Source organism: Lonchura striata, chromosome 18, assembly GCF_046129695.1.
Source record: "Lonchura striata isolate bLonStr1 chromosome 18, bLonStr1.mat, whole genome shotgun sequence".
NCBI classification, from domain to species: domain Eukaryota; kingdom Metazoa; phylum Chordata; class Aves; order Passeriformes; family Estrildidae; genus Lonchura; species Lonchura striata.
The window spans coordinates 5,090,500-5,234,678 of NC_134620.1; the positions used below are offsets into that span (position 1 = coordinate 5,090,500).

Here is a 144,179-nt window from a genome sequence, read left to right on the forward strand (position 1 = left end):
GATTTTTCCACATGAAGATGGAATATTCTTTTCTGTGCCCTGTAATTTTCAGTTTTTACATGAGTGAAGGAGATGTAGGTTTGTCTCAAGATGAATTTATCCAGGGACTGCTTTTTCATCATCAGAGCTCCTGTTGATGCTGATTTCTTAAATTGTTTGTACCATGAAAAGACCTGCATGATGCAGTTTCAAGGAAAAGGCCAGTCAGATCAGAGTCATCAGGAGGATATAGAGTGTTAAAATTTGAATCACAACTTTCTTGAGGCTGCTAGTTTATTTGCTTGAAACGTTAAAGGATTGATCTGTCTAAAAGAAAAATACCTGTAACAGCTATTCTAGATAGACATAGTGAGTTGATATATTTACCTCACACTTCTGTATCATTTGCCTAATTTCTGAAGTAGTGATTTTAAAATGGATATATATTATCTGCTCTATACATCTGTTATTGATTTGAGGCTTTTCATTGTTGTCTGAGACTCCATCTGCTGTTGCTGCTTTTTTTTTCCAGGGGAAGCCACTCTTTGTGACTCAACAGCAGATGTCTCCTCTCTCCCGGGAAGGCATCCTTGATTCATTATTTGTTCTTTTTGAAGAATGCAGAAACCCTGCTTTAATGAAAATTAAACATGTTGGCAACTTTGTCAAGAAGTGTAAGTTTGTTTAGACTAATTTTCAGGTGTCACTTTACAAAACGGTTCTTAAGAATCTGGATGTTAGAGTAATGCTTTAGTTGCTTTGATTGCAACACAGGACTTTGAACATCTGATTTTTTGTTGGCAGACTCAACTTTGCAAAGGGGATCTTGGCAATATTGGTAAGGATTTGTTCAGGTCCAAGAAGATCAAATGCAAGTGGCTTTTGAAGTGCTGTGACTCAAATGTGCCTCCTTCTTAGTCTGTACTGTATTTATATTTCAAGAGGTACTCACTTTTCTTGGAAAGTGAGTACTGGCTACAGCGAAGCTCTGAGTGTGCACCATGGAAGGATGTCAGAAGTTGAGAGCAGGATAGTGACTGAGAAAAAAAGATTTGAGAGAGAAACTTGGTAATCCCTGGCTCTTTCACCTTTTGGATTCCATGTGTTACCCAAATTTTGCATATATAACTTGTAAAGAGTATTTCTGTGCTTCAGAAATACAGATCCTAAAGGAGTGATTATTTTATTGCTAATGTGCCCAGATTCCTCTTTGGGAAGAGCAAAGAAAATTTCCATCAATTTTTCCATTAAGATGTAGCAGAAAGACATTTGATTTCAAGTAACACGTTGTGCCCCCTGTTATAGTTCCACCCAATGGTTTGCAGGTATTATTAGCAGACAGTAATTTCTGCTAGTTTGAAGAATTTCTAGAGCAATCTCCTGTGAGTGACTGATTATCACAGTGCATGCTGGCTGGAACTAGTCAGTGGAAAACTTGAGCTGAATATCTGCAATAAATGTCTGTGGCTGGTTGTTAGACAATAGACTGGTGCCTCCCTCAGGCAGAGGAGAAAACCCTGCCCTTGGACTAGACCTCGCTGGGTAAAGCCTTCATGTGTAGAGAATATACTTTTGATAAAGGATGGCTGGAAGGAAATTAAGAACCAAAGAGGTTCTCAGCCTCTGATGTTATGAATGGGACAGAATTATGGTTGCTATGGGAACTGTCTTAGCATTTCCTGATCCTTTTGTATGTACCATATTTCAGACTTAACTCTGCATTGATACAGTCTTTTTCTAGTTCTGATGTATGGTGTTATTTTTAAGAAGCATATTCTGGAAAGATTTAACATTTCTTGAGAATCTGGAAATGAAGGTTGGGATTTTTTTTTTGGGTTTGCTGGAGCTTTTTTAATTTTATTCCCCAGTTTCGATATTGTCTCTTTTTTATAAAATGCCAGTTGCCAAATGTAAAAATAAGTATTTTATTTTTATAGATGCAGAGGCTATTGCTGAACTAAAGGAACTGCAACCCAGTGTGAAGGACTTTGAAGTAAAGAGTGTGGTTGGCTGTGGTCACTTTGCAGATGTCAAAGTAGTGAGAGAGAAAGTCACTGGTGATGTCTATGCTATGAAGGTGATGAGCAAGGAGTCCTTGCTGGCGCAGGAGCACGTATGTATATTTTTATGTTATGTGACTAGGAGGATAAATTGCAATTTGTTGAACACTTCCTTTCTCTCACTATTATTAGAACTGAGTTTAAAATAGATCTTGAAAAAGCTCATCCTGCATTTGAGTGAAGCTATAAATTTGTGTGTAGTCTTGCTGTGTTTAAAAGTCATTGTCACAGTCTATGGGTCTGTTGGGTGAGGTGCCATCCTCAGGTACCAAAACATGGCCCTTGTTGTAAAGAGCTTCCCATCTATTTATAAGGAAAGAAAAACAGATGACGAAAACACTGAATCAGTATTTATCTTGTTGATGATGGTTTGAATTTTCAGACAATCTATTCATTAAGGTTTTTTTTTTTATTTTAAAGAGCAAAGGAGAATGTCAAGAGTGGGTGTGAAGGCAAACTGTGGTGACTGGATTTTTATGGAGAGCCTCTTGCTAGCTTGAGAAATGTGTTACTTGGAAACTTAAAAAAGGGATAATGGAGGTTGTTCTCATAGTTTGGTGAGAAACAGAAGTTAATCTTTGCTGATATGAGATGACAAGTAGGACAGAGATACTCCATGAGACCTCATGAATTTATACAATATCTGCATCAGTTGTTCCCAATACCTGGTGCAGTAAGGTTGCTCCTAATATCCCTCAGTATTGTTTGTGGCTAGGAGAAATGGAGCCCAACTAAAATTACCCTTTCTGGGGCACAGATTGACAAGAAAGCAAACTATGGCACTACCCTCACATGGCACTTGCTCAGGAAACAGCACTTAATAATTTCTGTGTAATTTTCTTGTGATGTGTGCCAAGTTTTTCTAAAACTAGGGGATTCTAATGTATTCTCACTCCCTCTCATCATGATGTAACTGAACACTTTTTTGGTAGGTGTCATTTTTTGAGGAAGAACGCAGCATATTAGCTCAGAGCACCAGTCCATGGATTCCACAATTACAGTATGCATTTCAAGACAAGAAAAATCTCTACTTGGTAATGCTTAGTTTTTGATTTTCTCCTCTATTGAACACCATTGTTGTTGGTTTATTAAAGAATAATGTGATGGTTGAAATGTGCTTGTTTTCTGTAATTTTTCCTGCACTACATAGCACTGTTTGATATATGCCCAGTGTCTTACTGGGGAGTTGAATGGAGTATCTTGTATATCCGTTCCTTTAAAATTGTATGTAGGTTATGGAATATCAGCCTGGAGGGGACTTGCTGTCACTCTTAAACAGATATGAGGACCAGCTGGATGAGAATATGGTGCAGTTTTACCTTGCAGAGTTGGTTTTGGCCATTCACAGTGTCCATCAGATGGGTTATGTCCACCGGTACGTAAATGTTGCGTTGGGTGCTTCTATATTCTGTCCCTTTTCAGTATTTCACATGCTGTGTCAGAGGAAGAAATTAGAAAATTAATCAGACTCCCAACTATAATTGTAGCTCAGGGCATTAACTTTGATGTAAAGTTCAGACCAGTATCAAGAAAAGATTGTTACATATATTTTTCTGGAGGCTCAGTAAAAAGAAGCCGTAATGTTGCACTATAAAAATTTTAAATATTTTCCATGGATTGCTGCTTTTGGCACCAAATACTATGGAAAATTAATGTAATTGTTAAAAATGGTTGTGTGCTGATTGGTGAACAGGGCAGTATAGGATGTTGGAGTACTTAAATATCACAGAATTTTCTCTCAGGGCTTGGAGACTGTTACTGTGTGCATTTTCAAATCATACTGGTATTTAAAAAAACTATTCCATTCTGAGGGTGTGGAAATGTTAGGAAGTATATTATATTCCAATAGTTAGTAGTGGCTCCACTTAGAGCATGGGCTGTGGCTTTCTAGTGCAAGGTCACTGGCTGAATTTGGAAGATTTGCAGAATAAGTTGTGATGGAGTTTGGGAAGAAAACTACAAAATACTTTACTGTAACTCAGTTACAATGAAGTCAAGGTGCAAAATCACCTTCTCTTTTCATCTGCTGCCAATAATTATTAGCCTTCCATGAAATAAGGGGAGCTGTAATACTTCCATATGTAGTTGGAAACAGGGCAATTTTTGGAAGAAGACTCCCACTTGAAAGGCTTTATGCATGTGGTTGAGTATAGGTGAATAGGGATATCCTGTTATCTGGATGTGACAGTAGGGAATGGTCTGGAAAGGTTCTGATTGCTTTCTTCTGGCTTACAGGGATATCAAACCAGAAAATGTTCTTATTGACCGAACAGGACACATCAAACTGGTGGACTTTGGGTCAGCAGCCAAAATGACAGTAAACAAAACGGTAACAATGTGGATTTAAACTTTGTGGCCTCTTTGGAAAGCCCAATTGAAAAGGGAAAACTAACTTGGTATCTGTTCTTTCATTACACCTTGCTCTTGCCTCTTCTGCCTTTCTTGTCCGCTATGGAATCTATTCACAATTGTATTTTTCCATTTGTGAATGGCTTTTCAAGCATGAGCTCAAGTATCTTTTGCAGCCCTCAGCTCTTTAATATTTGCTTATTAAAATATTAATACACAAGAGAGATAATGGTAAGTTTGCTTTCTCATGGTGCTGCACTATGATACAAAAACATACTTCTACAGGTTCTCACACTTGTTCAATTCTGTGTTTAAAGGGGACATGGATTTATAGTTGGAATAAAAATTGTGCCTGTTGTAACTAAGATGACATAACTTTGAAGACTGGGGAGCTCTTGATCAAAATGAGTCACATTTAAATATTCTGGGCTTCACTCACCAGAAAGTACTGCATCAAATCTAAATCAGTGGAGATTTTTATAAGTTGCTTGAAAGTTTTGGTAACTGCATACAACTTCCAGTGAAAATTTTTAAAATTTAAATGTATTCAAGTGAGAACATCAAGTTCTGTACCATATTTGTCTTGTTTTACAGTTTTTATTTTTCCATAACATTTTCTTTGTAATGTGATTCTTAATATCCTGTTTTCCCTGCTCTTACATTTTCAGTGCTTCTCTGCATTGCATTTAAATTTTTAAAAAATTTTTTCTTCACACTGTCTCTTCAGTCACTTATAGGTTTTTGTGTTAGCCTGCCTGCTGCTTTGTTTCATTCTTTTTGCTACTCAGTACAAAAATGATTGCAGCATTGGTTCCTGAATTACGTTTTCTAAGCAGACCAGAAATTCAAGTATTAGTACTTTGCTGATCATGACCACTAGGTAAAAATGTAAAGGTGACAGAGAATATAATGAGGGCAGGAAATATTTATGTCTCAACTTGACCATTTTTGAAATTTCAGCTATGTTCCTGTTAATACTAGTTGAAGCAAAGTATGTTTGCTGTTTAAAACAAACATCAGTTTAGTATTTCTGTGCTTTTTGGGATTGTACTTTTCTACTTTATCAGTTTGTACTTTATAGTAACAATTAGCTCTGATAATTTGACTCTTTATATCAAATAGCTTGCTTTGTTTGTTTATCAGCAGTTTCCTTAACCTACTGCTTATTTGCTCAACAGCTTTGCTTAAAATTACTTTCTTAAAATTCTCGTGACTGAAAATTATGTCGCATTAAAAAGAAAAAAACATGGGGGTAAAAAGAAAACGTTGTTTTATTACCAAGCTGCCAGTGAACAGAAAGTGCTGTAATTTCACTTGGTTTGTCTTTGCTCCCAGGTAAATGCCAAGCTCCCTGTGGGTACACCTGACTACATGGCACCAGAGATGCTGACAGGGCTGGGAGGGGATGGCAAAGCCTCCTACGGCCCCGAGTGTGACTGGTGGTCCCTTGGAGTTATTGCCTATGAAATGATATATGGAAGGTCTCCCTTCACTGAAGGCACATCAGCAAAAACTTTCAATAACATCATGAACTTCCAGGTAGAGAGAACTCCTTTCCTGTTCTCAAGTAAAAAGGTTGTAACTAAATGCTGTTTTTCTCAGCTTTACATAAGTTTATGGATGTCTCTTACTTGTCATGTTCATAAAATATTTGGAATATATGTCCAGTCTTGTATTTATATAGGTATTATAGGAATCAAGTTATTTTTTGTAACAGGTGTCATCATCCCTGATTCAAAAAATCCTATGACCCACCCTTTGAAAGTTTGTGAGAATTTTTTGGGGAAGTGTCTTTTTTACTCTTCCATCTGTGTGTGCCATTGGCCATTGCTCAGCATAAGATGCTGACCTGGGATACCATTTGCCTTGGTGGGAATGGTTGTTCCTGTGTTCTTATCTTTCCTGCAGTAAATGCATATAAAAGCCTATTTGGATAAAATGCACCGTGCTTTTATTTGTGTGCTATAAATATTCATCCTTTGTACCTGACATATCTCAGAATAATGAAACTTAGTCTTCCTGTTCTGAGCCTGTTTTCCTACTGAGCAGAAATCCATTTCTTTCTAATGCAGAGATTTCTGAAGTTCCCAGAGGATGTGAAAGTTAGCAGTGACTTTCTTGACCTGATCCAGAGCCTGCTCTGTGGGCAGAAGGAAAGGCTGGGTTATGAGGATCTCTGCTGCCATCCATTTTTTTCTAAAATTGACTGGAACAATATCCGTAATTGTAAGTAGAATAAAATTATATTTATAAAAAATTTCTGGATTTTTTTGTACTGGGAAAATGTGTACAATGAGTATTTAATTGTGTTTGAGCTGAATTATTCATAATGAAACAGGACTGGTTCCTGGAGCAGGTGTTTCTAACAAAACAGCTCATTTTGGTTTTTGCAAAGGCTGTGTTAACATCTCAGGTAAAAATTGTAAGGTAAGAGGATGTTTAATAAAACTCCATATGAATTTCTGATGCAATTGCCATATTACTGCAGGCACTAGACTGGAAAATCAAAATGGTCCTTTCTATGTCCTTCAGATTAAAAGGCATCAGTATGTTTTTTCAGGACTTTCCCACTTCAGTTTGCTAAATTTGGCTTCATCTTTTCTTGTTGTTGTTGTGTCCTCAGCTTTCCCTTTTGTTACTTGTGAACCAACTTTACTTAAGGTTGTGTTACTTTTTGTAGTTCCAGTAGGTGATGAAATGTCTGTGGCCATAGGGGCCATTGGAGCTTTTTATCAAAGTCAGTAGGGATAATGTATTACTGCTTTTTTTTTTTTGGTCAAAAATCTGTTCACTCAACCAGGAGTAGAATAAAACCAGTGAACCAGATAATTGTCTATGCAGAAAACTGCTTATAATACTATGTAAGCAATGGAATTTGGTATTTAGAAGTACTGAGGTACCAGCTCCATGGCAAAAACAAATACTTTACAGTTCATCAGTGATCTCTATTGGGATCTGATTGTGTTGGAGAGTATTTTAAATTATTTGGACTGTAAGTTTGTCTGGGCAAGCAACATGTCTGCCTTATGTTTTTTGTCAAATATACTGTAAGGGAATGATGCTGCTCCATTTTCCATGATAAATTGCTAAGCCAGTGCTTCTACTTTTGATGACTATCTCAGCACTTCAGCTGTCAGCTCTACAGACTGTTTGCTCACTTTTCTGTTGATTCATTAATTTTGAACTTGTGGAGATGCTGTTCTGTTAAATTCCATTGTGTCTGCCCTTTGAGAGCCATTGAGCCTCCAGCCCTTTTCATCACTTTAGCATACATTTCCCAGTGCTCTCTGCCTTCTCTCCCCAGAGCCCTGCCTAAGCCACCAGTTTCTGTTCCTGAATTTTGTGTTGCATTTATATCATGTTACCTCAGATATAGAGAGAAGAAAGACATGTGAGCATATGTTCTGATGTTTCCTTGGCAATTGCCTGTGTAGTATTCACACAGCTGCAGGAGTTAATGGAGCATTTTGCCAATTCGTGTGACAGTGGTGATGCTGATGGACAAGCCACTAGGCCGCCCTGGTGTGGTTATAATGTTGGAATAATCATTTGGGATTTAAAAAATCCCATTTCTGTCTGCAGCTGGGCAGCTGATTGCATCATTCCCTGTAATATCCACACCTACCTGCTGTGAGGTTTCATGCAGTTTTGACCCCTCATTTTGTTGTTATGCCTCATACTTGATAAATCCCCACTGTAACTGGCACAAAACACAGCAGTCCCCGTGCTTCAAGCAGCAGAGTCAATGTATCACCTATTGCTTTGCTCTCAGTAGTGGTTCTCCCTGTGCTGGTTTTTCTGAGCAGTCTTGCTGTCATTCTGTTCAAAACCTGGGTCAGGTTTGCCCTAGGCTATCTAAAAGCTAAAGGCTTCTTTCTAGTCTTGACTTCTGCTGATAGAGATATTTAACTGGAGAAATGGCAGCTTGAGAAGATGGGTGATGGAAGAGGTGATGGGATTTAGATTTACATTAAAGAATCTCACTACCCCAAGTTAATCTGGTCAAAGACGAAGGTTATGGAGTGTTGGGACTGGGTGATCCTAAAGCCTTTGCCAACTGAAGTGACTCTGATCCACAGTTGTTAGACAAAATCTGTGTCAGTAGAGTCAGACTTTCCTATAGCCTATAAGGGCAGTGATGTAATTTCTATTTCAGGCTGAGCAATGTAGGGAAAAAATTGGTACCTTTGCCTTGCAGGTATTTAATTATCATGCTGAGAGCTCCAGGATAGCCATTCTTAATACAACGTTTTTGGTTAAGAATGTGTCATTAAGGGGTTTTTCAGTGTTACACTTTGTTGTTATGGTAACCTGTGAAATACTTGACTTTTTAGTAAACCCCTTTCCAAAAGACCATTGCCTCTTAAAAAAGCTCCCAACTTCCCTGGGTCCACGCAATGTATCTGCAGAAGCAGCTCTTAAGTTACAGAAAATGAATCAAACCATTAAACCTAGGCTCAGGTTTCTCTGAACTTTTCCCAACAGGTGATTTTTCCCCTTTGTTGGAGTGTTCTGAAACACACTTGTAGATTCTGCTCTCTGTTGCTCTCTGTCTCTTTTCTGCTATTTAATAACGTCTAATACTTATTTTAAAAGCCTCACCCAAAACCAGATACCACTGCATTTCCTCCCCAAAAATAAAACAAACCAAAACTTTCAAAAGTTTGTGTTCATTTACTGGAGAATTTTATGAAAATATTTTTGAATTTATTTACCTGAATTAAATGTATTTCTGTCTGTGTTTCAGCTAAATTATCAGGTGTTTCACTAGGAAGTTTACGACAGAACAATTTGAGTACCTAAAAAGTATCTAAAATCAGAGGTAGAGAGTGGGGGAATGAAATACTCGAGTTACCAGCAAAAAGGCTTCATTCTGTATAAATTGGGTTTTTTTTTTTGTTGTCTTTTGTGATTTTACATCCATAAACTGCACCAGCTTTTTAATTTGGAATAAAAAATCTGCTTGCTGAAGTCTAGCTGGGAGGTGGTCAGAAAACTTGCATTCTTACCTAAGCAATATGTGTACAGCATAAAGAGCCTTTCATTTTAAGAATTGCTTTGTAACTACAGTCCAAGAGGTCTTGAAAATAGAATGGCATATTTGGACTTGCACATGGAAACTACATTATGGAAAGACAAGAGTTAATGTCTCATGCAAACAGAAGATCTTGAAAAAGTATTAATGACTGATTTTTAAACTATTTTCTGCTGTTAAAGAGGCAGGACCCAAATCTCATTATTCCTAAGTCCAAGACACTTATCCTTATAAGCACCACGTTGTCATTCAGGATGTTAACAATAAAACACTGTGGTGTTTCATTTAAATTCTTGTCTTCAGAATACTGTGTTGACTTGTTTCTTGAAGTGGAGATCACTTGCATTGCAGGTTGGAAATCACTTTTATTAATAGAAATGTATGTGTTGGATCATTGTCTTGACAAAACACTAAAGGTGTTAAGATAATATTGTAATGATAGGTTAGAACTAGCACAGTGCCTTTTTTATAAGTGGTCTTAGGAAAAAATTCCTTTAGTTTTATCACTGGGATTGTCTGTTTTTCTTTCATAACACTTTCTCAAATAGGTCTGTTAGAGCCTGAGGAAGATGAATGCCTAACCTATTTAAAAAGGCTGTGTGGATGCTTTTCCTCAGAAAGCATTTATAGATCACCTTGTAGATCAAGAAGAGACACATTTTTATCCTTAAGAAACATTCTGTATTGCTTTTAAGTTTCCTATTTCAGTTGAGTCTTTCACTGTCCCAGGGGAAATGCAGTCTCTTTTGTGAATTTGCATGAAAATATTTTGAAAGGATGGAAAGACCTGGTTAAGGCAATGTTCTTTGTATCAGTCATAAATACACACTCTGAAGCAGAGTTTTAAAAAAAAAGGCTTTTTTCCCATAAGAGACACTTTATCTAATCTTAATGATAAACTGATTAAAGTACTGGAGTATGTGTGGTGCTTTTTGATTTTTCCTTTCTCTTTTTCATTTTTTCTTTTTTTTTTTTTCCTCTTAAACTTAGCAACCTACAACACCCCCTTTTCCTCTGAAAGTCATTCTTTGGAACAGATGGAAGAGGGTTACATCCTTCCACAAGTGGGGATGTATCTAGGCAAGGAATTGGCTTTTTTAAAACATGCAGTTCTCTACAAGATACTTTAAATGGTAAACAGAACATGTACGTTTGTTGTAACGTGTTGGAGACAAAAGGAGTTCTTTTTGTACCCAACCAGTTTGTGTGAGTAGAAGCACTGGGTTTACTGTCTTTTTGAGTAATACTTTTGCCTCCCCTTTGGGTGAGCCTGAGAAAAGTGCAAATTTGTCACCTTGTCAGATGTGATGGCATGGTGCTCACATTGACTTCTCAGAGGCTTATCTTGACCTCTGCTGAAGGATCCTTCCCTTTAAAGGAACAACTGATAAGCACATCAATGTATTTGCATTCACCAGTCTTCATCTTGTTCTGAAAATGCTATAGTTGTGTGACAGCTTTCTGATTTTAAGCAAGAAATAATAACTTAACTAGACATTATGCCATGGTGTGACCAACACTTGAGGACAAAATTGCTTGTCTGTTTTAGCTTGGTTTTACAAGACTACTCTGTTTATTCTGTGGGTATTTTGGACATCAGATAAAGGACTTACTAGTCTGAGGAATAAAAATCTATGAGGAAGCCACCAGATAATTAGCAACATCAGACAGAGTAGATCTAGCTTTTTGGTTTTTAAAAGTTATTCCCTCTTACCCCTAAGTAATTTTATTTTTCTCCAACATGCTGAAACTTCTTCAGAAGTTCTGCTTCTCATTTTCAGCCACTGTTGACTACTTATAGAGGTGTTTTTGTCAAATGACTTCCCAGTTTTCTCTTTAGGTGCTACTATTTCTTGATACAAATATTATAACAAAGTTATAATGTAGAGTTGAAGAGATTTTGGACTGTTAGTCATGGATTTTAGTGAATGCAAAATACAGGGCAAAGGATTTTTTCACTTTTTTAATCTAGTATTTACAATTTCTCTTCTTTGCTCTCATATTTTATTAAACATCAGAGGAAGCTGTAGTGTAAAACATTGTGCACTTTAAACTAGTTTCCCACCAGCCCCAAAGGTTTGCTCTGTCTCACATTCAGTTTTATCTTTGTGCATCCATTGTTCCCCCACTGAGTGCTTTTTCATCTTTTTATGTGCATGCATAGTTAAATGGTATTTTCTTTCATGCATGTGGTTTGAGTAGCAATTCTTATTGTTGGTAAGAGGAGCAACTTTCTTTTTAATTGCAAAGCCTTGAGGATGACTCTTAAGATCTTCTTTGCTAATTTCTGGTGGGAAGTAAAGCTTTAGATGGCTCTTTCAGAGATGAAGTTATCTGCCAGGCTCTGGGGAGTACAGAACAGGGTGCTTGTACAATTTTAAAAAGGCGGCTAAGTTGGTTTTTGCTACCTCTTTGAAAACGTTCTGGCCTTTTGCAGATGAAGTGAAGAGTTTGCTATTTTCTCTATTGCTTTACCTCATAGACAGTATCCACCTTCAAAAACAGTGTTAAAAATCCCACAGCAACCCCTTTCTGTGAAAGAAAGAGTTCTTTCAGTGAAGGTCCTGAAACTAAAAGTACTAATCCTGAACTGATTCTCCTCTGCTGTGAATTAACTACAACTTTGGGCTTGTATTTGCATTAAAGATGATATGCTTACAAATTGTTTTCTATTACTTTTCTGTTTTTAATCATTAAGAATGTATGTAAGGCTAGCTGGACATTATCCTGACATTAAGTGATTTTTTAAAAGGAAATACATCTCCTAATCACCAATCTGTATTTCAAAATTATGTTGCAAAAATATGAGCATTATATTATATTTTTATTATAACCAATTAAATAGAATGAATTAATAAATGTGCGATACTGACATAAATTTTAAATGTTCTGGAGCTGGTAAGTTCCAGTAGGCTGAAAGTGCTTACTACAGGACCTATTTAATTTGTGTGTTTTCCCCATTTATCTCATACTAATGTACTTGGAACTACTGTACACGAGCAGCATCTGCTTCATGGAATTTCTTCTCACCTCCCTGCTTGGGAGCAGCGTCAGGATGGCTCTTCAGGGAGCTGCTACCACAGCCTGCGCGTGTAGCTGGGGTTTGGCAGTTGACAGAGACAGCTTCTTTCTTTCTTTCTTTATTTTGTCTGTTAATGCTGGTCTGGTGGGTAGTTCCAGCGAGGGAATGGAGAGTTAAAGGCGGGCAGTGGAAGGCTTTGGCAGCCTAGAGGGAGCCAGCGCCTCCAGCCGTGACTGACTCGCTGTGCCCCTGGCACTCGCGGGCAGCAGCGTCTGTCACGCCGCAGGCAGGTCAGGTTGAAGCCGGCATGCAGGGACTCGGGAGCAGGGAGCCTGCACTGCAGGGCTTCCAGTGTTTGTTCCCAGTCCTTCAATCCTCATCAGCCCTTCAGCTACAGGAGATCCATACTGGATCCATGGTAACGGTTTTAGCACACTTCACTTCCATCAGCTGGTGACAATGGGCTGTTCTAGCTGCTGGCTGAGGAGCTGTCTCCCCTTTGCTGATCTCAGAGTTGCAGTGAGTGGGGACCCGAGTGATGAAATTAAATAAATAAATGTCAGGAAATGTGATTTAATGAGGTAGGGATTGCACAGCAGGGCTTCTGCATTCATTCCTTTCCCACACGTAGCCAAGCCAGCAGGTAGCTCGGGTGCTGCACAGCACCAAGAACTTGTCCTTTTGTTCCTTAGGTTAATTAAACTGAAGCAAGCACGAGAAAATCATCTGGAATTAAACAACTGCTTAGCAAGTTAAGTGGTACCAATTTAGAAATTATAGTAAGAAATACATTGTAATTCCTGCTATTTATACCTCTCTTCAGAGCTGATTGTATCAGAGCCAGACTGCAGTGGTGTCCCGGCAAGAGTTCCAGATCTTAAGCAAGCTCTTTTAGAGAAATAAAATCAATCTTCTTTTCCTAAAGACCAGTGAGCTTTTAGTAGCTATAGTTTATTAGAACCTTCCAGGAGAAAGACCAGTTTGCTGTTGATTAGAAACCCATGCTGGGAAGATTGTTGTTAGTGTTAAAGGCTAAGATGTATCCCTTAGCTGACTAGCATCGGCTCAGGCTTCTTTCTCAGGTAGTGTCACTAATTGGACAGGTTGGAGACATTTTCCTTTTCAAGCTGAATCAGAATTGACAGGCTTCTGGCTATATTACAGTAATGATTTTCCTAGCCTGGTGCATTGATTTTATTATTTATGTGTTAAAAACCCAACATCTTAACCTGAAAAAACCCCAAACCTCAGAATCTCTAATGCCTAAGCTAAACCCCAGTTTGATCAGTGTGGGAGATGCTGTGCCTGCAGAGTGGTAGCCATGTTGGCAGCTCAGGGGTTAATATCTTGTTGCTGTAATACGCTTTGAGAGCAGCAGCTCGGTCTGCTTGTGTTAGCAAGATTAAAAGCAGGAGCTGCAGTGCCATTGCAAGCACTGAATGAGTGGGACTGTTGCAGAGTGAACTGTAGCTGAATTTTGTCTTTTCTTCTTGCTTTTTTCCCACCAGCTCCTCCCCCCTTCGTTCCTACTCTCAAGTCTGATGATGACACCTCAAATTTTGATGAACCAGAGAAGAATTCGCGGGTTTTATCCTCTACGCGCCAGTTGAACCCAGCAGGATTCTCAGGGGAAGATTTGCCGTTTGTGGGGTTTTCATTCATCAAGGCTTTGGGGATACTCAGATCAGAGTAAGTTGAAATTATTGCTCAGGTGGATAGGACTGCTGAAGAAATGGGTAGGTTTATTGCAGAGAGGATGGTGTGTGTGTGTGAGGGGAAGCTGTTTTAACTGACCTGTACTCTGCTGTTAGGGAAGCTGCCAGATTCGGGCTTTATCTGTTGCTGGTGTGTCTTGTGCATGTCCTACTGTTCTCTAATTATTTCTGGGATGAGGGGGAGAGGAAATGGGATGGAGAGATTAATTCTAAACCAGTTATTATTAAAATTGTAGTTCAAATAGTTTGGATTAGTTGTTGCTGTTTAGCAGGGAGCAGTAGGTGATTGCATTTCTGGTACTGCAGATCCCTGCAAGGAGGAGAATACTGAGGAGCTCAGAGATGAAAAAAGGGGATGGTGTTATTTTATTGGGTCAGAGAGTGGGCATCAAGTGCTGGGAATGTGTAAGGCTGAATCAGTGATCCATAGAAAAGGAGCTCCACTAACCTGGGAATGTGCAGTGATGGGTCAGTGAGCAAGGGAAGGAGCTGCATGGCAGCTGGCTCTGTGCTGCTGGGTCAAGTTAAATAGGAGGACTGGACATTGCTGGGGTATGTGTTCAGAGACTGGAGATTCAGATCAAATATGCAGTGGCCATGTGTGTGGAGGGATGTAAAGACCTCGAGAAATGGTTTTCAATGGAAAGAAAACATGATTTCCAAGAGAATGGAGTCAGAGAAAAAGAAGATTCTAAGTAGTGTGATATAAACCATTTGATGTGGTGGGTGGTTGGTTTCTGATGACAGAGCTATTGGAAAAGTATTAGTGCAGTGTGTTAAGTTGGGAAGTCCTTAGCTCAGGAGCAGGAGGCCTCTCAGGAATGCAGTGGCTTTGGCTGGGTTAGTGACTCAATGCACTGTGTTTTCATGTCAACCCTCATTCCCTGCTGCTGTTTTGCTCCCTTCAGGGACTTCACTGTCAATCTGTCTTAATTGAGTTTCATTTTATGTCATATTGGTGATAGTTGCTCTGCAGTAAGCTTGTCACCAAATTTGGTGATACTGTTGACATCTTTGATCTTGCTCACACCGTGAATCAAGGTTATATGATGGTTATACCAGAAATAAAAAGGGAATATTTGCCTTCCCCTCCTCAGCAGAGTTGCTTTTATGGCAAAAGAGGAAGGAAGGGAGAGGATATAAAACCACAGAAAGTGTTCTTTTGGTGAAGTGATCTAATATTGTCAGCAGGATGGAATGTTAGATCTCTAGATACACAGAATTAAAATCTGTCTTAATTTAGGAGTGAAATAACTTAGGCTGTTATCTTGTCTGCCTGGAGAGCTGCAATCTGTGTATCAGGTCTATGTGACCATTCAGGTAACAACCAGAAAAGCCTCAACAGTGACCATATATGTGTGGTAAAAACATGCATGTAATTGGGCCCAGGACTAGAACCGAGGAGGAGCGTGGGGTAAAGTCTCAGAACAGTGGTGTAACTGTGCTGGAGGATGAGAGCGCTGTGGCAGATGGACTGAGATGCTTTCTCTGTGGAGCTGGTACCAAAAATGCATATGGAAGTTACATTTGAATTTTGGGAATAGGTGAGAAGAGGTATAACAAATGAATATAAAGATTAATGTCTTCTGCAGAAATTTTGACTGAAATAAAATTTCTGTTTGGTGTGGCCTGTTTTTTCTTAAACTGGAACAGAAAGATCTACGAGTAGATCTTAATGTTTTCTTTTTCTTGAGTAGATCTCGATAAATGCACATATTTTTAGCAGTAAATACTTGCATTTTGTTCTAGGAAGGTGCTTTAAGTATGGCAAAGCTTTTATGGACACTTTAAAATACCTGTATTTAAATAATACAGTGATTAGTTTATTCTCAATCCCACTGCAAATGGGTCATAAAGGTAACTTCTTACTTAAAAAACATTGTCTTGTGTGTGTTTTACTTGAGAAAATAGAAACTGTTTCTGTCCCCACTGCCTTGAAAATCAAATTCTTAGATGAAGAACAGTAAAGTGTGAAGGGGGCTAATCTGTTGTGAATCTTGGGATGCCTTCCCTGGAAGGTCCTATGTCATGAAGTTTATTAGTCCAGAATTTAAAAAAGAAATCTTTTCCTGTGAAAGTCTATCCTTACGGTTGCTAAGTGATGCAGATCTATTTTCCTGTCTGCAGCACGAACCCTCTAGTGCTGCTTACAGTAAAGCCAGACAACTGCAGAGTGCCAGTGGCAAGGTCCTTGAAACTTTCAGCACTTTTCATCTGGGGCTGTCAGACTCTGAAGGTGAGGGTTATGCTCTTGCCCTTTGCACTGGACAGTAAGAAGCTATGGCTGAGCTGAGTATTTCAAATACTTCAGAGAAAAGGCAGCTAAAAGAGAAGGACAGAAGAAGGATAATAGAAGTTCTCTTTTCCACTCTCCCAATGACTTCGGGCTAGAAGGGTTTGCCTGAGTCACTTAGACCTGTTGCCAGAAATTACATGGTTGGTGTGTAGTTTAGAAGGGTCCATTGAATTACACTGCTCTGTCTGCTGGTCCATACCATGAGATTTGAGAAGAATTTGTGTCCCTCTAACAAACGTGAGATTTAACAAAAATGCAAAAGGCACGGCACTAATGTGTCATAGGAAGCAATCAGGAGAAATCAAGGGCATTGCTTAAGTTGTGGGTTCCTGTACTAGCAAAGTGTTTAAGTCAATCTGCTCTTAGGAGGGCTGGTCTGAGGCTGCAGAGAAGGACCAGCTAACTCCTCCTCTCAGCATGGCCTCTGAATTCTGGATGTGGGGGAGAAAAGCCTGTCTGACTGCAAATCTGGCTGCTGGCTTGGCTGCAAGCGTGTGACTGTGACAAGAAAAGAGGCAACCAAGAGTTTAATTCCATTAAAAGCCAGCCCCACCTTGCTTCCTGTCCCTAACCATGGCTGATCTCCAGTGCTTAGAACAAGTGACAGAAACCCTTAGCTGCCAAAAATATGCATCAAGTGGTGGAAGAAAATTGTTCTTGTCTTTTGCAGGTGACTAGCAGAAGCATAAGATAAATATGTTCTAAATCCAGGGCTAACCAAATATACCAAACTGCCCAATAAAAATAAATACCTAATAAAATTAGTGCCTAATAAAAAATAAATACCAAATAAAATATATCAAAATACCTAATAAAAATTAAGTGCCTAATTAAAAAATAGTTTATTATGCGAAGTTTTGCCTGCCTATGTTCTCTGTCTAAGGTCCTAAGAAATGGTGTTTTTTCAAGATTTCTGGGGTTTTGTTTTCTGGTTTGCTTTGGGTTACTGGGGTTGAGGTTTTTTTAATTTAAAAATTTGGTATGGATTCGTGACTGTCATTATAAAATACTGAGTTAAAATGGGCCATTCCTCCAAAAAGAAGGATTTCTACTGATTTCTTCCAACAGTTTGTTGGGTTCTGGTAAGCTCTTTCACCAAAGATAGATGAAAGAGGAAGTACAGGATGAGCATACCAAAAATATGCTTTGCTTCAGCAAGCTCTATTCACAGATTGATGGTATCACTGTTTGTTTTTGGTTGGTTTTTTTTAGGCCTGAGCAAGCATTTACGAGGGGGTGGAAGGTACAGATGAGTATAATGCTAAAAAGAATAGAGCATGAGGAATGGGGGATGAGATTATCAGCATGTTGTGTGGGGGCCAGGATTAGGACAGATGGTGCCAATCATTGTGAGAAGGAAGCAGCACAGGTGAGTTGGGGGTTTAGGACAGTGGCAGAAAAGGACACAGGAAGTTACAAGATGTGATGGGATGCACGAGGTACAAGTTGGATACCAAGAATCAGCTTGGAGCTTTTCCCATGCCAATGCTTTTTTCTTCTTCATCTCAACCACTGAGGGCTGGAGGAGCTTTTACACAAGCAGCACCATTTCTGCTCATTCTGCTGGTTGAGGCTGCTGCTGATCTAGCTGTGAAATCACTAGTCAGCTCTAAGTTAACTTGGCTTTTAATCATGCGGGCGTTGCTGCTCTGAAAAGTAAATTGGCACAGCCAGTGCTATGAGAGCTTGGTACTCTAGAGTTGGATTTGTTTTTTTTTTTTAATATTTTATTGCAATTTTTTTGTTGATGGAGCTGGTTACCTTTTGTTAATCATTTTTTTCACACTTGAGAGGAAACAGCAGAAACTGCTCTGTTGTGCTAAGAGAATTGATCCAGATGTAGCAGTTAATCAAATGAAATACTCTGAGATGGTCCCAGCCTGAATGATAGCTTTGCATCATGGCTTTTGATGTTGGATTGTATGTATTTAATTTCTGCAATGATGCTGACTGAGGAAGAATATAAGTGCCCCAGAAATGTGGGTATTTTCCACCTTGTCATGCTCTGTTGAGAGCTTCTATCGCCATGACAAGGCTTATTAGATTAACCAGTATTCCATTTCTCTTGATTTCCTCTGTCTGCCCCTTTCTGATACTTTGAAGGTTGTATGGATATTCAGGAAGTTGTTCTAATACAATTTGTACACAGGAAAGAATTACTGGGAGAGCATTTCTCCTAAAATCTGTGTGTCCAGTGCTAACTGAGATCAGCTTCCCTTGGGGATAAGATGTGCTGTTTCCATGACAGGAAAATCATCGTGCCACCAGCACATATATTTTTAAGGAATTTCTTTCTCACTTTGAACAAGGGATGGGGAAGAAATATTGTAGTTGTGTTTGCAGCCTTCTCTCCTCTTACAAAGCCAGCACAAGCCCTGAGGAGCAGCTCCCTCTGCAGTCACCTCATGAAATTCAAGCTTGGGCAGTCCCTGTGCCCTGTCCCATCCCATCCCACCTTGCTGGACTTCCTACCTTTCGCAGAGCTCTTCCTTTCCTTCCCCGAATCCCTAATTTTCCTTCCTGCCTTGCAGTGCCTGGGGATGTTTTCATCTGGCTCACCATGAGAAATTTTTGAAATGCAAAATGGTGCCTGTAATATTAGGCTCTGATTCTTTTAATAGCAAATAAAATCAACAAGCAAAAATGATAAATAAAATTAGCTCCTTTGGGGAGATGGAATAGAAGACACAAATAAAACCAGCTTTGTGAGAGCTGGCTAGGGTTTTCTTAGGTAATGCCTCAGACCTGAAAAGAATGGAAGTAAAAAAGTGACGGTTAAAGTTGAAACTATAATTTTAAGAAAAAGATAGTTTTAGCCAATGCAGTTTAGACCTGTAAATCTAAATTTTTATTAAAAGAAGATTTTCAGATTTGTCTCAGTACATATTTGCAGCTATTTACATATATTTGATTAACATTTGAAAGCAGATTCTTTAGTGTCTTTTTTAGTTAATGTGAGCTTTAATTTGTATTTTTAGACTGCTTTTCTCAACTATTCATTTTTAGCCTTGTTTGTACACCCAGCTGTTATGGGATTTAATATGCATCTTTCTCAGATGGTTGCTTTTTCTCTGTAGGAGTATAGACATGCTTTATAAATTGATTTTTAAATATGGTAATTTGATGGATTAGATTTATTGGACCAGGGCTAAAGGAATGCTGTATCAAAGCATTAATTTGAAACAGTTTTTTTTAGTAAGTCCTGATCATATCTCTACCATTGACATGCAGGATTCTTTCTTCCAAGTTTTTCCATATCAGGTTTCTGAAGAGATATATTAATATCTGACCTTTCAAGGCAGCATTGGTGGATTTTGCTGTGTTTGTTTGCTGATATTAAAACAGTCTTTCCTAATCACTGCTCAAGGTGGTGGTGCTGAAAATCTGATGCAGAAATGTTGCTGTTTTTTTGTAAAAATCCATGCATATCTGTCTGTGCCTCTGCTGCACATCCAGTTGGATTAAGCAGTAGATTTTTCTCAGAAAATGGTGGTGATGGAATGAAACTTTCCTTGGTGTTGAGAGGAGCCTGTGCTGCTGTGTGTGGGTGTCTGGCTCTATGCAGAGAGCTGCTCAAAGCTCCTTTCTCTCCGTGGGGATAACTGGCTGCACACCAAACTGTGGCCAGGAGAAGCAGAAAGCAACGTGTGGGCAGCCTGTGTGATCTTTTATTAGCACCTTCATTGTACTGCTGCTTTTTCATCTATCAGTTAACACTGCTTCCATCATTAACTGCTCGAGTCTCTAGTCTGAATCATTTTATGCGAGGGAGAATGTGATTTTTAAAATTGTGTTTTGATATGTGTACTTAATTTTTTGGTTGCAGGTTGCATATTTAAGACTTTGCAAAGCACTAAAAATATGCTCCTAAGCATCAGATGGCTTCCTATCCTTTTCTAAAATAAATTTAAACTAACAGGAATGGTAAACTTCTTAAATGCTGAGTCAATTAGACAGAAAGCTTAAGAACAAGTAAATATTTTCCCCTGGCTTCTGGAGTCAAATTGGTTTGAACAGTACAGTTGTGTCTCAGGAAAAAAAATTACTTGTAAGTGGAACTCTGAAGTTCTGCAGTGTGACTAATCATATTGATATTGATTGGGTTTGTAGGGATCATATGAATTGGGTTAGGGAAGTTTCAATTTTGATTCACAGAATGTAACTAAGGATATTAAATTCTTCTTCCTGTAGTGCAGATTATGACATGTTGAAGTTTGTAGGGCTTTTATACTTTGATGATAATTTAAAAACCTGTTTAAAAATAAAGTACCAAATACAAAACATCTCTCTGAAAATTTGTTATCTTTCCAAATGTTTACATTGACTTTATGCTCTGATTTTGTTGCACCTATAAATCCCTACAAATCATGCAAAACTGATGCTGTGATTTATTGTTTTGCACTCTGACATAGCGACTGATGGAAAATATTAATATTGTAACTAGAAGTACACATGGATTATTTAATAATGATGTACTGTCATTAGCTTTTATGGTACGTTTGATCTGCAATGATGGCTGTTAGGTTGTGATTGCTGCACAATCACATTTCTTTTATCCTGGAATAAGTATGTGCCCAATGACTTTACAGAGGCTGCATAAATCAGATTTGTGTACCTTTTGCCCATATTCATGTGCTGTTTGGCTTTGCTCTTTTAGATCTGTTTTTTCAAGTGTGGATTCCCCAGCCAAGGTCAGCTCCATGGAAAAGACTCTTCTTCTCAAGAGCAAAGAGCTCCAAGACGCCCAGGACAAGTGTCACAAGGTATTTATTTATGCGATTGGCCACACCCATTGCTCCAGGAATCTGCAACCACTGTATGTCCAGGGATCTGTCAGATGCTGCTGATCATCCAGACTCGTGGTGGGCAAAGTGCTTTTCCTTCAGAGAGGTGGCTTCCTGTCCAGTACAAAGGGAGATGAATTTAGGCCATGCTGTTGCTGTAGATACTTTTAACTTAACAAGAAGCGGCTCTGGATTTTAAACAGTGCTTTTCTCAGCGTGCCACAGACGACTGCTTCTTCCTGCAGGCCCTGCCTCTTCATCAGACACACATTACAGCAGTACTGTTCTGAGGGCTCTTCCTCACTCATCAGCTCCTGCTTATATAACTGTTGTTACGTCACTGCTTTTGGTGAACGTCTTGTAACAGTTGCTGTGCTCCAATAAAGGGAACCTGGTGGAGTCTTTTAACGCTTACTGCTTGTTTTGAGACTTTTATGAGAGTTCCATTACTTGTCTCCCTGCTCGGTTCTGGATTTGACCATTTGCTCCTGACAAGGAGATGGGGGGAAACCATCTTCTGGTCCAGCATGGATTTGGGATAAGGTTAAAGTGACCCATCTCTGCAAGTCAGGTGAAAAATGATTGTGTCTTCTTTGCTAACTGGGGTTCGAAGAATGACTGAATATGAACAAGCAGCTTGAATGAATGGGGTGACTTAGACTTACTACTTTGTCCTTAAGAAGAACTGTGCATTCCTGGAGCAGAGACAATGGTATCGGAATTTAAACACCATTTGGAGAAACATAGCTAGAAGTCTCTTGGAGACAAATTCCTTACAAAGAGAGCTCTGAAAGTTTCAGTAAACAAAGCTTTTGAAGCCCCCCTTTATAACCTCTTGATATTTATTGCAGATGGAGCAGGAAATGACGCGGTTGCATCGGAGAGTGTCAGAGGTGGAGGCTGTACTTAGCCAAAAGGAGGTGGAACTGAAAGCCTCTGAGACCCAGCGATCCCTCCTGGAGCAGGACCTGGCCACCTATATCACAGAATGCAGTGTGAGCCCTTACACCAGTCCTTTCAGCTCTGAAGGCCTGAAATCTGGTGGTCTTTGTCTTTCTCTTCCATCATGCTTTCAGTGGGGTACTTGATGGAGAGAAAATACTGTGTGAGAGGATATCTGTTGAACATGGAGCCCTGAAGTGTTTGCACAAGCTTGATTGGTAGTTTTACTCAGATGTTGTTTCATGGTCATGTGCTTAGATCATGCAGGAATGACTACTGTCCTAGTCTTGCTGAAACTCTTTGTGATGTTTGTCTTACTGGCTGTGCTAGAACATGCCTGGGTTGTGCTTCTTGAAGGTTTCTTAGCTGGAAGAGGATGGGGCCTAATCGGTGCCTAGACATAAATCTTCAAGAACAAATTGGATTAGGAAGCAGTGGTGTTGCCTCCATCTGTGGTGTCCTGAGTTCAGACCCGTCCTGTTCCCCAACACAGTGTCAGGGAAGATCTAGGACAGGTGCTATTTTTCAGGTAGAATATAAAAATGAGGCTGTAAAGCCATGTCTTCAAAGATCATTTTTCATGAGAGCTGGAATGTCTGCCCAATTGTCATTGGCAAGATTCCAGAGAGGATATTTTCATTCTAGTTGATAGACTGTATTTTCAGTTAGATACACAATTATGTTTCCTCTCTTGTACCAAGAATAAAAATGCAGCTAATATTCTGTTCCAGAGAATTGAAAACCATTTCTGATGTCTTGGTTTTTTGGGAAGGACATCTTAAAATGGGGCCAAGTGATTTTCTTATACTGAATGCTACTAGGCAAAGAAAGAAAATTCAGTTTGTATCTTCCTGTTGATGAATAACACTCAGTTAATAGGAGCATCACTCCACTGGTGACTCCAAATTTGGAGGTAAGGCATGTGGTGCGATACAGACTCAGCTCTTCTGTTCCTTACAGAAATTTAACAATGATTAAAGCATTTGACTCACTTAACAGCAACAAGAAAAATGTAAGTAAAATGAAGTTGAAGGATTGTATCTAATAGTGCTGGATAAAATATAGATAAATGCTGTCAATAATGGATGCCTTTTGTGATCTGTGTTTGGTTTTTGTCTCTAAACCTGATGTGAAGAGGTGGAGATTTGAACTAAGATTTAAGTTGAGTAAACAGTATTTGTAAAATGGGCTGCTTCTGTTCAGATAGGAGTAGCACTGGACATGAATTTCATTAGGGTTCCATCATTGGTGCCTCCATTTTTCTGATGCCTCACTGCAGTCAAGGAGGCATTTGTGTAACTAAAGATCTTCATTATACAACCATTTGAGAAACCAAAGCCTATGTATTGAACATTTTGCTTTCTGCAGAGCTTAAAGCGCAGCCTGGAGCAGGCACGGATGGAGGTGTCTCAGGAAGATGATAAGGCACTACAGCTACTTCATGATATCAGAGAGCAAAGCCGAAAACTGCAAGAGATCAAAGAACAGGTATTCCTGCTTCTTTGGGGAGCAGAGTGGCTGCCCACAAATAGGCATTCTTGGCACATTCTAGCTCTGGTGCCAGGATTACGCTCGGTGTTGATAGGCTGTGATAACTCCCAAGCTGTGTGATTTCACAGGGGTTCCTGAACAATACAGGGAGCAACAAAATTCCACTTGTATATTTTGCAAGTAAGCACCAACTCCAAACTTCACCTTTTTCTTTTCCTAGTCCTGAAAGTACTTTGTCTATACAATCAATTTAGGAGAAAGTTCCAATGCTTTGATAACATGCTGCACTAGAAATGGCCTGTCCATTTTAAATGGTTAAGGTATGAAAATGTCACAAGTTAATAAGTCTTCACCTGGGAGAGAAATGAGCTAACCTGAATTTTGTGTTGTTTTTTTTTTAATTTTTCTTCTTTATCTTACCATTTAAAATGCCTAATAGCATTTCAAAATAGAATGTGTTGCCTTACTGTTCTTTTCCTGATTTGATTTTTTTGTGAAGTAGAAATGGATATTTTCTTTTCCACCGAAAGAATGTTGAAAATTCATTAATTTACATAGTTGCTCCTAAGAAAAAAAGGCCAAAATTAAATGAAAACATTGTGACAAATGTGGTCATTGCAAGGGAGAACCCATTCAGTTTTATGAATTAACAGCAACATACTGCATTGAGAAAAAGAAACTGAAATTTGCTATAGCATTCAAGCAATTCTTTGTAATTATCTGTTGGTTTTCATCTTCAAAGCACTTTACAAACATTAACTGACTCATTTCAAAGTCTCTGAGACAAGGAAGCCCTGAAACCTTGGTAATAATTCTCCAGACATGAGTAGCTCTTATGTAAAAAGTAATGAAATGCAAACCCAACCCTCTGGATGTAGCTGGCCTCCACAGACTTCCCCAGCATTCTTCTGGGTGGTTGTTTTATGTAATACAAGGGATCTAAAGCTCCCTGCTCTCTCTTCTGGTGCTTTGCTAGCAGAGTTGCTATAAATGCTGAAATGGGGAACATTTTTGATGATTTTAAATCTCCACAGATTCTTAGGCAGTACAGACACATGTAACAGAGGAAACATAATGCAAGTAATTTTTAATCAAATGTTTTGTCCCTGAATCTCGTAATTTGGCTTGTGAAGATTCACAATGACATAAAGAGGCTGCTTAGTTCAACAAATGAATCCTGCAGACTTTCCTGTCTGTGGTGGCCTTCTGAGCTCCCTGAAACACATGTTGCAAGAACCTTGCAACCAAAAATGCTGAGAGATTTGTGCTGACTCATATGAGCCAGGTGGATCTTGGCCATTAGAGACTTGGACCATGATTTTTAAGTCAGAATGAACTGGGAGATGGAAGAGTCCCTTAGAATTTTGCTATTGGAAACCTGAGGCTTAATAAGAGAGAATAAGTCAAATCAACAGCAAATCAGAATCTTCAAAACCCAATAATGAGGCATTTGATATTTTCAGGGTGAGGCTGTAGGTTCAACTTAGCCTCAGGTACTTGGATAGGAGAGCATGGTGGGTTTGTGGGGTTTTTTGTTTGTTTGGGGTGTGTGTTTGGTTTTTGTTGGTTTTTTTGGGTTTTTTTTGTTTTGTTTTTTTTTTTTTTTAACTAAACCTGTGCTCTGGTCATTATTTGATGAAGAACTGTACTAACAGACAAACTTGCAACTAAGCAGAATCTGTGTTTTTTTTTGAAAGACCCACACATATCTGTGTAGTTCTCTGATGTGAATTGGTTCAGGTACATGCCCTGAACTTGTCTAGTAATCTGTGCTTAAATACCTCTTGATATTTTAGAACTCTGAGCAATGCATATCCCAGAAGTTTGTTTTGTGTTGCTTTGAGTGGTGTGCCCCGTTCCTCTGATCTGATCTTGGGACTTACTCAAAGAAAGTCTTGCAAATGTGATGAAACAAGAAAACCTGAAATATTACTAATTATCTCCTCTTCTTTCTTCTTTTCTCCCTCCCCATTTTCCTCCCTTCCCAAATGCTCATTGTAACAGTGGCAATTATTGCCATACCTTTGATTCTTTGGTCAAATGTTTGCTGATATAAAAACCCAGTATTTTAGGAAATCTAAATAAGTTATGGTTTCTGAGTGGAACATTTATTCCTTCAAACCGTTCTGCCTTTTTTGTTCACAGATGTATTTGTATAAAAAGTATATTTGAGTTAATACATGCTTAGTTATTAGAAAAAAAGCTCAAAATTTTTTCCAGCAAGAAAAGATTATCCTTCCATGGGAGATGAGCTGGAAAGAGTAGGTCTCTGTCTGGTTTACAAAGTGGAGAACCAGTTTTGGGATTACAATCTAAAGAGCCATTCTTTGCTCCCTATAAGGGACAGTAAAGCAATCTGCTAAAGGTCTGGCTTCTTTCAATATCTGCATAAGCTCTCCATGCTGGAGAATGAGGGGCTGCCATCAGGGTCAGTGCTTGTGCAGTCACTTGTCGAGCTGAAGGGAGCTGCCTGTCTGGAGGGAGCGATGACAAACCTGATTCTGTCACGAGACAGTTACTCTTCTGAATATGGGGGTAGTCAGGCATACTGTGAGATATTAAAATGGAAAGAAAGATAGACTCCCCCACTGTCAGTCCTTCACAATCTTTGTTCCTAACTCTTGATGTGCATGTTTTCTACTTGTTCTCAGCTTTGTAAAAAATACTTTGATTTTGGAGAGGGCTTTTTACTGTTTTTTTTTTTTTTTTTTTTTTTTGCTTTTGCTTTAGAATCATTTTATGAAATGCATACTTGTAGGACTTAATAAATGCTAAACATAATTAAATTCTTGTCTTCCAGTGAAGATATGGGATACAATCTCTCGAGCTAGTCTCAGTTTGAGTTCCCAGTCTCATTGAGATAGACAATTCAAATGCTCTTTTCTTCTCTGACCTTCCCCATCCAAATGCCTTGTATTGTAGTTTCCCACATGGGGAATCTTTATTTCTGCCTGTATAGGCAAATATCTTCTATGAGCAATGTGAATTTCAGGTATTTTTCTAAGATGATACTTGATTTTAGGTTGTCTCCCATACTGAGCAATGTGATCCTTTTGAACTCTGTCAAGAGAAATCTGATGGCTGCAAGCCACAGTGTGCTACCCCTCTGCTTCTCCTTCTTTCCTTTTACCCAAGCTGTGCAGATCTGTGATAACTGTCATGTTATCAGCCTGAGAAAATAGATCTTGAGGGAGCATCTGGGCATTTAGTAGAGACATCAACTCAAAGGCACATTTCTGTTTCAGAAATTAGAAATGTAAGTAATTTTTATCATTTGTACATAGATGTATGTATGTGTTCCTGCACTCTCTAAAAGTCAATGTTTTGATTTTGAGGTATTGAGTTGAAAGTGGCAAGACTCAAACCAGAACACCATGGATGTTATTTTAGTTAGTTTTTACTGTTTTATTTTGTACTTTACCTTTGTTCTACGTGCTTTAAGTACATCTCTTGCCTGCGGTCAATATTCTGGAATCTGCTGTTTCAAGCATTTCCCCTGTTGCCTCTAAACTATAATCCCTTCTCCTTCCCTTGCACCCCAACTACAGGAATACCAAGCTCAAGTAGAAGAGATGAGGCTGATGATGAATCAGCTGGAAGAGGATCTGATCTCGGCTCGCAGGCGCAGCGATCTCTATGAGTCGGAGTTGAGGGAGTCCCGCCTGGCAGCCGAGGAATTCAAACGTAAAGCTGCCGAATGCCACAACAAACTGCAAAAGGTAGTTTAGGCTTCATGGGAGAGGGGGCTGAGGCTTGCTGGCATATCTAGTGCTGTTTGACACATGCACACACAAGTTGTGGGTGTGCCCTTCAAAGATTAGCGTGGTTTGTACAACTTACACAACATGTTTTTCATTATATGGTTTATACTTTGTGTAACTGCTGGTGTTTAAATTGTATGAGGTGATGACTGGATAGAAGCCTAGCTTTTCCTGAGATTTTAATGTATTTTATATTTAAGTTACAGGTTAAAGATCAAGGAAAAAATGAGGCAGGAGAGTTGTATTCCAAACTGGAAAAGGTATGTTGCTTCAGTGTTCTAGATTTTGCTTCCTGGGTCCTTCATTTTATACACAGAAACCAAACTGTGGCTAGTTAGTGGCATGCATGGCCTCACAGCCATGCATGTCCTCTTTCATTTTATGTTTTAAGACATCTTGGTGTGATTCACTGTTCTCTCTTATTTGATCTGTCTCTGGATAACCTGTTCTTAATGGATTGTGCTGAGAAGCCAGGCAAAGACAGGCTGTTATGTGTCATCCAAGTTTAGAGTTAGGCTGGGGGTACATCAGGGTTTTCTTTACACAAAAAGAACAGCAAGTGAAAAGCAAAAAGTATTCTGAGTATTCTCATACTGAACAATCTTCTTGGTAACCAAAATATTAAATCAACTGGAATTCAGCAAAATGGGAATGGATTTGCCAAGAAGTGTTTTGGTGTGTTGGAATTACAGGGGGAAACCAAGATTTTTGGGAAGCAAATTAAAACAAATATGGTATCATAAGCAAAGAGCATTTTCTCCTCTTTGGTTTTGACTCTTTCCCTCCATCTTTTTATCTAACTACAGATCAATACAGAGCAGCAAGCCAAAATCCAGGAGCTGCAGGAAAAGCTGACAAAGGTAACGATTGGGTGGTGAAAGTGAGTTTTTCACAAGATTTCCCAGTGAAATCTTAATGAAGAGGAGGGATGCACTTTGTTTTACCCTCAAAAATAGAATTAGTCATAGCATGGGGGATGATAAGGAAAAGGGGGTGGGAACTGGTATCTGAAATCACTGGTGCTCTCAATATGCTTTTGGCTCTTGAGACATGTCAACAATGTTTATTTTTACAAATGAAGCTGAGTCAGAACTGGAGTAGTAGAGAAATTCTCATTTAAACCCCTGTTTAGGTATGCTCTGGCCACTGCACTGGTCCCTTCCTTCTGAAGAAGGGTTCAGCTGGTTTTTAGCTCTAATAAAACACATGTTGGATGTGCTTTTAGTCTCCCAGTATAATCTGCTTTAATCACTTGACAGTTCGGTTCTTCACAGGTTCTTCACAGTAAAAATGTTGAATGATAGGGATTCACAACATAATTAAAACAACTTATCAATGTCTGCTGAAAGTAGTGCAGAATATCTAAGATTTGCTGTCGTGGTCAGCCTGGCACTTAAGGTGTCACTGTAAGAACAGTCAGGGAACTTCTCTTATTGGAATCCTTCAGCAGGAAAGAAAGGGGTTGTCATAATAATCCCCTGATTGAACTTTTCAAACTTGGCACCTGCTGAGAGAGGGCTGCTTCAAGGGTTAATGATCATGAACATGGAGACCAAAACTACATTGAAATAGTACTTCTAATATTTCAAACCAATCATGTTTTAATCCCCTGTCTCCTTTTCTACCCGCATTACTGCCAAGGAACTATCTATAGGCCAACAGGTTATTCTCCTTGTCCATCAGTAAGAGTATTTTGAGTTCTTTCAAAGAACTTGGGCTGATTTGGGGATAGACTTAGCTTTCAGTATGTAGAGTCAAGTAACTTGAAATATAGCAAGACAAACATGTCTTGCTATATGTATCCTAGATTTTAAATTTTTTTTTTTTTGTGAAACAGAAGTCAAAATTATGTTCTGGAAGTTAAAATTTGGACTCATGCACATATTAATTTAAACTGTTAAACCAAAGTTCTCTAGTGGTTTTATTGAGAATGTTGACTGTCTTGAAGTTCTGAAACTTTCATACACCAAATTTTTGAGTGTGCTTTTCATATAATACCTTTTTTTCTTCTCTCTTGACCTTCAGGCTGTGAAAGCCAGCTCAGAGGCAACTGAGCTCCTGCAGAACATCCGTCAGGCAAAGGAGAGAGCTGAGAAGGAGTTGGAGAAACTGCAGAACCGGGAAGATTCTAACGAAAGCATGAAGAAAAAATTGCTTGAAGCAGAGGTGAGTGCAGAGTGTCCAGAGTAAATCAGTCATTGGAATATGTCTTAGTTTAGGAACCCTCATCTGGGTGGCTCTGAACAGCATATATCCCTGGAGTAATTCTTCAGGGGAAAGTGTTGTTGGACATTAAGCCATTTTTAATTAAGAAACATATTTCTTTGAGGAAAACGGAGGGGTTTTCTTTTCAGTGAGGAGTGCATAAGGACATGTGCTTACCCTGGGGGATTAGGGGTGTGATGAGGATCCAAAATATGAAAGCTAGCATTATATTGACTGCTTCAGCCTGTTTCCTCTAGAAACTACTCCTTGCTTTGTGCTAATGCAAAGTTGGGTGGCCATAATTGCTCTGCAGGAACGACGCCATTCTCTGGAGAATCAAGTGAAGAGATTAGAGACTGTGGAACGAAGAGAAAACCGCCTAAAAGAAGATATTCAAACTAAATCTCAACAGATTCAACAGATGGCAGAAAAAATTCTGGTGAGCAGAGGTGATAAATGAAACCTAGAGGGTAAGAGTTCGTAAGGAAGGAGTAGGGAAGAATCAGAAGATAGAGAATTGCATTGAATAAAGTGGAAATTGTTGAATAGGATTTGTTTCCTGTACCAGTCATACTGGAGAAAGCTTAAGCATTCAGTATTTGCACCCCGAGTTTCAAACTCACTCCTGTGCCTTTAGTCTTAATAGTGCTTCAAAGCTGGAGTCATCTCAGTGGGAAAACTTTTTAGTCAACACAGTAATATTTAAATTCTTTACCTTGTGTTTGTTTCAGAGGTAAAACATTCTGAGGGCGGGTTATGGCAACAACAAAACCATCTCTCTTTTTCAGTAAATTGCAGGGGAATTTAGAGGTCAGATCTATTAGAAGTGCTTACATTTTGAAGCAGAGAGAAATTCATCATCCAAACTGTTTATCTCCAAAGATATTTGTTAAGAAGACATTTGCACCCACATAACTACTCTGTTGGCAGTTTCCTGGTTAAAACTATTAAGGCAAGTTAGTATGTCAGTCTCTAGTGAATCTAGCAGAGAAAGTTTGCTTCCCTGGGACAGAAAACATAATTTAATACTGGAGTCATTACATTTATTTTGCTTCATGAATTTTCTCTATGTGTTGCCAATAAGACAAGGAAAAAAAGGATTACGTTTTACTGGTAGTAATCACAAGCTGAAACACACCTGAGGAAGGCCAAATGGAAATGTAAAAATAAACATATTCGGAGTCAACAGATGACCCAGGCTTGTTCTGGGTGTATAGACTTCAGCATCAGTATGCTGAGCACTGTCAAGAAAAGGTAGAATCAGTTCTTAGTAGTGCTGTTCCTTTCAAATTGTTTTGATAGCAGGAGTGCATGGTAAGTGGGAGACTATGGTTGTGCTGGGCAGAGAGCCAACTTTATGTTTAGAAATAGTGTAAAAACTTTGAATTGTTTCATAAGCCTCTTGTGTATATTTGGGGATTGTTCCTTGGTTTGTATTATGTTCTCTGTGGAGGAGAAAGTGGAAGGGAAGGCAGAAATATCAACTAATTATTGTACACCATGGGATATGTTTAGCTCTTATAGATAGTTTCCATGGAGTCCTATCAGAATGTTGGAGAGGTACAAAACTATTTTATAAAATAAGTGAAACAGGCATTGAAGAAGTAATCCTACAGAGTCTTTCCTAGTCCCTTGCAACTGATCTAGAAGCACAGGGTACTGGTATTCTTTTTTCTTCCACTCCTACTCTGTACCATTCCTCAAGTTGTCTCTTCAAATGTTTTTGACTTTTCCTGGTACAGAGAGGTAAGAAGGCAGCTGAAGATAGAGAATTGCATAGAATAAGGTGGCAATTGTTGAATAAAGGCATGATTTTCATGTACACTCATGTAGCAGTGCTTGAGAAGTACCTGCTCATTTGTCTGTAAGGAACTGATGAAGAAGTAAGAAACAAGTTAGAGAAGATACTTCTTCCTGCCTGAAAGTGCAGATCATTGCTGTGATGCCAATAACAAAGTCAGTGCTACATAGAGAATACTGAGTGAGAGCAGGAATGGTAGGAGATTACCTTTTTAAGCCCACACTGGCTGTTAAGTGCCACTGCAGGAACTGGTGAAGCTCCTGCTACAATATGAGCAGTCTGATGCTGGGAGCTTTGAAGCTGCTGCTGATCTGGTTGTCTGATTCTCTGCCAGGACCTGAAATGTGTGGGTTTCTGGGGGAGGTGAGTTGTCCCTCTTGTTGCTGGGAGACATATTTCAATTGCAAAAAGCAGCAATCTCCATTCCATGCAGGAGTGTCAGGGACTAGGCACTGTTGATGACCTACTTTTGGTGAACCTCCTCTTTGATTCTCACTTCTGGAAAAGGAGGTCTATTGCAATTACTGGAGCAAAAAAGCCTTCAATATGAGGAAGATCAGGAAAAAGCATATCAAAATACTATGTAAAGTACTAAAACACACACAAATATCAGGAAATTTTCCTGTGTTGTGCAGTAATGAGGGCAGACAGAGATCCAGATGCACCTCAGCACCTGAACTCGTCTATGCAAGAGTTAGCCCATAGGTAGTGAATGACAGACCTGGACCTGCTCTGTTCTAAGGAAATTGTTGGAATGACAAATATGACAATACATGAGCATAAACTTATAAGTTAGGTTCTTGAGAAGTGTCCTTTTGAAAGGTGATTATAGATAGACCCCAAATAATATAGCCAGACTGTAGAAAAAGCTGATTTCTGAAATACAAATTATTTAAGTCCTTACTGTACATGGCTGAAGCTATGTGATGTGAAATAAAGAGGCTAGAAAGATTCTAATATGTTCCACCACATATATTGCATCCTGCACTTTTCATTTTTGAAGCCATTTATAAATAGCATTTCTGACAACATTTGTCCAAGGAATACAGCAAAGTAAATGCTATTCCCCCTCTGAATGCAGAATGAAAAGCACAGACAGCAGTACCCCGTTATTGAGGTCTGCTGTAAGAAAACAAATGAGAGACCTTGTTAAAAATAGATCTGAACTTCCTGTGATGCCACTGCAGCTATAAAATGTTTATAACTATGTTTTCACCAAATGTCCTTGGCCTATCTTTGGGTATATTTTACTGGGAGATGGAGATTCTTACCATGGAAGTAGAAATCCTTGTCCTTAGCAGTGTTCCCACTCTGCAGTAGATGGGTCAGCAGCAATATGCAAACTTTGAGTTGATCATGTTCAGGTCTCATAATGCCTTTTTTTTTTACCATTAGAGCACTGGACTTGGGATTTTTATAGTGGGAATGAATGTTTGATACCTGTGTAACACGTACTCACAGCACCTACTATTTCCTTGTGTCTGAATATGCTTTTTTGCTGCTTTTAGGAGCTGGAGGAAAAGCACCGTGAGGCTCAGATCGCAGCACAACATCTGGAGTTGCAGCTGAAACAGAAGGAACAATTCTATGAGGAGAAACTCAAAGTAAAAATATCTTCCTACAAGCTTTTGTGGGTAGAATGAGTTCAGGGAAAAACAGTTGCCTTTAGGCTCTGATTGCTTTGTCTTGTGAGTTGCCTTCTCATTGCCATTGCTGCAATGTTAAGGGAGCTTAGTGGAACCTAAATCAGTTTTCTCCTATATTTTCTGCCATTGTACCTTATCTATCTGTGGCACTGGATTAGGAGAGGTAGCATTTGAAGCCAGAACTACAGGAAGGCATTTGTTGATTGTAATTTGACTTTTGATGACTAAATAATACTTAGTTAATGCTGTTGGATCTCACACCCTAAAGAAACTTTCAGTTCTCACTGATTTTCTATGAGTGTTCACTCAGCCTACCTGCAAGTTTTAAATGCAGCAAATAGTAGACCATTTCTGAAATTCCATCTTGGAGCTGGAACATCTGCCAAGAAGCCACAGAAACCACCCACTTTGTTTTTGTCTTTTCCAGGGTAGCATTAACAAACAGTTAGAAATAGACACCATCTAAAATTAGGAAAAACAAGCTGGCAAATAGGAGTATGTGCACTGGCTAAGGATTTTTCGAAAGAGCTTGCAATATGACAGCCAGTAAATGCATTTTGTAAGAGTCTTTCATAAGAACAAATTATTCTCAGTAGAAACAGTCTTTATCTTGTACATTTATCTAATACTTTAATTCTACATTTTTCTTCAAATATGAGGATGTAGTATTTAAGAGCAGAAAAGAAATTTCTTGGGAGAAATATGAAGGAAAAAACAAGTAGGATTTGCTGGCAGACCATGTGGTTACCAGTAATGAGAGGAGAGTGATAGAAAGCAGGAAGATCAGATGTAAATGTTGAGAAATAAGTGGTGATATAAAAACTGAAGAAGACGATAAGCATTGGAAAAAATAAAGAGAGAACTGGTGTATTATGGGGCCCTATGATGTAGGGTTTAATAGGAGAAATCAGGAAACCAGATGAAAGAGGTGCAAAGGGATTAAAAAAGGTCATGGAGTTTTTGTAACTGGAAAAGTAAAAACTATCCTGTGGTGTCCAGAATTTGTGCCTTTGATAAATTTTTCTTTGAAGGAAGAGACCTTCATTTTAACAACTGATTTATAACTCTGGTCATACATACACAACATGCATTTCTAGAAACATGTAGCAATTCATTACTTTAGTCCTGTTCCCAATGACAACTATTTGTGCCACAAAAAGAAGTTTTTTTACTTTACTGTTAGACTTTCTTCTCCGACTGGAAGAATTTGTGTGGTCTCAGTTGCCTTCTCACCCATACCTATGGAACTCGCAAATTATTTGTGAGCCATGTTGGTAGGGCAGCCAAAGAATGGGCACTTTCCTATTTCTTCTGCTGTACATATTGGGGTAGAGAAGCTTTTCTGTGTTTCTGTTGCATTAGGCTGGAACAATTATTGAACACAGTTCATAGGACTCAAAATAATAAATAAAATACCTACAGTATCTCCATATCTCTATAAAATATTATTGTTAAATTCAGTCTTCAAAGACAACTGAGGCAGTGCTCGTTTTGCTCTTCCATGGATTTGATGCAATTGCATAATGGATTTAATTTTGCTTGAGATATGACCAATTGCTTACCAAAAAAAATCTAAATTGATGATTTTCTTTCTGCTTGCCCTTTGCCCAGTGAAATAGATATAATTTAGACAAAAAAATGTCTTCATTTAGGTGTTGGAAAATCAGATGAAGAAGGATCTTGCAGATAAGGAAGCACTTGAGAATATGCTCAGAAGACATGAAGAAGAAGCACGTGAGAAGTGCAAAGTTCTGGCTGAACAGAAGGCGGTATGCGGAGTTGATCTGGAAATCAAAGCTGTTTGAAGAGTAGCTTTCTAAAGCTGATTTCAAGCAAGATAATCTTGTTTGAGGTTCTGTAGTGCTGCTGAGCTACTTTGAAGGAAATTAATTGATTAATATGAATTTTAAGAGACATGTTTCTTTTAAATTCAGAGTATCTTCAAGAATATTTCCTTTAAAAAAGCCATGCAGCTTGCTGTGTGCCCCTTGTTTTGTACCTTGATAATGGTTACTTTTTCATAACATTAAAGCAGTAGCAAGCAGCTGCAAATAGCTCCAGTAATTGCATTTGTGTTGCTCATTTTGGCCATTTGATCAGGTTTTTTTTAGTTCAATTTTGTTTCTGGAAAAAGTTCAGAGTTTTGTATAAACTTTATTTTTGTAACCGCTGGCATTGTGCAGTCTCAAAGGCTCACTGCTGTGTTTCAGATGATCAATGCAATGGATTCGAAGATCAGGTCACTGGAGCAGAGAATTGTGGAATTGTCTGAGGCCAACAAACTGGCAGCAAATAGCAGCCTCTTTACCCAGAGGAACATGTAAGTGTGGCAGCTGCTGTCACTGCTGAACAGGTCTCAGGAAGATGACCTTAAACTCTTTTCCAATTGAAATGATTCTCTAATTCACCATGTAAAAAAGTGGCTCTTTTTTGCAGGCCTGCTCTGCTCCCTGCTTGTTTTTCACTGATAGCCTTTCAAAAATATGCATCATTCTTCAAATAGTTGGGGCTCACTGTGTATTTTGTGTTTTCTCAAACATGACTGGGAAAATTGGTTTGTATTACAGTGTTTACTTTGGAGCATTTCCTAAGGCAGGTGATTTGTGTAGGTTTGCCAAATATATTAAATGAATACTAATAATTTAATATCTAAAATACCTCTGGAGAAGCATACATTCCTTCTTTAAACATAAACATTGCTAATAGATTTATATTTTACTCAGTTCCCCTGACACATGATTTTGAAATTGAAAACATTAAACACCCTTCACTCACAAACATTCCATCATGCCTTGATGGGTGAGAAGACAAGGAAGAACACTAGAGTTTTAAGCCAAGAATTTCTCTGCATGTTTTTGAATTCTTCTATTTCAGATCCTTTGTCTGCCCAAACTTTATTATTTTTCTTTAGATTTTAGCTGAGATTCCTTATCCTTACAATGTTGTTTTTCCTTCATAAATGCCTTAGAGGTGTTCTATTTCAAGTGTAGGAAAAGCATGGGTTGTTTGATACATCCTGCAGAGACTGATTTGCAAAACAGTATTTGCCCTTACTGAGTTCAGAGATTCACCAGCTTGGCTTGCACAAAGGTTTCAGTGTCCATTAGCTGCTGGATCCAACATCAGGCACTGCCTTTGTGGGAAGTACTTGGATAGATTTACCTCTAATATTGAATAGAATCAGACAAGGATGAGTTTTGGCAAAGACTTGCTTTGGTTTTGTTCCATTTTTGTGGTCATTATGCCTCCAGTATGTAATGGCTCCAATTTTCATTGCATTTCAAATATCTTGCAAGTTATTTTAGCCTGAGCAGCCAAAAATATTCACAGAAATAACTGAGGAACTTAATTGTGTTGCTTAATGTTCCAGATGATCTCCAGTTAATCACTCAGGGAGTTTGTTGAGGCAGCAAAAGTCATAACTTACCTTCAGTCTAAAATAAAACAGAAATGTCTTGAGGTGGAGCTGGGAAAGTGTATGGAAGACTGAGTGTCTCAGTCATGGGTGCTGAAGTGAGTATAAGGACTTAAAGCATCCTCTGGGAGCCCTATCCTTGACAGCAAAGCCATAGAAAACAAGAAAAACATATACAAATGTTTTAATATACAATTTAAAGTATATTGAGAGACATTTGTCAAATTATGAACTTAGCAGGATTGGTAGGAGATAGTACAGAATTAGCAACATTGTGAGAGAAAATTGCTTAATTATGCATGCAGATAGTTAATGAATTTGTGCTTATTTTGTGAATTGAGCTGTTGAAAATGTATAAATTGTTGTTGGACTGCATTTTGAACCCACAAAAGCTGCAGCTAATCTGAGCGTGCATCAAGAGGAGAGCTAGTGATTAAACTCTTCAGAGGAGAGGGGAGCTCTGCAAGCTTTTGTTCCAGCAGTATCTGAGGAAACCAATGATTATCAGGTTCCTGAGAAGATAGCCCAGTAAACAGCAGGAAATGAAATAACACCATTTGACAGTTCTGGCTGACAGTAATCTGTAGAGGTAAATTAAAAAAACAGAGAGGGTGAAAGGGTGGTTTTGCTTGCAATGCACAGAAATGTGAGTCAGAAGACTTAAGTTCTATTTTTAGTTTTGTTAAGTCTTCCTATTTGATCTTGGGCAACCCACATAATTTCTCTGGGATAGGATTAATAACAGCTTATCTCACAGTGAACTTCTTAAAATATTAATTCATTAATATATGTAGAGCTTTGTGAGGCTTCTAAGGAGAAAGCACTCTATGAGGCAGAATTTTCCAATGCATGATAACACAATTCCAGGAAGTGTAAATAATGCAGAAAGACCCTTTTATTGGGAGAGTGTCCATTTCAAATTATAATAATTAATCATTGCCAGCTCTCAAAATTCTTATGAGAAGAAGAATAGTAATTATTTTTGTTCAGTTTGTGGATTAAGACTTTGATCAGAGACAGCAAAGCTTCACTTCAGTGTAGGTCAAGTTTTATGTCCATTACAACTTTCAAAAGCCCTGAACAAAACAACCCTCAACACACTACCCCCAATTCTAAAGTGTGGTGTTCCTCTTATCTCATGGAAATACACTCTGAGAAAGCAACTCTCAGAATTTATTTTTCCTCTATAGAAAAACATGTGACAAGGGACTGATGAAATGGGAAGAATTAATTGTATCTTAAATAGCATTATAGATTACCCTCTGCAAGATTCATTTGTCTGTGCAACTGGCAAATATGGAATTTTAGTGCTGTGGGCATATGTTGATGAACACACTAGTAATTTTTATTTTTAGCTGGGATGTAGAATTTAAGCCATGAACTTAACTGTTCTACTTCACAGCAAACTTATGTTTCCCTTACTTGGGTTTGTCACTTGTGCATTTCTCTTACCAGGAAAGCCCAAGAGGAGATGATTTCAGAGCTCAGGCAACAGAAGTTCTACTTGGAAACACAAGCTGGAAAGTTGGAGGCCCAGAATCGAAAATTAGAAGAACAATTGGAAAAGATGAGTCACCAAGATCACACTGACAAGAACCGCCTGCTGGAGCTGGAGACACGTCTGAGAGAGGTGAAAACATGGCTCTGATCCTCTCAGCAAACTTTCCTAAATGTACCCCATTTTGTGAATACAGTGAGAACTAGAATTAACTTCTTGTAGTGGTATCTGAAAGTGTATTAGTAGTTTTTTTTTAAAAAAGCTCATTAAAAGCTTTATAAATGGAAGTATGAAGGACTCATCATCCTGAATCCGAGCTTTTAGATCATCTTGCTTTTTCAGAATTCTATTTCTGTGTTTGTTTGTACAATACCCTTATAATGTTATCTGGTAGAGAGTAATAGCTCAGCAATGTACAATGGCCAGACAGATAACCTGTAGCCTTAGAGTCTAGAGCTTAGAAAGCAAAGAACACAGCAGAATTTCTGTAAGAAAAAAGGAAGCTGCTGCTTCATGCACCATGTTCAGAGTTTTCTGGAAAGAAAACCTTACAGTAATATGGAAATATGCTCTTTTAAAGATCTGTGAGTTGTGCTTCTGTTTTAATTTTGTATTAACTAGTTTGGTTCTACAAATTCCTCTCCAGTCTCAGTCCACTAATTTTCAGCTAAGACTGAAATCTTGCCTTCGGCTAAGGTTGTTGAGCAACCTGTCCTACTTTGGCCAGAAGCTGACTGAGACCAGTGTAAGGTTTCTGACAGCCTTGTCACACATCTCAAGCACAACAGACAGATTCCCTTGGGATAGCAGGGAGCCTGAAGAAGGTGCTAAGATTTGGAATTGATTCTGAACAATGAGAACTGTTTTAGTTGTTTATTTCTTTTCTCTGGGGTGACATATTTATCCCTATGTATGCTGCAAGAAAACCTTCATCAGAAAGAAGCCATTCAGGTAAACCCAGAGCCAGATGAGCTTGTGGGTTTCTATAAAAGGAATCTGAAGGGAAGATGAAACATGGAAGTTGATTGCAAAATGTGTGTAATGTATGCCCACAGATTCTCAAATAAAGATCCTTAGAGGCTCTTAGCTTCAGTGAAGAAAGAGAAAGTTCATCACAAACTACCTCAACATTTTATAGTGTTTGATACGTTTGAGTTACAGCTGGAACTATTCTTGTGCCCTTGTTGTTTCAAAATGCCAGGTTGTTTTTTTCCAAGAAAACCAGTAGATTTTAGAGAGTAGACAAAGCTGTGTCCTTGATTTCTCAGTGCCTTGAGCAGTCTGTCAGGATGTGATTTTGGGAATAGACATGGCAATAGCATCTTAAAGGGGGTTCTGAAACAAGACTCCATTGCCTGTCATGTCTTTGTTAGTAACTCACATTTGGGTACTACTTTGTCTTTCTTCAGGTTAGCCTAGAGCATGAAGAACAAAAGCTGGAGCTCAAGAGGCAGCTGACAGAGCTGCAGCTGACCCTGCAGGAGAGGGAATCCCAGATCACGGGGCTGCAGGCTGCACGGACAGCCCTGGAGAACCAGCTCCGCGAGGCCAAGACTGAGCTGGAGGAGACCACGGCTGAGGCAGAGGAGGAGATTCAAGCCCTCACGGTGAGCCCTGGAACTTGTCCTGTCAGCTGCAGATACACACTAGAATTATGTAGGTGCATGTTTCATAAAGAGGTTAAAAGGAATTTTTATGATCTAATTTTTAATTTTCAGAAATGGGTATGAATTGTTTCTTGTGTTGGTAGAGGCATGAATGGCTAAAATGTCAAATTTTACCTTTAACCATTTGAATTCTTTCTAGTAATGGTTCATTGCTGCTTAAACTGACTGATGGCTTTTAGGAGCATTATTACTTTTGAGGTGAAAGTTGCATCTGAAATTGGTATTGTTAAGAGTTTACCTCTGTGATTTACTTATTTAAATAATAGCTCATGAGTTTGGATGCACTTGATGGTCATAAATGTTTTGATGATTTTTTTTTTTCCTATCAGTTACCCTGCTTTGAGGATACTTATTCAGGGGAAAAAAACACCTCACCAAATTCCTAGGGAGAGTGTTCTAACACATAATTTTATTTCAATGCTTGTTTCATTAAGAATTGTCATGTGTGTCTTGCAGTCTGGTGAGGTGTGTGAGTGATAGAAAGGAAAACAAAGTTCAAGTCCTGTCACCCTCTTCCACCCCAACCCCTGTAAATGGAGTTCTAGATTATATGCTGCTGGGTTGCTGTCTGTTGAGCACAAAAAGATGCTTCAAACTGACTCTAAGAAACATTTCCTTCATTTCCTTCCCCAGGGTTGTGGGTAGAGAGTTTGACCCGCTACCAGCTAACCTCCCCTTGAGCAGCAGCCTTTAATGACCTTCAGATCCTGTGATTTGGCAGTGTTGAATATGTGCATTCTCATGCTCCAGCGGCATTTAATCAAAGAACTGTTCTGAATATTGCTGCCATTGCTGGTTTTTGGGAGGGGAGGGGGGCTCAGCTGGCATGGGCACTGGTATTATGCTGATGCTTTGGGTAGATGAATGGCAGAACCATTCCCTCAGTTCTAAAGTGAGCACAGACTGGGCAAGTGCAGCAACAGCATTGAGGCCTAAGAATAATTGAATAGAAATGGCATTGGGTTCTTTCTGCTCAGAACTGAGGCAGTCCCTTCCCAGCTGAAAGCTTTGCATAACAGCCACTATCACTGCCAGGGGGCTGGCAGTGTGCTTGGGATCCTTACCCAGCAGTGAAACAGATGAATATTCATGACCTGTGTGCACTCAGTTATTGTTCCAGTTAATGGGGCAAACTGGTAGTGCTGGACCAGCTGCTGTTAGACAGTCCAGCCAAGCAGGCTTAGGACTATTCCTGTAATGGAGTTTTTTACATACTTTTATTTCTCACATGGCCTGTTGTGGTAAGATAGCTTTTAAGCTCTCATATTTGACTTCTGCTGAACGTTTTTTTTTTTTTTTTTCCTGTTTAGTCTCTTGGCTCTAAGGAAAATGTTCTGAATGAAGAAAGGTGGCTGGATGTGCTTGAGCAGTAACCTTTCGTTTGTTAAGTTTTCAGATAGCACATGACATTAGACACTTGTTAAGTCACTTTGAATTTTGAGAGAGGCCACGAGGCTGAAACAAGAACTTTTTGCTTTGTCATGCTGTGCTTGTAAATTAGGGGATAAAATGGTGCATGCAATACTGCATTCTTTAAAATGAGTGCTTGAACTTTTCTGTACTTTAGATGCTGTCCTCCAAAGAAATGATTATTTTGTTTTATAACTGCTTTTTAGAGAGGCTCGGGCTTAAATGTGACTTTATGGTAGGATTCAGGTAGATTGGCAGAGCTGTTTGGGGTAGCTTGCATTATACATTACTACAGTTTTGCTTTGCAAGCATTAAATTGTGTGCAGTGTTTATTTTCTATGAAACACCAATCGGGATATGGAAGTAAAACCAACTCAAATTAAAATTTCAAGAATGTAAAAACTTAACATGAGATCAACAAGTCTTCTGGTGACCATTTCAGATGGAACCTGTTACATAATTCCATTCTTGAGCTTGTACATTTTCCTAAAGCACTTCAGAGTTGGGAGCAGAAGTGTATTTTGATTAAGTAGGATGGGACTTTTGCTAATCAGTTCTTTGCCACTCCAAAGTGCTTTCATAGCCTGCAGCATCTGCCTTCCAAACTTTTTGCTTGCTGGTAGAGTGTTCTGCAGTTTGTTTAGCAACAGCATTCTTGAATTCTGATGTATGAAAAATTGATGATTAACTTCTTACCTCCTTTAGGCACATAGAGATGAAATCCAGCGTAAATTTGAAGCCCTTCGTAATAGCTGCACAGTGAGTATTAAATACAGATCATTGAATTATTTTGAAATTAAGGATAATGAAACAAACAATTTCCTAATTTAATCCTTGATGACACTAGTTCCTAATGTGGACTTCTGGCTTCAAGGTGCTAGTAGGAGCTGGATGGATTGGATTGGATTTCTTTTAGGTTTCAGGTAAACCTCAATTTTGAGGTTTTAGATAATGAAATTGTCACTGTTCTTCTTTTTGGAGAAGAAAGTAAATTAAAATATCTCATTGCAGTGCAGCTAGTAAGAATGGTGTAGCAGCTGCAAAAAATGACTGTAGGTGAAGATCTTTTCTGCTCACAATAAGAAAAGATCTACCTGTCCAAATTCTGAGCTGCATTGTAGATATAGGCCTGAGTGGTGTTTTAAGGAGGATTTTAACAGTTTGAAGAGACAAGAAATGTTAAGGTTCCAAATAATACTTTGACATACAGCAGAGAGAACTCCAGGATCTGAATTTTCACCTTCTGTTGCCTGAGATCTTTGACATGTTTTCGGATTCATTTCATCAGTCCAGGACAGATGTCCAAGGGCTTTGTCTATCTGCAGGGATTCTTGAAGTTTAACACTATCTTCACACTTGTTTGTGGTAGTTGATGGAGAGTATCTGCCTTTCAATGACATGAATTACACAAGTGTTGGATAAGGACCACAGTCCTCTGGGTCAGCAGTGATTGTAAATTATTCTGGGCCTTTTCTCTCTACTCCATACTCTAAGCAAGGCTTAATTGCTGGGGCTTTTTATCTTGATTGTTTCCCTGCTTCCAGTGATTTCTTCAAATGAAATATTTCATGCTGTAGGAGTAAGTCTCTAATGTGTAAGTTTTCATCTTTTAAAACATGTTTTCAGCATGACAGTCTTTCTATTTTCCTCACTTGCTCTTTAGCACTAAGCAAGGAGGGTCTTCTGAACATGGAATATCTAGGTAGGAAGAAGTTAGGAAGTACAGCTTTCCAAAGTGTTTTAACCTCTGTCTAAAAGAAATCCTACACAAGAAACTTCACTCTTTCCTTCCTCATTTCTTAGATTGACTGTCTAGCTCCTATATGTCATCATAGATCTTACATCCAGAGCTATCTTCTGTTGCTCTAGATCTTGCCTTTCATTCAGAGTGACAGCTTTTTGTGAAAACACTTTTGTGATCTCCATGAAGGGAAAAAACAGGTGTGGAAACCCTGTGGCTTCTGTTCACTGCAGGGTCAGGTGTCTTGCAGAACTGTAACTCATTATCCACTGACACTTCAGCTCTGAGTGTGGGGAACAAGCTCCAGCAGTGAAGAATGACACATAACATTTCCAGAATGTCAAGAGCTTCAAAGGACTTGTAAAAGTGTTGTACACTGTAAGGCCCTTCAGTGGGATAAGTGGGATCAGACATCCTCATCAATAAGAAATTAATTAAATAGTTCCTAAATGAATAATACATGCCCATGGTGCATTCTCTTTGCAGCCCAGGAGAATGCATGTATAATTTAATTGACCAAGGACAGATAATTTCATCTTGTGTGTTATGACTGCTCCTAGCTGTCCATCCTGCCTGAGGAATCAGGAAATCAGGGCAATCTTCTATTGCCAGTGAGTGTCAAGAAATGCTAATTATACTGCTTTCACCAGATGTTTCAAACTTGTTTGTGTCTGATGGTAGCAGTATGATGCAGGCTGTGCTTTTAGGTGACCATGTGACTTCACTTGAATGTGATTAGAATTTATACTCCTTTTAAAATCCAACAACACTTCAAGGGAATAATTGTAATATGCTGCTGCTTATATAGCCTGATAAAGGATGGATTTATTCTTTCAGGAAGTTCTCAAGAGAGATCCTTTTTAAGCTGACACAAACTCCTTGAACTAGTCTGGCAAACTTTGTTAGGGAATTGCTTTTTATTTGATCTTATTCAGAAGCCCCGAAACAGCATAAGAATTACAAAAATAAGATTAGGCAGGAAATGAAAAATTAACAAATTGAATTACTTCAGTACTTTTGCGGTCTTTAAAAGATAAATAAAAATACTTAATCTACTTTTATTGGTATTGTTCCTGTTTCTCTAGCTTCACAAAGGTCACAGCTTCTGACTGTAGAGAAGGCTGTGTCTGCTTTCGTTGTATCCTCATTGCACACTTGTTCTTCCTTCTGCTGAGGTCTCTGACCAAGGAGGCATTTTTAGGTTCTCCTTTTTCATGCTTTCTGTCACTCAGTTGAGCAAGAAATAATAGGAAATGTAATTACAACAAATATTGTAACTTGTGCTACCTGCTGAACACACACATGTGCTAGTGGGCACGCACAATCGTATCTTATCACAACCTCCTCACAATGACAGCTCATCCAGCAAATCTGTTGAGGGAGAAGAACTAGATCCCTATCTTTATTCTATGAAATAAATGGCCCATTTGAGTGTTAAAAGTATTTTTCAGGCAATCAAAGCAAGATCTAGAAATAAAAGGCATACTTAAATAGGAAAATTTACACATTTGTTTCCAGATATCTCTGAATTATGGCTTGCTCTGAGATCACCAACATGTTTAAAGTTAATAATATAACTAAGTTATTTAGATAATAATAGAATTGTTTACAAAAGGAAACTTCTAGTAAGCAGGCAGTAAAGTATTTAAATATTTAGCATGAAATAGTCCTATAAAAGCCTTACATTCAGCTTAGTAAGATACTGGAGAATCACCATCTGAATCATCTGGGTTTTTCAGGTACAGGCTGTTGCTTTTAGTCTAGGAATGAGTAGCATTTCTTACTCCTAATTGGATATTGCATTTCCATTTATTCAAGTTTTCCCCAGTAAAACAAGTTTTATCTTCTTCCCTTCTTGAGTTTCTTCTGTCATCGTCTTGTGTTCCAGTCTTAAACATTAACAGGCTTGATCTGCAGTTGTGCAAGAGCTTGGATACTGAGGCATTAAATCTGCAAGCACACCAGACAGGTATAATTTAAGCTATGTGTGAATTCCTGCTGAATTCATTCTAAGATCCTGATTCCACATTTGCTTCATGAGTTGACATAAGTTGTGTTCTTGTGAGCTTCCAAAATACTACTCAGAGATGTTACTTTGATACTAAATTGTCTTTCAGAGTAAAGGAATGTTGCCCACTGTGACAAGGCTAATACCCAGGCAAAAACTTTTATATAGCTTTGTTAAATTTTTTTTAAAGTAAATTTCCTGTTGGGTGGAAGGGGTTATCCTTGATTCCCTTTTCACAGAAAATATTATGGCAGATACCAGTTACTGGCAGAAATGGACTTTTGAAGTTTTTGTAGCCTGACAAAATCAAAGAATTGTAAGGTGTTACTGTGAGAGGTTAATGAGACCTTCATTGTGGATAACATCATCATTTGAGGAAGAGGCTCCTGTTTGGGAGAGGCAGCTCAGCTTCTGGGACCTAGAACAGGAACACAGGGACTGGGTGTTTTAATCCTGGCTTGCTGTGGGAAAGAGTGGAATGCAATCTGGGCAGTGTCCAATGGGCAGCATCCCTCAAGATAAACCATGAAGAGTTTTTGGAGACTGAGATCCATGTTTAAAGTGTGTTTCAAGGCACAGATATTGTCTGACTGCAGAGAGGGGAGGAAAGTGAAGGTTTAATTGTCAGGTATTGATGGAACAGGCAGAAATACAATCTGTCTGCAGCCCTGTTGGAGAGCCTGAGCTTCCCAGTGTTGGGATTTCTCTGCCTGAAAAGCTTTGTCTCAGAGAGTAGGTAAAGACAAAAGGAGTTGATGTCTGCTCTCACTTCCTGCTCACAATAATTTGGGGCTGAGAGACAGTTTTTTCTTGTTTCCTATTTACTTTTGACAGGTAGCTTTCTGGTAAAAATTAGTGGGGATGGGGAGGAGTGGAAATGGACAGAGCAACACTATTAGTCTGGAATTACATTAAACTCCAAATAAGACACTGCTGATAGCATCCCAAAACAGTTTCCCTTGCTGTGTCCTAGCATTTTTCTGCATGTTTGTTGATGGCATCTGAGAATTGAAACACCTTTAATGAAGGAATAGGGTATGGGGAATTTTGCAAGCTGCAGTTACTAATATATCAATAAAACTCCTTGTTTTTCTCCTTTTCCTCATTATTGTGCCTGTAGATTTGCTATGTGGAGCATATGGATTAAATTTAGTACATTTTATCTGGTATGCAAACCAAATAATCATGGACTGTTTGTTGCTCTGATATTTGGTTTAATCCATGGCTGGAGAGGTTTGTAGGACCAGGGGTAACAGCTGTGAATCTGCTCAGCCTCACTAGAGGAATACTTTGCTTTCCTCAGATTATTCAGTGGGGAGGGAATTATGCTGGATACAGCCCCTTCTGCTGAAGAGCTGCTATGCTATGCTATTTAAAAATGAGATACAGTCCTCTGCATCAGGATAAAGATAAGCTGTGTGCTTAGATGTAGTGTGCAGTGAACAATCTGTGTAGTTAGATGGTATCTCTGGTTTATGGATTAGTTGTGATGAAGATGTGCATAAATAGTGGAGAAAATTCCAGTTGCTCAGTGAGTGGTGATGCAGTGGCATAGATACAGTGGCTGTCTAGAATTGCTTTTCCAAGGTTTCAAGTGTTTATGGTTAATTTTATAAACTTAAAATGTGAAGATTATATGATGGGTTTCTAAAGATTATAATAGCATTTTCTTACTGACTTTCCTTTAATATGCTTCACATTTACCTCAGAATAGCTCAGGGTTGGTTGGTTTGTTTGGGGTTTTTTGGGGCTTTTTTTTGCCCGGGGATTTCCTTAACTGCAAAGAAAAATATCTAAAGCAATTAACATTTTCCAGGTATGTGATTCTGGTATAGGTTGTATGTATGCCCAAGCCAATATTTCCAGTTAAAATGTGGGGGGTTTTTTGATCTGTGTTTTCTTTTATGTTGATCACCAGAACAGGCATTTATATCACACTACAGCCCATTTTCCTGTGTCAGCATTACCCATTACTCTTTAGGCTTTGTAGTGTTAATAAACTCTCTAATCCTGTTGGGTTATACATAGCTGTAGATAGCTATTGGATGTGTTAAAAAAACATCTCCTTACCTCATGAAAAATAAAAGATTGTGCCAAGAGGAAAAAATTTTCTCTTGTTAAAAAAACCTATCTATCTAGACTACATTATCTAGGTTATAATATAGTTGGAATTTAAGCCAAGGTGTTTTGGAATTGTCAGTAAATACACTGTGAGAAGAAGGAAAGATGATATGTCACATCTTCTGGAACCCTTCTTTGTTAACTGCTTCATTATTTGTCTGAAGTTTTCCAGAAATATCCTACTAGATAAAATATAGCAGTGAAATATAATATGATCTGGTTTAATTTTAGTTGCATTCAGGGAAAGAAGTCAAAATCTCAGAACCTAGAATAAAAGAAAATGGGAGCTTAACTTCCAACCCTTAAGGAATAAAATCAACTTGAAATACAGCCAGTTTTAATAATTAATTAAGTAGTTGGACATATTAACTCTGCATATTTTGTGTTTCCCTCACTTGGTTTTCTTGTATTCCAAAACTAGCTTAATATTTTTAAATAGAAATAATGTGTACTAGTATATAAAATAGATGTAGAATAAACTATGAATGTATAAAATATATATTGAAACTGCCTAGATATATAGTGTGGTTAAACATGAAATTAAAACAAATGGGAGAAAAAGTGAGTTTCTGATCTGGCAGTTAGTAGAGGTCTCAGCTGTTGTAAGAGCAGTAGGTAAAACATTGTGAAAACAAATGTTATTTTGCTCCTTTTTGCTTGTATAAACAAATCTAAGTTCTTATTTCTGTAGCAGTATAGGCACTAACATGTCCTTACCACACAGGCTGCCCCCTCTGAAAGCTTGGTGCAAACAATGCAGGGAAAAATGTGGATTTTGAATGGGGCAGTGAGAAACAAGCACATGACCAGATTTCTTCAGAAATGTTGTGTTTTGAAGTGTGAATCATTTTGATTTGACCCTGAACATATGGGTGGCAGGAACTCCCCTTCACCCAGCAGGGAGTAATGGTTGTTGGACTTTTTCTGCTCACAGTTTAGAAACCAAATACTGTTAATTTAGGTCTAGGAGAGGCATGGTAAAAGGCTGCCAAAATATGCATTACAGATTCTTCAAAAAGAAGTGGTTGTCATCTTTCCAGAGAGCTGAGAAGAGCTGTGTGCTCTATCCTCTACTGCTTTAGATATTTAAGTCCTTGGCTTGTGTAGGAAATTGGAACATTTACATTTCAATGTATGGCCAACTGTGCTCTGCAATTTTATTTTTTTCCCATTTAATCAAGTATCTTATTCACTTTTCTTTGACATCCAGGCAAAAGACCCTCTAGAACATGTTTTTAAGAGTTAAATGTGAATTGTATAGAGTTTACCAGTTTCTGAAATTCTTTTTATTAAGTTGATTTCAAGATTACTGAGTTTTCTTTCTCTTCTGTTGTGGTGATGTTGGTTTTGAGTTAGGAGGAGGTACAAATTCATCCACCCAGTGTTCAGGCCTTTCATTCATAAAACCAACTGTGAAATTGGCCCACTGTTGTTTATATTTGTCCTTCAGTTGGAGGGAACTGTGGTTGAAAGCTTTTAGTTAATGAAGACTGAACAAATGGATGCTCCCACTTTGGCAAAGGCCCTGTTGAGATTTCACTGATTTTCCATATTGTGTTACCACACTGATTTCTTCCCTCCTGTGTACCCAGCTGCCATCCATAATGCTGTTACTTTGATAGAATGCATTTCTTAACATTTTCTGCCTTTCCTGGTAATACCCAGTGTTACAAATAATAATATAAGCAATTCCCAGGGATATCCATCAGGTTGCACTGCCTCCACTGCACCTCTTGGTCTGTTTTCTTCAGTACCACACTTTGAAAGCCTTTCTGAGAGTGCTTAGCCTCATTGCACTTCGGGGAGATTGAGTCAAAAAAGGTCACTGCAAGTCAGTAGCAGAACTGAGAATCCAGCCAGAATTCCTGGCTCCCAATCCAGTGCTTTAACTATGACAGGTCTCTCAAATAATAAATTACATTGCAGCATATTTGTGCTCTGAACCACATTTTAAAAAGAAAGCTATTTTCTCTAAGACACAAAACTCTACTCCTAATCCAAGTACATTACAATGCAAAAATATATATGATTATAATGCTTCCCTTTTTTTTTCTTTAAATTAGAAAAAATGTAAAAGCTTGGCAATAAATAATTCTGTGTGAATTGATTAATCTCTCCAGTCATACAGAAGAAGCATGGATGATTTCAAAAACCTGTGCTTACTCACATGTAATTTATTTTTCTTTCTAGGTGATTTCAGATTTGGAAGAGCAGCTGAACCAGCTCACTGAAGACAATGCAGAGCTGAACAACCAGAATTTCTTCCTGTCCAAACAACTGGACGAGGCCTCAGGGGCCAACGACGAGGTTGTGCAGCTGCGGAGTGAAGTCGATCATCTCCGCCGAGAGATCACCGAGAGGGAGATGCAGCTGACCAGCCAGAAACAAGTAAGTCTCTCCAAGTCTGGGTCAGGAGCTCTTGGTGGGAGCTGGCAGAAATTCCTTTTACATCTGGAAAACCATAAGAAGCAATGATGCTTCCGGGGCATTTAAACCTTCATTCCGAGGGTAGTTGAGTGAATGGAAATTTTATGTATATCCCATCGTGTTTTTACACAATTTTATTTAGCAATCCTGCACTCTGATGGCATTGTCATTTAGAATTACTCATTTTAATTTTGTGGCCCTGGAAATCTCAAAATGTTCATAATGAGATCGACCTGACATTATCAGGGATCACAAGTGAATGTACAGGAGCCTTGAAATAAATGGGCTGTGATTTCCCAGCTCCTGCTCACTGACGATTTGCATGTACTGTAATTGAAATGGTAAGGCTGAAGCTGAAAGTGCACACTTGATGTGGGATGTGAGAATTGATAGGAGGATTTATTTTTAGACTATGGAGGCCTTGAAGACAACATGTACGATGCTGGAAGAGCAAGTAATGGACTTGGAGGCCCTGAATGATGAACTCCTGGAGAAAGAGCGCCAGTGGGAAGCGTGGAGAAATGTTCTAGGGGATGAGAAGTCCCAGTTTGAATGTCGAGTTAGAGAGTTGCAGAGGATGCTGGATACTGAGAAACAGAGCAGGTCTCTCTCCCTTCTTTCCCTTTTATTAACTTCTATAAAAATTCTCTATAGAAGCTAGTACAAAAATTATATTTAGCATAGGATATGGGAGTTGGAGCTAAATATAAAATCTTGTGAGGTAGTTCTAAAAATGGTTTATTAGTTAATAGTCATCACTGATATTTTTCCTTTTGTTTCTTTGCAAGTGAACAGTTCAAGGGGAGTGGTATTTATCATTGTAATTTATAAAATGTCTAGATTTATTATCTTCTATTTTATTTTATGGAAAAAATAGTCTTTGCTCCTGACTGTTCCTGTGGGGTCTTGAAATTTTTAAGGCTGTAGTTCTAGCAGGGCAGGAACAGGATTATATAATATAAAAGTGTTGCAGCAAACAGTCTGGCTTTCTAATGTAACATCTTGAATTTGAGGCAACCCCTGAAAGAGTTATTGATGCCACTGCCTGCCAGGGAGAGGTCAAGCCTGCAAGGAGTTAGGTAACATTATTTTCCATTTTAATGCAGAGTGAGAGCAGATCAGCGTATTACTGAGTCTCGCCAGGTGGTAGAACTGGCTGTCAAGGAACACAAGGCAGAGATTCTGGCCCTGCAGCAAGCACTCAAGGAACAAAAACTCAAAGCAGAGAGCCTTTCTGATAAAGTAAGTAACTTTCAATCCTAGACTTTAGTAATTATATTGAATACTTTTCCATTGATATTACTTTTAGAAATGTGGCCTTGAGCAGCTCTTTTTTCAAGCTGTTATAGAGACAAATTAAAAAGACTGGAGGGCATAGAATAGCATTCTATCTTCAAGCCAAAGACCTCAGATTTTCTTTGAAAAAGACTAAAGCAGACAGCAGTCTATGATGCCTGGAATGAAGTCCTTCAACAATGTGGTATCTGCATTTGAACAAGCCAAAATGTCTTTTGGCTGGCTTTTCCCCAGCAACCAAAGGCTAATTGTATCATTTTTCTTCAGCATGTGCTTGGTGAAGTTGGATTTAAGACTGTGGAACTATATTTATTAGTGTTCAATGTTATTCTGACCCTCTTTCCCAGCTCAATGACCTGGAGAAGAAGCATGCCATGCTGGAGATGAATGCCCGCAGTTTACAGCAGAAGCTTGAGACAGAAAGGGAGCTCAAGCAGAGGCTTCTGGAGGAGGTAACCTTGGAGATTCATGTTAGAGCTTCAGAAGGCTCCACATCTTGAGGAGGGGAGGTTGTGTGAATAAGAATTACATATCCATCCTTCTTCTATATAACTGGGGAGATTAATCAAGTTGGGGGAGTTGTTCTCATGTAAAAGTTTGCAGAGTGTGTGGCCATGTCATTGAGCAATAAAAGTGAGCTGCTCCTCAGAGGCAGGGGAGATGACAGCCAAGGGGGACAGCCTGCAGGCTCAGACCCACAGCACCTGAACAAGAGGACCAGGGCAGATTTGCTGAAGGTACCAGTGATCATTATAGAAGCCTCTAGTCATGAGGCATGTCCCAGGTCAGGCCTGCAAGGCCAGGTCTGTGCCCAGGCATAGCTCTGACCAGGCTAAGGGCAAGGGCCATAGATTAAAACCAGCTCTGGAGCCAACATGCTCAGGGTGCACACCTGGAGGCCACAGGTGAGGCTTCTCTCACAGCTCTTTGCATCATCAATTTGTGTCACAGGATTTGGATCCAAGGTCACACATCTGCACCGTATCAGGGAGTAATTGAATGCAGGCAACCAGTTCTGGGTGGTGGGGGAAGAGGATCCAGAGGAAGGCTTCAGGGGTGGTTGTGGACAATTAAAGCCTTCTGATATTCTTGAGGTACTGACAGGTTGCCTATTCCTTTATGCATCACCAGGAAAGATTTCTGACTCTTGCTTTGTAACATAGGAGCATTCATGTTTTTCCTAGTCAGGGACCTTCTTGTCAAAAAAGTGTAAATTCTGAAAGAATTAGGAGTATTTTGTCATGTGCTCTCCTCTGGTGTTAATTGGAGGCAAAGATGTAAACAGCTGGCCACTATTTTCCTTATCTCATGTGACTATGACTATCCTGGCTTATCGTAAAGATTATAGTTTTAATTTATTTTTACAAAGTACTAAGGTGGCTTCTGGTGGTTGTACAGAGAGCTTGAGAAAACGGTTTTGCTCCAGATTAATATAAATACACAGAGATGCTTGTTTAGTCACAATGCATTCTGAAAGGAAAGGAATCTTGTAGAGTATGGTAATTTTCCAGGTTTTGAAGAATTGTGTGTTTATTTATAAGCTCTGCAATGATGATTATTTTACAAGGAGTGATATTTAATAGCTTTTACTTACAAACAAGAAGACAACAGACCCAAAACACTGGCCTTTGTTTTCCTTTCTACAGCAGGCAAAGCTGCAGCAGCAAATGGATCTGCAGAAGAATCACATCTTCCGCCTGACTCAAGGTCTGCAAGAGGCTCTGGACCGAGCAGATCTTCTGAAGACTGAAAGAAGTGACCTGGAATATCAGCTGGAAAACATTCAGGTGAGGGTCAGGAAGCAGGGCAGTGCTCTGCATCATTCACTGTGAGGCTTTAGGATGTGATTTACAGTTTGTGTGACACTTTCTTGAGGGTATTTTTTAGCTCTGTTTTGCTATCGAGTTGTTTGTTTGTTACTTCTGTTAAGATGAAATTTCTTGCATCTGTGTGTGATTCACAGGTTCTCTATTCCCATGAAAAAGTGAAAATGGAGGGCACTATTTCTCAGCAAACTAAACTCATTGATTTCCTGCAGGCAAAGATGGACCAACCAGCAAAAAAGAAAAAGGTGGGTGAGGAAGGTTTTGAGAGGCATGGAATTAAATGGTTTTGTAATTAGTTACGTGCTGTGTATTCTTAATATTGTTTTATCTTTCTTTGTGTAACAAAATGTTGTCCTCATTTAAGACCATTCTGAGTTGGTGAACACAAACTTTACTAGGCAGAATGTGTTCTTTGTGCCTTTTCTAGTTATTCCTACAACACTTAGGTTACAAACCCAGTAGCTACACCTCAATGAGGCTGTAGGAATACAGAATTTTAAGCATGTTTTTTTTAATGCTAAGTATGTATATGTGTATGAATCTATTTTGCATCAAGAGTGGCTGTCCTGTAGTCACAGCATAAGACGGAGCAGTCAGGCAATGTGACTTGTGTCACATCTTTGTCATAAGCTGTTCTGTCATTTTGAATGAAATAATTTAATTTTAATCACATATTTTGAGATCCTCTGTTTAGATGCTTTTGGAGACTCCAGGTTTGAGTACTAACAGGTAACGTACATCCTCTTTAAATTAATCCATATCTCGACATTTTTCTCTCCAGTGCCAATATGAACTAAAAATCCATCCTTACACATAACAGAATTGCCATTAGGCCCTCTGGCCGGACTGCCACTAGCGAGTGTCACTTTGCCTAGTTCAAGCCATCTCTTGCTAGGAGTTAGGAGTTGTCTGTGTGTTTCTGTTGCTAGGGCCTGTTTAGTCGGCGGAAAGAGGACCCTTCTTTACCCACACAGGTTCCCCTGCAATACAATGAGCTGAAAGTGGCACTGGAGAAGGAGAAGGCTCGTTCTGCTGAGCTGGAGGAGGCTCTACAGAAAACACGCATTGAACTCAGATCTGCTCGTGAAGAAGGTAGGGGTTAACAGAAAAGATGAATCTGGAAGGAGGCACACACGTTTTTGGTTTGAAAACATGCCTTTAATTGTGTGCCACTCTAGCAGTAACCTATGTTGTTTAATTATTACCACTGCTATGATGTTACAATAAAGCTACACTCGATTCTGTGGGCTGTAACTGCAGACTGGTCACACAGAGCCCTGCTAGGAACCAGAGTGCCATGTTGGTCACATTAACCAGGGACATTTGTCTTGTCTGTAGCTGCTCATCGGAAAATATCCGACCACCCTCACCCCTCCACCCCGGCCACAGCCAGGCAGCAGATCATCATGTCTGCCATAGTGCGCTCCCCAGAGCACCAGCCCACACCCATCAGCCTGCTGGCTCCTCCCTCCAGCCGCCGGAAGGAATCCTCCACGCCAGAGGGTAGGCTCCTGCTCAGCTCCTCTTCATCTACCCCGGCAATGCCATCTCTTTGTTGATTTAGTTTTTACCCTGCTGATGAGTTCTGTCCCTTGCAGAGTACAGCCGGCGCCTGAAGGAGCGAATGCACCACAACATCCCCCATCGCTTCAACGTGGGGCTCAACATGAGGGCCACCAAGTGTGCCGTGTGCCTGGACACGGTGCACTTCGGCAGGCAGGCCTCCAAATGTCTGGGTAAGGGCAAAACACAGCACAGCTCGGGGGGAGGAAAGGCATCAGCCATCTAGAGCAGGGATAGAAACCACAGTGTGAAGACTCTGAAACTAGAGAAAACATCATGGTTTGGAGTGGAAGGAGAACCTTGGAGAAGTTGGGATTTGTGTGTTAGAAGTTGAGGCAGCTGTGTCAAGATTTTTTTTTTTTTGTCATTTAACAGAAGTTTTTCCCTGTCCTCTTGTCAGAATGCCAGGTGATGTGTCACCCAAAATGCTCAACTTGCTTGCCAGCTACTTGTGGGCTGCCAGCAGAATATGCCACACACTTCTCGGAAGCGTTCTGCCGGGATAAGATGAATTCCCCTGGCCTGCAGCTGAAGGAACCAAGCACCAGTCTGCGTCTTGAAGGGTGGATGAAAGTGCCAAGGTATAAACAAGAATCTTGGTCCATGTCAGGTGCTGAAATATTTGGCCTTATATTACTGTGGCTCTTGAAATGAGATAATTGGTACAGGCCCATTACATGGGCATTACAATTACCACCACTATAATTACAATTGTTACCACTGAAATTTCACTTTTATAGGAGTTGCATGTTTGCTTTATATAGAATCCAAACAGAAAGTCCAACATGGCTTTGTGCTTATTTTCCTCAGGAATAATAAACGTGGGCAACAGGGCTGGGACAGGAAGTATATTGTTCTGGAAGGAACCAAAGTGCTCATTTATGATGCAGAAGCAAGAGAAGGTAACTTAGAATTTCTAGCAAGAACATATTTTTTAATCTTCAGATATTGTTTAGTGGGTTGAGAGGCTTAAAGATTATTACTGTTCCCTATGGCTGTACCAAATTTAGCTAAAATCTTCAGTGATAAAGCAACATTATTTTTTTCTACACTCTTAGCCAGTTTATGGACTGGCCTGTCATAATAATCCAGCTGTGAAAACATCCAGTGTGCATCCACTTCCTTTTGCTATCACAATTATTTTCTTGCTACCTGTTTGCCTGTTCCTAATCTGTCTCCCCCTTCTGCAGCTGGACAGAGGCCTCTGGAGGAATTTGAGCTCTGCCTTCCTGATGGTGATGTAACTGTTCATGGAGCTGTAGGAGCTACTGAGCTTACCAATACAGCAAAGACAGGTGAGAATCTTACATAGATGAGGTCAAATGGATTTCATCTGGCTTGCCATCACTTAGCCTTGTTTGGCTGAACAGAATTTTCTCCCTCAAGCTTTCATTGTGTAACGCTGTAATTTACCTCCATCTGAATCAGGGGAGTAGCTCAGCACTCCAGATCTAGTTACACCCAAGCTGTTGCTTCTGTCGTGGTAGAACTGTGGTTAATATAGTAATCAAACCAAATGGAAGTAAATCTTAAGAAATTTGTAGCATAAACACTTGCTTTATTTAAATTTCTTCTCTATTAACTGTGATGTATCATAACTTCTGCCACCATTGTGCTCTGACCACAAAGCCATTAACTTAGAAATGCTGTGGGGTGTATACAGTCTCTTATTATGAAAAAATGTTGATGTGTTGATTTGTATGTACTGAATAGAACTGATGGATAAGATTCTGTATGTCTTGACTGTTACATTAAAGGATACAGACTGTTAAAAACAAAGGTTTCCATAACCAGTTTTTACAGATTTTTCTTAATCAGTACAGGGAAAACTTTAGTCAAGTGGCTGGTTTTATTTTGGTTTTGAGGGTTTTTTTCCCCACAATGGAATTTCTTTCTCTTTTGAATAAAAGGCAAGAAATTATTTTTGTTGAGTTAAAGACAGCTTTGTATGTATGGATTGCATACATCCAGCTAATATTTAGGTGTAAATAGCTAGCCTGTGCAGGACCTGTAAAGGAGAAACCAATGTGTAAATTGCCATGGTACGTCATGATAAATACAACTTCTCTCCAATGAGGCTGAAAGGTGTTGATTTTAAGTCCACTGACAATATTCCAAAAACTAATCTAAGTCTTATTCTATCTATATAACATCTCAGATGTGCCATATATCCTAAAATTGGAGTCTCATCCACACACCACTTGCTGGCCTGGTAGAACACTCTACCTGTTAGCACCCAGCTTCCCTGACAAACAGCGCTGGGTCACAGCACTGGAATCAATAGTGGCAGGTGGGAGAGTTTCCAGAGAAAAAGCTGAGGCTGATGCTGTGAGTATGAAAGTTTCATTTAATAATAAAATATTCTGGGAGGGAGCAGAGTTTTGAAAAATATTTTTTCGGTATTTGACATACTGAGGTTTAACTGAAGGTAAGTTATTGCTTCTGCCTTATGATTTGAGCACCAGGAGCCAGTTCACTGTCAGACTGATGCTGTGCATTACAATACCCTTCTTTAGACTTGGGGAGTATAGTAAGAGAGTCCCAAAATATCTCTAATTCCAGCAGAGGAAGGAAAAGTAGTTAGGACATGGTTTAAATCCAATCTCATAAGGTACCACATGGAATGAGCAAACCTTGAAAGAAGCAAAAACGCCATCCCCTCCCATTCTTAGAGAGTCAGAGGCTTTATGTTTCTTGCTGGGGGGAGGTGTGTGTGGGTGTGTTCTTTTTAGTTTGTTTTATTCCTAATAAGAGGCTAAACAGATTTGTTGAGATTTTGGATAGCCTTTCTCACACAGTTACACTGATAACTCTATTTTCTGGCAAAGGGAGGTTGGATTCTGTGGCATTGCATAAGAGAATTAGCTCTGGAGGTAGGGAATATCTGACTGCAGGAAATACTCTTTTTTCCTCAGGTTCACATTTCTTTTGTATCTGAGAAAAATACATGCACCCACCAACATTTATACTTTACTTTAATCCTTCCCCTTGGAAAATTCCACTGTTCTGTTGTAGGAGGTTGGGGAAAATGGAAAGGATAGAGACAGCAATAGGTTCTGTCTGAATTTAGGATAATTCTGATCAGTTTGCCTTATTGTGTCTAAGGTAGATAAAAGTTTACTAATTCTTCTATAGGAGGCATCCCTGCAACTTTTAGCTTTCTGAGAAAAAGAAATCTGTGCCTAGTTCTTTGTCTGTCTGAAATGATGACCTGACATTGTTAAAATACTCACAGATAAAGAGACGAAGATTAACTCAACAAGAAAAAAATATTTTTGTCATTTACAGAAACTGCTGGGGAACTCCCTGCTGAAGCTGGAGGGTGAAGACCGTTTGGATATAAATTGCACAATGCCCTTCAGTGACCAGGTAATGGTCATGTGCACTTGATCATTCTCAGTAGTGGATAATTGATTCAGGGAAATGGTATCTTGATTGCAATGTGTGTAATTATGCACTTGTTTGTGGGTTTGATTTTTTTCTTCACTGCTAAAGAGCATCACCCAAATTGCTGTTGGAGCACTCCTTGTTCTCCTCACCTATTGCTATTTTTTCCCCCCATTGTAGGTAGTACTGGTGGGTGCAGAAGAAGGTCTCTATGCCCTGAATGTACTGAAGAACTCCTTAACACACATCCCAGGAATGGGAGCTGTCTTCCAAATTCACCTCATCAAGGATCTGGAGAAGCTACTCATGATAGCAGGTACAGGGCTGTGTGTCCCCACTGGCCCCGCAGTGGCTCTGTGCTGCCAGGTCCTGCTTGTCTTTGGATTTGCTCCAGCTTTTGTCTGTTTTTTTATCAGCAAATTGGCAGGAATGCCTTGCTGTGGTTAACACAGTCCTGTGTGAGGCTGGCTGGTAAGGGATTATGTGAATGAGCACTCAGTTAAACCTTCACGAGAAATTGATTTCAGAGCTGAGGGAGGGAACAACCAGGGACAAAATATTTCCAGGTAGAGGTCAGTTGTCATTTTAAGTTCAATTTAAAAGTGTTGTGCTGATCAGTGAACATATCTTCCTAATTATTGCATAACATTTTAAATGTAATTAACTATTTGAGGACCACGACGTGATCACTGGGGCATAGGGCCAATTCTTACCCTCTCTTGGGTAAAAAACTGGGACTCCTGTTGTGATTTAAGAATTCTTTATGAAAGGAACACCAGCTTTAATCTCTCCATCTGTGGTTTTCCAGAGATAATCCTTCCCACACGGATGTAGGCATGCTGAACATTAGGCTATATCTTCATTTGAAAGCCCAAATTATCAAGTGTCTATATGACATTTGCAGGGTATGAAAAACAAATTCTTTCCTTTTCTGCTAGTTTTGTGGTTTTTTCCTGATAAGGGTTTAAGATGTCCATGGATTATTTGTGCCAGGGTAGTAGAGAACAAAGCAAACCTCACACATAATGAGAAGGCTGTGTTAAGTCTGTCACTGGACTTCTGAGAGGAATTGGCCTTGGGCTGTAATGCAATTTATTAGGGCAGTTCTTGGAAATCCCTTGCCAGTTCTGTTGGCACAGTGTGATTAAAACATCTTGTACTTGAAGGAGTTCTGAAGGGCAAAATAAAACTTCCTGTCTAATTTTGAATAATGTCTTAATGAGGCCACAATTACTGTGTTCTACTAGATTTCAGCAAAACTAATAATCCACACAGGGAATGGTTGTTCTCCTGGTAGATTTACTGCCTGTTGTAGGGTTGGGTTTTTGTAAGTTTTCTGTTTCAGTTTGAATTGAAATAATATGGAATGAATTCTGCATGGTACCTTGTGACTGTTTCCACAGTAACAGCCTGTAACAATGATCTGCTGCTTAGGTAAGACTTTTGTAGTGAATAGGGAGTTCTCCCTTGCTGAAATGCACCCTTTTTTTGTTTCCAGGAGAAGAAAGGGCTCTGTGTCTTGTTGATGTAAAGAAAGTGAAGCAGTCCCTAGCCCAGTCTCACCTCCCAGCCCAGCCTGATGTCTCACCAAATGTCTTTGAGGCTGTCAAAGGATGTCACCTTTTTGCTGCTGGCAAAGTAAGTCAGAGCTCCCTTGTGCCCTCAGACCACCCCTTAGACTGCTCTTAGTTTCATATTAACAAATCAGCATCTTTACTCCACTGGCAACACATCCAACATCTATATTCTTGCTCTGAATACTTTTATTTATATAAGAAGAATGGGCTGAAGAGAGACTGAGCTGTAGACAGAATGGGGGATTTGCTGCTAATGTGGATCAATTTAGTCAGGATGCCATGATGGTATAGCTTAAACTGCTAGGTAGTAAGAAATCCAGCAGAACATGGTACTACTGCTTCCTCAGTACTGACTACAGTTTTGAGATTTTAAATGAGTGAATTCTGTCCAGTCTTTGTTCTTGAATGTCACACTTCCAGGCTAGCAAATTTTCTTAGGTGTTTGTGTCACTTTAATTCTAAACATTTCCTGGGTTTAGTATGGAGCTTTTAACCACAGCAAAAATTCTCATTTACAATTACTTCTATGGACAGTGTCAAACCATAACATTTGGTAACAAACTGAGCACCACTCATTTCAAAGTGATGGTTAATATAAGTTTCAGGGGTTAAAATGTAGACCTAACCTATTTCAATTTGTCAATCCTTTTTCTGCTCAAAACCTTCTCATATTTTATTAACGTCTTTCAAGCATAAAGGAAATCATACAAGCCATTTAAATTCACGTTCTTTTTTGAGAATGTGAAGAGGCTTTTCATTATTTCATGAATTCACAATAATTACCCTATTAATAAAATGTACTTGCTTATCTCTGCTAAGTTCTTTCTGTGGCAAGAGGTTCTCAGATCTGTTTCATATGCTCAGCAATAGAATTTATTTTATCACTGTCCTGAACTATGCTTATTATCTTCCTTACAGGTTGAGAACAGTCTTTGTATCTGTGCAGCCATGCCCAATAAAGTGGTGGTTCTGCGATATAATGAGAGCTTGAGCAAGTTCTGTATCAGAAAGGTGAGTTTAGTAACTCCCTGCTGTAGTTGAGGTTAATTCAGATAGTGCTCTAAGCCTTTGCTTTGGAGCAAACATCTAAAACCTTTCTGTGGGCATGAGAACTTGTTTTCTAGCTAAAATGACAACAAATTGCACTGTGCACTGACTCAAGGTGGAGTAGGCAGCAATTTCCTTTAATAAGAGTTGGCATTTTTGGAGAGATGCAGAACAGAACTGTGATTTTTGGGGTATTGGACTGAGCTGTAATCATGCCCTCAGATCTCTCCTCAGGACAAAAAGTTTAAACACCGCCTGCCTTAAAACAGTCTGGCACCCAGAAACTCATGTCCTCTCCTATGCACAAATTAAAGAATGTTCCAGTCAAACTACACCTCCCTGGGAGGTTCTGCAGGTGATTTTTGCAGGCCCAGTTCATTTTCCAGTGTGACTGAGGCTGCTGGAGTGAAGCAGTGGGCACAGCCATGCAGATCTGGCCTCCTCAGGAGGAAAGGCATGGCTGTTGGATATCTGGGCACACCTGGAATGTCTGCAAGCATTGCAGCTGATACCAACTCCTGGTCACAGCAGGGAACACTGAGGGTCTGCAGCCCTTCCTCTGACAAGGGCTTACATGCCCAACATGCCGAGGAATGTTTTAGGGTGCAGGTTTTCCTTATCTCCAGTAATCCAGAGAAGTGAATTTAGATCCTAACAAGATGGCAGCAAGCCCAGAATATGTTTTTCCTTTCTTCTAACAATACTGCCAGATAAAATAGGATTTATGTGAGGAATCTTGTCCACAGAAGATCTGGGGATCTGTACATTGTGTCAGGCTAACCTGCAGAGTATCCCAGCTCTTCAGTCACAAGGCAGGTCTTGGTGAACAACAAGGGAGCTGCTCACTGCTGCTCTGGAAAACTGAGCTGCAGAGCAGAAGACTATTTTCCAGAACAATATATTCTTCCAAAAGGAAGAGGATCTTTCCCGAGGCGAGTTGATATGCAAGTCTATATTCAAGCATCACTTCCAACAAAACAAAACTTTATTCTAGCAAGAGTTTTTGCCCATATGGTTTTGAGAGACTGGTAGGGTCTTTGAAGTTGCTGCCTCTCCCTTTTGTAAAGATAAATGTAGCAATATACAACTTTCCATACTCAGTGTTATCCGTAAGCTGGTACAGGGGACTAATATCTGTCCATACTGTCCTTTTTTCCCAGGAGATTGAAACCTCTGAGCCTTGCAGCTGCATCCATTTGACCACTTACAGCATCATCATTGGAACCAACAAGTTCTATGAAATTGAGATGAAGCAGTACACACTTGAGGGTAGGAGATAATTCCTGAGAAATGCTTCAAGTGGCTACACAAGTTCTTTTGTAGGGTTTTTTGAAAGCAGTTTAGGAAAAATGGTGCAAATCAAAGTGTATTTCTCCATTCTCTTTGCAGAGTTTTTGGATAAAAATGACCACACGTTGGCCTCTGCTGTGTTTGCTGCTTCCACCAACAGTTTCCCAGTCAGTATCATCCAAGTGAACCCAGCAGGGCAGAGGGAGGAGTATCTGCTGTGTTTCCACGGTAAGTGGTGGATGATTGTGCAGGTGTTGCACTACTCCTGTTCTCTGAGCTGCAGAAGGTACCCAAATGCTGTTGAATTCTGGACAACCTGCTTTGGCTTAAAAGTTCTCCATGCCTAGTGGATCAGTTTTTGCACAAGATTTCTGTGCCTGAGAGAAGAACTGCAGACAGGTGCTTGATTACCCTGATAAGATGTTCAGGGGCTCTCAGACTTCGCCTTTGTCTGGTTTATGTGCAGACAGATGAGACTTTTTAACCTTCTGGTGATTAAATAAGAAAGGGTGTTATTTGTTTTGTATAGATGTTTTTTTGCCCTCTTGTACACTGTCATGGGAATGCACAAACCTGAAGCCCTCTTGTAGTAATTTTGGGTGAGTGATGGTAGGAATGTCATCACCTTCACAGATGTAGATTAAATAATGACCTTAGCTTTGCTGGAACAAAGAGACGTGGAATCACAGCACCTTTTGGCCTGGCAGTATTCCTACATCCAACCAATTCCATGACATTTAGAGTAATTAATGGCAATCTGGGATTTACAAGATGTCCCTGATAAAAAACCTGGGTACAACTGCATTTGTCCCTTCAGAAATAAATGAATAAAATTCAGGCAGATGTTCATGACCTGATGTGACTTCTCTTGGCAGAGTTTGGTGTCTTTGTGGATTCCTATGGAAGACGCAGTAGGACAGATGACCTGAAATGGAACCGCTTGCCCTTAGCTTTTGGTAAGTGTTGAGGGACAATCCCTTGGATTATGGAGATTATTGAAACAAGGAAGCATCCTTGTGGAATGGGTACTCTGCACTCAGCCCTTCTGTTTCCTTTTCCCTTCCCAATTCTTCCAGAAACTATGGAGCTTTATCCCACAATTTAAGCTTATTATAAATCCAGATGGCAAACCCTCTGCAATATAAGCAATTTAAGGAAAATGTAACCAAAGTTCCATTTTCTTAATGTTCCTGCACTGACACTGATTCAACTGGCTAGTAGACTTTTTAACAAAGCTTTAAGTTTCTGAAATAGTGAAGAATATATGAGGGCAGCATGGCTCCCTCAGGCCTTTTGCACTGCTTAATGGGATTTTGTTCAGTTAATAGTCTGGCTTTAATGCCTTTTTCATGATACTTTGGTTAGTAAAGTCCTTGAGATACAGTTTCAAAGCAACAATTCTTTAAACTTGCATCTCCCCATTTATTGATGGTGTCTGTGTCATTACATAAAATGTATTCCTTACTTTTCCCACAGGGCTGTCAGCCTCTCTTGTGCTTGCTGTTGTGTTTTAGAAGTTTTTAATAGAGAATGTATTTTGTGTTTTTTCCTGCTTTGCACTGCTCCTCCAGCCTACAGGGAGCCCTATCTGTTCGTGACCCACTTCAATTCCCTTGAAGTGATCGAGATTCAGGCACGAGCTTCTCTAGGGTGAGTGGTTCTCTTTTCATCTCTTTGAACAGCCTGTTTTGCAGGAATATATGGACTTGCCAGGAAAAAGTACCATGCTGCCACTGTAAAGACTTTTTCCTGCAATTTTCCCCAGAACTCCAGCACGAGCCCACTTGGAGATCCCGAACCCGCGGTACCTCGGGCCTGCAATCTCCTCGGGAGCGATCTACTTGGCCTCCTCCTACCAAGACAAGCTAAGGGTGATCTGCTGTAAGGGCAATCTGGTGAAGGAGACCAACAACGAGCAGCAGCAGCAGCAGCACCACAGAGGCTCCTCTGCCACGCGCAGGTACGGGGACATCGGGGCGTCGTGGTGACAATGTCGGGGTGTTTCAGTCCCTGGATGCCTTTTCCCCTGGTGTGGTGGGATGTCCTTGTTCTGTTCTTAGAGCATGGTGACATACTGTAATGCTGGAATAGAGTCACTAATGGCTTAACAGCCACAAGGAAACAAACATCAGCTCTAGGAAGATGTGGATAATCTCCACAAATGCTTTGTGACCTTGTGCTGGTTTGCTTTGATGTTGTGATAGAGCTCTGGCTTCAAAGCTTTTTTGAGCTCATATGCTGTTAATATGACACTAAACACGCCTTGGCTGTAATGAGATGTAAAGCAAGAGCCCCTTTCTATCAAATAATGAGTCTGCCTTAGGGAGATAGTGCTGGGAAGTTGTGATGTGATACACAGGTAATTAAATACTCGGGCTGATGGTGCCACTGTCTGCACAGGACACAGAGAAATTGAGGCTTGTAGTTCATCCCACCCTGGCCTGAACATCCATGAGCTACAGAAAATTGTGTGAAAAGACATATATCAAATTTTTGTGTATTTTTATATTAAAAAAGCATATGGCTGGAGTGTATGAAAAGGTGTTCTCTGTATGTTATGTATGAAGTATATGAACAGGTTCTCTGACCTGTCCCCTACACATGACTTACACTGGCAATTCACGAAGGCACTTTTCCAGTGTGGCTCATATGATGGATACTCCAGCTGGCAAAATACCTCTGCATTTTCCATCTAGGCTCAGGGAAGGGCTGATGCTGGGGCAAAAGTTACATTTTTGCTAAAAGAAAATGTAACGGGAGGTTTTTGTCACTCAGCGGTTCGCGTCAATTATTTTTGAATGACAGCAGCCCGAACAAGCGAGGCCCTCCCACGTACAACGAGCACATCACCAAGCGGGTGGCCTCCAGCCCGGGGCCCCCGGAAGGGCCCAGCCACCCCCGGGAGCCCAGCACCCCTCACCGGTACCGCGAGGGCCGCACGGAGCTGCGCAGGGACAAGTCCCCGGGGAGGCCCCTGGAGAGGGAGAAGTCCCCGGGCCGGCTGCTGAGCACCCGCCGGGAGCGCTCCCCAGGACGGCTCTTCGAGGACAGCAGCCGAGGGAGGGTGCCTGTGAGTGGGGCCAGAACTCCTCTTGCTCAAGTCAACAAGGTACGTCAGGAGCCTGCAGGAAGTGTCTGTTCTCAGGGAAAGGCTTGTGGGTGCTGCAGAAGGGCTGGTGGCATTGGAAAGCACAAGAGCAGATCAAATCTCACCTCCCTGCTCCTCAAATTCTGTTGGTGCAGAGCCCACATGGTTGTCATGCGCTGGTCCTGTGACCACCAGCCCTGGGCTGGTTCTGGCACTGCAAAAGCTGCTTGACATTAGAATGGGCTGAAAGCAAAGGTGCATTTACTGGCAAGTGATAGGGGATTTGAAAGGGAATAATGAATGTCTGGAGCAGGGAACGTGGGAGCCTGGTGTGCTGCTGGCAGTGCCTGCCTTTGTCAGTGTTTGTGGATGACAGGAGCCCTGGCTCTGTGGCAGCAGTAGGTGATGGATGTACTACTCCCACACTTCGTGCCTGGAAGAGAATACCTGTAATTTGTAACTTGTCCTTTTATTTCCCTGCCAGGTCTGGGACCAGTCTTCAGTGTAAGTCTCAGCTAGACAAAGTTACTCGTCTTGACCTGCAGGAAAAAAAGGAAATATACTGAGTATATGCACTCCATCTGTCTGCAGCCCAGTTCCCAAACAGCATTCCTGGGCCAAAGCTCGCTCTGCAGTGGGAGCCGTGACGCTTTCGAAGACCGTTCGCAGCTCAGTTAATTTCTCTGCACTTTCCTGCACTCCTGTTTTTGCACTTTGTACTACTGTTACTCTTTCAAGCAGTTCATGAACTTTTTGTATCCACTTTAGTCCCTAGTAGTTCATCCAGGAAATGGGACTCGTGTCCTACCCCAGGTCATCACTGTGGTTAGCACCCCTTAACAGAGAGCTGGTCAAAGTTCTGAGATGTGCTGGGAGTCCCTGATGGCCTGGAAACAGAAGGGCCAAGGTGAGTGAGTCTTTCAATAGCAGCTGTGGTTGGATGTTCTCCACAGAACACATGAAAAATTTCTTCTGATTAGCCTGTTCACCTGCCACTTCTGAAAGTTATTTTGTTCTCACTAAAATTGCTTTAGAGCAGCTCTGATGGGGAGGGAAGACCCCTGCTTTAACCAACCCCCCTGCCTGGCCCTGAGACAAAGTGCATTACCTATAAGCTACTGGGTTGTAAGACTTTATCCAGGTCTTCTGCATGACAGTTCACTGCATGCTGCTGCACCATCACTGGCTCTCTCCTTTTAGGTTGCTTTGCTGAGTAGTGTATTGTACCTCACTTGTAAATTAACTGAAACCTTTAGATTACGCTGCAAAATAGCCGTTAATTACTCTGGAAATTTGGCACCGAAGAGTTAACAAGCCTTATTATATGACAAGAATTACAGTCACACTTGTGTTCTCCTCTCAGCACTGGACATGGTCTCTTCAGCAATGAGTCCTGCCAGCCTCAGCTCCCCAGGGGAGCAGCCTGGGCTGGTTCCTCCCGTGAGCTGTAGCTTGTGGTGCAATCAGATCCGGTGTCTTGGCACAGGACACCCACAGGGAGCAGCTTTGGCACTTGCTGACACACCTTGCTTCCCCGTGTCTGACCTCGAGCCTTTTATTGCTTCCTATTCTCTTTTGCTGTGAACATGAAGCAGAGAGCAAATGATTTTCAAAGCAGGTTTTGACCATTCACTCCGCAATAGCATCGTTCTAAGTGAACAACCATGTTCTTTACAACTGGAAAGAGCAAAACTGCATCAAATCTTCCCTTGGCACCACACTTAAACTTCTGCTAGTCCCTTGCAAGCCTGTGCTAACCTGTTCTAGAAACCCATCAAAATTCCAATGCCTTGTCAGTGTCCTTTGGCGAGTTTCATGAATATTGTATTCTGTTCTCTTGTCTGTTGGGTTATTTTCAGTCGGATGATTTGGCAGGAAATTTGCTGAAAGTTTTTGTCTCCTGGTCTGAATATTTTGAAAGGTCACAGAGATCAATCTTTAAATCTTTGCATCTCATGGAAGATCTTCAAGACCTCAGAAATGGGCTTGTTGAGTCCTGAAAGTGTATATCTTGTGTCTTGTTCGTGAAATGCTTCCTGCTATAGAAATAGCTCAAAGGACTGTACATATTTACAAGAATCTTTATATTCGTAACAAAAGGAAATTGAATTGGTTTCTACTTTTTTATTGTAAACTGTGCGTTTTTCAACACTAGCTTTTTGTTTTACTGGTGGTTGTGGACAGCCATCTTCAGACACTGGAGGGGCCTCGCCTCAGTCCTCCTCGCTCCCATGAAGAAATATTGTAACATTAAATTGCAATTGAGGCTTGTTAGCATAAATGAGGTTTTAGGTCTCTAAAAGTACAGGATTTTTCTTCATTACCTTTTTATTATTGACAAGGGAGGGAACCAGAGGGACAGTTCAAAGCTCCACCGGGAAAGTATTGAACTTTGTTGTTGAACAATAACCAAATAAAACAAATAACTATCTTGACTGGCATGGTGAAATGACGGCTTCCTTCTCTCTGGAGTGCTCCTGCCCTACCCCTGGCTCTGGGGCTGGGGAATCCCAAGTGTCACAGCTGACCCAAGAGCAAACCCTGGCAATATTTAGCATTTAATGCTCTTTTTATTTCCTGAACAGTAGCATAAGTGGCTTCACAAACCCCAAGCATGTTCACATGCACTAACCCAGGTGGATTTATCCAGGTACTTCCCTAGAGCAGAAGTCAGCTGCAAGCACCTACAGCCCAATCGTGCCTCACCCGTGAGATGGGCAGAGGGTATCTGTGGCTATCTGGGAGAACAGTTTTGCCCTGGTAAATGACCCCACACATCTTGAGCTGGAAAAAAGGCATCTTAATTAACAAGAATGTGATCTAATGACAGGTTTGGGACTTACCCCAGCACTGTACTGGGAGCAAAGCAGAGGGAGGCAGTTCCTCATCCCACTGCTGTAAAATGCTGGTGCTTTAAGGCCTAATAGCTGCAACTTTAAAAAAAAGACCATTCACAAATCCAGTCAGATTGAGTACAACCTGCAGTTACTGTACAGCTCAACTTACACCTGCTGGGAAAACTTGCTAGATCAGACTTAAATGTAAATACATCTATTTTTAACTGAACTAGTTTTTACAGGGTCTGAAGTATTCTTTCACAGGAAGAGGTTTTTAATATTCACACTGCTGCCTACAGTAACTTAATTTGTCCTCCTACTGTTCAGTGTTTTTGGTTCTGTGCACATACCCACCCCCTCAGCCCTGACAAAGGGCTTGTTGGAGGCTCAGGGGGTGGGTTACCAGTGGCTCCTCTTACAGTTTGGTCTACATGACATTCTCCATGAACATGCTCTCCATCAACCCTGAGCTGCTTGATTTATCTATTGTGCCTACGATGATGTATATGATGAAATGCTGACTTGTTCAATGTTCCTTTATTTCTTTTACTGTGCACAAACAATACTTATTTAAAGCTCATTGTTGCAGTCCTATGATGCATGATCCGAATTGTAACAAAACTAAATTAATCCAGAAACTGGTGGAGTAAAAAAAATTTATTATTTATTGAGCTTTTTGATTCCCAAGAACCCTACACAAATCCGTGTCAGCTTGGCCCCCACATGCTGTGCTGAAATCAGGGGGTCGGGGAGGGAGCTCTTGTTATTCCTGTACTGGTTTACTCCAGGGTCCCCAAAAGTGTAACAAAAGTGTCTGCATCTACCTTTAAAAAAATGTGCTCTCCTAGCAACAGCCAAGAATAAACATAACAGCACAGACTGTGAGCTGTGGGTGGGGAATGTGAGCTAATAAATCCAACTCTTGATCCAGCCTTTGCCTTTGGAGGGATTTGATTCATCCCATTGCAATAAGGGAACACAGAGTGATTAATTCATTCACTTGTTAAGCAGAAAATGACCTAGCAAAAAAATCCATTAAAACACCCCAAAACCCACACCCTAGCAAAAACCAAAACATCCACCCTCCTGCTGGAGAGAAAGGGCTTTGTGGGGCTGAGGGTGGCAGTGGCTGTCCTGAGGACATCTGTGGCTCCTGGGACTGTCACCTGAGGCCAGAGGTGCCAGGGACCAGCTCACCTCCCTCTCTGCCTGGGGGCAGATGGGCTTGGTCACCCGTGAGCAGGAAGGGTGGAGCAGAGGGAGGGTCCCTCCTGCAGGCCCTCACACAGCCTGGGCTCCCTCCCGGCCCTCCAAACTTAGGTGCTGCAAAAGCTGATGGTGCAGTGGCAGCTGCAGTCCCTGTACTGAGCCTTCTGCCAGCTGAGACAGAGCCAGGGGCTACAAACCAAACATCAAAAATAAAAACCCTCAAGCCTTGTACACAATAACTGTTCCTGTCCTGTGGTTCCACCATACCTGATGCACTGATGAAGAAGGTGGAGTGCTCTGCAGGTACCAGCACTGACCACACATCCCGTGGCCCTGGCATTCCCTGGAGCTACTGGACACTGCAGGGACACAGACTGTCCCCTCCCACAGCTGGACCTGGGTGAGCCTCGGACCCGAGACTCACCCTGGTGAGGACAAAGACTTGGGGAAAAAAGTCTGCTTGAAGTGGCTGCTGGAACAAAGAGAAGCTGCAGGAGGCTTAAGGCCCATCCCAAGCTTTCCAGCTCTGCTGCTGCAGCTTTCAAATAACTGGCCTCTTGTCCTTCGTCTAAACTCTACAGCAGAAATAAACATGAACACCTCAGCCTTGTTCACTGAGTGCAAGAGGACAAAGTGTTTAAGCTTGTACAACCCACCAAGGCATAAAACTGCAATCAGGATATCACACGTAATAACAACTGACTGAAGGTCAAGTTACCACAGGCGGGAAGGATAATAACAAGACAAGTCACCCACTTCTCTTGAAAATGTTTTATTTGTTTCTAAAGAGGTGGAAAACAAGCAATTCTGTAGTTCAGAATACCAAATACTATCCATAGCACAGAATGAAGAAAGTTTTCAGAGAAAACCATTGCACTAGACCCAGATCTACTCAGCTACTGAAGATACTGCAACAAGGCTGGTGAACAGACCCCAGGATGGCAAGGAACCCTCCCACTGTGGCTCACTCCACGCTGGCTGCAGCTGTCCCCACTCAGAGTTCTCAGACTTGTGCAAAGTGCTCTCCCCCCCAGCGGGAGGGGCTGGTTATCATTGGCACGGTCACGCTGCCCCAGGCACCAAAACAAGCCAGGGAAGGGCCCCTCCCGAACTGGCTCCTCCCGGACAGGCCCGGGGCACACTGGCAGCAGGTTTGCATTAATGTTGCATTTGTTTTGGGATAAAACAGGCTGTCAACACCAAGGACAGGCAGCCTGGCATTACTAGAATCACTTAGAAAACAGAAACAGAATAAAAAGTTGCTCAGCTCCAGCCCTGGGCACAGAGGGCTGCAGTGCTGCTGCATCCAGCACTCTGCCAGGGCTGACACTGAGGGGTAAGTTTGGCCACTGGACACAGGAGACTTAGAGTCACCCTCAGGCTCTTACTGAGGAACTCATCCCCAAACGAATCCCTCCATCTCCTTCCTCTCTCAGCTTAAGGAAGTCCTCCTCAGTGACAGCAAGAGAAACCAGTTTTCCAAAAGCAGATTACTGCAAGACACATTTACGATTTACAGAAAAATCCAGCCATTAAAAACAATTGTCTTTACCAGAAATTCCACAGGGGAAAAGATGTATTTCAGTTCTCATGAAGAGAAAAAACTACAGAGCTATTCACAGTAGAAACAGTGCACCCCACTCTACCGTAAAATAATAATGAGCTTGTAGTGATGATTATGTTGCTGATTTTGCCCAGAAAAGGCTGCTACAAAATGATCATCAATATTCACACTTACTTCAGCCAGACAAGTTTGGAACTTGCTACTGAAATAGTGTTTGATGAGCAATGGAAGCAGTAATGAGTTTGCTTCTGCTGAGTGTTATGCTTAAATCAGATTCCCCAAGAATCCTGAACTTTCTAGACTTTGGGCTGGCAGACTCCCAGTCTGCCTCGCTGCTAAAGCTCTTTGATCTGTTGCTGCCCTGACATTATTCGGCCTAATTAAATTGGTGTTTTTTAAACTAACTGACAAGGGCCACTGACACCTTTGCCACCTGTCTGGTTGCTGTGAAGCTGCCATTTCCAAGAACTTCCAAGGTGGGGCTAGCAAAATAAGGCAAATACAGGAGAACCTGGAAGTCTCAGGGAAATTATGAAATCAGAGTTTGTTTGCTACAGCACATAGCAGAAGTACATTTGGTTAAGTGAAGCATTTTTTTCTGAGACTGCACTGGCCCAGAACAATTGGTCACAAATGACTGTGATGCTCATATTGGCTTGTACAGCAAAGTGGTCACGTATTTCTTCTTGTAACGGTGTGTAGCACTGAGCACCATCACTCCATCCTGCAGGGGAGGGAAAACAAGTGAGTGTGCCATGCTCAGACAGCCAGGCTGCCGTGGGCAGGACAAGCCCTGGCCTCTCACCTTGATGGAAAGTGCATACAGGTGGTTCAACATGACGTGGTTGGGCTCAGGGAGCAGAGCGGGGTCGCACTGCAGAGAAGAGGGACAGCGTGACAGAACAGAAGTCACAGTTCACTCCTCACAGCTGAGAGGTGGCAAACAGCACCTGTGACCAGCCACACCACCAGTACATCACTGCTGCTCACGCTGAGCCCCTCACAAACAGCCACCATTTCAGAACAACTCCAGGTCCCTCTGGGTAAACCCTCTGCATCCTCACCAGGTCCAGGAATCAGACTGATGATCCCTTATGTGCTTCTGGTGTCTTTACAGTTAACAAGATCAAGCTTTTGGGAGGAAAACAGCATTCTAGTTTGCCATTTTCAAGACAGTCAACTAGAAAAATAGACTTACTTCAGATGAATGCATCTGGACATACATAACAAGGAGCTTACCAACACAATACTTATCCTAAGGTTTTTCCTATGCTGTCCCCTGCCTGTATCCAGATTTTTCCCCATCTGTTCCCACCCTCACGGGCATTATTTAGCAAAGCAAAGTGATGTACTCACAGAAATCCCAGTGTCCTTGTTCAGGATGACCTGCAACAGGTGTGGGGGGAGAATGGGTGGAGATTTAAAGCGCTCCTCTGCCTTACAGACATAGGGCTCCTGGTGGTATGGTCCTGGGGGTGAACTGGACAGCTCTGCCAGACAGATGGTAAATATTTAATCCTAAAAACTTTGTAAGAACATATGCTCTTTATAGGTACATGCAGCCTAAAGGAATCAATGGCACTTAAGTACAACTGCAGCAGCTGGTGTAGTGCCAGAGGATCAGTCACTGCCCAAAAGAGGGGATTTAAAGTGCCCAAAGTCTGACTTGGAATGAGCTGTGGGGTTCTGGGCAACAGAGCTCTGAGGGCACAACTGCACTTCAGAACTTCTCTGTCACCTCTGCCCAGCACTTCTGCAAACACTCCACAGTGCAGACTGCCTTACAAGGCTCCCTCCAAGGCACAAGAACATGGGATGCACCTGTGAAAGGCAACTGCTCCCCCCTGCAGACTGGGCTGTGGGAAGAGCCCTTCAAAGTCTGATCAGGGAAAGGAAACACTGCTACAGTGGGGAAGGCTTCTATTAGAATCTCCTCCTGGCCTGCCTCACAATTATGTAACACTTTCTCCAGAAAGGCTTTGTCCAGGGCAAAGTTGCACAGAGCAAAACACACCCAAACACACCTCCTGCCTCAGGTTCAGAGGTCTTCTGAAGCAGGGTGTAGGATACTGCTTCAGTCATGGGCTCCATCCCTACAGAGCTCAGCAACCAACAGGGCAAGGCTGACCTCAGACACGGCTCAAACTAAATCCCACCTCTCTCCTGTTACACTGGAACATGAAACTTAAGGCAAGAATTGCATTTTTCTATTATTCTTAGATAGGTAATTTATACTACACTGTGAGGATACTCCCCAGCCTGTGTTAGCATAGAGATGCACCTAATTTCTCCCTGCTAAAGTGCAACTCCTGCCTCCCTCAGCCGCCTCCTTAGCAAAGGAAGACTGAATTAGGTGCAGTGTAGGCTGTCAACATTGGTTTGATGTGGTAAAAGAGAGACTGATCCACCAGTGACTGCCCTAAACCCAGCCACTGCACACAGCAGGGACAAACAAACAGTTACTGAGCGCCCAGGACTTCCTCCTCATCAGATCTGTGTTGCTTTGTCATAGGCTTCCTCCTCTGTGCATTCCACTTTCTTCCTTTGGGCATTTGTGATTCCTGCACACAGGGCCTGACACAAGTGGAGATTAATCTCTGCTGGAGCTCTAACTCAGATAGAAAGGGAAAATGAAATTTTGAACAGCTCTAAGAAGTGTGACATAAAGTTACCAGTAAGCTCATACCAGACATGTCTGAACATTTTTGGGAGTCCACCATCAAAGCATCGAACACTTCAAAGTCAGTTTTCTTCACCTGGATGATGTTGTTGACAGTACCCAGCTGGCTGGTTACTACTGGCTGGCAAAAGACAAGATAGAAAAATCAGAATAAAAGAAACCTGTGGGACCAATAGATTCTCAGAACTACACAATCAGCATTAGCAAGAATGAGGTACATTACTTTTGAAACATGACAGAACCAGATGTCAGAAGAGCTCAGCAAGTGTTAGGTTAAGAGGAAGTGCAGGATGTTAAGGGCTGGGAGAGGAAAATGCCAGTTGAACCTGGCAAGCCCACAGGGTCCCAGACAAGGCAGGGGTCAGGTCTGGCCTGGAGTTACCTGTGACACCAGCTCTGGACATTACGTCCTCAAGCACCTGGGGAACTGCTGGGCAGGCTGGGGTTAAAGCTCATTTTATAGCACAGGAGGAAAAACAGGCCTGGCAGATTTTGGCACAATGACTGGACTGTGAAAAGATCTAGAGCAGCAATAGATAGCAACATGCTGGCACAGAGAGCCAGGAAGGCACAGCAAGCTCTGGGCTGCCAGCAGTGCTGCAATGCTCTAAAAGGCAGTTTGGCCCTGGACAAGAAAAGCTTGGCATCATTTACAAACCAATGGCCAAGAGATCCTGTCCCTTTTTGCATCCCCTGCCCTCTGAGCTCAGGCTGATGCTGCCACCCAGGCCAGCAGCCATCAGAAACCTCTCTCCCACCAGCTGGAACAGCCCTTTTCTCCTTTTTCAGATGCCTCACTCAATAAACAGTGACTCACAGCAAATATTACCTCTGCAGGATCATGTGTCCACTGCCCATCCACGAGGAACTTGTACTGGTGCTCTCCTTCTGGCAGGTCCAGGATTGCCACAAAGTTATTGTGACTGGAATTTAAGACAAACAATCAGCCCTGCAATATTCTGAAAAGTACCTTGGTCTCTAAACTGTGACACAGAGCACAAGCCTCCTCAACATCCAAAACCTTAAACAGGCGAAGAATCTCTGATGCAATCCAAAGGTAAAGAATCAAATCATGATTAATGCTCATGATAATTTCCTCTGTGACAGTGACTCTCCCCACACTCCTGACAGCCCATAACTGGCACTGAGCTTTTGTCAAGTCACTCTCACATCTTCATGTTACTTGTTAGCACATGAGACCTCATTTATCTGCTGATGGAACAAGATCAGCTTTCTCACATTTCCTTGCCTTTCAGTATTTGCCATCATAAATTGCATTTCCCAAATGCCCATGAAATAAATGAACAATGAGCAGATAAAAGCAGCAACTCGATACTTCTGGGTTACTTTGGGTCTAGAGAGCCAATTTCCAAACTCCTTGGGCTGTGAACTCCCTGATTCTTCAGAAGGCTTTAGCAGCATCTCAAAAAAGCTGAGAAACAGTTGGTGCTGCTCCAACAGGCCTCTGGACCCTCTGAGCTGAGCAAAAGCTACTGACATGGCAAGGATGTGTCATCAGAGACACTGCTGGAAGCAGCTCCCCTTTCCACTGCCCAGCCCTGCTCCAGGCACAGACTCACAGCAGGGACTGTTTGGGGTTATCTGTGCACTGTGCCCAGTGAACTGACACACAGCTCAACTCCCACCCTGTGCCATCCAAGAATGGAGCAGTCAGATTGTCATCAAGGGTGTGAGGAGAGAAGCAGGACAGTGGAAAATCCAGCCCAATCCCATCTCTGAGCTGACCACCTTCCTCATGGCACTGAGCACTGCCAGTCCATGGGGAACATGCTGCAGCAGCACTTCATTACCTCCTTGTCAGGGGAATTTTACTCCAGTTGTTGAAGGACCCTGATAAATAAACTTCTTTCCCCCCTCCAGTCCAGCGGAAGACTGTTGGCCGAGCTTGAGTGGGGGTTTTGTCATTCACTTCCAGGTCTTGCTGCCAAGCTAGAAATTCTTCTTTCTCCAATGGAGCCTACAAGCACAATGTCTCACTCAGAAAAGGTTCTTTCCTGGCAGGCTCAGACAACCTGTGTTGCACCAAACACTTTTTTTGCCCTCAGGCATGATTCTCTAAGTCTACTACAAGCAGTGTTTGCCAGATGCAGAATACAAGCTGCATTTCTAGATACTGTTCACAAGTTCATTTGCACAAATTCTGCAAAGGTGTTGAAGCCTTCCAAATTTGCAGGAGTGGAAAGCAACATAATGTCCCTCCCTCCAGCCCCAATTAGACTTGCTTAAACACCAATTCACCCTCTCCTTGGCATGGGAAAGAAGGGGGATGGACAGCTTTGTGTAAACTCAATGACAAAATCCCTACAGCTCGCAAACAGCCCCAGAGTATTCCAAGCAAGCAATGCTGGGAGAACAATCAGCAATACCTTCATTTCCTCTGAATGGAACAAGTCTGCATCTTCAGGACTGTCCATTAGGATTTTGGGTCTGTCCCCCTCCTTGGTACTGATGGCTCCTCCGGAGCTGTCCCCTCGGGAGGCTTTGTGCCCATGGCGCTCCAGCCCCGCTCGCTCGCTGCTCGTGTTCCCCATTTTTATGGACCTAAAGGGGCAGGGAAAGCCACATTAGCACATGGACTCCCACAGCTGGAACACCAGCAGGCAGGAAAGAAAATTCATCAGTAGCCTTAGGCTGGGTTTTTGAGTTGAAGAGCCTCAGAAATTTGATTAACCCACTGTAAAGTGACACCGTACTCTGCACAAAGGCACCAAGTGACAGTTTTTCGCTACTGCTGACAATGTGCTGCAGTTCTATACACGAGCACCTCTATCACACTCAGCCACCCACGGAGCTGCCCCGCAGCTCCCTGCACACAGCACAGAGCTGCTGTGCTCCCCAAGCCAGGGGCTCGTCCTTTGCCTTCTGCTCCCGTGCACACCGCGCTGCACCTCGCCAGCTGAACACCAGCGGAACTTTCCGTGGGAAGCTCCAAAAGCAGCCAGCCTGAAACGTGACCTCCCTAGAATAACGTTATCTCACCCTGCTGAGGATGCTGAGAGCAGGCGAAGGGGGTTCTAAACAAAGAACCACAAACTGTGCTGAGCTGGAGGGCCCCACAGGACCCGCCGGTCCGGCTCCTGCACAGCCACCCAACACTCCCACCAGTGCCCGCGGGCGGTGCCCAAACGCTCCCGGAGCTCGGCGGCCTCGGGGCTGTGCCCACGCCCGGGGGAGAGCTCAGTCCGCCGCGCTCCCTCAGCCCCGCTCTGCCCGGGACCGGCGGCGCCTGCAGAGACCCGGCCCCGCCGGGCTGCGCACGGCAAGGGCCCGCGGGGCGCCCCCGGGACCCGCGCGGGGCACGGGGCACAGCCGGTCCGGCAGCCCCGGAGCCGCCCGGCCCGGCCCGGCCCGCACCCACCGCCCGCCGCGCTCCCGCCGCCGCCGCCGCGCTTCCGCTTCCGCCGGGCCCGGCCCGCGCCCGCCGCGGGGAACCGAGCCCGGCGCGGCCGTTCCGCGCTGCCGCGGCCGCCACGGCGGCGCCCTCAGCGCCCGCTGCCCGGGCTCGGCTCCGGGGCCGCGCCGTGCCGGGGCCGCGCCGTGCCGGGGCCGCGCCGTGCCGGGGCCGCGCCGTGCCGGGGCCGCGCCGTGCCGGGGCCGCGCCGTGCCGGGGCCGCGCCGTGCCGGGGCCGCGCCTCAGGGCGGTGCCGCAGCCGCGGGCAATGGCGCGTCCCCGAGCCGCGCCACAGCGCGCTGGAGCCGCCAGCTCCGGCGTCTGGGGGCGCGGATGGAAGGCTGAGTCCTTCAATGAGAAATGTTTCCCAAATGAAGCTACACTGATACATTTCACACGGCATCCCCACTCACACTGTCTGGTTTTACCCGTGGCTCTCCCCCAGCTGTTGCTGGGTTTTTTTCCCCCTTTCCTCACAGCCACAGAGCTGAGGCCTGCGGGTGTGTCACCGTTCTCTTTACAGATAAATCGCGTTTTTGTCATTACAAATAGGAGCAACCCGCACACAGACAGAAGGATTCCTACCAAATGGAAGTATCCACACAGTAACCGTGTGGGAAGAATTCTGCCGAGATGCTGTGGCAGTGCAGTGCTGGCTCCTGCTGTGTTTTGGGAACAGCTGCTCCCTTTTTACCCTTGGGAGTCGAACACCCTGCCCGGGACAGGCTGCCAGGGCACTGTGTGCAGGCCCAGCCCTGTACACGGACTGTAACACTACACTGCTGTAAAATGCAGCTGCTGTTATTTTGGCATTTCACACAGCTTAGTGCTCCTAAATTCCCTGTCTCCAACCCTGGTTGTTTTGTTCTCCCCAGTTTTCCTGGGCAGCACTGTTTGCAGTACAGGGTACCGTGTCTTGCCCATCACTTGTCCATCCAGGACCAGTGTGATGATCTGCACAAGAGCCACACAGACCCACTGCAGGCCACGGTACCTTCATCTGGGGCCTGACATTTGCAATGTCTTTTGTTCTCTAGGAACCACAGAGTGGTAACAAACTGCAGGGTAAGGACTGGTAGCAGATCACGAGCCTGTGGTAACCAGTCTGTGGTAGGTATAAGCATGCATTTTAAAGTCTGGTGTTATACTGTGATGGTTCCTCCTTCCATGGTGATGAACCGTCCATGCAGTGCTCCATGCTGAAACCTCTGGGAGCTGCTGGTTTGTGGACAGGACACAGGCCATGGACAAGGCATCTCAGACTCACTGTTGCTGCCTTCTCCTCCCTGTTTTCCCCGTGTCTGCTCCCTTTTCAGGACTGGTTCTTGTCTCCCCTCCCCGTGACTGGTGGGTGTAGCACACTCCTGGAGCAATCAGCCTGCAACTCACTTTGTCAGGTGCTCTCCCTGAGAGTATTGAGGGCTGGATGGCATCACACCATGAACAACTAAATCAGCCCCCACCTCCTCACACACGTCTGTGTGCACGGTCCTTGCATTCACTGGAGAGTTGTTTTCTCCCCTCAGCCTGAGTGGGAGCCCCATTCCTTCACGGCTGTTAATGCAGAGATGTGGGAAGTGAGGGATTCACTAAAGACCAGCCACAGGGGCCTGGCAGAGCTCAGCCTCACGCTGATTCTCTGGACTCTGGAGTTTTGCTCCTGCCTTTAACAGCATCTGTGACTTTTTGCCGCCTTTTATGCTCTGCAGCCTGAAGGGCATAAAAACTGCCCCTCTTCCACCTCATCTGAGCCAGCCTCCACATTCCAAAGGAAGACTACAAAAGATTTTTTCTACCTCTGCCCCTATTGGGGTAAAATGACCAGGGGAAAACACAAGTGACTAATTCTGAATAAGAAATTCCCTTAAAAAAAAAAAAAAAAAAAAAAAAAAAAAAAAAAAAAAAAAAAAGACACATTCCACTTTCAGACTCTTCACAGCCCATAAAGCAAGATAAAAGTAATTGGTAAAATGCTTCACCTGGTGTCATGATTGTGCCACACCACCTCCTAGGACAATGTGAGGTTTTAAAAGTAGAGGCTTGTAAAAGATCTGCAGGATATGAAAAGCTGTATGGTCTCTTAGTTGCCATGTCAGTAGCCACAAGCAAAGCTCAGCTCCTTTTTCCCTCCCTCACACCTACCTTTTTTAGTAAACATGAGCTAGACCTGGCCTGACTATTAAATCTTCTTAGTCAGAAGTTAATTTTAAGGCAGTTTGGTTCTTGGCTCTTAAAACGATGAGACTCAGCAGAGCTGGTCAAAGTTCTGGGAATAATTACAGAGCACTTTGGGTGCTGTACAGGCTGAGGGGTCAAGTGAAGTGACATCTTTGCTACTGAGTCACTCTACCCCCTTGGAGATATCACTTACGTCCCTGTCTATCAGCTGACTCATTTTAAAAGGGAGTAGGGACCAAACAGGATAGGTCTGAGGTCAGGACAGACCTGTGTTAGGGGAATGCATGTCTCGGATTAGACGGGGTGAGAAGTGACCTTACAAGCTTTTCAGGCACAAAAGTCAGGGATGACACTCACCAAACACCATGCTCTAGGCCAGAATCTCTCATTTTCACTGTTTAGATTATCTCTCTTATTATTTGATTAAAATCAAAACGCAATTAAGCCCCCACTGAATACTGGTTGAAATGTGAACATGAGCCTGCCATGGCTCACCATGACCACACAGCCTGGTCTGGATACTTCACTTCCAGTGGTTTCCCCTTCTCTTACCTCAGAGTAGGTGTCAGAAAAGAAATGAGGTGGCCTTCAGCCTCAGGCTATGCAGTTCAAAGTCCTGAAGAATCCATTGATATCTGGCAAAGTTCTTTTCCTTTGACACCATGCAAGCTTATTTGGCCAAAGAGAAGCAAGTGGTGTGGAAGCTGACTCAGCCTTACAGCGAGAGATGACAAACTCAGAGGAGCCATCTTCAGACGTGAGCTGGGAGATCAGATTCACACATGTCATAAATCACATTGTAAAGGACATATGAGCAAGTGCTTCTTGCAGCTTGTGTGCTGTGGAGAGTGAGCTGTGTGGGAGCAGAATAGAACTCACCCCAAAGTTTAAGACAGGGTAAATTTACTGTCAGAAACCCTCTGGGTAAATTTCTTACTATGCCTTGGGGTCCTGAATTTCTTACTCTATCTTTACAGTGGCTGAGTGATGTTTCCAGGACCCCTCCTCTTTTTGGGTCACTTGTGGATTTAGCCCACTTTGCCAGGCTGGCATGGAGTGCAGCAGAGGAGCTGGGGCAGCCTCCTCAGAGGCTCAGTCCCATCTCAGGGACACGTGTCCTGCTGTGCACGCAGAACATGCCATTGTGCTTGGCAGATGGAAAGCTGGGAGTGCACAGAAGAAATCCCTCACACACCACTGCATCCCTTCTCTGATCCAACACTGCGCACCTCCCGAGACCTGCTAATCCAAAATGAGGTTTGGAGATGAGATGATTGTAAGAGGAAACCAACCAAATTTAGGTAATTTTGGAACCTGAAGGTGCTGCCTGTGGAGACCCAGGGCTCAATCTCAGGGAGCTGAGGGTCAGGCAGCAGCCCTGCAGAGCCCTGAGGGCTCCAACCTTGCCTGGAGCTATCTCCTACAAAGCCAGGGTAGGTTCCACATCTGTTCAAGGTTTGGTGATAAGGACTTTTCCTTCCAGGAAACACCACCTTCCACAAAGGCTCCTGAACAGCTGTCAGGTTGTTTCCAACCAGCTTGGCTCCCATCAATCCAGTGACTTTCCTTGTATTTAGATCTTACTTGCCTTTGGGAAATCAACCCTTCAACTCTTCTTTTGTGTGTACACACACAGACACACAAAGTAAAGACTGATGAGGGAGATGACTCCATCTTCCCCCTTCTGAGGCAATCAGTAACAAATAACTGGCAGACCAAGTTAGGGCCCAGGGGAGGAAATGAGCCTAGAGAGAGATGTTTGCACACTGTTTCAGCAAAGGCACCTGAACAGATGCTGAGAGTGAGGGACACTGTGGCAGCAACCAGATACAGCCTATTTCCAGGCTGAGAGGCAGAACACACTGTGAGCACATATCCAAAGATAGAGGTCCAAAAGCTGCAACTTCTGGAGCCTCACCACTCATGGTTGCAACCACAGAAATTGAAGAGCCAGTGCTGATCTTCAGGTGAAAGCTGTAAACCCCTGGCTGTGCCTGCAGGGAGGCACTCCAAGAATTTAATTTCATATTATCCTGGAGGTTATTTGGGTTTTGTGCAATCTGAAGAAACTTACACCACATTTTGAGTGTCTGGCTGACCCCCTTCATACAGCAGCAAAGAACCCCCATTTATATTTAGAAGCCTCTTCTAGGATTACATATCAAGATACGTGCACTGGGCTGTTTTGCAGAATGCAGCTGCCTTGTAAGAAGCCAAAGGTGCCAACATGATCCAGGAGCTGAGGCCAGCAATTTCAAGTTTCCATCTGTCTCTGCCTGTAATATGTGCAGGAAAGAAAAAGGAGCTGGACTTGAGGCATTGGTTGGTGCCTTCAGTGTGCGAGGACACTGCGTCCAAAAAAATGGAAGCCTGAAGCAGCTTTGCAGAAGGAAGACTCTCTTCATGCACCCAGGACACAGATGTTGAGTTGAAATGCATCTTACTCCCTCCTACTTTCCTCTGTTTCATCAAATAACATCATTCAGCACATATATCATATAACAGGGCTTTTTCCCTACCAAAAAAGGTAGATCCAATGCAGAATAACGGACCAAATCCAAACCTAGATGCATGACAGTGAAGAACAGGTAATTTCCAGAGCTGTCAGAGAGAATGAAATTTCTATACATGCCCCTCTAAATTTGGAGCAGGCACAAATTCCTCAGTCAGACACCTGCATTCTGCCTTCCATACCCACCGCTGGCACTAGGGCCTTGCTGATTTGGGCACTAAAATGTCATTTAGGCTCCCTGTGTTTGCTTTGGGATGTCTCTGTCACACCTACAACAGAACAATGTGGTTGTACAAGAACCATACCTCTTTCCAGCACAAGCTGCACTTCCCAAACATAGTTGAAAATTTATGTAAACATAAATAAATTAAGAGAACCAATACCAATACATTAGTAAAGCAAAAATAAGATTACCTACGACACAGAAGCACTAAGGACATTAGAGGAATTGCTGCATTCTCTCCACTCTGTCACATTAAGTGGTTTAATATAAAGCCTTTATTTTTATACCAATCAATAGCACTGTAAGGTACCAACATTTATCTTCAGAAGCACTGAAGGTACAACGGCTCAGTTCTCAATTATATTAAGAGTGAGACTTCAAAGATATTTATGAGCAACAAGATGCAAGTTAGATTTCCAGTATGGTTTTCAAAAGCTTCTGAACAAGTTGGGTATCTAGCTCCTGTTTATTTCAACCCTTGTCAGGCAGTTAAAAAAATACTTCAAGTTGCCTATCCCTATCCTCTGGTGCCCACATAACTTTGGAAACCTCCTTTTACTGTGATTCACTTCATTCTGAAACTGTCCAAGGGGTTAGAAAAAGGGATATTACTCTTTCCAGATGAAGAGGCAACAAAACTTAGGAAAGACACTTCCCACATACCAGAATAGACATGAATTAAAAGTAATTTTATTCCATTTGTCAATGACATTTCTATCATATCTGATAATAAGGCAAGCTACTAAAAGTCCCACAAGACATATCAGACCATTAAAATAGTATTCAAAAACCAAAGAGGAGTTCACAGAACAGCCAATTCCTGGGATCATCAAAATCAGTAGCAAGATTCCCATGTGGACAAATCTGATCAGTGTAAATGTTTAATAAATCAGCTGACTTCACCAGTGTTTGTGAAGTTTAATACTGCAATAAATAAGGAGAGGTAATGCTTTACTGACTTCAATGAAAAACAGAATTTGGCAGGAAGGAAAGCAAAAAAGCACATTGAAAATATAATATCAAGGCACAAAAAATACATGCTACTTCCAGGCATATGCTTTAACAGGTAAAGGTTTCTGGGAGGATTTTTTTTTTTAATTGGTTGTTGAACTCCTGACAGATGATTCTTCTCTCACCTGCACCTGCAGAACTCCCTGGATTTCTGGGCAGTCGCTCCAGGCTGATGTTGGTGCAAGGAGAGGGAGTGGAAGTTGGCACAGCTCGCTTGAAGGTGTGGTAGTAAAGCAGAGCAGCAACTGCTGAGGGTGCAGCCACATCTTAATGCTCACCAGAGCTCACTCCTTTTAACATGAAATATTTGTATGACAAAACAATTGTATTCTGTGAAACAGTTTCCAGCTAATAGAAACAGCTGTCCCATAAATTTTCACAAGTTATCAAGAAACTGCAGTAATTTAGAGGCCATCAATTCTGGAACCTGAGGCTGAGCACTGAGTAGTGTCTAAGGATCAGGAAGTGTGTCTGTAACTAGGCAGAGGTGCAGAAATCTGTCCATCTCTATCTGCAGTGATACACAGACCAGTCATAGAGGTGAGAGGATGAGCTAAACAAAACCCACATGAACAAAGCAGAACACAATGAAACGATGTGCCTTGCTAGAAGCACAACAACAAAGGGATGAAGGACATCTGTTTAAAAAGAAGATCTTTTGTCAGATAAAAAAATAGGAACTTTTTACATATGTGAGGTTTAAAGAGGAAAATATGATCAGTGCAAATTTAATGTGGGACAAGAGCTAAGTCAAGGGAGTGTAACAATGAAAGACAACAAAACAAAAATAAATTATTAAGAAAAACATGGATGCTATGGAAGAAGAGTCTCTCTTAATAATCAAGTTATTGAAATCGGTCCCAGGTGTTTAAAAATCCAAGGTAAAGTTCTGAAAGCTGAGGATGACAAAAGAAAGCAGCTGCTGAGTCAGAGTGTGCCCACGGCATTATAAAATCACAGAGCAGGATAAAATCACAAACCCATGGGTACAGTTGTGTCATGGTGAGACTATTTTAAAGTAATGAAAAAATCCTTAATGGCCTGATCCAAAATCTGCCAGAAGTAACAGGAGTTCTCCTACTAGCTGCAGTGGGCTGTGCACACTGTGCACCATAAACAGTCTGGATACGTTGGCTTTGTCTGGCTGGGGTCAGCCAGGGAACATCACGGATCCAGCATACATTCCATGGAAAAGAGAAAGAAAAGGGAATTTTTTTTTTTTTAGGGCAAAATCTCATTATATATTAGGGTAAAAGAGAAAATGCTGCTTTATACTGAGGTGTCTTATAAATAAATAATTTTGAAAACCTGGTCACACCATGCTGATTAACTAACTGGGCTATCAGTTCATTCACCAGCAACATGCCTCTGCAGACTTGTAGGGTCAGAGCTAACAGTCTGGAATGGTTTCCATCTCTTCTTTTTCCCCCTCCAGAGGTTTACATGTTGATATCATCCAAGTGCAGTCCTGGTCTTCAGATAGCATGCTGCAAGGACACAGAAATATGTGTGTTTAAAGGAGAAGACAGAGAGTTTGCCCTGTGAGTTTAAATTATTAATTCTACAGATCTAATGGATACATTATGCCACATTAGTAGCACTTGTTCTCTTAACAAACATCCCTCTAGACTAGCAGCTCAATAGTTTTGAGTCAAAGAGCTGAGTTTCTAATGGCACTGGTCATCTGTCAATCTGAACTGAATTTTTAAACTGGGTTACCTGAATCAATGCAAATCAGGGCCTTTCATTGCCAGGAAATGGGCTCTTATTTGACAAAGATTCATGAGGTCAACAGCATCTCTGCTTCCTTGGAGTGGTACATAAAGCAGTCAGACAAGAACAACACTCCAGCAGTGGAGAACTTGGTAAATCCAACTGTAACACTCAACATGCTTTAAAAGGACTAGGAAACCTGTGCTGTGCATCTGCATTAGGAGAGGAAGGATTTGAGGTGTTCCCTCAAATTCTTGTGTAGAGGAAAGCTCTCAGACAATACCCATGGATGCCCTGACCTATCCCTGGATTCTGGGTTCTGCTGGAGTCTGAGGGATCTCCTCCATCAGGCAGCTGCATTCTAGCAGCTCCTCAAGGAGGGATTTGGGACCCGAGGCACTGCACAGTAAATATATCCTGCAGACACCATGAATGCCTTTGCTGGCTGTCTCTTGGATGCTACTCATGGCTCCACTGGGTCGAATCCATTGTGGGAACATCTCCTCTGTGCACAGATGAAACAGCTGTTTCTGGACCAGGATTTTTTCATGTGGTTTGCTAAGGAAGTCAGGCTGAAGTGACCACATCGTCTGTGCACCTGCACACTGTGCCACTGCTCAGCCTCCCAACTGAGGGAACTTTGAGAGACAGGTTGAGGACTTTAGGCTCCTATGTTTTCACAAATCCAGTGAAACAAGGTAAGGATCAAGGAAATAATCAGTATGTGCCCTTACAATAGAAAAGCAGCAGTATGAGCTCCCTGGCTGGGTGGACACCAAGAATTAAAGAACAGGAATGCCCTGACTTCAGGCTTGGAGCTCTGTCCCTTACTGGCAAGCCAATCCCTGCAGCACAACACCCTGACTCGTTTATTTTTATAAACAAGGTGCAGAGGACAGGATGGCCAATGTAAAGATCTGGAGGCTGGCTGAGTAATCCCTGTCCTTGTGCTGGTCTTTAGCTTACTGTGTTTCTGAAAGACAGGCCATCACTGAGTGGAATGCCTGCAAAGGCTTCTGAGAGCTGCAGAAACAGGACGGCAGAGATATTAAAAATAATCTTGCACTCCTTTTCCTCCTGAAGAATTATTTTTAAGTCAGTGAGGAAACTGTCCCTGATGCACAGTCTAAACACACTCCTTTCCTTCTACCTCGAATTACCAATGCTGCATTACTGCACATGTGCTTGATTTAAAACCCTTCTGATTCTGAGCAGTGCAAGCTGGTGCTTTCCTCACAGCCTGGCTGGCTCTGTGTTCCTTGGAAGCCATGCTGACAGGTGGCATTTCTGTGGCTTCCCTGGGGCAGAGTTCTAAATCAAGTGAGATTAAAGAAGGGGTCAGAAGTTCAGGCTCCTCTAGGAATGCATTAAAATATCATAATGGTTTGCATAAAATTCCAAAATCACAACATTTTGGCTTCCTTAGAGCAAAACTGTTGCTGTCTCAGTCTACTGAAGTTTTTACTTCTCTCTAACATCTCTCACTCATCCTCCATATTTCTGCTTGGCTCACTCCTACTTGTCCAGACTGCAGAAGTCCATGAGAGAAGAGCACAGAAGATGTGGGCTGTATATGAAATGCCTTGTGGCTCAACTGGGTGGCAAAACTCATATGAGCTCTACTTCAGCCCTGAACAGCACTGCAAAGTGTCACTTAGGCACTAGAGGTGGTCTACAGGTATGTGCTGTGAGGAGCTGAATATTGTTCTGAGCTTCATGGCAGGATGAAGAAGAATATGACATGTTTAGATCCAGGTAAGAACAGGGTTTGGGATACCTAGGATCTCTTTCACTTAAGTAAGGAGGATCCAGCCCAGGCTTTTGTTTCCCTAAACCCTGCCAGCAGAATGCAAATGTAATCTGAGGGTGTCTTGTGTCAGCAAAACCCAAAACAAAACAGAATTTGGAATCTGCTTCAAAAACATTGAGGCTGCTCTGAAAACACAGATTGTAAATGACTTGAGAGCCCTCACTGTATCACTGTATCACAAAATCACCACCTTTTGCTGAACAAAATGCTTAGAGGTGGGAAGGCTGACTCCAAGCATGTGCAAGTCTGGGGAAAGGTTTCTGAGAGGAGCATGATGAGAACAGCGGCACTGGGTGGGAGCAAACAGGGTATGGCACACACAGGCTGTGGCACACAGCCCTGCCCTGCCTCAGGTCACGGTGGTGTCCCTCAGGGAAGGCAAATACATCCCATTTCTCACTGCAGCTCTTGATGGACAACATGCCTGAGGCACACATGCAGGGCCAGACTGTGGTGACACAAATACCAGCTAAAGTTACATCTGAGCAAACCCTGGAAATGTAACTCAGCACTCAGGACTGGCAAGGCAGGGGCACAGGGGAAGCTGACAGGGGAAGGTAAAAGCAAATGGGGAAGAGCAAGAATAAATTTGGCCCAGTGTGGAATGAGGCCCAGCCCTGACTTCACACAGAGCACAGCTCTGCACTCAGAGTCCTCAGCACGGTGAGGGACACGCCACTTTACACTGATCAGGACACACAAGTTTTATTGCTGGGCTGTCAGCTCCAGTGATGCAAGTGATGGCTTCCCCTTGCCTACATTTAGGGGCATGACTGCAGAACAGAGATGGTTCCCAAGTGTTGGGTGGGCCCTGTTCCAGGATATAAATATGTATCACTACATATCTTAATATATGTTTGCTAAAGATAACATGCCAGTGTTTGAAACAAATGAGGCTCTGCAAGGCAGCAGGAGAAGCCCCAAGCTGACTTAGCTCCGAGTAAATCTTCAAAATGAGAAGTCAAGGCTCTTTCTTCCCTGCAGACGTAGGTGTTGGCTGCTGTTATTCCTGTGCTACTGTTGCTCTGTGATTGAACAATCCAAGGAAGGCACATGAGGACACCTGGAAGTAGAAGTTTTCTGAAATGTGAAAGGATCTTCCTCTTCCCAAGTCTGGCACTATTATTGGAGGTACATTTTGGAGTATTATTGGCTGTATAAAATCATTGTTTGCTCAAAGCAAGAATTTCCTGCTCTTCCTCTCTGCAACTTCTATCATTTCTACCCTCAACACACCTGACTAGATATTTTTCTCCTGGCTGAGGCATTTGGAGTTGTTTTGAAGGAGGCTTCAGAGCCAGCTGAGCCTGACTCAAGTTCCTGTACCTGTAAGAAAAGTTGTGTAACAATTGATAAAGATTCCCCCCTGCCAGCCTGACTTGGATGTCTCACTTTTGGTGCTTCTCAGAGGCTTCACGCTGTGGAAGAGAACTTGAGTTCTCAGTACACTTTGCATCTTTGATACTGGCAGCAGTATCTCCCAGAAGTAATTTACAGTGAGACTTATTGTCCCTTGAAGACCAAAAGAAGCCACAAGGAATGTCAGCAGGAAGAACTGGCTACTGTGGTGTCTGATTAATTTCAAGTGGATAAAGTAGAGGAATGAATCTTGGAAGGGTCAAGCTTTTCATACATACTGCTGAAGTCTAACTTTCAGGAAAAATGCATGTGTAGGTCAGGCAAACATTAAATCTGTGCTTAATGGTGATCAGATAAATCTGCCATATTATTGTATCAAGGCTATTTTGTGCTACCTTACTAATATTGAAAAATATATTAAAGTTAGCATAGAATTAATTTACAATCACTTTACTTCAGCAGAGGCAAAGTGGCTCTCAGTAAATAATCATGAGAAAGGCACAGATGGGTGTGAGGTCACTGAATGGAGTGTGCAAAGCCACTCACAGCAGTGGATTGTCAGACTACAACTATTTAGTATAAAGTAAAAATGTCTAAGAGTAAGGTAACAGAGGGGATCCAGGTAAGCATGGAGAGTGGAAAGACCAGCTGGGTGCTTCTGTTCACTCATTTTCACATCAAAAGATTGTTGTTGCCATCAAATCCTTTCCTAGAAGCAAAGGCTTTTTGGAGGGTGACAAGTGAGAGGGAGAAGGGGAGCAGTAAAGAGGCTGGAAGTGCAGAGAGCAGAGTGAATCCAGTCAACCTGGACTCCTCACAAAAGTCATGGTACTGTTTGGCCAATAAAGCTCTGTGGAAACTATGTACAGAAATTAATACCCCAGAAGTGTTCTGAGGGTTCCCAGGCACCTGGCTGCTTTAACCCAGAACCAAAACCAATTTAAAAAGCCTCAAAAGAAAAACAAAGTTGTATTACACTGGTTTACTGCTGCCTGGTCACTGTGAATGCTTCAGGCCAGGGCTGTCTGCTACTCCTCACACTGCCCTTCCCTCCCCTACTTTGAGAAGATAACTGGGCTGCTCTCCTTGCCTGAGAAATGATGAGTAAGGTGGTGGAGGCGAACAGAAGAATTTACTGCTGCTGTCAGTTACAAAACTTGGCACCCCCAGCCTGAAAGGACTTGGGTTTAAATCTGCCAGTGCTGAATGAGCTGAACACAAGCTGAACCAAGACTCATGCTTGCAAAATGCACAGAAAATTAATGAATGCACAGGACACTTAGAGTCTGCAGCACCATCTAATAATATCCCACAGAGCTGGACCCCCTGTCCAGTAACTGCCCTGCAGCTCAATATGTTGTGCTTCAAATTTTGTATGAAAATGCTGTACATGTTTAACCAGTTACTGCATTCCACTCTCCAGAGATGTCTTCATTCCAGTGGTAAATGGGGTGTTCTCTGTATATAGCTTATGCATAAGTTTGTACAGTGCACAGAAATGCCCTCCAACCAAACCAGCCAATAATAAATTCATTTAAATTGGTTATTTTAATGGGAAGTGCACAGTATTGTGGAGAAAAGAGCATATTGTTGCACAGCCTTAACAAAGATTATCAATATCCTCAATTGCTTTTGTCCTCTTTTCCAGTAATCCATCTGGGTAACCCCAGAGATTAATTTGTTGAGCTTTATTTCTATTATTGCAGGTGTAGGAGGGCAGGGCAATAACACAGCATGGAGAGTGAAGGGTCTTACCCCACAGAGACACAGGTCAAAATTACATTTGTGGTCACTTTTGATACAGTTCTGGTCATCTGTTTTACTGTCAAACAGCAGAAGAGTAACTGACTCTTGTTGTCTCCTCTTTGCAGAGTTAAAAGATCAGTTGGCCAGGCCGAGAGACTGAAAATTTGCACCTGGGGACTCTGTAACCTGAAATTTAAAGATCTCAGGTCACTTTATTTGAAAGATGGTGCAGCTGAGGAGGAGAAAAATCAAAAAGCAACTGGCCAAAATTGGAGTTTCTAGTAAACCACCTGCTGCTAAGACAGAGTCGCTTGTGTTTAACCACAGACAACAGAATTTTCTAAAGCGCAAATTATGATAAAACTCCTTTGGAAAGCACACGTGCATCCCTAAATAGATAAAGAGAGGTGGCTGTGGCAGCCCTCAGAGTGTGCACAGAGGGCTGTGAGAGCCCTGCTCACCGTTGTGAAGTGAACCACGCAGTAGATGCCGATGATGACGAGGCCGATGATGATGGAGGCCACGGCCACCCAGAGCGCGTTGCGACCCAGCCGCTTGGAGCCTTCTATGTCCCCTTGGTTGTAGCTGTTCAGAGCCTGCAGAGGGCAAACAGGGAATCACAGCTCTTCCTTTCCAACACAAACCTGTGGGCAAAGCAGCGTGACAGCTCTGAGCCCACAGAACAAATCAACGCCCGCTGCCAAGGTAAGCAGGGAGTCCAATTTTCTGTTCCGTTCATTTTCAGTCCCTTTCATTGAAGCTACAGCTCTTTTTTTTTTTTTTTTTCAGTGGTGGGGCTTTGTTCATATGATACACACCAGCATAAAAGCTGGCAAACCAACATCCACCCACTTGCATTAAAACAGTGGTTTTTATCTTTGGAAATAGTTTTGTAGAATATGGGAATTATTAGTTGGCCACTTCACCAGCAGTGAGATAAATTCTTATTCTTTACAAGACTATAAGCATAAAAAAAAAAAAAAAAGCATAAATAGTCTGCATTTTTAGATAAAGTCTCAGCAAAACTTAAAAAAGCTTACTCATTTCCTATTTTTCCAGTATTTTACTTTTCCAAACAAAGTTTGAAGAATTAATAGGTAGTTTGCTAGTGGTGAGAAAAATACAAACCAAAGAAATACAGGTCATCTGAACAAAACATCTGAGTGCCATCTTCATGGGCTAGAAGTTGTATTCCTTTGCATTTCTGGAAGACACTGATAATTATTATCATATCCATCCTGAGATAGCTCCCTATTATGTCAAGAGACTCGAGTTTCTCTCTATCCTACCACGACTTAGCAGATGCTTTACATTCATTTCATGCTCAGATTGCAATGCGTGATAGGACCACTCTGACCTTCTAGGCTTTTGTGAGACAGACTATAATTTTCTGAATTAATTTTTGGTTTAACCACACTATTTTTAAAGGAAAAGATTCAGTGAACCACATGGAGGTACTGTAGTACATGAGTCTAAACACAGTTTGTAGAATATTTTTCCCAAGAATGAGATGCTATCAAAGCATTAAAAAGGGCATTATTCCTAAGAATTCTTTTGTAAAATCATGAGTGTTTGAGTTCATAAACCATAACACTTAGTCCAGATTTCTTGATCAGATTTCGCCATTGAACTCAGTATACTTCCTCAGGGATCAGATTAGTCACAATGTGGTTTTTAGTATCTTGTATATATTTCAGGAGATATCAGAGAAATGGGAAGAGTAGGGGGAGAGATATGGAGACCTGATCAAATTAACTGCTCCCTGGACTAAAGAATTCAGATTGTCTCTAAAAAACGACTGTATGAGGTATCACCCAGTGCTATAATGAAAGTGATACAGCTATAAATCACTTTTTGCAGCAAACACAGAACAACAGAGTGAAGAGCTGAGACTGTGGAGGGCAGGAAAGGGATGAAGTTCAGAGCACATCAAGCACTGCTGTAGAGCCATTCCTCCCAAGCAATGAGGGGCATGATGTGTGTGCTGTGTCAATTAGTGAGCACGCAGAGCTAATGGGCTGGGTGCACTCGTGGTGTCAGCGCTGCAGGAGCATCAGCCCAGCCCAGACAGTCCCAAAGCAACACAGCCTGCATTCCTAGAACTGCATCTCAAGGATAAGTGCAGGTACTTATTCTCTGGAGTCTACAAAAGGCTGAGATGCTGATGAACTCATGTCCTTAAAGAGAGCACTGATACATTTCTTCCCTTCCTGGAAGCCCACATGCCTAAACATTTCTCTGGTTTGTGTCCCCAAAGAATATCACTAATATCTCTGCTCTGCTGCCAGATTTCATTGAGGCTGGAAAGCACGTAATGGGGAAAGAGGGCAGAGATGGAAATGAGAGAGGGACGCTAGGACGTGGTCAGACAGGACAGTGCCAGCCCTGATCCTGCTTCAAAGTGGGTGGCACAGTCCTCTCACTTAAGCCACTCCACTGTCCTCAGCAGCTCTGGCTGCAGAAGAGCTTTCCCAAAGTACATTTGGAAAGGTCTTTAAAAGGGTTATGAGGAGAAACACAGCTCAGCTTGGCCATGAGCAGACTGACCTGGTCCTGTCTCTGCCAACAGCCACCAATGCCACTGTGGCTGCAGGAGAAACACAGAGAAGCACCACAGACACCCTGGCCCTGGACTTTGTGCTCCCTTCTTACCAAAGGACTCCCCTTGCATGGCACCTGCAGAGGGGTTCTGCAGACACCATTGACTCAGTTCCCCAGGCTTGTGGTCTCAAAAGCGAGACAGAGTTGTAAGCAAGACCTGACAGCACCAGCTTGCAGTTCTGGGGCATTTTACTAATGTATTTAGGAAGTCTGGAAAATGTCCATGTGATTTCTGCAGGTACTGCATAAATAATTCACCGTGCGAACTTTAATAAATAATGTCATTTTAATATAAATCCACGATGAAGAGGAGGAAAACAGCATTAATGTTAAAGAACAGGATTTGGGAGAGACAGGAAGGAGACCAAAGTTTCTCTATCAAGAGGTTTAAATTAAATGAAGTAACTTAGAAAGCATTCAATAAAGAAATAAGAGGTTTAAGGGAGTGGTTAGGGTCTGATGCAAAGCGTTTTGAAATTCATTACTTCCACCTGCTTCAAAGGCTCCTGGTCAAGCTTCCAGTTTTCAACTTTAGACAGAGACAACATCAACTGTTAAAGCTTTAACTGTTACATCTGTTTATTTCCAAGGACTGGGCAATATATTGAGAACACAGCATCTGTATGAGGCATTTGGTCTGTCCAACTTTTAAAACAAATTTCAGCCCTTTTTAGCCTAACACCATACAATTTCTCAGGTTTCTGCTACCTCGCTGGCTATGAAGTCATAATGTAAATTAAAGCCACAGTTCTGCAGCTGTTTATTTACTTGAGTAATCTCAGTGACTTCACCAGGTTCACACACTTCTATTTATAAAACATTCTCAGTTCAACAATAAAGTGACTTGACCTCATGTGAACAGAAATGTGCTGAATTAGCTATAAAATATTAATCCCTTTTTATGTTTATTTTCTGTTCCACACTCCCAGAGCACTGATCATGGCAAAACCAGAAAGAACACCGAGTTACTTCAGAAATCTTTCTCTGCATTTCTTACAGATCTGGGCAGAGCAGACTGAGGTTCTCAGATCAGCATTTTCTAGGCTCTCTAAGCCAGGCTGGGTGAACCTGAATTGGCTGTGCCTGGAGAGGAGACACTCTCCAGTTCAGACCTAAGGAAGAGTGAGACCTGCTGACTCAGGGTGACTCCTCACTGTAGGAACAGCTCACAGGGAAACACAAAGAAGAGGGGGGACTTGGGGAGCAATTCAGAACAGGCAGGTGCTGAGCAGGACATGTGAAAGGGGAATTGGCTCTGCAGGGTGCTGCAGAGGAAAAACAAAACCCTAGCAGTTTGCAAAGACAAGGGCCATGCAAAAATGCCTTAACAGCAGGTGCTGAGCCCTGTTGTTTATTATTCCTGAATATTAAATATGCTGTTTAATACTCCTGATGTGAGTACAGGTTGTCCCATATGGTGTTAGATATCCAGGTACCTACAAGCTACCTAACAAGGGATGTATAAATAATAAACTCTGCAAGTAAACTTTCTAACTACAGAAACACTGGTCACTCTGCTGGTCACTGAGCTGGCCACAGCACATGGCTCATTAGGATCCCAATTAGAAGAGGTGGCTCCCTGAGAAAGAAAGGTCCGTCCTTTCCTGCCCCCATGGCTTCCACCACCCTCTAATTTGTTGTCTCTTCTTAGGGAAACCCATATAAAGACAAAGCATCTGAATCCAACAGCAACAAATGCAGACAAAGAACTTGTTACTATCAGAGGCAGACGAGCCAAGATTGTCACAGCTTGACCACATATGTTGTTTGAAGCATGGAAATGATTAAACAAAAATGTGTCAACAGAAAGAGGGAGTTTGGAGCAAAAATCAGTGAGAAATAGCTTTGGAGAGACTGTTTGGAGGTTGTTACAAATGTAAGGCCCTATGGAATTACAGAACTAATCTGATATAGAGATCTTAGAAATAAGGACAGCTGAAGGGGGGGGTACTGAGAAAGGCCAACAAAACATGTTCAATTGTCACATCTCAGTGCTGGCATTGAAAATATCCAATTCATTTCCCAGAGCTATTCCACAGCCTCCCTCTAGGTCTGATCCCATGAGCCAGACAAAGCCAGCCTGCCCCAGCCAGGTCTCAGGCACAGCTGGCAGCTCACTGAGAACTCTTTGAGTCCACCACTGCATTAAGGAGCCAAAGAGCTCAGTGACACACTGCCCACCCCCAGCCCCACACCAGAGAAATCTCCTGTGCCACAGAAGCCTCCCAGCCTGGTACCTGCCCCCAAACTCTTGCCTGTGGTTACACCTGGATGGGAAAGAATAGGGCAGATGTGAGGGGGGTGTCCCTGGGGGTGAGTCACCAACTGATGACACAGCAATGTGACACAGTGATCAGTGCTCAGTGATCCAGCTGCTGGAAGCACCAAGGAGCAGAACTGATGGCATCTGGGGCTGCAGAAGGGTATTGGGAGCAGTGATCCTACAGTCAGGAGTCTTGGGGAAAGCAGAATCCATTTGCCAAAAATGCTGAGCAATGCTCCCCCTGCAAGTGGCCAGTGGCTCGTTGGAGCAGGGCTCTTGTAGTGCCAATATGGCAACACAGTGATGACAAGAATGCCCCCTGTACCAGCTCTCCTCTGACCCCTGCCATGAGAAACAGACAGGTAAGGAACAAGGAAAGTTATTATTGCCATAAGGAGAACTTGCAAAAGGTTTAGTCTAAAGGGGGTAAGATCTGTAACGGTGAGGTTTGAGCCTCGAAAGGTGAGAAAGAAGTGAGGAAACCAGTGCTGGAGTTGTAAATGGGGCAGCAGAAGAGACAGAAGAGACTGAAGACAAATCTGTCACTTATTTTGGGGGTGTGTTAGAACCAGACTCTACTTTTAGAGTGAAAACATTGTCTGAATTTAGAACAGTTAAGGAGGACAGGTTCTGTCCTGACACAGGTACAGTGGGTGCTGAACCTTGCCCCCTCTAGAAGCCAATAGGACTTTTCCTTTTAGGCCCATTTTATGAAGTGAAATTTGTAGAAAATCTACTTGTGAGGGTCTTTAAATCTGACCCAAGGTCTCAGGTAAGCACTGCAGACTGTAAAGGTATCTTCTGTAAGAAAAGAAAAGAACCCACTCTTACATCTCAGTGTTAACCCTTAGCTGAGAACTAACAGTTAACAGAACTAACAGTGTTAACTCCAGCTGAGAAAGGGAGGGAGGGTGCTTTTATTTCCCAGAAGTGGAAATAAAACCAGCACAGGCTAGAATGCAGAACCTGCAGCTGAGGATAATGCAGCAGTTACAGGTTGCAGCCTGGAAAGGCAGGAGGGTCAGGCTGTGGAAAAGAAGCTGGGCATGTTATTTCTATAGAAAATGAGAGGTTTTAGTTGAAACAGAAGCTATTCCCCGACAGGGGAGATTATTGGTCTGGTTTTTGTTTCCCCCTAAGGGAGTGGGCAGCTGAGACCTGCACAGGCTGTTCAGCTTTCAGGAAGTGCTCTTCCCACCCTGGTTCCTTCATATCCCCTGCTAACAGCTACTGATGCCTGACTCCAGAAGCCTGCATGAACTTCAACCAGGCTGTGGGTGGAGATATCTCCATATGGGGTGCAAAAATCTTTAGAGGCCAAATTCTGTCCTTGACAGTTAACTTCTGTACAGCCCCAGCACCTTGATGAAAGCAGTGTCACAGTGAACAGACGCTCCCAGCCCCAGATCATCAGCTCTCATTACTTTATATAGCACCCTCAGTGCCCATGGGCAGAAAGGATGCTGAGTACCAGCAGAACCAAATCTTCACAAAAGAAGGAAAGGAGTAGTATAATATAGTGAAGGTAACAACAAAGAAAATAAACACAGTAGGAAAAAGAAAAAAAAATAATAAGAAGAATACTTAAAAAAAAAGAGGCTTGAACAATGGCTTTGGAATAGCAGTTTTCAAACTTCAGCAATGTGATTTCTCATCAATCTTTACTCATCACACTTTACAAGAGTGTGTTTTGGGATATTTTAGACATAGTTAGCTATTCTTATACTTAATTGCAAAAAGAAATAACTACATTTTTTTTCTTACCTTCTCAGTTTGGCTGTCAGAGAAAAGGATGAAAATATACAACATGTTTTAAACCTTTTTCAGCTCCTAAACAACAGAAATACATTGCAGTGTTACTGATAACACTGATCACGTATAGGACTAGAAAACTCTGGGTCTGAGTCTGCAACTTTTTATTTAGAGAAGGAGATCCTGTTCTAACAATCCTTTGGAAGTTAAGGGGATTGCTGTGTTATTAAGGACAATGTGTATCAATTTCGGATTGTAGGAGTAAGGCTGTTCTCTTAGTTTGTTTGATACTAATTTCCATGGGCAATTGTCAACAATCTGCGATCATTATCATCGTCTATATTATTCTAACAAATAGGATCAAAGAACCTGTTTACTGGAAAAAAGGCACTCATATTTGATTAGCTAAAGCAGAAACCAAATCTGATTTCTGTTTCAGGCTGACACTTCACACAGATACTGTGTCCAGTTCAGCGTGCGACTTAGTTGATGTAACAAACCCCATTAAGTGGAATAAACCTGGCACCTGACAGTGAAAACTGTCTTGGTTGGACTTCCAAGTGACTCGCTGGGAGCTGCCTTTCACTCCACGTTTTCCATCGCTGCTGGGATAGCTCGCCGGACCCCCTGCCCGCGCCTGCTGATGCTCCCAGGCTCGCTGCCTCACCCAGCGTCCGCAGGCTCCCGGGGCGAGCGGCTCCGAGGCTTTGGGTGCCCCTTTCCCCGCCGGCGGCCCCTCGGAGCCCAAGCCGGAGGCGCTACTCACCATGACGGCGAACACGAAGGCGACGATGTTGACGGGATAGGCGGGACAGAAGCAGGAGAGGATGCTGAGGAGCAGGTAGCCCTTGGGCCGCGGCTGCGGGGGCCCGTCGGGCAGCTCATCCTCGATGTTGGTCTCGGGGCTGTTCTCCAGAGCCCGCTTGATGTCGGCGCCGGCGGGGAGCGCGGACATGGGGCTGCGGTGCGGCGGGCGGGCGGCGCGGAAAGCCCAGCGCTCCGGGCGGGCGGGACCGAGCGGCGCCGAGCCAAGGGAGCCGCCCCGGGACGGGGCCGGGCGGGGCGGGGGTGCCGCGGCTCTCAGCGCGGGGCCGGGGTCACGGGGAGCGATGGGAAGAGCACGGAGCCCGCCCGACGCCGCCCGCCGGGGCTCCCAGCGCCCGCGGGGTCCCCGCGCTGCTCCGGCCCCGGGAGCGCCGCCGGCGCTGCCGCAGACCCGCGGCTGGTCCGGCCCTTCGGGAACTTCTTCAGCGCCTGCAGTCAAAGGGCTTCAGCCGAGTTTGCGCAACCCCCAGGAGAGCTGTGCTGCGTTTAAACTCATTTAAACTCGCGTTTCCAAGTGTTCGAGCTGCTTCAGTAAAGATCGCAAAGCCATTTCCTCGCATCTGGACTGAATTCGCCGTCTCCTAACCCCAGCCTCTTGCTGAGCTTAGCAAAAACATTGAAGAGCAGCAGAAACTAACGAACTTAAAGCATTATGGTAATTTTTTTTAGCAAATGATTCAATTCTTATTGAACATGACATCTGTAAGGCGAAACCAACTTTGGGGGATGCACAAAAGGGAACAAGGAAATCAACATTATACCTAAAACCTAGCATATGAGGTTTTAGGCATAATAAAAAGAAATAAAAAACCCAAACAACCACAAGTAAATAAAGATTACTTCCATAATGGTTTTCAAGTTGGTGAGGAATGACATGGCAGCCTACGCTGAGAAAGGAACAGACTGTTTCTGCTATATGATCCTAAAAACCCTTCACACCTGTATCAGCAAAATGGGGACTTTTGGTCAGATGAAGGCTGAAGTTGAAATTTTGCTCCCACTGGCTCGTCCTGAGAGCATTTAATTAATTAAAGTTTAAAAAAATAGTAAGGTGTGCTTACAGCTTTATGAATGAGACAATTCCCCAGGAGTTTTGCAATAGACTTGAATGGAGACAGCGTTTCCCTGTTCTGGATGTTACCCTACAAGATGTGGCACAGTAAAGACTTTTGTAAGGAATAAAGGTGCAGTGTTTTCGCTTTCATAGACATTAATTGCCTCTCAGCTGCATGCCTTGAATGTAACACAGAGTGAGAATCTGCTGATCTATCAAACTGTCAAAAGAAAAGATGGTACATCTTTAGGAAAGAGTAAGAAAACCCAGCTCCCATCTGCTTGCCAATATAGCCATTAATGTTCAAGCACAAGCTCTGTGCAGCTGTAAAATCTCTGATCTGTTTGTTCTCAGGGGACTTTAAACACAGTCACCAGACAAGTGCAGGAAAAACAGTTCACATCACACCACACAATTACTGTTGGGGCTGATTTCAGTAGGGATGGAGTCCATATCCTCTGCCAGGAATCAGCACCTTCCAGGGCCCCTCAAGCCTTTAATCCACGAGCACATTTTCAGGACCCATTGTAATGGCTTGGAGTTTGAGTTTGCCTGCTGGTGGTTGAAACACAGTTAAATAAGAACCTGTTATCTCCTGACTGTGAAAATCCAGCTGCTTAGGGCAGTTTGAGCCATCCAAGGTGGACATAAACAAGGACAGCAAAAAGCTGGGGCAAATCAACTCTGAGGAGAAGGCAAAGTTGTGTGCAGAGACCAGCCAGAGAAACGTGACCCTGGGGTGTGAGGAAAGGATGTAGATTCTTCCTGTTTAACATCAGACATCGAGTTTTAGTGCTTTTCCAGGGGACCTCCAAGAGAGTGATCCGGAGACTGGCAGTCACCAGTGACATAAGTTAAATTTTCCTCTGAGGACTATGAAGTACAGGCAGAATTTGGGCTCTATTAAGCTGGATCGTGTGAATCCCTTCCCAGGTGTCTCAAAGACACAGATCTAAGAGTAGAACCTGGTGTTTCTTGTGTATTTCTAGAAACCTTTAAGTTTAATTGTTCAAACGAGGCTGCTAACAGATGCTAATGGATTGCAGAGAAAGCAGGAGATAGGAAGTGGTGAGATATTCAGGGCCAATTTGTGCTAATGAGAGCTCATTAAGAGGTTCTTGAGATAAAGGTTCTGTCAGGAGGCAGTTAGTGTGGCTGAATTTAGTGGTTTGTGTAGAAGATGGGTTAAAATCCAAGAACTATGGCCTGTTAGGACGAGACTGATTAAATTTTAAACGGCACTGACTTGTAGCCACTTACCGAGGTGAGGAAAAGGAAGGAGGTCCTCAGCCAACATTTTGGGTTCGCAGGCTGCAGTGAGGGAGGGCAGGTCCAGCCCCGAGAGCCTCGGAGGAGTTGTAACCCCAGAGGGAAAAACCACTGCGCTGAGACGGCTCGGCAGAAAGCTGTGAAAATGATTTAAGAACGTGACCTGAGAGCTTTAAGATACAGTTCCATGAACAATCATAAAAATAGCCTTCCAAGGGAATGAGTCAGAGTCCCCAATATTGCTGCTTACAGCCTTGCACTTCATGCTGAAACTTGAAAGAGAAGCTGATCACTCTGCACAGGGCAGCGATTTTTCAGGGATATGAGTAAGGCAAAATCATGGATAAATTGCTTATCACGATGGGCAAAGCAGATGGGCCAGAGACATGACAGTTGCAAAATGGTTTTTTTTTGGAAAGGTCTCCTGATTTCAGATGCTATGGCTTGCCAGCAGGATTCCTTGTATGGTGGAATATGGTCTCTCCACCACATTTTGCTGTTTTCCTGGCTGGAAGGACTCTCCTCAAAGGCAGACAGTTCCAGTGCCTGCACACAAGTCCACATAAATGCCAAAAATGGCAGTTTAATGCCCAGAGGTTCTTTGGGGCTAACATGTATGTCCAGACATGAAACAGTAGCAGCCAAAGGGCATGTCAGGTTCCAAGCTGAGTTCTACTTACCTGAAAAAAAAGTACTCTCACAATCTTCCAACATTTAGCCATGCTTTGTCTTTCTTGAGAGAACAAAGAACCTCCCTGCCTTCTAAGGGAAGAAAAAAAAAAAATAAACTGGAAATGAAGTAATTCAGTGCCTGAAATTCTCATACTGCATCCATTATTACAGAGTAATTTAAAGATCTTATATACTTTATAACAATATCTCATGATAGTAAAATCCATCTCTGTTTTGGAGGAAAGCCCATGGGGTTTGAATTATGCATACACAGCAGGGCTGTTTTTTCTGTCACATAGCTTAATATAACCCTTCCTCTTACCCAGAAGGGGGATCACCTGGAGATGGGACAGAAGAGGTTGGATGAAGCCTTCCATATTCCAAAAAGTAGTATTTTGGCTTGGTTTAATAAGAAATATTTTGTAGGGGAGCAGGGGAAAACAAATCCACTCTTCTCTTTTCAAAGATAATTCTGTATCTGGTCATTCTGGTCTTGCCAAGCATGTGGGAACCTCTCTTCTCTGCTGGCTGCACATCCTCAGGACTGCCAGGCCCCTTAGCAGCACTTCCCAAACTCAGGGACTGTGGCTGGGAAGGAGCACACCAGAGCTGCAATATTGGTTCTTGGTGCTGTGAAGCTGTAAGGAAATCTGTGCCACTCCTGCAGCCACTGGAGAGAAATGTCTGCTCCCAGGCAGCCACCAGTGTCTCCAGCTTTCCCTCTTTGTAGGTCTCCTGCTAAATCAGCTCTTTCCTTGGTACATTTTGTACATTTTGGTGTCCAAATTTGCACTGATAGGTCTTTGCTTGGAAGCCTCTATTTATAGTGAACTGAGGTGAACTGTCTTCTTAACTTCTCTCTGAACTTCAGCTGCAGAAAACATTCCATCCCACCTTCCTTTTTTCCCCCTGAGGTATTAAACACAAATACCTTCACTTTTTGGTTTGTTAAAGTTTTGTTTACTGTCAGGCTTTGGAAAATAGCCATTATACATTTGGTTTTAGATGTTTTGGTATCTTTTAGCTGCTCTCCAGGTGATGATATTGTTTGTAAAGTGAAGCTCATAGATAGAAGCATTTTGTTCAGACATGCTGAAAGCACTAAACTGAAGCATGAGGAGAAATGAAAAGGGGGAGGTTTGGGAGGCTGCTTAAACTACTTCTCATTTGGTAATTCCAAATGAATATATGAATCAAATTGTCAACACTATGCAAAGGAAAGACTTCCTTGTTCCTGCTTTTGAAGTGAACAGAGTTTAATATGTGGTATATTAAACATTGGAAACTGCTGGATGCACATCCCCTTCCTTAAAAATTACAGATCAGGACTGGTTTTGCTGTTGTATTTCTGTGAGTGTTACTGACTCAGCAGTGGCTGTGGGGCTCTACTCTGTACACTGATGCTGTAACAGGTATTGTGAGAGAAATGCTTTTCTTACTTTAAACCAAACTTTGCAATTTTATCCTTGCAGATGCAGATTCCCATTTTTCATTGTGGGCCAAAGCTGAGGGCTGTGGCTTTGGAAATACCAATGATTTGTGATGAGCTGTTAACCATGGTAAATTATTCATGGTAAAAAAAGATGTGACCAGTGAAATGTTCAGATCAAAATGAAGGTTTCCTTCACAGTCTGAGATTGCTTTTTCATTCAGTGATAACCTTCTGGAATGCTATCACAATTTGAAGTCAAATAAGTTGACTGTGCAAGCCTGCAAGAACTCAAACACATGTGAAGATACCTTTGGGTGTTTTCCATGATCTGTCCTTTTCCATTCTGTCTCCTGGCTTCTGACCTGTCTGATGAAGTCAGATAACAACAGCAGAGGATCTGTTCCAGCAGCTCAGACAGTTCTGGACATCTGCTCTGTGCTGTGGGTGACCTGTGCTGTGCTGGCAGGAGCCCTGGTTTCATCTCAGTGCTCCACTTCCCTGCAAACCAGTTCATGTTCTTGAAAGCCTTTCTCCTTGTGACTGGCAAGACAGCCTGTTGTAGTACTGAAAGGACAGGATTTTATCTTACCTCACTTTAATGCTTTGAAGACAGAGCATCAAAGCTCAGCTCAATAAAATTTCCTTCAGAATTCACATGGAGAGTTATTACAAGGGGGTTCAATAGCAGATACCTTCTCATTTATATGCTTGTTTTACATTGGACACCTAATTCTTTGGTTTACCTATGAGGATTAATTTCAGATGTGGTTGTGCAATGCAGTGCTGTGAATTCAGCCTATTGGAAATATTAGTGACCATTAATAGTATAAAAGGTAATGAAAACCATTTGTAACAAACTTGTTAATTTAAGAATTTGAAGAGTTTTGTCAATCTGAGTGGTATTTGTATCATTAAAGAAACTACAGACTGTTTTGTAGAGGCAAATACTGGAAGATTCCTCTTTCGAATGTTTTTCACAAATTCAAATGTTTATGGAAATATGTTGGGATTATTTAATACTATCTCATCTCCTATTCATTCCATTAATAAAGGTACATGACATAGACAATTAATTTAATTATTTCCCACTCCACAGTCAGCCTGGAATCTTTTCATGAACTTCTCTGGGTCAGCTCCAGCATCACACAGCACAAACAACAGGAAAACACAGGCAGGGCTGTGCACAGCTGGGCTGCAAGCAGGATAAATCTTGAACAAAAGGCTAAATACACCCATTAGGCACAGTTTGGATCTAGACTCACATCTGAACTTGTGGGAGGAGCTGAATACTAATTATTCTATAAATATTTAATATACCTAGCACTTTCCCATTGTGGAGCATCCCAAAGGAGGCATCTTTCCTTCTCTCACACGTACACACCCGTACTCTTCTTTCATTAAGGGTTCCCAAATACAGTAATTAGAACAGTCATCAAATTTGCATCTGGCTGATCAACGCCACTCCAGCTTTATTTCAATGTAATTGCAGTGGCCTCGGGTGCACTGGTGAACATGGCCCAGGGCTCAGGTAATTATTGTATCAGAGATCATTTAATGAGGAAAAAGCAAGTGAGACACTTTGTGGGATAGGAACCCACCAGGAAATAACCTGCTTGTAAACTTAGCAGGACCTTGCGATTTTTCCTAATTTATACATTACATTGATCACAATTAAAAAAAGAAAAAATTCAAATGCATGAATTCAATATGTTTGTCCTCTGATACCAAGACAAGCCATGGTACAGACACCAGCACATCAGATTGATAAATAATATCCCAAAATATTCTGGTTTGGGACAGAATTGCCATGCTATGCTGCATGAATCTCAAAAATCCAGGTGCACTGTTGTCACAGGGCAAAAGCTCCTTGGAGGGCTACTTTTAGGAGTTTGTGGATTTCTGTGAGGGTGAGGGGCTTTTGCTCCCCTTTAGCTGTAGAAACTGCAATTCTAGAGGAAGATAAACAGCTCCTTGCCCATGACTGAGGAGTCTGACTGCCCACTGCTCGTCCCCACAGAGCTTCCATGCCAAATGGTTGTCTTGTGTAATAATTTCAGTATTTTCCTTTGACACTTCATGTGTCAGAAAACCTGGTAACTCTCTCATGGAATTTGTAGAGGGCTTCCAAAAAAGTTGAACATCTTTCAACCTTTGCTCATGCCCTGGATCCTTTTTAGAAGCCTGCAGTAATCAAATCTGGTTTTTTTTTTACAGGAGCAAGAGCTTGGTTTTCTGCCATTTTTCTCTCAGCCACTTAGATTATGTGTGTCACAGTTCTTCCTCTTTTCCTACAAGAAATGGGAACAGCTGGACATTATTTTAATGTGAAGTTTTAATTACAGAATATGTGTATTTCCCTTAGCTTCAATCTGCCCTCCTCTGTAAGCATGGTTTTGAAGGGCCACAGGCAAGGAACAGCAGTCTTTGAAAGGCAAGGATTTGCTGGAATACTCTGAGAAATGTTCTAATGAACTCTCTGTGTTCAATATTTTGATGATTGTTACAGTAACCTAGAAATGAGATAGATGCTGGAGTGGTCAACCATGATGAGTCCTTTTAAAAACCCACTACAATTTATGGCACAATGACCAAATCTACCATGTAATGGTTGGGTGTAATTTACAATGTAATGTACTAAAATATATCCACCCTAATAACAAACAGTATAATTTACATGGGAAAGAAACAACCATTTGCCAAGGAGAAAAAAAAAATAAAGATGTTAACAAAAAGAAAAGGATTTCTTTGCAGCCTCCCCCTTCTTCAGAGTCTCATCTTGCCCCTGTGAAGTACACTGCAAAAATCTGGATCAGCACTGGAAAATCAGAATCTTCAAGATGGACATTGTTAATCAGGACTGACACTGCTAAAAATAATGTTATAGTGTGGGACTGATGCAGCCGTCAGCCCAAAGCCTGCAGGAGGTTTGTGTAGCTGGAGCATTGCAGCTCCTTAGGGAGGCACATTCGGAGAGGAAAGAGTTTCAAGCTTGCTGTACTTTGTGCAAAAGTGAGTTTTTCCCTTCTGGTAGAATACACCCCTTATTTCCCTTTTTGACTGCAGAATAAACAAGGATCTGACTAATACTACATCAGGTAGCTCAAAATGCATCTACAGCTACTTTTTGATGTTCAGATGACTAAGAAGAGTACAAGAAACAGGGCGACTTCAGGGAATTTCAGGCCCTGGTACCTTCTCCCAGCTTCTCATGATCAGCTGTTTTTGATTCAAAATCAAGAAAATTAAACTTGGGGCACCTGAGAATTCTTCCCAGCTGCATTTGGTCCCATCTCCCATCTTCGTCTGTGATCATTTTCTTGTTGTGGTGGGTCAGTTTTCCTACAGGGAAATGTATTCTGTGTGTAGGATTGTGGCTACAGAGAGCCAGCTACCAGATCAAACTGCTGGTTACAAGATCAGCCATGGCACTTGTGATAATAATCTATTCTGATTTTACAGTCATCAACACTCATCAGGATAAACAAGAATCTTTCCACTGACCTTAACAGGAGCTGGAGCTGATCCCAAATACCCCGGACTTTGTAAGCAAGCCTGAGTTTTCATCTTCTGCAATGCTGAAACAGTGATATATATTGAAACTTAGCAGAAAGAATTGTTGTTATTAGTGTGCCAGGCTAAATATAATTCCATCTCTTTAACATGTTGGTGTGGTACCATTAGTTTACAAGACAGCAGAACAGAGTGGTGATATATAAATCTGAAAGTCCAGTTAGGAAGATGCACCCCAGTTTCTGAATTCCCATCCAGTGACATTGCTTTCCAATGAAACAGCCTATCTCCAAGACAGAGATGTTTATTTTATAATCCCTATTTATAAGATGCTGCTTTTTATGTCCAATATAAAACACAAAGGGACTATTGTTGATAAAATAGGATGGTAGGTTTCTTTTCTACCATGGTGAAATCTTTCCTAGGAAAAGAGAATAGAGATGACAATTTCAGAACTCTTGTGAAGAAGAAGGGAAGGGTGAGTGCTGAAAGAAGCATTATTTACTTTTTTAATTGATGAGTTTTCCTGTAGCACTTGCCAGGCCCAAATACAGGAAATTCTCATGGAACCAGAGCTTTCTGTCCAGTGACACCCAGGCAAATCTTATTTCAGTGTCACAGGTGACACCTGAGGAGGGTTTGAGTGACACTGGGAATGGACAGCAGGAAACAGTTCATTGTCTGAATCCCCTCCAAGCAAGTGACCAACCCAAGTTTTCATGGCTTGTTTTGGCTAAAGGAATTTGTTAGGTTGCTCCATCAGCTGAAATTGTGGAGGGTCAGAACAGGATGGGACAGAACTCTGATCTGAGCAGCTCCACCATATGCTCTGGTGACCTTTAGCAAGCTGCTCGGACTCTTGGTGCATCTCCAGGTGTTAAACATTACTTTGAACCTCTCTTGGAAGGCTCTGCTGAAATTGAGAGTCTAAGACTATGGGACTGTTCATGGAAGCATTTGGGAGAATCCAAGATATCTGCAGGAAAAAGTTCTCCAAAGTTTAAAAAGTCCAAATCCTGTTTTATCTGGGTATGGATCTCTTAGTGTTCTGTTTCAGTCCTTTAAATTGTCAGATAAAGACTTGAGTAGAGTTGAGGATCTTGCCTGAGGAAGCTAAGCTTTTCAGGAAGCAGGAAAAGGAAACCTGCTTTTTTGCTCCAGAAGAGCTCTTTTCCACCTCAGAGTAAAAGAAGCAAAAAATTTTTCATTATGCTGATGCTGGAGAAGCAAAAAAGACAATCTGCTTTCTTTTTAGAGGAGAAACCTGGTGGCAATAGGAGAGAGAAGAGCCATCATCAAACAAAAGCATACATAAGAGACAGAACCATTAGAGACTCCTAACATTCACACTGGTTCTCCTGCTCTGGGAGCTCACAGAGCTGCTCAGACATTAGCTAATTGCATCTGGCACAATCCTCTCATCTTACATGCAGGCAGACACATTAGGTTGCCTCCTCAGCTGGTATAAAGTTTGGATTTTGGCAGTGTGGCTCGTGCCCTCCAGCTGAGGACAAGCCACTTTGTTTCCATTATTTTTTATATGTGACGTATAAATAAATTTAATTTATTAATGAAATTTCATAAATTCTGCCTGCAGTTCCGTACAGTGAGAAAGGACCAAGATGAAGATTCCACCCTGTATAACCACAGTTCAACCAGGAGCTTCTAGGCTGCTAAATTAAGATTTCTTTTTGTTGGCCACAGGGTAACACAACAGCCCTATCAATGAAACTTGACCCAGATGATGGTGAAACAATCCCAGAAGAACAACAGAACTGGGGGCTCTCAAAACCCACCGAGGACTACAAGGAAGTTAAAATAAATAGAAGCAAATGCTGGAATTGAGGTTTCAGAGATCAGGAGACCTGAGATAGTCAGGAGATAGTGCTTATCTGCCAAAATCACTGCAGCTGACTTCTCTGAGCACCAGATCAGGCCCACAGTTTGTGGAGGGAAGCTTTTCCACTGGATTTTGAGATGGAGGAAAAGAAAAGCATGGACAGGGGAAAGTAAGATTTCTTTACCTGTACAAATGCTCTTTATCACTGGCATATATAGAAAGAGAAAAGCAGGAGCACAACAGAACTTTAAGAACTTACTTATCTTTAATGTCTGTAAGTCGAAGAAATCTGTGCTCTTGGTTCTTTCCCCTAAGAAACAAATACCTCTTGATATTGAGAAGGGACAAAATAAATCCATTAATCAGTAAAATATTACACATCAGGAGTCACTGTCCTCACGTGGACTTGTTTCCCTTTACTGTGGCTAAAGGATAAACAGCATTTCTCCCCAGTGAGCCCTCAGGAAGCTTTGACAGGCAGGGAAGCAGTTCATTAAAATCATCAGCTAAGAAAATCACTAGGTCACCAATTCCATCATCCAGCAACTGTGACCCATCAGGAAATACACATTTGAGCCCAGACAGGTTCATAACTATCACATATTTATCACTGTCTACAAATGCAGGTGTGTCATTCTACTGCCTTTCCCTGCAAAGTGATGGCAAACATATGCTGAGGTAATCAGGGGAAAATGTAAAATGTACCTTCAGCTGGAAACCTGGGAAATGCATCTAATGATGCTTGGTGTTTCAATACTGATGTTAGTAAGGCAAGAATTAATCCATAACCAGGAAATAACTCCAGAATAAACTCAATGCCAACTCCCCCCACACACCTGAATAACAAAAATAAAATAATTCATGCAGAAAAAAATTGTCTTAAATCTTACAACTACCATATGTTTGAGCTGTTTTTGTACAAAGGAGAGCAAAACTAAAGAGCAGATAAAGTCAATGCTGTTTAGATATGGAAGTCAGTATACCTGTACTGAGTAGATGCTTCCTATTGTCAGAGGAACGTTATAAAACATCAAGGCAATACCGAGAGTCTGATCTGGACGTGTTGGGTGCTAAAAGTTTGCCTTTGTAAGGCATGATAACACTCGATATGCGTAAAATGCAGAATAAACTGCTGCCGGTGAGAGTTTCTTGGTGCCGCAGTCACTGCTGTGATGAGAGCAGCAAACGCGAGGTGGCATCGTTGCCATTTTGGTCGGAGGTGCCCGGTTCCACCGCACAGAGGTGACGCTGTCAATACTTTCTTCCCTTCCTTATGTCCTTCCTCGCCGGCCAATAACTTCCAGAACGACAAGATCTAGAGAAGGAGCTGTTTCTTTTTATTTTCAGTGTTGCCGAAGCAAAAGGTATTCAGGAATGTCTCCTATTCCAGGGTCTGTGACAATTTACAAAACCTGAGTAAATGGGACTTACACTGAGGTGGTAAATAAATCAACAATGATGTAATAATCAAATGATATTGATTAATAAGCCAATGGTTGCCATAACATTTTCCCCCTGAAGAGTTCAAAGTGTACTGTAAAAGATAAATCTTCATTTAATGAGATCCTAAATGATTTCATCTGGTAACTTTTCAGTGCAGGGATTTCACCCACAGGTGCCTGCTCTCCCCACCCTCATCACACAGGGAATCAAGAACTGGGCTCCTCTCACCTCCACAGCTGCAGCAGCTCTGGAGAACACACCTGCAGAGCAGCCAGAACGTTAAAAAAGGTGTCTGGGTGAATTTTCAAATCAGGATTCTTCCTTTTTACCCAGTTTTTCTGTACATAATGGTCACCCTTCACACACTCTGGGAGTCAAGCAAGCAATGCAGGAAACCTTTAGCAGAAAGAACAGCAATAAAAGAGAAGCTTTTGGGAACAAATGCATGTCTGATTAATGACTTGGAGTTTGCCTGGCATTTCTGCCACTTCACAGCCTCCATAACTTCCACAGAAAAAATGGCTCTTTGGGGAATGCACCACTCAGTGTAATTCTGAATGAATCATAGAACGTTTGGGGTTGGAAGGCACCTTTAAAGCAAATAATGCCAAACAGCTTTACTTTATTGGACTTGAGCACCAATTCCCTTTGCTGAGCATTGAAATCAGGGCTTCTTCATTGTTCATCAAATTCTGGATGACAAACTTGGGTATGAAAAGAAACAATAAAATCCCAACAAATGCTTTCATTTTACTACAGATTTGTCCTCTTCATTTTTCTCTATTTATTTTGTTTGGCCTCTATGGATTTTCCAGTACAATCAGTGCCTGTTCTAACACACTTTCTGATTGTCTTTACTATCCCTTTTCCCTGTGCTATCATCATTCTCCTCTCTCCATGTGCTGAGATAAATCTCACTGATGTAAGTGCTCTGCAACATGCAGCCTTTACCATTTCACTCTGAATGCAGAGATACAGGAAGAGAATTACACTTTACAATAAAAATAAAACTCTTGTGAAAAGACTGCCATTTTTAAATGTTCTGTCTAAATTCTGCAGTGCTGCTTTGACAGTCCTGAAGACTGATGTTTCAAACCTTTCTAGTCTGTGCATGACTGGGCTGTGGCTTCCATTGCAAAGGCTGAGGATTTGGCAGCACATCAGCAGGAAGAGCTGCCTCCCACCAGTTTAGGATATGTGTTACTGGGATAGGAGGAAAGGGGTGATAAGTTTCCTGATTAAACCAGTAGAAAAGGAAACTCATGGTTCTCAGCTTCAGCAGGGCCAGTTCTACACCCAGAAGTGTCCTGCTGGTGTGGATGTACAGCCAAATCCTTATTATCCCTGGCTGGATTATCCAGGTAGCTAGAATCATGTCACACACAGCCCTTTATAGCCCCTCCATTAACTATTTTGAGAAGGGAAGTTCTGCTCTGTGCATTCTTACACTACACTGCTCATATTTGTTTGTTTTTCTCACTTCATGAGAGAGCCAAGACAAGCAGCACGCAGCAGTCAAGTGTTCCTCTGTGATTCAGCTCCCTTGGCAGGCAGAGCATGGAAAAACCAGCCCCATTGTAAACCAGACAAGTGCCTGGGGAAAGCAACGCCTCTGCCATGGCTTTGTGTCTCCACGAGAGGGGTGACCAGCCTTGTCGGAGCAGGAGCAGAGATTTCAGTCCTCACAGGCAGCCCTTGGCAGGGCAGGGCTGGCACAGGGAGCTGAACACATCTGTTCTGTGCTGGCAAAGCCAAAACTACCCTGGGGTTCTGTGCCTCCTTATCAGTTTTGTCCATCTTCATCACGTTCTCGTTCAGTTCTCATGCCCAGCTGTCTTAATCTTTCCATGTCACTTCCAAAATACTTCATTTGTTTCAGAGCCTGCTGTTCCTGGCAATATCACCCTTCCTGCCTGCTGCAAAACACCAAACTAGCTCAACCACCCAAAAACAATCTGTGTTTTAAACATGGTCATACTTCTGCAGAGTTTACTGGGAAGACATTAAGGAAGGCAGAAAACAATGAATGTGAAGTACATTTTATGTTCTGCCTGTGGGCATTACTACCAGCTTTTGCAGTACCCTGTATACACCCCTATCTTACAAATATAATAAAAGTGTTTACATTTTATATCAACTTTAGGCTGTAGGTAAGAAAATCTTCAGTGTCAAACTGCAGACTGTGTGCAGGGTGAATTTATTATTCAGTTTTTTTTGTGAAAGAGATTACAATGTCCAGAGTAAATATATCCAACATATATGCCCAGAAGAGTCATTCAGAAACAACCCCAAAACACTGCTGTAAATAGTTAACCTGTAATGTATATTTTGTACACAGTCACAGAACTGTCCATCATCATTCCTATATTTTTATTTTAATGTCAAATCACATAGATTCATCTTTAAAAGGTCTGAAAACAAAATCTGGTCAAAAGAAAGCTGATTTGTGTTATAAGAGTTAGAAAAACCAATCTCTTCCTACCTCTCAAGGCTCACTGGGGTGTCATGTAAGGATCAGACTGCTTCTTCATGATCTTCTGCCTCACATTGACAATGAGATGGATTTGCTTTTAATGGAAGAGCTTTCAGGGCAACTAAAGCAAGAACCAGACATCCTGTAGTAACCATTTTGTGGCAAGCACTGGTGTTGCTCAGAACATACAGCAAGACCTCTTATTCTCACTAAAAATCAAAATTTAATATAATGTACAGGCAGGGTTTTTAAAACTCAAATTTATGAAATAATTTGATGTATTAAAAAAATGGTAAATGACATTGAATTTGGATTTGTTATCATCTTTCCTGGCAGGGAAGTGATCTCACATTGCATTTGGGATGTACTAAAACTGCTGCAAGGTTTCTGTGGCCTGTGCTGCTCTCGTGTCAGAAAATGCTCCCTGACATTTGCATGCCAAGTGCTTTGCATGGAGAGGGCTGAATTTGTAGAGCACATCATGTGCTTCAGAACCAGTTCTGTGCCCTCACCCTGCCTTCTGGGCCTCTGCTTCCCTGATGTTACATTCTCATGGTCCTTAATGAATGGCAAGTTCACCCTGTAGCTCTTCTGGCAGCAAAGCCTAGGACATAACCACCTTTAAAATAATGTACACTGTGCCTTCTCCAGGATGTGAGACGTTCTACAGGTGCTGATAAAATCCTCTTAATATTACACACTTGATGGGGTTATCCTGGTATAAAATTTATTTCTCTTGACCTCAAGGGGGAAAAAAAGCCCTCCAGCAAAGTCTGTTTGTAAGAATGGTTTGTCATGTTGATCTTATAGCTGTGGAAACCACCACAGAGCTGAGTGATGAGGGAACACACCTCATGTTAACTGGAAATATTATAGAGAGACTACAGAAAAAAAAAAGCACTTATTCCACAGGAATAAGATAGAATATTGCTTTTTCTACAAAGCTGCTGGAGCACAAGATTTCTTCCATTTGCAAAGGCAAGATTTATGGAGTATTTTCCAGAAAGTACATACTGCTTACACAGCAGCAAAATGGTTGTTTTGCCACCCATGCAAAAAAAAAAAAAAATGCACATATTATCTGAATTTAGTGAATGCTGAATTAGGTTGTTGGGGAGGAAAAAAAGAACAAAAAAGAAAGAAAAAAGTCATAAACTCTGTTCTGATGAGATACTTTCCCTTATCATTCAGGAACCCATCAGGTAACATACCTGCAGCCCAACCTTCTTAACCACCTTTTTGTTTATGGACACCTTTTGACACCTCTTCATGTTTTACCTGTAGGGATGACAAAAACTATTCTGTAAAATCTTGCCAACTCAGTAGTGATTGCTCTCTCCCTTCCAAAGATACCACATATGCTGCCCTGAATGAGACATTCTAAAGAAACCTGCTACTTAGTATTCTTGAAAATTAAAGTTTCTTCAAAGAAAAGCAGATTTTTAGAGAGGTTTCAAGATAGGTACCCAAATACAAATGCACCCAATTAATTTATCATTGTTGAAAAGATAAGCTTTGTTCCTTCAGCTGATTAAAAACCCCAGCCATTAAGTAGAAGACACTAAATATTTTTTACAATTGATACTTATAAAACTAGTGTAATAGAAAATAAGGTAGATTTGAATGAACTATGTCTGTTTTCAGTGCCATGCTGTGCTAGTGGCATAACTGTCAAGTCTGGTGAATTCCTAAACCTACTGTATCACTTGGCCGTTCGTCTTTTAAATGTCATGTGGAATTTAATGCATTTAGCACCATCAGGTATCTAATTACATCTCTGTGTCTTCTTATCAGCATCCACCACCACCACTCCAGACACCCTCAAGCAGCCCTTCACTGGCTGCAGTTTCCAGACTCCCCCTCTTTGAGCAGCTATCTCTCCAAAAATACCCTTTACTGTTTCTGCCTTCCACTGTAAGGTGAATGCTTTTCTTCTCCATTTTTGCAAAGTCAATTTAACTCACTGTTTTCCTTCAAATTAACATCTTTGTCCTTCCCACTGCTGCTTCATTCCTGCTTTGGTGCCAATCCCCTGGAGAGACAGACACACCCATCTTCTCTGTTTTATTCCCTCCAATCACTCATGCAGTAAAACACCTGTCAGACTCCTTGGCAGAAATCCCAGTGTTAGCTGTCAAATCCTAAATCATCTTCTGAGGTGCTTGGTGTGTTCCACATGGTAATAAGTGACATTTCCCTGAGCACACAACACCTTGAAGTTGTAATCCCCAAATTCAAAAGGTCCTTTTCCTATCTTTTTGGGCAGCACAGTATACAGAAGAGGAAATGGTTGCTGAATGGTGGCTGTGTTAAAAAGCAGCCCAAACTATTTCTACATGGTAAAAGTCAGAGCCCTGCTTGGAAGAGCCCAGTCCTTTCACTCATCTCCACCTGGAGGAACTGAAGACAAATAATAAAGCTTGTCTGTATTAATAATAATATTTTTGAAATATTAACTTCCATAGCTGTGAGCTAGTCAGACATTAATTAGAAAAGAGAAAAAAGCAAAGAAGGATTTAGTAATTTAACCCGACTTTGATAGCTATGCCTTAGTTAATAATCTGTGAAATAGGGTACTATATTTACCTGTACTGCAAAGATCTAACAGTGATAAATCAGTTGAAGAGGCATTGATCAACCTCAAAGAAAAGCCCCAAATTCAGGAATAAGTTTTATAAGGAAGATCCTTTGCACAAATACTTATATTCTCTTTTACAAAATACCTTTTTTACAGAGAAGTCAAAGCTAAACTGTTGGAAAGCTTTGGGGGGAAAAAAAATCCAGTTATTGTTTAATCTCATAGAAATCCCACATTTTGCTTTGCATTGTAAAGGAAATGTGTGTCAATGTGAACTGGTCTGCACATATACATTGCTCATTACACAGGAGCCATGAAAAATTAGGCTTGCATTTTGTACATTTGGATCACATACTCCCTGTCTGTGGAAAATGAGATTTTAAATTTTTCTAAAAATGGGGTGAAGAAAGCAAGCTTATAACTCTAATCTGCTCTGTAAAACCTTTGACTGACTGAGTGATAAATAGTACTTCCTCAGCAGTGACCTGTTGTTCTACCACAGCTACCACCACTGCAGCTTCAACATTTACCTCTGTCAGCATGATGTAACATTTTAACCTTTGCACTAATGCAGCTCCTCACTCAGCCACCAAGCACTGAAAAATCCAATTTGTCTAAGCAAAGGCACCACTGGACAAAAGGCTTTGTATTGAGTCATGAATTCTTAAAAGAAATCTTTCTGTTAGAGTCACGCTCAGCTGTATCTACAGATTATCTGCCTGCTACAGAATCTCTTTCTCAGCTTTGAAATATAAATGTGTGCCTATGTGGGTTAGGGTTGTGTGTGCTCTCAAAATTATGTCTGTATGAGCTACATGAAGATTTGTGAATTTGGGGTATGAGGCTACAAGGCAGCTGTACATATAATCCATTAACTCTTTTTTCTTCAATTCTGTCAAATTGTATTTGCACTTGAATATACTTCCAGCAATATATTGTAGCAATGAGTTCCTAAATTTAATCGTGCTTGAAAACACTTCCCATTGCTTTAAATTTTCTGCCAGATAATTTAATTTGGTGTGCAATAAATCTGGTGTCAAGGGAACTTGTGAATAACCACTCTCTAATCACTTTTTTTCCATGCACTCCATGACATTAGAGAGATCTGTCATAACTTTGTCTCCAGCCATTTCTCTCCTGCCCTGAAGAGCCTCAGTCTGTTTAACTGGTTGTCATGTGGAAGTCATTTCAGATCTCTACCATATCTCACCACTTTTTTTTCAATCATACTTTACTACTTGTGAAACAAGCCCGGGTGAATGGAAAGGACAGAAACTGATAAAGTTCTTCAAGTTCTTAAGTACTTAAAAATACTTAAATACTTCAAAATATTTATATTTTTCCATAAATACTTTCTTTTTAGCCTCCGCTTCATTCTTAGGTTTCTTCTTGCCTTTTGGACAGCTCCTGAACAGTCCCAGAACTTTTCCCAAATGGCTCCAAGAGCTCCTTCCTGAGTGGTAATTTAGAGTGTAGCAGAGCATGCTGTCAGCCTAATAATGATAATATAAATATCAATTAAAAGGTAATTAGTAGTACTAAATGGTAAACGTGCCTTTCTGGTCCAGTTTGACTTGGAAGGAAACAAAAAGATTTAAGATCACCTATTTTTATACTGCATTGAGAGCTGACAGATAAAGACTCTGTCAGATCTATCAAGTGGTCAGAGGCAAAAGGAAGTTTGCAACCAGGAGCTGCAGAGCTGGGAAACCTGGGGAAAATTCAGGGCTCTGTGCATTTATACCTTCCTGCCAGCCTGTACCTGGGAGATTTGCTGACAAACTCTCCTTTATCTTGGTCTATTGGTTGGTCCCCATATGTAAAGGGGTCAAAAAGCCATTCAGCCACATACCAGGACTGCTTCTGTCCTCCAGTTTCTCAGGCTAATTCTACATAATGCTACTCTTATGCCTCTGTTATACATAGACACATTTTGTCTTGGCTGAGAACACAGACAGAAAACACAACAGCTTTGGAGAGATTTACCCTGCAAGTCAGAGCATAAACTGCTCATTGTTCTTACCAATCACTCATGAATAATTTAAATACACGTTATGTCAATATTATTGTATTGACTAAAAAAATGTTGAAAACCTAAATTACTATTTACTTTTGGCAGTATAAAAGTTCAGAAGCAAGAGATCTTTTACAAAATACCCATCACTGTCATACATAATTGATAGAATAAAATCAGCTACTAAATATCACTTAATAGCTGCCTTTGTTCTGTAATGATAATGTATATGGAATTCCTGTTGAGTTCAGTGGGATAACCCTTCAAAGGAAGGCTGTGGGAATATACATACATCTATTACTAAATGTATTTAATTTGCATATTTATTAGCCAAAAGAGAAAAAGGGAAGAAAACACGGATTTGGCTGGGATCTCAGTATTTTGTTCTGGCTCTGCAAGCTGCAATAAGAGAGGAGGATGCTGTGCTGCTGGCCTGACTGTACCACTCCCTGCTGACTGCACAGGGATAAAGTCAATCCAGGATTTGTTTATGATGCATGGCACCAAATTTATAACATTCCACTGAAATAGTTATTACTTCTTGAAAGAAGAGAAATAACAACATACAAAGGACAAAAGATCCTCAGCACCTCACTCTTTCCCATGGATTCCAGCAGGTCAGTATGGCATAGGTCAAACTGTTGAATTTGAGAGCCAAAGCTTCCAAAAGCCAGTGTGTGGCACAGAACTGTTGGAAAAGGCATTCTCTGCAAAGAGGAGAAACCAACATGTTACATTCTACTCAGGGAAAAAGCCCAGCTGGCACCGTGTGGGCTCAAACAGACACATCCAATTATTTCTGTAGCAGGAGCTTTTAATTGTCCCAGTGGGTTCTAGGCACCTTTCAGGGCTTTTCTAGTATTGATACATAACTCTGTGTCCTCAAGGAATATTTTTGGATGTGAAATTTCCAATGGGCTTATCTTGATGATGTGCCCTGTGCTTTCAAACCTAGGAGAATTCTGACATTTATTCCATTATGGTGTGGATTCTTGGGGGTTTAGATTCTACAGGAGCTTCTAAGTTTTGCATTTAAGTAAAAACAGTGTGCAAATTTAAAATGTTGAGCTCATCTTTTTCCAGACCAAGATTATTTTTGGCATTCAGCTTGTTCCATGTAAATATATAAAGATACATTTGCTGAGCAATTAGGTTAATGAACTTAGAACAGACCAGACTGTGTGTGTTAGTGACTAATCCAAGCTACAGAGAAACAAACATGCTACAAGCACTGCCTTCTCTCTCTCTCTTTCATAGGCCCACTTTTACCTTGGCTGATTGAATTTTAATTTTCACAGTCTTTTCTTAAAATGAGCCCTGTCCTGAAAGCTACACCACATAAAACATTTTATGCACTTTAGAACTTGCTGAGTGAATGTCAGCAAGGCAAATGACGTGTGATTGAGCTTCTGCATATGTGCTCATACAAGGTGTTCTTGATTATTCAATTATTTAATGTTAAAATTTGACAGTTGCTGTCAGTAAATACACACTGTATCACCACCAAGTCCTGGAATTCTCAGAAAACAATTCCAGCAGCTGAACAGGAGCTCTGGGTGTACCTGTGATGGGTCTGTGTTGCTGTGGGTTTCACTCATGTCCTACCATGGAAGGCAGGACACGAATCTTCCTTCATACTTACCTTTTTGCTCCAGGGTGATTTGGAATCCAGACACTGGCATAAACAGTAATAAACCACTATAAGGTCATATATATTTTTTTTTTCTTCTTTGCTAACTTTCTCATGTGGCTGTCTCCTGTGGGAAAGAAGAAAGACTGAAATTAAAAAAATAGTATGTGAAATGAAGGTAGGAAAGATAAAACTGTGTATTGTTTTCATCACACTTCCCTTCTTAGCTTTTCAAACAATACTTAGATGCATTTCTAAATTGTTAATGACTGCACTTATTAGCATTTATTAATATTGAAAGTTAGATAGTTCTATGCTTACCAGGACATATAATTTTCATTTATTTCTAATATGCTTATCATTTATAAATTATAAATACAGTATTATTTGTATTCACGAATTTATATTACTGCTTATTATTAGCAATTAAGCATTTATGTGAAATCAGATTTGGAGGCAGAGGAAATAACGTGACTGATTTGTTTGAGAAGAGATGCTGACACACTGCTGGCATTCCGTTCTTGTTTTCACTTGTTTTCTGTTTGGAATCATGCCACTGGAGTTGGTAGGATTATATACCTGAGGCCAGAGTTTCAAGATGTGCTTCAAATTGTGTTCAGTTTTTCCTGGGTTACCCTGTTATTGGCAGAGGAATAGTAAAAATTAAGTTGAAAATATTCACTCCAGTGAGAAGAGACTTGGCCAAAGCAGTGCAACAGAAAACTGAGCTTTTTGCAGGCTGTGGGTGCTGCTCATTCACTGCATGAGTCTCTTTGACCTGTTTTCTCCTTCCATCACACTGTCTCTCAGGAATACTTTGTTCCTTTCCCACCTTTCTAGCTGTTCAACTAGGGACCATTTAGAATGCTGGATACTCAGTGTCACTCTAGTAAATATGATACTTTTCTGTTGAGAATTACTCAGCCTGTCTGTACTACTTGATTGGTTTTTTTGATCTGGTTTTTTTTTTTTTTGTGGGTTTTTTTAGTTTTTTTCTTTTTTTTTTTGTACTCTCAGGAGAGATTTAATTTCTTTATTTTTTTTTAAATTAATGGTTACATATTGTTGTCTTAGTTCATGACTAGAGTATGATGGCATCTCTGATGACTGTGGAGAGTGAGTTTTCCAAGTTGAGAGTCAGTTCATGAGAGGAAGGTGGTAAGGTGGTATTTGGGAGTGACTAAAGCCACAGCAAAGTGATGAGAAAAGGTTGCTGGATGATGCACTAAAACTCCAAAGGTCTGTAAGAAGAATCTCCCTGTCCTGCTGAGCAAGGATTTCATCATCACCCAGTGAGGGCTGGCAGGTAGAAGACAACTCCAGTGTTACAATGGTATTAGAGGTGCAGTGGGAGCCAAAGGACTGAAGACAATTCAGTGATCAAATGGAGAGAACACCCAAAGAAGGTTGTAAGGGATAGGTGTGGAGTTGTGAAGAAACCCAGCTACTTCTGCTGAGTATAATTCTATTTTATTCTTAGTGCTGTTGGGGTCCCACTCTGGGGAAACAAAAGCATGGCACAGGCTTATCAGGTTTTTTCTTCTCATTTCTGAGGTAGCTGTGGAAACCTCTCCAGAGTTCACTCACCTTCCTCCTGTTTTCTAAAGGTTCTCTTTCTAAAACCACTTCAAGCACTTTTCCCCCCACACTTGCAAAGTTTACAGCTGCTCACTTACCCAGACTTTAAGCGTCATCCCTTTCAAGTCCATCCAAGGGAACTACCTCAATAGCAAAGAATGACAGAAACTGGAAACTGTTGTTTTTTAAAATCACTGCCCTCAGATCACCCAAAGCCCTCTGAGCTGACTTACATGTTTATTTGTTCCTTTGACTCCTCCACATCAGAGGAATATTTGGGTGGAACTCAGTTTTCTCATGTGCTCCAAACCTGCTGGGCTGCTTTCTGTGTGCTCTTCCTCTTCAGTGATTCCTGACCAAGTATAATGAAATTATTCTCCACCTTGCTTCACAGAACTGAGGTGATGCCTGCCAAAAATCATCCCAACTTGGGTAGTGTTCTGACCCTACACTATTAAATTGATTGACTTCTCTGTTGCTCACCAACTTCATTTTTAAAGGTGATTTCTTCTATATTCAAGAGTTCAGCATTAGTGTCTCCCTCTGCAATATGATAACAAAGGACAACAATTCCCCAGTAAGGACTGGGAGAACTTTCTCTTTTCTCTTTCAGCATCACATGTGAACTATTGAATCTCTTGAGCTTGGCATCACTTTGTCCAGTCCTTGGTTCAAAACCACCCTGTCTAATTCTAATTTCTAATTTCTAGCAGTACTGGACTCGTTGTAGGAGCTCAGCTGTCACTGGCCTGCAGCTGCCTGTTCACTGCTGAATTCCACATGCACTTGGGAGGCTGCACTGTTGAGGAAAAGGTAAGGTGCCAGTGCAGCCTGTCAGTGAGCTGGAGGGAACAGGCAAGGTATTACTGCAGAAGGAAATAAAGAAATTATCTGCTGTGCTGCCTGTGGGATAACAATAGGGGTTAAAAAAAAATAGCACAAGCAAAGGTGATGGCAACAAAAGGGATTTGGCACACAGGTATTCTGCAGCCTCGGAGTAAAATGGTAGTAAGGATGTAGCAGCAGATCCAAGTCTAAGGAGCATCTTACCCCACATTACAGGACACATCCCTGCTAGTGAATGTGCTGCTGACTTTTGAATCAGACTGTATTGATTATTTTAAACACAATCCAGGCTTGAAAGCTGGGCCTCATTTATTTTACTGACAAGTAATAACTATCTTTTCTTACCAGAGGAGTTGAAGCACCCAAAGGCCACAAGGTGCTCATCACTCTTGGGCACAGGATATGATGAGGGTCTGTTGCTGATGGCCTGTGCAGGGCCAGGAGCTGGACTCTGTGATCCCTGGGGGTCCCTTTCAACTCAGCACATTCTGTGATTCTGTAATTTCAGGCACTAAATTCCCCAGCTCTCAAAGGGAGCAGTTTACTCCCTCCTTCCTTCTCAGCCACAGCAAAAGAAATATAAAACAGAACATTTAACAGCAATGCAGGATATAAAAGAGCTGTAATAACAATTCGGATTAAATACAGCAAAATACCTACCCATAATTTCATCTTTTTGAGGTATTTATGAATGATTCTAAATGTTCATGGGCTCTTTAAAAACCCCCAGTAAAATAAACTCAAAATTAAAATACAGAGATAACCAATGCACTCTTCTACACTGTAGATTTACCACATATTGCTGGAATATGACATCAAATATTTCTCAATTTAAACTCAAGCATCACAATACCCTGTTTATACAATAACTTAATAAATTTAACTGGGCTGCCTATTTGACAAGTAGGCAAGAATCCTTCATTAAAATGCAAATGTAATCAAGGTGAAATTTGCAATACATTTATTAAAGTAATTGAGCTTCAGTCAACTGTAGTCACAACACAGATTTTCAAGTGCCGTTCAGACAAAAGGATATGTCTAATTCTACTACATTAATATCTTTATCAGCGTGAACATTAAAAGAGTTTTCTGAGCAGTAATAATGTACTGTGGAATAATTCCAGTCTTCTCTGCAGGAATATATTATTACAGATAAGGGTCAAAGACATGCACAAAGGAGTGACCCAGCAGTGTACTGCACATACTGAAAATTGGTTCCAAGTGCATTTTCAGTACTTGGTGTAACTATGCACTTATTAAATGACTCTGAAAATCCTTTAGAGACTCAAGGTCATCAGTTAATTGACCATTAAATTGTTGGAGAATTGAACTTTTACTGCTAAGATTTTGGATTCTTGGTGCCTTTGATTAAGAAATTACTCATAAAAAATAAAAGGAAATACTAAATTTGTCTTAGTTATTATTTAAGTGCTAGTAAAATATTAGGAAGCTGTGATAGTAATGTCATAAATTTTTTCATCAGAGTAAGGACAAGCTAGATATTTACCAGGGTTTTTTTACATAGTTTCTACCTGCTTAAGTACCCCAGGTCATCTTCACCGCCTTCAAAGAAATCACAATAAGATTGTATTTGTTGCAGAATGTAAAATTTTATAGTTGATAATGTCAGATCTAGGGTGTGCAAAAACAAATTCAGGGGAGAGATGGTTATTAAAGGACTGATGTGATGCCAGACCCTTGCTCAGCTCAGCTGGTTTGGCTCCAACCTGAACAGATTAGCCAGGAAAATAGGAAGAAAATTGCAAAGTCCTTGGCTGCTCTGCTGTTTGATGCAATCCTGGAGTCACCAGGTGCTTCAGCCTCTCACTCTTCCTGCTCATCTCTCTCTGCCCCATTCCCCGAGGCTGGAGTTGCAGAAAATTTATACCAGCTTGATTCTCTCCCGAGGCTGAAGATTACTGGTGAACAAATATTTCAAGCAGTAAATAAAGTAATTAGGTAGCTATCAAACAATGTATACATACGTATTTCTCTGATCATGGAAATTGTTAGCCACCATTTCATAAAATGGTTTATTCAATTTTCTTGCTTTAATGGAATCAGCCTTTATATCAACAAAGTTAATGACAGAGCATCTCCTGCTCCAAACACTGTTAGAAAGAATCCAGCCTTTTCCAGAGGCTTACAGCCAATTGTAAATATAAATTAAACCTGTGTGTCACTGCTCTGAGAGCCATTGTGAGCACAGGCTAAGGGCCATTTCCTTGATTTTCATAAAAGCATTTCAGTGTGCATCAGCAGCAATTCCCTGCTCAACCCATAAAAAAGCTCCTCTTTGGGCACCAGGCCAGACCCTGCTGGGGGTGTTGGGAGGTACCTGCTGGGCACTGCCTGACTTGCTGCAGGAGTGGCAAACTGGAGAGGGGCTAAGGCTTCACAGGGGAAAAACAAGTGCAATTTATTTCACACTGCAACTTCAACCATTGCCAGTAAGTATTTTCTGTGGCAGGAAACGTAGTACAACAATCCATTTTCTTATAAATCAGAAAGGGCAGGAGGCAACAACTTTGAAACTATGGCAAATACAGCTGAACTGTTTCCTGAGCAGACTAAAACTGTATTAAAACCCACTACAAATCTTCTAAATGAGCACTTTGCATCATTTGCAGCCGTGCCATCATGAGCTGTGATCCCATCACAAATCTCAAATGAGGACACTGAGCATCTGGACCCTAAAGATTTCGAAGCAATATCCAGTGAAGGAAGTAGGGAGAGCAGGGATCTAACTTAATTTGGATTAAACTTGAAATTCACACCTTTCCATAGTTTTGGGGGCACCACAGTACTGGTGGGTCTGTTTTTTTTTTAACATATAGTAAAATGGAAGTTCTGACAAGCTGAAGGATTCAGGATGTTACAGCAATTCTCTGCAGGAGCAGAAGTTTTAACACTGCATTATTCAGATTTCAATTGATTACACACTACTGCCCTCACTGCTTTTTCACTTTTATTAGGACACTTTTTTTTTTTTTAAATCCTTCCAGTCCCCCAGAATATATGTTGGCTGTGTCTGCTTTAGAACACATCAGACTCCACTGGAGGTGTTGCTGCATTCTAATGGCTAAAACAATTCTTCCATGTCCCTTAAATTTCTGACAAGGTGCTGTAACAGCTAAATAGCAAATAATTGTGAAACTGCAGGAATTGCCAAGGTAAAAGAAAATCCATATGTACACAGTGCTTTTCTTATTTACAGAGCATGCACAGAACAATAGGAGAGCAAACCCTGCATTTCTTATAAACTGTCAACAGTGATACTGATTTACACCAGTTCCATTCTCTTATCAGCAAATACTGGAGCTGCTGACCATTTCATCAGTACTGCAGGGCATTACATTTAACATTGTAATTTATATCCATGCCAGTATGTCCCAAATTTATTTATATTAGGACTGTTCTATCATCTTTCCTGAGCAGTGTAAGGCTGTCTCATTGCAAAAGAGAATTAGGGCATTGTTCACTTAAAAATTATTCAGTGAGTTATTACAGGGCACACACATAATCCTGAAATTTATTTCTGAAATTACCAAAAACCCTGAAGTTGAATTTACGTGGCAGTGAGCCTGAGCCAGCAAGTCCTACTACTGAGCTCTGCATTTGGGTCATGCTCTAAAAGCTCAGCAAGTGGACAGAAAAATTTGCAAGTACCCACAGTTCAAATATAAATACTAATGCAAATTAATTATAAATTTTGGTTTGGTAGTGTTCACAGCCAAGTTAGAGATGCCCACACAAGGAATCAGGAACACAGTGGTGACTGCTCCCATTCAATGCTTGAAGAATTACATATTAAGAACCAAATGGGTAAACATTCATTCACCCACTTTTCTTTAATTCTGTGAAGACCAGATGATAATGACATTAAAAATCTATTAAATGCAGGTACCAACCCCCAGAAACTCAGACATCTGTGATCATTTACCAGGCTGAAACACTGATGATTCTGCCAAGGAACTCAAGTAGCACCACATCAACATCTGTCTGAAAACACACAAACCATCTGGAATAACCACATTGTTTCAGATGTTGATTCCCATTTTATTCTCCTGCAGATAAGTACAATATTCTGTACTCAAGTGTCTATTTAAAACACAAAATCAGGATTTGCATTATGGGAAAGATGCACATTATCCATGGAAATCTGACCAGGAAATAAGTCAAGAAACAAGTTCTAATAAGACATGAGCAAATTTGTGGTACAGTCACAGAAGGTTGTGTGGCAGGAAATAAAGATCTTCAACAGTCAAAACACCACCCACACTGTGACAGGAGATGTCACAGGTAGATGCATCCATGTAGTACTGCATATTTAAAGTGTTTCAGAGTGGTTTTCAATTAACTACAAAGATGTTAAAACACAGATGCTGCTTCCGTTGTGAAATGAGAACTTCTCATTGGAAAATGAAGAGGTTCTCTAACACTGAAAAGCCCAAACACATTTGGCTTCTAGGAGTTACAAAAAACCTGTCTCAGGAGGAGTACATAAACAAAGGTGAGTGGGTGAAGTACTTCCAGAGCAGCACCAAAAAGTCCGTTTTGTTCTGATAAAGGGCAGAAAAATAGACCTGTGAGATTTCAGAGCTTTGCTCTAAATTTTTCTCCAAAAAGCTGTGGGTAAGCTATTACCAAATCTTAAAAAAAAAAAAAAAAAAAAAAAAAAAAAAAAAAAAAAAAAATCATGTGGTGATTTTTGGGGTTTCCATTTTCTAGCTGTAATAATGTACAATAATGACTTTATGTTCACATTACCAATAAAAACTCACTGCTTGTTAAGTGGAATTTCAGTGAGGACCCTGGTCCTCCACCAGGAAATAATGCTGTTTCAAGATTTTCATGTGAAAGTAGAAAACAATTCTCATTACTTAATGTCTTGCTTTACTACATTAAGGTATTTACAGAGCAATGACATTTTACTGCTAAATAATAGAAACCTCATTTTACATGTTGAGCATTGTTCTGGCACCCAGTGACAATGTGTCATTGGGGGACCAGGAATGTGGAATTACACTGCTCTGTTTAGATAAGTAGTGAAATCTAATAAGGATGAACTATTTCCACTCAAGAAATCTCAAACATAAACAAGTATTTTTGCCTAAAAGGAAAGGAATTGAGACTCAAAGGAACAGCCTTTGGAAAGGCAGAAATGCTGATATGAATAGCAGTCTTCCCAGTGATTGATGATAGAGATAATGGTTCATACATCCATACACTTAAATGGCTGTCTTTCCCCATGACTGCTGTCTAATTAATGTGAGCCATCATTCATGTAAAAGAAAAATTTTGCTTCTGGAGAAAAAAAAAAAAGCTGCAAACTGCCAGCAGTGACAGTGCTAGAAACATGCCAATTAGAGTGATTTCTGCCAAGCAGCAAAAGGGCACAAAACACTGGTTTCCAAGCAACTAACATTATAAAGTATTAAATACACTGGAAACTAAAATTGGCAGATAAACACTTCACCTTCTCAGTGCTGCCTCGCTTTCTCTTTGTTTCTCAACTCTACATTGCCTCTCTTGCCTGTTCCTATAGACTCCACTGTACCTTCCAGGAAATATATGCACTTATCACACTCCTAAACACTACACATCTTCTGTCTGCATATATTAGAGTAGCACTGGGACGGATTCACAGGTAAGGACAGACAAGGTCATAACTAGTACTCCAAAAATAACACATTAAAGTCTTTCAGTACAGGCTGCCATTTCAATCACATTGAAATGTTTTTTTACTAAAGGGAGAGCCACAGCCACATTCAGGAAAAGCAATAGGAGAAGCTGCTCTTCAGGTTACAGTCAGTCTGTTGTTCCAGGCAGAAAGGATGGATTAGGAGAGGCTGGGCTTTCTGCATGCAGAGTGACTTTTAGAGATCTGCCTTCAGGAAACTTAAACCATTTTAAAGAGCAATCCAGTTCCTAATTTAAACCAGAAAAAGCAGCCGGGTGAATACTGTTGAACTTCCAGCAGTTTGACATTTCACTTTATCTAACCAGCACAGCCCAGGGAAAGAGGAACACAGGAGGCATTTCCCTCAGACTCTAGCTAATTCCATGCAGAGGTTCCACATGCCCTTTGCAGAGCTTTGCTGGCTCATGGAATAACACAGACACTTCTCCTTTGGGCTTGCAGCTCAAAGGGGTCAATTCTTAGACACTGAGGATGACCACAACTTGCCATTTTTACACTGTACCTGTGCTTAAATGACTGTCCTTGCAAAGTTTCCAGTTTCTATCATTTTTCATACCTCGTTTTTACACACACACACAAAAATGTTTTCAGCCAGTCTCATTTGAAGCATTATGTTTCATTTTAAATACTATTTTTTGTGTATGTCCAGTACACTTGCATGGTCTTGGTGAGCTGAGTTGGTCTCAGAAGTGGTTAATGGCAACCTACTTTTATTTATGGATTAAGCACTACAAGTTTCCAATAGTTTTGTAGTATCTCTTGCTGTGTAGCAGCTCTTAATGCTTCTGCAATTTGTTAATTAGAAAGACTTCTACTTTCTTGGTTCTCATACAGTACATCCTCATGCAAGCAGGGATTACTTAACATTATTTCTGGATCCATTAACAGGTGTCACTGGAACAAAGCAATAAGACAGGATCTCCCTCAGAGCTCAATGGCATTTTGAAGGGGCTGTGCTGTTTGAGTTTACTCAGTTCTAGTTAAAATAGCAATAGAAATAAAAACATAATTCTTAGCTCAAAGCCACAGATATTTGAATGCTCAAGGACAAAGGTAGTGTCTTTCCTGCCACACTGTGTTCCACCCACTGAATCCAACACTGGGAAGTACTAAGTAAATTCCTTTCCATGTTTCCATGCTGTGTGGGGGTGGAAGGATATCCAGGAAGGAACAGGGGTCTCCTGGAGTGGCTGTGCCCAGCTCATCAGGGAACACTTCATACCTGGCAATAGTGACTGATAGTTTTGAAAGATGAATAGTTTGCATCCTGTCTCATCATCCTCTTTTATATCATCATGAGGACTCAAGAAAGTGTAAGAGAATATTACTGACAGGAGGTATGAGGTCATAATTATATGGTTTATCTTTAGTTTAATTATGTTTTTAATGTGTAAGGCAGAATATTAAAGCCGTACGAATGCCGATAAGTCTGTTCCGGTAATGACTCCTCAAACATTTCTGAGGTAATTTTAAAATTCCTACTACTCTGCTATGTCACTGTGATCATTAAAAAAACTTCCTCACACTTTGTTCCATTATATTCTTTCATACAAACAAGCTGCAAGATCACAGACTCTACTTCCTGTGAATATGTATCAATTAACATCCAATTAAGACAACTGCTGGGTGTCCTTTTCAATCAGGAGGAAAAGCAGCAAAAAACAAATCCACAAAGGTCATTTGTATGCACGGACTCTCTGTAGTAAGTATTAGCATGCTGCTCTGCTAGCCTGACTGCCTTAATTGAGATTAAAAGTTGCTGCCCTGGAGAAGAAAACCCCAGTTTTCTTCTTTATTTCTTGCACTTTCCATTCTCCTTTTTTAATGTCTGAAATTATTACAAGAAGCATTGCTGACACAGCCTTTGATCCAAACCAGCAGCATAGTAATTCTTATTTGAAATTATCTTCTCCTGCAACTTCCTATTTCAATATTTGGTTAAAACGTCTGTGGGGTTTGATTTCTTTGCCATTTTTACTGTTTCTTTTTTTCCTAGATTTAGCCAAAGTAACAAACCCTTAATGTGAATGGCTAACATGTTTTCATTGTGAAACTGTTTCCACCCAGGCATGTGAACTTAGTTTTGAATGCAGCTGCGAGTTCAATTTGTGGGACTAGAAGAAGATGGCCAAAGGGTGTTTAACAGGTGGGGGGTTTCTTACTTACCAGCCCTTCAAACTCTGCTTGGGATGTAAAAATTAAATTGGGCTCTTTCCATCTTCTGCATCAGGAATAAAAGGGATTCTGCAACCCAGATTTTATAGGCAAGAACAATTTCACAAAAACCATGGTTTTCTGTGGGTTGGAGGACAGGTCTGGTAATGACTGAACAGACAATTCTGCTGATAATGTACATAAAGGACCACAGTCCTTTAAATATGTCCTAAAATATGACATCAAAACACATTAAGATCAAATCTATTCACATCATTAAAAAATATACATTTAACATAATTTTGCAGATTGCATTACCATTAAAAATTCAGTGGAAGGCAAGTTTGCATTTTTCATAATGTGGCCCAGGAAACAAATGTCCTCAGTAAAATCAGGCTAAACAGTCCAGCTGTTAGAGAGCACAACTGCACTGCCCTGGAGTACTGGGCTGCAGCTCACAAAAAGTCTTTCCCTGGAGATTCTAATTCAGGAGGTAAACTGTGAAATTAGAAATAAAATCAGAGAAGCAGAGGCAGCACTGAAGTCTAGAAGAATTAGTAAGGTGCATTGGATATTTACTTCCCCGAGAGACCCAAAGTTCCAGTTGCAGCTGTAAAAGTGACAATTAATCTTACATCCCAAATTTGACTTTCATAATTTAGCCCTGAGAGTAATAATACTAATCCACCTAATACCTATCAGTGCTGCAGAGATGAACAGGACAATGCCTGCACATACTTGATTACTAGGCATTGTAAGATTTATCAGATTAGCATGGGTAAAAGTTTAAGAGAGTGGAAATAAGATTTCAAAAAGAGAAACAATTCAATTAAAATAGTAAGAACAAATATTACCTATGTGTAAAAATCCTGTAACTTGCATTGAAATGAGTGGTCCATCTTGCTTCATTTAAATGCCTACAAATCAATGTGTTACTATTTAAGCTAAGTCTTTTAATACCAATTAAATGAGGGGAATTTGCATCCTACAGAATACTTGCAGCTATTTCTCCTCCTACTCATTTGAAAATAAAGAATGCAAAGCAACCAAAAGCAAGCTCCAAGCACCTGCAACTTGTAGATCAAGAAGTAAAATGATCTTTGGCAGGTTATCATCAAAAGAACTTTACTTTGTCCTCAAGGAGACAATCTCTCTGAAACTTAGCAGAAAATAATGACTGAAGGCAAACATAACTAACAGTGCAATTATGGCAAAACCAAGCCATGCTTTACTAAAATGGCTTATCCAGCCTTCAAAATACATTGGATTTATTATTTTGTTTACAGTTTATTACTATTTTCAGTTAAGTTTATCAAGGGAAAATCCACTAAAATTGATTCAGTTGACTAAGTGAATAATAAAAATAACTGGGGACAGAGAAGGATAAAAAAGGGAAGTATGTGAAATCTAATGCTGCCACAAGTAAATAGTATAAAATTTAGAAATTGCTCTCACATAAAAATTTGGGAACATTTAAACCACTTAAATTTAATTTTATTGTGAAATGTAAAGCTCTGGTTTCTCTACAGCAATACATGCAAAGAAGCTGGTTTAACTTCCTTGACCTTTATGTAGTTAATCTCAAAAATGCAAGAGTTTAATTTTTCTTCAACTTATGCTGATACAATATCTCACGTTGTCTTGACTGCCACATTTGCTTAGATTTAACCTAATTATTAAGTCTTTATGTAGATGTCTGTCTTATTGCTGCTTGCTTTAATTCAACTTTTTCCCCTAGTGAATGCTCTTCGAAGACTTAAAATCTCAGAAGCTTGTAAACACTCGTGTAATTTGTACCCTGCTGGGGCTGGCAGAAGTAATTTGTCAGTTTTATTTGCAGCAGGCTGTAACTAAACCCTGCCAGATGTAAATCATCTTTCTGTACTCTTTGCTGTTCAATTGCAAATGAATCTCTTTTGTTAGGTTAACACTCCCTTCAAGGAAGTCAGAAGTTTCCAGAAAAAATTAGGAAAACCCCAGAGTCACCGACTCCAAGGCTTATTATGCAGTTTAGCAACTGTTTAAGGTAATTCCCAGAAAACAGAGTGAGTGGTCTCTGTAGGCAAGTTTGGAGTGCAAGCAGAACTTGTGAGTGCCACAGAAAAGTAGAACGAAACCTCGGGGCTGTCAGTTTAGGCACCACCTGCAGTGGCAATGGTGACATCTGGGTGACAACACATTTTTACATATGTACCAGTGCCTAAATGGGAGTAAACTCTGCCAAACTCGACAGATCCCTTGCATGAGGGTGTTTTGTATAGTTTGCTTGGTTTATAATGTTTATTTATTTATTTCAATGAGACCAGAAGAAATGTCCTGCTGGACCAGATGTTTCTTGTGTCTAATGGCAATAGAAGATGGTTTCTGGGAAAAGGATATACAACCTTGTACAGCCCTGGCTGACTAAAGTTTCTGTGTGCTTTGGGTTCCTTCCCTTGACTCAGATCCGATCCCAATTCTTTGAAGGGGAAGAGCGTCTTCCCCGGTTCCTGTGGATCAGACTGAAAGTCACCAAATTGAAAATAAACATTACAGCATTAATTAAGAACAGCTCAGCACAGAGAAGGTATGTGCAGTCTCAGGGTTTCAATCACCAAATATTTTCTGAGCTGGTCATCACCTGTGAGAGCATCGTGTCATCTCGCCAGCATGGAAACAAGTCTGAGTTCAAGTTTGACAGAGACCTTGCAGGAAGTTGAGCAACCATGACCTTCATTAAAATACCAGGCAGGGAGAAGAGCTTGTTCAATAGCCTGGACTTAAAGACTGGCTGCTCTGAGTGCTCATGGATTAACAAACTACAAAACTTACGAATAATTGTCAAAACCAAGTGATGCAAATAGATTTTTTTACTGAGATGCAAACTGGAGCAAAATTGTCTCCACCAGTCTGGTGTAGAAAAACTTTGTATGCCAGGAAGTGTCATTGGTGCACAGATTCACATAGGAAGTACCGGTGCAAAATGTATGTATGCTTTATAAATTGTTATGCTTAAATGATTAAGAATTGTAACTTTTCTCTTGGGAGACTATTATATAGACTACTGTGTCTGACATTAAAAGAATATCCAATTTCCAAACCTGAGAATAGAAAATTACTTACTTGTAGCTGCTTTTCCCTGAAGGTACACTCTGTCATAAACCTCTATTCTGGGTCTGTGCTTTCACCCTCAAGGAAGGCACAGACCCATAAAAAGCCCTCAAGTCAGACACAAGCACAATTTTAGAACTCCCTCAACCATCAGTTTCTTCAAGTGGAAAAAAAAAGACATATTCCTGCCTATTTAAAAAAATTGTATAGGTAGATTAATAAAAAAAAGACTTCAGATCACTCAGCTGTGTCTGGAGTTCAGGCTAAAAAGACCATGAAAACAGTAATTCCTTCCTGCACTAGTTTTAGATCAAAGGGCTCATTCACTGATTCCAAGCAATGCAAAGCTCCAGGGCCCGAGAATTCGTGTCCACATACTCGAGGTAGAGCATATGCACGAAAAAGGGGGCCCAGCAGACTCAGAGCTGTGGCTGGAACACTTCCTCTGCTGTGTAACTTTTGCACAACAGAATAAAGCCTGAGAAAATTCAGGTGCTTAAAAAAAAAAAAAAGAAAGAGGAGAACATTTTGCTTTTTGGAATCTTGACTTATGAAGGCATAAAACGTTAAAAAATTGTGTTTGAACAAAGGTTCAAAATGCAAGGAGCAGTGACTTGGGTACCCAGCCTTCACCTGCTGGAGATGCCAACCAGAGATTACTGGACACATTCAGCATGGAGAGTCTCTTACACTGAACTATAAGGAAAATTAAAATTAAGTATTTGCCATTAAATACATTTAATAATCACAACTTGACTTCCCCCCTCCCCCCCCCCAACACGGATCAAAGTTACTTATTGTAATAATTTGTAATAAAAAGCAGGTTTAGAATATTAAATGTCTTAATCTGTGGCAATAGACTTTCAAAAGTAGACTGAATTCTAGAAATCAGTTACTAGACAAAGCACTTAAAACATTATTTCCAGCATAAAAATGTAAATGTTTGTATCTTCGTTCCTGTACTCTCAAGAACAAAATTGATCCATAAATAATGCTAAAAGATAAATATTTATTTCCTCTGATAAGCCCTTCTAAATTTCACAGTACTTTTGAAGGTAGAAAGGTGACAGCTAAATGGAACAGACTTTGAGGGTGGAACACCTTCAGACAAGTTGCTTCAGAAGCAAATTGGTTTTAAAAACTGAAGTTTTCATATTTTGGGCAATATTCAACTTTTATCAGGGGATGTGGCTTTTGAGAGTTCAGTAGAAAATCCAATAAATTCTAAGTATTTGAACACCCTTTGATCTTTTTTCTCCTTTTCAGTTACCATTTCCTTAAGGCTGTCTTCCCTGGCATGTCTGTAATCCGGAACAGCACCTGCTCAGCACCATCCCACAGCACAAAATGTAACAACACCCCCAAAATCCATCAACTTGTGCCAGCTTCCTCATCACCTCTGCCACAGGAACAGCATGGAACACAGTGGCACTCACAGGACTGGTTATTTTGTTGGGTGGTTTTTTTGTGTTTGTTTTTTTTTGTTTGTTTGTTTGGTTTTTTTTGGTTTTTTTTTTGTTTGGTGTGAAAAACACATATTTTATGATTGGCTTTTTGCAAATATTACAATGAATATTATATGTGTAATGTTAGAAAGTTATGCTATATTAATTCTCTTAAGTAGTGTGTAAAATACAGTTTTAGGTTCCAACATAATGTTAAAATAGACACTATGTATGTAGGGGGAGATTTTTTTTAATGAATGAGATACTTGCTTCAAGGAACACCTAAATCTTCCAAAGGAGAAGAATTTATGGCTTCTTATCAGAAGAAACTAATTTCTTCAGGCCTTGCTCAGACTCGAAGATGCCAGGGGATTAAAGGAAACAGTTGACATACAACAGACAGAGTTTCTTGTTTTAAATAGAATGTATGCATAACCATGAAGGATATATGAATATGCAACAAGTGTATTGGTTTAAAGGTGATTCCTTTGTTCACAAAACATGCTTTTCGAGACTTAGTGTCCAAGAGTATCCAGACATCTGTAATTCTTTGCTTTTTATTGTCTTGCAATTGTCCTAACTCTAAACTTTATTACTCTAATTATATTATTATTTTTATAACCATTTTATTATTATTAAACTTTTAAAATTGTAAAAACCAAGTGATTGGCGTTTTTCACAGGTTTGTTTTTTTTTAATGACACATTGTATTTAAAAACAAAATTAAAGAAACCTGACTTAGATTCTCCAGTAACAGGGAATTTCCAGTCTGCTCTGTTCACGGCACCTACTTGGTTTTGTTTTCCAGAAGCAGCCAAGTGTTGCCAGCTTGCAGGTACCATTAGCTATCCCCTGATGACACAATTAAAACAAATTAAGTCTGTCAGGCTCGCTCCCCTCTGAGGGGCGGGAAGGCGGCCGGGAACGGACCCTCAGGTTTCAATGGCGGGAAAGCGCCAGAGCAGTGACCACAGGGGCTGGAGACGTTTAATCGCAATCATTTAAAGCCTTTAACGCCACAGAGATAAAAAATTTGTTCTCTCGGCCGCAACATTTCCTTTTCCCCTGTCTCAGGGCAGCTCTGGGGAAAGGGAAGAGCTGCGGCCGCCCCGGCCGCCCTCAGGGAGGGCTCCCTCACTCCCTCAGCGCCTGCCCGCCCTGAGGGGGCGATTCCATCGCCTTCCTCTCGGGAAGCAGAAGGGAAAAGCTTCTTTTCCTCGATATTATCTGTCATTACAGCGTCATCAATTGGAAAGGTGCAATCCGAGTTTAAAAACGGGACGTAATTATGGAGCAGCAGAACTCTCTTTTTAATTTACCGCGCAGTTATAAAACCAGAAAACGCTGCTGGAGTGTCTCATTTGTTAAACTCAACAATACATTATTGTGACAATCTGAACAGCCTTTGCAGCTTGGCTGTTGGTGGTTTTTTTTTTGTTTTGTTTTGTTTTTTTTTAGCGTTTTCAACTTAAGAAGGCTTTCATTATAGCTCATCTAATTTGCTTCAAGCCTGTTGTAGTGCTCATTTCCTGAGCTAAAAAAAAAAGCTCGTACAACTCCCTGTGTAAGAAACAATAAATTAAAACCAAAAATCATAAAGAAATACATGAGACATCATCATGAAGCGAGATTGCATAAGGAAATGACCCGAAGGTTTTCTGTGGGGATGATGATGGTGATGTTTAGAAGGGCAAGGGGCGGCTGCAGGGGAGAGGAAGGCAGGCGGGCGGCAGCGCTGCTGCAGCAGGTGGAGCTCCATGCCCTCCGATCCGCCAGGACTCCACTCCTCAAACATCTCTTCCCGTCATCTCCTCACCTCCAGGAAGAAAACTGCAGGCTCCTGTGGTATTTTTGGATTAAAAAAAAAATAATTTTTTTTTGGTCAAACCCCTCTTCTGTAGACTCTAGATTTCACCCTAACAATTCCCAAATACTTCCGCTTTCTCTTCTAGATAATTCTAGAGGTTAAAAATTGCTCAATTCTGACAAATCCATCCTTTTGTTAACATTAGCCCCATGTCACGCACCTGTCATCTTTGCGGATGTCATTCTGTAAGTTTTGAGATTTTTTCCAATTTTTTGTTTGTTTGTTTAAGCTGGTGAAAAAACCTGCTTCCTCTGAATTATTTTTTTTATTATTCTGGGTAACTCATTAAGTTTATATGTTGTGTCAAAACTAGCAGATTGACGCACCTATTGCACTCTTCTTCCTGGTAATATATCGCTCAACCAGGAGTGTTATGATAACATTTGCAAACTGAATGAGTTTTGATGAAAATAAATCAGCACAGCCTCATCATGAGCCAACATTTAGTCACCCAAATGCAAGACTGACCTCAAAAAAATTGGTTTTTGATTTTATGAAAATGTTTAGGCAGCTTTTGTAAAGCACCACATACAGAGATGGCTGCTGCAGTTCTGCAGGCAAGATTCTAAATGTTGAATTTTAAAGACAGTGTTCTAGCCAAGCACCCAGGAATTTTTTTCCCCTATTTCCTCTTCTATTGCAGCTGCTCAATACTGACCCATCCTGCCCTCTCACTAGAAAGTGGGAACACAGAACAGACATCAAGACCAAAAGAGAATTTTCAATTAAACACAAGAGGCTCCAAGACAAAAAGACGTGACAAGGAATAGACTGCAGAAAATGTAGATTTCTTTCAGAGCAACACGACTTTAGTGCTTAGGAAAAAAAGAAAAAAAGCCACAACTAAACCTGCACAAAGACAAGACACCTGATTTGTTAAGGCTGTGCTGTGCCATATCAATAATGCAAAGCACTTTGCAGTTGAGGATCTCAGTTGCCAAGGGGAGCACTTGGTAAGAGCTGCTGCAGCAGCTTCCACGCTGCTGCTCCGTGCTGGCACCCCCAGAAAGGAGCCTCATCCCACTGTTTTTCCTTGGCAGTTTTAATGAACAGAGCAGTTCTTGTCCTGTTGGGTGTCCCTCTGCACTCCAATGAACATGTTACTGTCAGTGGAGACACATCAGCCAAATGGAAGGAGACAGCTCAGAAGTCAGACAAAGGTTGCCTGCTAGTGAAAGCATGAGGAGGAAACTTGGAATAAATAGATTCAATTTCATCTCTGTCAGGAATTTCCTCTGACACCCTAAATAAAACATTTAGCACCTTATCCCAGCTAGCAGAGGCCTTTTCTTGACTGCGATGAATTCCACAGCTCATCGTGCCTCCACTTCCTGTGCCTGGAATGGGAAATAAAACACTTCTCTTTCCATAAACATCCACAAGGGATTCTGATATTATGGATATCAGAAAAAGCATTCTGATATTATGGATATCATGGAAATCACCAGTACAGAAAAATCCCTGTATTCAGAACAAAACCATCTTGAATAGCTTGGTATTGTTTATTCCATCCATGTGCTTCCATTTCTCATACTCCTGTGAGAAATCTTTTCATTTCCTTGTCTCCAAGGATTATTTGCTAGTTCTGGCAAGACTAGTAAGTTTTGTAAAATAACCGGATCAAATTAATCATGTTGCAATATTATTGCTATCAGGGCATTTACCCTACAGTAACTTTGAACCCTCTAATTTGATCTGCCATCTTTATAGTCTTTTTAAACTCTTTCCATTCAGATGATTCAAAAATTTTAAAATGGGACCTTGGAAGTCAGTATAAATAAGGAAGGAAAAAAATTTCCTTCTGTTTTTAGGTATGACATCTTTCTGTATCACCTATCTTTGTCTTCTGTTTCTGTCCTTTTTGTGGTCTTTGGATATTGTGCCTGTAATTAGATATTTGCAACCCTTCCAAAGCTCTTTATGCGCATTTTTGGTTGCTTACTGGCAATGGCAATGTTGCTCAGTGTTAGCTAATGTTTTCTAGATATTTCTCCCCCAGTTAAGTCAAAATTACAAATGTTCTTGCCAAATCTCCCAGAATACCAAATGTCCCAAAGCCATTTTCAATTGCCAAAAATCCATTCTACTAAAAATTAATGCAATCACTGTTAAACAGAAAAGAAGAAAACCTCATCTGCACCATAATACTGCTCACTTCCCCCTTGCTATTAGAGTTCAAAATAGATTACAAAAGTGCTGAAAAGGACCCTTCAGGCACAAAGGACACTCAGAAAGCAGAAACATCCACAAACATCTTTAAAAAAATTGGTTTCTTACTTCTGCTAGTCTAACACAGGATTTCTTATAGCAATGTTATGCTAAAAACATGAGAGTTCATGAACCAAGGCAGGAGTACCTAATAAAATTATCAGATCGATATCTGCTACAGTACAGACTCTCTATTCAATCCAAAAGCAGCAAACAAAAAAAGAACATGTTATTCTGTTTTATTTCAGAGTGAGAGCAAAGTTAATTTGAAAAAAGAATTGGAGGAAGACACAGCTGGAGAGCAGAGTTTCCAGCCTCAGGAAATTCAAGGAAATGTAATTGAGAACAAATTATCTCTTTAATTACTTTTGACCAAATCAATAAGAAGCATGGAATAAAGAGCATGATGGCTGCCACCTGGTAGAGGACTAAGAACACCAAAGTTGAAAAGTAACACAAAACTAAAACACAGCTGTGGTAACGACAGTCAGAGAACTTCTTTTACCAAATTAAAAAAAAATAAAAGAAAAAAGAAAAAAGGGAAAGAAGAGTGTGAAGGCTATTAGCTCAATAAACAACCTGTGCAAGCAGAAGTTAATGGTTGCTTTTGGCCACTTCTCTCTGTTCTCAGCTGTGAAGACTGTTAATGCTTTACTATTTTGTCCACTCCCAAAATATCCCATCATTACTCAGGAATCAGACAGAAGAATCCCCAAGACCTCTCATTTCCTCCTGAATCTCCATTACTTCTCCCACGCTGGCTTTTATTTACCAAACACCAATGTAGGAATTCTTTACTGTTTGAGCTCAAGGCAAGCACTTACTCTTGTAAGTGTGTTAATAAACCAGAGCAGGATCTTACCTCTCCATTGGCTTGGTTCCCAGGTCTGAGCAGGAACACTCACACCCAGAGGTCGTGTGTGTGGAGCTAAGCAGGGCTGGATGGGGCAGAGCCCTCTGGCAAGGCAGAGATGGAGGGGCTGCACTGGCATCCAGCAGCAGTGAAGACTCCCAGCCTATCTAGCTTTAATAATTAATTAATAATACGTGGTTCCCATTCCCACAGCAGTTTAGCAGTTCAGCACCTTTAAGACATTAATCCTCACAGCAGCAACGTGGCATTTTCCTCTTTGTCTCACTGAAGAATGAGGGTGGAACAGGACAAGTGCCTTGTCCTGGCTATTCCAAGCAAGGCAGTGAACCCAAAACCTGCATCTCGGCATGGAAGCCCCGGATCCCCTCACACAGCCTCACTGAACGTTCCAGCATTTGTCACTGTCGCTGAGGAACGTGTGAGGAGGCAAACTGCTGAACCTCCTCCTCTCTCCTCAACCACGCTTTAGTTTAACATTCCACAACTGTTCTTCATGTGGCTGCTGGGCACTGGGGTTAAAGCAGATTTCAGATGTGCTGTCGACACCTCGCCCTCTGCCTTTTTCTCTTTCTTATCACAACTCCTTGGGGACCTTAAGATCTTCAGTGTTTCAAACAGTATCTTTAAAAGTCTTGGCACCTATATGTGAGCAGGAAAATGTGTTCATTTTATGGGCTGAGTAAATGAAATTTCACTCTGATGTGACCTTTGATTGGTTTTTTTTCTTGAAGGGAAGCAGAGTGGTCATTTTCCATCTCCAGAATCCTGCATCTACATTCACAGCACACATGCTAGAATGGCTGGCTCAGCTGATCTGTTCACCAGCCCCTCACGAGGTGTCTGACAGTGATCATCTGCTTTATCCTCAATACAGCTGCAAGATGAAATTCTAGCAGAAACTAAATTTTACAGCACCAACAAGCTGGCCTGTACATGAACACCAACTTTTATAGGTCCTCCACACAGGAATCAAACCTGCAAATGGAGCATCTTTGCTGTCTAAAACCACAGTCACACTAGCCAGAATTTTTAAATAATTGAAAATTTGATGTTACAAGACAATGTTTTCCCCTAGGAGTATACATCTTGCCATCTTTGCATAGGTCTTACCAAAGTGCAGACATGTCTAAAATGTTATTAATTTTTCAGTGAAACAGAGCTGACTTCTACTACAAGTACCATCCTTGGTCCAGAAAAAAAAACCTTCAGAAAGATGAACTACTTCCTATTTCACTGTCAGACATATAATGGGTAAAAAAAAAATTATCCAAGTGCCAACACAATGCAGACAATGCAGTGAGACTTGCTATGTAGCCTGAGGTGAAAGAAAGGAGCTTTGGAGTCCTTTTTCCTGTAAGCTGCTGTATCCCACTTAGCGAGTAAATGGATTTCTGGCCAAAGCCATTGTCATCACTGAGCCCATTCCCACAGAAAAGCATTCCCTCAGAGGTCTTGGGAGCAACCATGAAATACCCCATAAATAGAAAAACTCATTCTGCAAACAGAAATGAACATTTTTCATAAGGACTAAAAATCACTTTAACACCCAACAACAAAGAAAAACATATTAAAAAGATACAATGACAGGCTTCCTGGAATAACTGTCTCAAACAACAGCTGGCCAAGTATGACAGATTCACATAGAAGAAAGAGCTGGCTGTGCTTTGTAACAGACATTATTTCAAACCCAGATCTCAGAACTCCCTTGATCCAAAGAAAAGTTCTTTTAGTTGGCTTAGGGGCAGAAAAGCTATTGGTAGAACGAACAACTAATTATGGTTAAATTCACCTCTGGAAGGAACTGGGGGTGCAAAACCAGCCCTGTAAGCAGAACACACATCCTTTTAAAAGGATGCAGTTTTCTCATCACATCCAGATAGACAATAGCCTAATGCACAAATTACAGATTCTCTCCTTGAAGAGCACAGGCAGATGAGTCAGAATCTCTCAGCAGACTGGCAAATACAAAATTTGTTTGGTGTCACTCTGCACGCTGTGATATACCTGAGGTCAGACTGCAACCCTCCATATGGAGGAGTTAGACAACAGGAATAAACTTCCGTAGGATCATTATGGAATTTATCAAATTCTGTTTTGTCTATCAAAACTTCAACTCCTATATTTATTTTTCACACTGTCTAATCTTTTTGAGATTCTAAACCTATTTCAAAAACACAGATGATTGAGTTTGTATAATGGGAAATTTAATGACCTGTAAAGTGAGTGCATCTGCCAGCCCTAAAAAAAAAAAAGTCATCTTTTCACCACATGCACAATGCAATATGGGTCTGATGGTTCCACTGTTACTTTTCCAGGCATCCACTCCTGTTGCCTCCTTAAAACAAATGTACATTTTGGGATGTAAGTTGAAGACTAAGAATATTAAAATGCTTAAACATTTCTTACAATATTTTTCCAATAACACTTTGTAGAGAAATATTCACCTTCCCTAAGTAAACTGAAAATAGAGAGTTTGCAAACAAAAAGATAAGCAAATTCTGAGCCACTGTTTAGTTTCACTCAAGCGTATTTTTGTCAAAGGGTCAAGTTCTGTGCTGGAATAAAAATCCTGATTGAATATGTATCTTGACAGGGATGAATATGATCCATATTACAACAGCAGAATGAGTATGTATCCAAAGACTGGCTGGCACCAGCTCCATCCACGGTAAACATGAGACAGATGATCATGTCAAGAAAAAGATCTTAGTGCCTACATTTTATGCAAGATTACAGTGTCCTTTAATCCTGATACAAACTCCAAATCACCCTTTAGAGCTATGCATACAGAATGTGCTTGAAATGTAACACACAGAACACAACTGAAATGCAACATATAGTCCTCAAAACGACATCTCTTTATTATGTGTTTGTAATTTACATTAAAAGTAGCTTTCAGGCACACACATCTAGGCTGGACATCGGTTTATATTTGTTAACATTCTGGCCTAGATTTGTTTGGTTTACTGCACACAAAGCCTTACATGTGACTTTAAAAATATTAGTATTTAGGTACTACCTTACACTCCTCACAAGTGACGCTCAGTCCGAACTGCTAAAGGTCTGACACGTAAATAAGGGAATAAGCCCCAGTCAAGCTTGCCTTTTGAAGGACAGCTATTTTGAGCAGCAGTTTGTGATGGCCCTGCCAACTGCACACACAGCCTGCCTTGCATCTGTGGCCCATTCTCTGTGAGCATTGCCTTTGTTTTGATTTCCTAGTTTGTGTCCCATTAGTTTTAAGGCTGGATGTCACAGTGCTGTTTAATCACTGTTTTCGAGCAGCGGTGTCTCCCAGCTGACCTCAGAGCAAAGGCACAAAGACTTGATTTCTCTCCACTTTCTCTGACAAGCCAGGGGTGCCGAGAGCCTCCAGCTCACACAGCAAACATGCTCTGACTCACCACACACCAACCCAGATCTCACACAGATAATCACAACGAAAATTAATTTACGAGAACAGCTCAAAGTGGAAATACCTGAAGGGAAAAAATTACATACACAGTATTTCACTGAGAGCAGCTTCTCAAAAGGGAAGGATTCGAACATTACTGATGAGCTAATGGAAACAGCAAAGTGACTGTCTGGTAAAGGTTTTCAGGGGGTTGGTTTGGGGTTTTTTTAAATTGTTTTTATCTGCTTTCACTAAGAGATGAAGCAAGCTCACTATCAGCAAGAGCAATTTCTGACTGTCAGATAACAAAACTAATTTGAATTTTGAGCTTTTAGAAAAAGTCAGAAAAAAAGATAAAACTAGAGCTTTCATCTTATGAACCTGGACAGGGATCACTAGGATCCTGCCAAGGTTTAATTTCTCATTTTTCATGGATTAACATCATTGTTTATGTAGTTCAGGCTGTTGCATAGTGACACAGGCTCTAAACAGGGTGACAAGAAACAAACCCAACCAAACAAATAACAATTCCAAAATGCAGCAATGCCTCTGATGGGTGTTAGGATGAGCTTATTTTACAGAAATCCACTTATGATCTTCCCCAGCACTGGCAGCAGTTGTGAAGTAGAGCTTGGGGGGGCTGAGGAGCCTCCAGTGATGTACAGCTGCCTGCACAGAGGAGTCAGCTCCCTGAACTGTGATGAGCAATTTGTCTCACAGCTTTGATCCACTGTCACTTTAGCTGACACTGACTCCAGGAATTAATTTCTAACATTTCAGGGTAACGTAGTAAAAAAAATGGAAGCAGTGCATGGTAGATATCTGTAGATAACCTATCACCTGCTGCAGGTGTTGACAGCAAAGTTAAATATCTCCTGTTACAGCACAAAAGCTCTCAATATCTTGAGCACGTAAATACATAACCCTACCCAAGGCAAAGTATCAACAAAGTAAAGCAGCATAAAGGACAAAATTTTTTTAGCCATATGCTCTAAGCTAATACTGTGTTGGTCCTAGGTATGTGAGAGGCTTCCCAAGTGGAAAAACAGATCCTTTATTCCAACTCTCTGCTCACTGGAAAAGGACATCAGTTCCATCACAATGGAATCGGACTAGAATATGTTTGGGGTTTAATTACAAGACAGTTGCTATAGAGCTTTAATTATCTTGCTAATGTGATAAGTGCACTGCATGAAAGCCATAAATATTTTTCACTCTGGCTGAACTGATCAACGCCAAATAGAGCAGCAAATAGTGGCTTTGGAAGTCATTTAGGAAGGGAATATAAACCCTCGTTAAATTCAGCCCTACTGTTACGCTGTCGTTATGCTGCAGATGGATCTCTATTTCAGCATATTTTGGGCAAAAATCTTTGTCATTGGCAAACTGACACTGAGCTGTGGCTTCAGGTTGTCATGCTTGGCCATCATGAACCGAAGGCAGTCACACCATTCTTCCTTCACCAGCCAGTGAACCTGCTGAGGTCGTGACACCTGCAAGAAGGTACTGATCCTAAGAGCTCTCAGTGAGCAACCTCTGGTCCTTTCCTGGTTCCTATTCCCCTGTATCCAGGCAGTGACAGGAGAGGAAGACTGCTGACCCACAAATACACAAGTTGAATTTATCCACAATTCAACCAACAGTAACATGTAAAAGTCTTATTCTGACAGTGTCAGACAGGACAGGTTTGACTTCCTGCCATTAACTCCACCATCATAAAGGTAAAAGTTAGTTAGTTCTTTAATTTTAGGCCCTAGTTGTGAGATAACTTCATTTATTCTTAAATAACTCCCCAAAAAGCAGGGTGAACAATGAGCCCTGAGGATCAATTACCTAATAAAGCTGTATGTTTTCCTCTATCTGAACTGGGAACTATCAGGTTCAAGGGGTACAAGCACTATCACCTGAGAGCAGAAGTCAAGACCAGTAGATTCCTGAAGCACTGGGAAGGAAATATTGACAAACACTGGGACTAAGTGCTGCCACCTGGACAGATGAGGATCCTCAGCATGGCAGACAAATGAGGCTCTCTGATCATTGTTGTACCTGCAGGGGAGAAATGAACCAGCGAGGCCAAAACTATTGAAGTAAACACACTTCAGACTGAAGGACTGCAGTCCAAGGGCTGCTCTAACAGATGAAGAATGATATGATTTCACCCTCCCAGCAACACCACAGGCCTTAGCTCGAGGCCAAAGACACAGCAGAGAGCACACAGTATTGGCTTCAGTGGGTTCTGGAACCTACTGCAACCCGACTTTAATTGCAGAAGAGAAAATATTAGAAATAACCCTAACAGCTTTGCAATCTCCTCATTGCAAACATGTGAGTTGTTAACTGCAGCCTGATGTAACACAGCTAGAATGTGCCTTTTCTGAGTGAGGAAACTTAGGGAAAAGCCCGAGTCATTCTTCAAAAGGGAAGATTTGTAGTGGATGCAGTGTATGAATGAGCCATTATGAATTTACATGTGTCATATCAGCTTTAGGAAGCATCTTTTAACCCTTAAATGAAACTGAGTAGGTGTGAATGAAGTGAAATGCTCACAGACCAAAATCTAGCAGTGTTTCTCTTGGAAAACTGTGCCTTACTCCACAATTACTGCTCTGAGGTTGATAGACAGACACATAAAATATCTCGGTTCTCCACGCCAAGAAGGATCATATAATCTATCCTTTCTGCCCATTAGACTAGCAGAGAGGATGCCTAAACCTTTTAGCAGGAAATCATTGAGGAATTAAAGTTAAAACCTTCCTCTTAATACACCGGAAAAAACAGGTCCAGGCTACAGTGCTTGAAACAACGTCACAGCCCAGATTTCACAGTCAACACAAAGCAACTCCTTCAAAACAGATGGAATGCAGAGCAACATTAAATCCCCACTCCCCATACCCTGCTTTTGTGTTCTTAATGTACAGAGTAAGTTACAGCTGCCTAATTAACTTGACTATTGCCCCCTAAAAATACTTTCTATCTTAGCTCTCCTTCTGTGCAAACAGCATAATGTTAATTTAATGGAAAGGTCACATTATACTAAAGGAAGGGAGTGACATTCCACTGTGTCCTTCTCTCCCTGCTCACAACCCTCCCCCTACTGCTGCCATGCATGCAAGGCATTTCCTATAAACATTTCATGAATAATGAGAAACCATCTATCCAGGGAAAGTGCTGCCTTCCACCTCTTGCTGTTGTGCATCATTCTGCAGTCTCAAGGAAAGTGAAACACCACCCACTTGATTGTACACAAAAGGTTTTTCCTCTGCAAGTTAAACTCAAGACTTAATTATTATACTTTCCCTGTCACTCCTGAATGCCTTCATTCGCTTTGCCCACACAGGCAATATTCCAATCCAAGAACAGGTTTCAAAGTTCTTGCATGTGAAGAAAGTTACCCTGAAACTCATTTTCTTTATGAGAGGAATGATTCCTTGTCTGCCATGCAGTGTTTGGGAGGAATTAGCAAGGTGTCCCAGCTAAACTTCAACTGCTTCAGCTGCTGTCTGCTCACTGAATCTCACCTCTCCTTTTCAGCTGGATCCATCATTCTTCATCATTTTCTACCCTGCTCTCTCAGGTAGCTTTGCTCTGCTCTGTTGGGCACAGTTAACCAGGGATGGCTGATGTGACCTCTGCGTTCAGCCTGCAAGGTGCTTTTGGCATCATCTGGGGCAAAACTTTTCTATGAATATATGATTCTTCCTAGAAACTATCACAGTCCAACCTCTATCTGCAAATCTAGTCCTGAATTTCTCTATCAGTTCTGATTATTTTTCTTGGAATATAAAAGTCTGCACATTGATCATGTTCCCCTGCCCCTAATAAAACAATTAGCATTTCCTGCTAGTGATCACAGAGCAGTTCCTAAGTTATGTATATGCAAAAGAGCTCAGCTTTCCCTCCTGAAACATTTTCTTAACATTTCAGCTATGCACATTCATTCCAGACATAATTCCACTGAACACGACACTAGAGAAATCCACCAGTGTCTAGTAAGATCAGCTTTAACATTCCTTTGTGCTGAGTGACACAAAGGAACCAGAAGCTCATCCATAAATTACCAAGTGTTAACCTTACTGTCCAGTACAAACTCTAAACTGAGCCTACCCAGAAACAGGAGCCACCATTTATTTCTTATATAGAACTTCTAGTTAAATAGGAAAGGGATTTTTTTTTCCCATTCTCACCCAAAAATAGCCATTCCATGCAATGTTTGCAGCTACCAAAAATAATTTTTAGCTGCCACACTGCAGCTGGGGGAGCAGCGGATTCTCCAAATACAGGAAATAGTTTATTGCCTCCATTATCCAAACTACAGAGCATTTGTATGCTCCATTTCAGAGAAAGGGCCACTAAACCTGTTAGAAATCTAGTGTTTTGAATATTCCCAGCTCAGTGTAACCTTTGTAGTGCACTTCCCTCCTGCCCCAGGCAGGAGACTGCAGCTCAATTCCCAAAGCCAGGTGAGCTCTGAGGACAGCTCAGCTTTAATCACAGCAGTTAATGCACCATGACTGGACCAGCAGCCTGACATTTGGCAAGTTTACTGAAACCTTCATAACAATGCATTATTACATTTGATATGCCTCCCTTAATTCATTATGGAAGCAGCCTTTAGGAACAGAAATTGAACTTTTGGAATTGATTAGACAGTTTTGAGCTTTAATAGCACAGATATTGTGTGGTCCTTCCTGGGTGGCTGCTGTTTCACAGATATGTCAAACTCATTTGGTAATTATAAACCATTTATTTTTATAGAACATAACATTTTCACCTCATTAGGCTCAGGTCAGGAGTACCACCTTGCATTTTATATTCATGTTAGACAGTAAAACTAACACTTAACCAAATAAAAAAGGCCGATTCTAAAACCATAGTTCCATAAGCCTGAGCCCCATCTCGAATCTGATTTTTATCACCATTTTGGTTTCACACTTTAAAAGACAAAGCAAAACACTTGCAGGA

At 41.3% G+C, this 144,179-nt stretch overlaps 3 protein-coding genes and 2 long non-coding RNA genes across 7 annotated transcripts; 3 read left to right on the forward strand and 2 right to left on the reverse strand.

Moving 5' to 3' along the window:
* Positions 1-545: 545 nt before the first annotated feature.
* On the forward strand, positions 546-3,016 carry LOC144247211 (uncharacterized). Its single transcript, XR_013340925.1, has 3 exons — positions 546-653; positions 1,917-2,092; positions 2,972-3,016. It is a non-coding gene; the product is annotated as an uncharacterized LOC144247211 (long non-coding RNA).
* A 375-nt stretch (positions 3,017-3,391) lies between these two features.
* Positions 3,392-5,787, forward strand: LOC116184185 (uncharacterized). The gene is made up of 3 exons (XR_004148934.2): positions 3,392-3,414; positions 4,275-4,368; positions 5,724-5,787. It is a non-coding gene; the product is annotated as an uncharacterized LOC116184185 (long non-coding RNA).
* Positions 5,788-13,919: 8,132 nt separating this feature from the next.
* CIT (citron rho-interacting serine/threonine kinase) lies at positions 13,920-68,214 on the forward strand (the record flags this gene model as incomplete). The annotated part of the gene is made up of 39 exons (XM_077787292.1): positions 13,920-14,134; positions 21,114-21,219; positions 22,092-22,235; positions 23,551-23,670; positions 27,222-27,392; positions 27,641-27,694; positions 28,241-28,294; positions 29,460-29,600; positions 29,953-30,078; positions 32,949-33,044; positions 34,739-34,855; positions 35,297-35,406; positions 37,957-38,131; positions 39,409-39,606; positions 41,782-41,835; positions 49,137-49,334; positions 49,783-49,976; positions 50,480-50,615; positions 51,017-51,121; positions 52,316-52,456; positions 52,633-52,740; positions 53,470-53,587; positions 53,834-53,998; positions 54,094-54,231; positions 54,459-54,639; positions 54,869-54,960; positions 55,249-55,353; positions 56,217-56,386; positions 57,347-57,427; positions 57,626-57,761; positions 58,944-59,083; positions 59,941-60,033; positions 61,230-61,338; positions 61,459-61,587; positions 62,235-62,315; positions 62,931-63,009; positions 63,125-63,319; positions 64,165-64,468; positions 64,932-68,214. Coding segments are annotated over 39 exons (5,103 nt in total), but the record flags the coding sequence as incomplete, so codon positions are not given.
* Positions 68,215-69,249: 1,035 nt separating this feature from the next.
* On the reverse strand, positions 69,250-76,170 carry PRKAB1 (protein kinase AMP-activated non-catalytic subunit beta 1). Of its 3 annotated transcripts, none has more exons than XM_021549893.2 (8): positions 76,117-76,170; positions 75,125-75,299; positions 74,549-74,715; positions 73,567-73,660; positions 72,744-72,858; positions 71,414-71,547; positions 70,863-70,931; positions 69,250-70,781 (listed from the first exon to the last, which is right to left on the reverse strand). In XM_021549893.2, exons 2-8 carry the CDS (start codon positions 75,287-75,289, stop codon positions 70,704-70,706), a joined length of 822 nt encoding a protein of 273 aa, XP_021405568.1. In that variant the 5' UTR covers positions 75,290-75,299; positions 76,117-76,170; the 3' UTR covers positions 69,250-70,703. The 3 variants fall into 3 exon arrangements, with proteins under 3 accessions (XP_021405568.1, XP_021405569.1, XP_021405570.1); XM_021549894.3 differs by lacking the exon at positions 76,117-76,170 and adding an exon at positions 75,738-76,013; XM_021549895.2 differs by lacking the exons at positions 69,250-70,781; positions 70,863-70,931 and adding an exon at positions 71,019-71,188.
* Positions 76,171-81,730: 5,560 nt separating this feature from the next.
* TMEM233 (transmembrane protein 233) lies at positions 81,731-96,303 on the reverse strand. Its single transcript, XM_021549828.3, has 3 exons — positions 96,084-96,303; positions 89,163-89,297; positions 81,731-83,560 (listed from the first exon to the last, which is right to left on the reverse strand). Exons 1-3 carry the CDS (start codon positions 96,270-96,272, stop codon positions 83,549-83,551), a joined length of 336 nt encoding a protein of 111 aa, XP_021405503.1. The 5' UTR covers positions 96,273-96,303; the 3' UTR covers positions 81,731-83,548.
* Between the last annotated feature and the right edge of the window lie 47,876 nt (positions 96,304-144,179).

What these genes read in the sequence shown, in the direction of transcription:
- PRKAB1 (XM_021549893.2), bottom strand. Translation starts at nt 75,289, where the DNA reads ATGGGGAACACGAGCAGCGAGCGAGCGGGGCTGGAGCGCCATGGGCAC. An exon ending in AAAATTCCCCTGACAAGGAG is followed by an intron (nt 73,661 to 74,548) that starts GTAATGAAGTGC and finishes CTTAAATTCCAG; the next exon opens with TCACAATAACTTTGTGGCAA. An exon ending in ACAAGGACACTGGGATTTCT is followed by an intron (nt 70,932 to 71,413) that starts GTGAGTACATCA and finishes TCTTCTCTGCAG; the next exon opens with TGCGACCCCGCTCTGCTCCC.
- TMEM233 (XM_021549828.3), bottom strand. Translation starts at nt 96,272, where the DNA reads ATGTCCGCGCTCCCCGCCGGCGCCGACATCAAGCGGGCTCTGGAGAAC. An exon ending in CCTTCGTGTTCGCCGTCATG is followed by an intron (nt 89,298 to 96,083) that starts GTGAGTAGCGCC and finishes TGCCCTCTGCAG; the next exon opens with GCTCTGAACAGCTACAACCA.